The 138,403-nt window shown below is 43.4% G+C and overlaps 7 protein-coding genes across 9 annotated transcripts; 5 read left to right on the top strand and 2 right to left on the bottom strand.

Moving 5' to 3' along the window:
• Nucleotides 1-10,704: 10,704 nt before the first annotated feature.
• On the top strand, nt 10,705-12,055 carry MC3R (melanocortin 3 receptor). The gene has a single exon (XM_050314129.1). The coding sequence runs from the start codon at nt 10,853-10,855 to the stop codon at nt 11,828-11,830; it is 978 nt and encodes a 325-aa protein (XP_050170086.1). The 5' UTR covers nt 10,705-10,852; the 3' UTR covers nt 11,831-12,055.
• A 36,296-nt stretch (nt 12,056-48,351) lies between these two features.
• On the top strand, nt 48,352-54,421 carry FAM210B (family with sequence similarity 210 member B). The gene is made up of 3 exons (XM_050314135.1): nt 48,352-48,546; nt 50,550-50,722; nt 51,819-54,421. The coding sequence occupies exons 1-3, from the start codon at nt 48,373-48,375 to the stop codon at nt 52,033-52,035; spliced, it is 564 nt and encodes a 187-aa protein (XP_050170092.1). The 5' UTR covers nt 48,352-48,372; the 3' UTR covers nt 52,036-54,421.
• A 70-nt stretch (nt 54,422-54,491) lies between these two features.
• On the bottom strand, nt 54,492-61,124 carry AURKA (aurora kinase A). The gene is made up of 8 exons (XM_050314128.1): nt 60,965-61,124; nt 59,685-59,967; nt 59,044-59,119; nt 58,163-58,354; nt 57,378-57,516; nt 56,874-57,022; nt 56,153-56,327; nt 54,492-55,636 (listed from the first exon to the last, which is right to left on the bottom strand). Exons 1-8 carry the CDS (start codon nt 61,040-61,042, stop codon nt 55,451-55,453), a joined length of 1,278 nt encoding a protein of 425 aa, XP_050170085.1. The 5' UTR covers nt 61,043-61,124; the 3' UTR covers nt 54,492-55,450.
• Nucleotides 61,125-62,050: 926 nt separating this feature from the next.
• On the top strand, nt 62,051-71,125 carry CSTF1 (cleavage stimulation factor subunit 1). Its single transcript, XM_050314125.1, has 7 exons — nt 62,051-62,553; nt 63,370-63,531; nt 63,962-64,157; nt 65,501-65,778; nt 67,061-67,258; nt 67,825-68,215; nt 69,603-71,125. Exons 1-7 carry the CDS (start codon nt 62,422-62,424, stop codon nt 69,860-69,862), a joined length of 1,617 nt encoding a protein of 538 aa, XP_050170082.1. The 5' UTR covers nt 62,051-62,421; the 3' UTR covers nt 69,863-71,125.
• A 1,807-nt stretch (nt 71,126-72,932) lies between these two features.
• CASS4 (Cas scaffold protein family member 4) lies at nt 72,933-92,782 on the top strand. Of its 2 annotated transcripts, XM_050314123.1 has the most exons (7): nt 72,933-73,000; nt 83,314-83,736; nt 86,560-86,664; nt 87,667-87,816; nt 88,381-89,718; nt 90,542-90,601; nt 91,246-92,782. In XM_050314123.1, the coding sequence occupies exons 1-7, from the start codon at nt 72,965-72,967 to the stop codon at nt 91,657-91,659; spliced, it is 2,526 nt and encodes an 841-aa protein (XP_050170080.1). In that variant the 5' UTR covers nt 72,933-72,964; the 3' UTR covers nt 91,660-92,782. The 2 variants fall into 2 exon arrangements, with proteins under 2 accessions (XP_050170080.1, XP_050170081.1); XM_050314124.1 differs by lacking the exon at nt 90,542-90,601.
• Nucleotides 92,783-93,208: 426 nt separating this feature from the next.
• Nucleotides 93,209-119,606, top strand: RTF2 (replication termination factor 2). Its single transcript, XM_050314130.1, has 9 exons — nt 93,209-93,351; nt 94,717-94,811; nt 94,977-95,070; nt 95,278-95,417; nt 96,621-96,699; nt 112,717-112,830; nt 115,916-115,970; nt 116,079-116,171; nt 117,826-119,606. The coding sequence occupies exons 1-9, from the start codon at nt 93,283-93,285 to the stop codon at nt 118,008-118,010; spliced, it is 924 nt and encodes a 307-aa protein (XP_050170087.1). The 5' UTR covers nt 93,209-93,282; the 3' UTR covers nt 118,011-119,606.
• Nucleotides 102,741-109,706, bottom strand: LOC126639381 (beta-1,3-galactosyl-O-glycosyl-glycoprotein beta-1,6-N-acetylglucosaminyltransferase 7-like). 2 transcript variants are annotated; one of them, XM_050314126.1, is made up of 6 exons: nt 109,235-109,706; nt 106,758-106,883; nt 106,161-106,267; nt 104,421-105,452; nt 103,891-103,986; nt 102,741-103,102 (listed from the first exon to the last, which is right to left on the bottom strand). In XM_050314126.1, exons 4-6 carry the CDS (start codon nt 105,394-105,396, stop codon nt 102,876-102,878), a joined length of 1,299 nt encoding a protein of 432 aa, XP_050170083.1. In that variant the 5' UTR covers nt 105,397-105,452; nt 106,161-106,267; nt 106,758-106,883; nt 109,235-109,706; the 3' UTR covers nt 102,741-102,875. The 2 variants fall into 2 exon arrangements, with proteins under 2 accessions (XP_050170083.1, XP_050170084.1); XM_050314127.1 differs by lacking the exon at nt 106,161-106,267.
• Nucleotides 119,607-138,403: the final 18,797 nt, after the last annotated feature.

Below are 138,403 nucleotides of genomic sequence, written 5' to 3'. Positions count from 1 at the left end.
ATACCAAGGGTGCTGATCAGCAGAAAAGAATGAGCTCATTCCTCCTGCCATGGAAATTTCATGGTTTAGGAGCTCTCAATAATTTTATTTCAGTCACTATTTTAAAGCAACCAGCAAAATATTGATGCACAACAGTTTATGCTCCACTGAACTGGGAGATCCCCTGTGCATTAAGTGCAAGGGGAAAAAAAGGGTGGGGGTAGTGAACAGAAGATGAGTAATTTAAAATTAAAATTTCTGACAAGCAAGTGAGTCTGTGAAACTAAATTCAGGTCGAGGGAGACATCTAGTGATGCTCAGCACACAATCCTCTCACAAATTCTGCCTGTTTTTGCAGTATTCTCACCCATTAATCTTTCCCAAGGTACACAGCTCCACCCAACTCAGCTTGTTCTATGTCTCTGCAATTTTTTCCTTAAACTAGAAGCAGAAATAATACATTTCAATACAAAAAATGGACAGCTTATGTTTAGTTATTCCTGTTGAAATCAGGCTGCTGTCCAAAACCTGGTCCAGCCTTTCCTGTCGGGTTAAGAGGGAGAATTTCACCTCAGTTCTCAATTTCACCTTATTTTTATTATTTATTTTATAGCTGTGATTTCGAAATGAAGCCCAATGGAGAGAGGAGGGAACTGGGAGTCATGAGGTGGCTTGGACAGGACAGTGGCAGCGTGTCCAACCCTGCAGGACACCCAGGGAAAGGAGGCACTGGAGCTGTGCAGTGGAAGCCCACGTGAGCCATGCTGGCTGGACATGTGGCAAACTTAAACTTTCCATATATTTCACCAGAAATAACACAAAAGGAATATTTTTTCATAAAGTGTGGGTTTCAACATTTTTCAAGCCATATGAGTTACTTTTTGAACACATTCAACGTGCCTACTTCGGTGAACAGTGGAAGAATCCAGAAAAGTTAAAAATAAAGTAGGAACCAGGAGGTTCTTCATTAAAATGAAGAAGTTGGTACATGATGCCTACCTGATGGAGGTGTCATTTTTTGACTTCTTTTATAAAAGCAAATATTCGTTTCTCATTCTTCACTTCTTTTGTACAATACAGCTGCAAAGCACAGTGGCAGCTTGATACATAAATAAAGGAAATCAGTAATTAGCAGTGAGCTATTAGTTGTTCTTCTGTCAACTGGTGATGCACAAACTACTTAGCTGCTGAATTTTGAACCACAAAACGTTTCCAGCAGTTTTCTGCCTTTGATAGTGGTTCATTGTCACCATCAAGGAGAGAAAAGGAACAACCCACATGTTTCTAAAAATAACAGTTCTTCATCAACCTGAACAATTTCCTTTGAACTTCCCACTGTGTGCAACAAACAGTAATAAAGGAAATCATAGAATCATAGAATGGCCTGGGTTGGGAGAAATCTTAAAGACCACTTGTGGTCAGGGACACCTTCCACCAGATCAGGTTGCTCCAAGCCCCACCCAACCCGGCAGCACAGAGGTAAAATCACTTGCCTGAGAGGGGTAAGCCAACCCTGACAAGGAAAACTTTGTAAAATTAAGATGAAGTAACAATCCCAAGCAGTGAAAAGTTCCTCTCAGGTTTAGTTAAAGCTCAGTGGGCTTTAGGCAGCACAGATCCCTCTGCTTCCCCTACAGTCTGTGCCTTTGAGCCAAGAAAGCTTTGCTGAAGCTGGTAACACTACACCAATTCTTATTTTAACTCATTTTTTCAACTGCTTGAAACATATTTCATGCAAAAGTCTCGTCTTCTGAATATCTCTGGTGGTCTCCCCCCATTAATATTGATGTTGCACCCAGTGACACACACGAAAGTTAAGAAAGTGAAACCCACACTATTCCAGGGTAAAAAGTGTCAACTCTGTATCTACTCCTCTGTGACACAAGATGGCACCAGACACTACCTGAATTTCAGGCTATCAAAAAGTGCACCATCCAAGAAGTATAAAATTGAAGAGCCATATATGAGGGTTTAAATGAGATGAGAGAGAATATGACAAACGCTTCAGTGACTGTGTCCAGGGTGCCCACCAGCTCCTGGAAACGGCTGGAGCTCAGCAGGGGCAAGCAGTGAGTGCTCGAAGGTTTGAAATAGCAAGAAATTGGCTGTGAAATCAAAGAGAGCCAAAGCAACCCTGAAGGCTCTGAGGGTAAGTTGGATCACTCTTGTGAAAGCTGTGAAGCACAGCTGCAGCATCCTTTAATGAGGCCATGGGGGGTCAGAGGAATCAGGTTCCTCTGCACTCCAGGATGGCCTTTTCATGCTGGAGAGAGCTCTGCAACCAAAGGATGCCTCTTCTCCCATAGCCTCCTTTTGAAACGTTGAACCTTTCATCAGTCAAAACAGGTATTTTGGTTTTGACAAAAACTAATATTAAAAAAGATGACAGATTAGGGTTGCCTCTTCACCTTCCCCCCATTTCATTCTGGTCATGGAATCCCAGGCTGGGACAGCTCCAGTACAGTCTCCTCCTCTGTTTTCAGTCTTGATCAGCAAGTGCCAGGGTAAGAATAATGCAAAAGGCTTCCCCACACCAGCTCTGTGTCTCAGGTAAGGGATGTTGCTGGCTGAAGCTACACTTGCAGGTGTCCAGCTGTGCCCAGGCTTTAGTCAGAAATGTTGCAAACAGTGAGTAAGCAGTCACCAAAATCCTCACCCTTCATGCACTCAGTGGTGTAATTCAAAACTCAATCAAGGCAGTGAGTCACCAAAACTTGAACAAACGTGTTTGCAAGGCCATCGTTTCTGAAGTGGGGGCTATGACACATCACAACACCGAGAACACAGCCCAGCTCCCTAGACGCTGGCTTTAAAAATGATTAGCCATCAGCAGGGTATTTGCTAAGCAATGGAGAGAGCAGAGGGACACCTGCAGGACTTGGCTGTGTTCAGTTATCACTTCCCACTCCATGGGGAAAATCAAGGAAGAGATTGCAAGAAAAATACCTGCCCAGCTATAAAGGAGACAACGTGATGCTCAGACTCCCAGACAATGAGCTTCCTGCTCTGCTTTCCATGGAGTGAGAGGGAAAGGAGAACTAGATTTGGGAGGGAGAAAGTATCTTGTAATTGAAATACAGGAATAAGGCACTGAATCTCAGATTTCCACTCTGAAATGGTAAAAGCAGTATTTTATGCCCTGACATTTAATTAGCCAGTGAAGGAACAATAACCCACTAGGCAGGGGGTAAATTTACAGCAGTGACAGATCTCCAGACACCCTGTTAGCAGAGAGTCTCCCCAGACCTTCCACACCAGCTGGCATGGCTTGGAGGAGGAACAGCAGCATTGGCTCACATAAAGAAAACCCTTCGTAATATTATCCCTATATATTGTATTTAGACACACTTATTATGTATATGTATATATATAAATTAATTAGTAACAACCAGTCCAGAAAACAAAGGCAATAATAAAGCACAGGTTCAGAAAAACAGGGTTCAGGGGAAGCCAGGAGGGGTTTGAAGGTTCCCTCTGCAAAAGTTAGTGAAGCAGTGACACAAAATGCTTCTATGAATGAGAGAGGTCCTGAGGTCAGGTTTGGTTGGTTTAAGGTTCTGGCACCTGGCCTAGAAGAGCAAGGCAACAACACATTTTGGGAAGTTTCTAAGCAGTCACAGAAGTGGCCTTGGTGAATTCCGCTGCAATTTTCTTATTTCTGCTGTCAGAAGTTGTTCAAGATGAGTGACAGGTGTAACCTTTCCGTCACAACACCTTTTCTTGTCAAGACAGTATTCAGTACAAACAAAACCCGAAATATCCACTTGTTCTCTTGTGTTAAATAGGAAAATATGCTATTCAGAAACACCTAATTAGAGATTACTACTAAATACAAAGATATGTAAATAGCCTTGTGTAGTTGAACTGAAAAAAGGAAAAAAATAAGAAGGAAGAAGAAATGGTGTGAATAACTAGTCATCCCTTCTGTTTTCAGTAGTAAATGGATACAATGTTATATGAATCATATTTGCTTTCCAAACCTATATTGTTATCCAGATCAAGAAGATTCTGTTTCTGACAGAAAATATTCCCTATTAACACTCTGTAGTTTGACATTACTCAAAACAACGGGCTCATATTTCAAATTTCAGAGTCGAGGAAACCTCTGAAACCTCTCTAACCCTGAAGAGCGTTTTGGAAAAAGCAGCTGGGAGAGCTCTTCTGTAGCCAGAAAGAGAAAATCACCCATTCCACATCTTTTTCCACCTATTTCAGGAAAATCCCATACGCTGAAACATGGCTGAAAACCATTAAGGTTGGAATCATTAGCACTGGAAAATTACTCCAAGGTTATTGAGACCAAATTTTGAAGGGTCCCCACCTTGTCACCCAGCCCAGAGCTCTGAGTGCCACGTCCAGTCATTCCTTGGACACCTCCAGGGATGGGAACTCCACCACCTCCCTGGGCAGCCCCTTCCAACGCCTGAACACCCTTTCCATGAGGAAATTCCTCCTGATGTCCAACCTGAACGTCCCCTGGCGCAGCTTGAGGCCGTTTCCTCCCATCCTGTCCCTTGTTCCCTGGCAGCAGAGCCCAATCCCCCCCAGCTCCCCCCTCTTGTCAGGGAGCTGGGGAAAGAGAGAAGATCCCCCCAAGCCTCCTTTTCTCCAGGCTGAGCCCCTCCAGCTCCCTCAGCCTGTCCTCATATGATTTACTCTCTGGACCCATTGCCCTTCTCTGACCTGGGAGTGTGACTGGCACTGCAAACAACCCATCTCTGCCATGTGAGTGGCAGCATCAGGGAGAAAAAAACCTTCAACAATTTTCTGTTTGTGGGATTTTTTTTTTCTGTCCCTCTCATACGACTATTTTGTCTGGGAGAAAGCAACACTGGGCTGAAAGTACAGCAACAAATTGAGACACTCTAAGCATCAGCAGAACAATTTGTCCCAATATCCATCCACCCACAGCATCTGACAGCTCAGGAAAATCATCATCTTGAAAGCCTGCCAGTCTCCAGAGCCTTACGGTTCTCTGTAGTGCCAGGAGTGAGGTCAGTCAGCAGCATCAGGCTTTAAAAGGCCAAATGCACTCTCTGCTCATCCCCAGCACCACAGGACAATGAGATTTATAAAGACAAGGGCTTCCAAGGAGATGAGGAAGATATTCCATGGAGTTTTGGCATTGATGAAGCTGAATAGCAGAAGGCAGCTGGTTCAATCACGTCTGCTTGTCTTTCACTCTGTAAATGAGAGAACAAAACTGATACTGAGTATTATTAGTCTAAAGCACTTAAAATCCCTTGGCTGTGACAAAGCACCTGCAGGTGCTGGTAAGTGTTTTGCAATCAGGTCTGCTTTGTCTTCTTTTACCCAGGGATCAGAAGCAAAATTGTAGATAATGCCCAAAAGTTGGGTCTGTTTAAAATAACCTGTTAACTGGCTGAAATTATAGAAATACTCATCTGAAAGGTCCCTCATTTCAATCATCATCACAGGTCCCTTGTCCTCATTCATCACCAAGTTTGCCAGGCTGCCTCCTCACTGGTGCTTTTTCCTCCAGCCAGGGTTGAAGGAAAATTCGGTGGGTAACATCTTAAATGATGCAAACTCCTAGTGCTTGGCTTCAGCTGATTGTATCAGGTGAGGATCTACTCTTCCAATTTGAAAATCTCTTCCAGCAACCTGGAACACACAAATGTAACTTCCACTGGCCTCAGCTGATGTCAGATCTTGTCTCAGATCATAAAATAACGTTGTTAGCTATGTGAGATGTATGGACCACAATTTCTTGGAAGAACAACACTGAAACCTTTCCAATATTGCATCTGATAGCTGATATTGCAAGTGATTCTGCAGTCTGTGACTCTGTTACTATAAGACAATGAAGGAAAGCACAGCATTTTAGTAGACAACACTTAATCACCTCAGTGTTTACATCAGTTTCATCACAAGCCACGTTCTTGTGAGGTTCCTACTTCCAGTTTTTTTGAGTTTTAGAATCTCCACAACATCCCAAACTGCATTTCTGCTATTAAGTATAACTAGTGATACCTCCATGTTTTCGGTGAAAAATAGTAAACAGGTTTTTTTCTAGAACTAAGTCAATACTCAAGCAGTTCATAATTTAAAAGTCACTTGGTGAAGAAGAGCTGAAATATCATTTATTGCATTGGTCAAGGGTTCTATTATCAAAAACTTAAACTCTACTAAGGCAGCTCTTCAGCACCAAATAACTTTGTAGGTCAGCAGAGAGCTAAGCAACGATCCTGGAGTGCCCAGATGATGAATTCAAGCACATGTTTACAGATATTCCAAATCAAAGCCTGGAATGTAATGGGCACTCGTGAAATGTGCACAGAATTCAAAACCAGAACACTTTGCTTTGCTGAGATTAAATATTCAATCTGTTAAGTCCTTTTTTATACAGAATAAAACAGCAGAGGTCTTCAAGAGTTTTTCACTCACTATTTTGGCTACTTAGAACTACAGGAGAGTATTAACTACCTGCTACGTGGGAGCAACCACATGGGAGCAACCATCTTCTAATTTCCTTCAAAATTTCCAATTTTATCTGTCACAAACTCTTGTGGAAAGAGAGTGAAAATAAAGGAAAGTGATATGCATTTACCAGCCATTATCAGCTTAATCTCATGTCAAGCGTTAAACAAGATTTTTCATTCAACAACCTCACAAGGGAATTTCCTGAGGAAAATCCATTATCCACATGTAGCAGCAAATGTTACCTTCACTTTACATTTCCCTGAAGATTAAATAGTTTCACTAACGAAGAAACAACTAAGTAATAGCAGCACTAAAAAAAAAAAAAAAGAAGCTTTACAATATTGATTGTTTTGTAAAACATGATAGAAGGTTTTACTCAGGAAAATTGGTCATTTCTGCTGATAGCTGAAAAAGCTAAATCTTTGCCTTCATCAAAGCCAATATTACATAAATGTGCTGACATCCTCTTATCTACAGCTTTTTTTTTCCTTAGGGAGTTATTTTAGGGAAGAACATGAACAAAATCATCCTCAACAAGAGACATCCCAATAATTTCCACATTTAACCCATTTCATCTATATGGGCTTAGGGTGGCTTGTCCTGACATTTTTTTAAGGGCTCTCATGATTCTTCCAAAGATCCATCTGTTCAATATGATGAACACAATTTTCAGTACCAGATTCTTGGACTAGATAATAATTTTAAGTTTGGAAGCCTCAGATAGCAAATAACAGCCCTGGCCTTGGCAGATAAGCAAATATGATGGCAAGGGTGTATTAGAGGATGCTGGTAAAGAAATGGTTTGCTAGTTCAGAGAGCACTGAAAGTACAGGGCAAACCCCTGACAAATCCAGGCTTGTGCTGATGATACATGAAAAGATAAACTGTCTCATCTTTTCAGGTAAAAAAAGGGAATGGAAATTAGATTTTTACTTCCCTGGCAAGAGCTCCAATCAGTAGCCCAGAGTACATAACAGCAAAGATCCATTTTGCTCTGAACTCACTCTAAAAGGAAAAGGCCACTACATATTGCCAAATGCCCATGGCAGGGGGTGCAATGAGATGAGCTTTGAGGTCCCTTCCAACCCAAACCACTATATGGTTCTAAGGAAATGCTGGTGCTGGTTGTGTTGAAATGCCTCCACAATTAGTGAGATATTTTCACAATGAAATTCGTTGTTCATTTTCACAATCTGACCTTCAAGATGCTAAAAAATTTCGTTTTCATGGGGTTTTAAATTGCTTGTTTATAAAAGCACAGAAGGGTGTTATTCTCAGTTGGACCCTCCAAGTTAAAGAATTGGTAGCAACTACAGGGACAGTGACCAAGGACTTCTATCATTCAGCACACCATGGGATTAAAAGGCTCTGTCGGTATTTTCAATAGTGAGTTTATATTTTGAATGCAGGGAATAAACAAGAGCACAGTTGAAATAGGACAATGCTCTTGGCGTCAAATAAATGTACTCTCAGAATACTTGGAGAGAAGGCTGAGGGCAGGAACATTAGTCATGGACTGCTGAGCCCAAGACAAGAGGTGAGAAGGGTATTTTAGTCACTGATTTAAAATAGAAGATGGCACTTCATGTACATTAACAGAGTTGCAAGGAAACATTCTGAAATACCATAAGTTCACTGACTCACCATGATCCAGCAAAGCCCAGAGACCCAAAATTTTGACTGGTCCCACCCAACCTGCAGGAGTTCCATCCTGGATCTGCACTGACAACAGCCCTGAGCACATCCCAGGCTGCAGATTTTCCGCTTGAGGCCTTGGGAAAAGAGGTTGACGGGGCTACGGACAAGGCGAAACTGGGGGAGTACACACAGACATCTCACACCCCTAACGCTCCAATCTTCTAGGGAGGACCTAAACCAAGTTACCATTTCATTTAATATGCCCTGGATTGCCCTGTCACAGCTATGCTCCCCTACCCAAGACAAGTGGACTCCACTATCCAGGAGATCGAGGACATGAATGTGTATCATCATTTTAGTGCATTTTAGTGATTTGCCACCCCTCAGATGCAGTGTAGCAATACCCAGGACACAGATCCACTGCCACACTGTGGTGGGTGTGAGAGCAAACCACCTGTTTGGCACTGCAATAATCACAGTCACTGCCTGTATCTCTGGCACTGAGGCAGGAGCTGACAGCTGAGGGGCAGCAAATGGTTATATAGATTGTAAAATATATTGTGGCATTTCAGATCATGTAAGTTTTGCAATGCTGAAATCCCTTTATACCTTTTGCAAATAAGGGCTTACGTGTTGCTGTCTTTTGTGCAAAAGCAACTTTTTCCCATTTTTGCAAAAATCTCACCCAGAGTCAGTTTGAGCTTGCTATCAGATACATGAGGCTCTAGCCCACTATTTTTAGCATTTAATGGCAAAGCTGATAGTGCCATTAATCCACTTTGGTATATAACATTCAATTTCCACTTCAAATTGCATCCCAGAGCAAATGGAAGCTTGATTCCTGCTGTCAGATATATTCAGAAATTTATGATGCAACGCATTTAATGACTTCCTACTCTCAGGTGAAGCTGGGAAAATCTGTAGTAGTCTTTTGAAACAGTGTGGCATCAAGGGATGGAGCCTTCTGGAGTGGACATTTACAGGACTAACACAGTATGTTGCTGAGACTGTCCAGATAGGGAGCACAGGACTGGAATGTAAATGGCAAAGCACTCCTGTAAATTGGTGTGTGTGTGGGTGCCTCAAACCTAAGTGCCCCTCCATCAGCAGGTAGTCCAGAGCCAAGCCCAGAAGGATGTTATCTCTGCAGGGAAAGTTCTCCTGCACGGATGGGAGCCTTTGGATCCTGTTCTTGCCCTGGGAGGACAAAGCCTCCACCTGCCACTTCAAAAGGGAGCACACGAGGACAGAGCTGGCAGGGAGGGACACCTGCCCAGCCTTGCAAAGATGGGCTCCTGCTCAGCTGCAAAACAACATTTTCCAGGGCAGTGATAGTTATTATGTCTAAAAATCACTATCTTGAGCGTACTCCATCAGCTCAAAAAAAGCTGGAAACCAGGCACTGAGGCTCAAAACAGAGATAGCTGCTCAAGGCTTAAATCCAGACACTTGGACAGATGGAATATCTTTTCCCTGCCATGGGATTAGTGGCATGGGGGAACCAGCTTGCTGCTATACTTTTTTAAGATATCTGCTTTAAAATACACCATTGTGAATTTAGGGAGAGACCAACTAAGATCTTTAAAACATTAACTGTACAACTTGATGAGCAAGTTCCCTGCTATTTATTCAACTTAAAATTACTGCACTGAATGGTATCCTTGTAAAACTATCATATGGAGGTTGAACTTGAGATTTGTTGCCTCTCGCTATTGAATTATGGGTGCATTATAATAATTCTGTGGACTCAAAAGGAAACTGGAAAAGTTTGTGAAGTATTCAAATATCAGCAGGTGCCATCAAAAAACCAAACTAAGAAAATTCACCAGAGAGATATAGAATGAATAAAGTGCAAGGAAAATCTACTTTATACTTAATGATAAATGAAAATCTCCCTGGTCCTTCATAGGTTTAAATCAGTACAACCCCAGTTAAGACCGGTCACAGTGGGATCCTGTGAGCAAAAGCAGTGACTGCAGAGAAAGATCTTTTTGAAAGAGTAAAGAAAGGAAAGGCACGTGGAAATTTGTTTCATTTCTCCAGCAGAGAGGTGTCTTCCAGTGCAGGTGCCCAAAGGTGTGTGGATGGTCCACCCCTTCCCTGGACAGGAGCTGCATGCCCAGAGCAGGCATAAAGTTTTGCTGGATGAAAATCCCACCTTTCAGAGGAATTGTCAAGCCAATCGCTCCTGTTCGGTATCTGCAGAGGGCGCCAGACAGTTTCAGATGTGCTGGGGATGCTGCACCAGGTGCTTGTGGCTGTCAGTCACAAAGGTGCTCGCTCTGGAATGGCCAATGCTCTGCACGGAGGATGAAGTAGGAGTTGGTTTTTCTTTCATGCACGTATAAATCCCTTAGTTCTCTTTTCCTTTCTTGCCACTGAAATAGCAACAGATACTTCGCTGAGCTGCAACATGCTGGCAACAAACCTGCCCCAGCAGACGGGAAAACTCCCCACCTTTAATCACCGGGAGAGCTAAAACCAGCAATGTGCTGCTGCTGACTTTTCCCTGCGGAGAAAACTGTTTGATACCTGCAAGGCTTGAAGCTCACTTACTTACACAGGAAAAAGCAGTGTGTGACTGACATAAAGCTCACTGTAAATGCATATTTTTTTTTTTATGTTTCCACTTGCAAAAGTGACCAAAGAAAAGTCCTGTTTGATTCCACCCCCTATGCACAGCAGCAGTTGGAAGGACTTGTTTTCCTTTTTCTTTCTCCCCTTTTTTCCCTTTTTAACCTGTGCTCTGTCAGGTCCATAATCAGTTGTGAATTCAACTCCTTTGCTGACAATGAATACCACACACTCTGCATTTTCATTTCAACCTGTGCTGCTTAATGTCACCGAAGACTTCAACGACTCAACTCTGAACAACAGAAGTGGCGATGGATTTTGTGAGCAGGTCTTCATAAAAGCCGAGGTCTTCTTGACTTTAGGGATCATCAGCCTCCTGGAAAACATCCTTGTCATTCTTGCAGTGCTGAAGAATGGAAACCTACATTCTCCCATGTATTTCTTCCTCTGTAGCTTGGCTGTGGCAGATATGTTGGTGAGCATGTCAAACGCCCTGGAGACTGTCATGATTGCAATCCTGAGCAACGGCTACTTGATCATTGATGACCACTTCATCCAGCACATGGACAATGTTTTTGACTCAATGATTTGTATTTCTTTGGTAGCCTCAATTTGCAACCTGTTGGTTATAGCCATTGACAGGTACATAACTATTTTCTATGCTCTCCGTTACCACAGCATCATGACTGTGAAGAAAGCTTTAACCTTGATTGTGGTCATTTGGATTGCTTGTATCATCTGTGGCATCATATTCATTGCCTACTCAGAGAGCAAAACTGTCATTGTGTGTCTCATCACCATGTTCTTTACCATGCTCTTCCTCATGGCCTCCCTCTATGTCCACATGTTCCTCTTCGCCCGCCTGCACGTGAAGCGAATCGCAGCCCTGCCCGTGGAAGGGGTGCCCTACCAGAGGACCTGCATGAAGGGAGCTGTCACCATCACCATATTGCTGGGTGTCTTCATTGTCTGCTGGGCACCTTTCTTCCTCCACCTCATCCTCATCATTTCTTGCCCGATGAATCCATACTGCATCTGCTACACCTCACACTTCAACACTTACCTGGTGTTGATAATGTGCAACTCGGTGATTGACCCACTCATTTATGCTTTCCGGAGTCTGGAGATGAGAAAGACTTTCAAAGAAATAGTGTGTTGCTGTTATGGCATGAGTGTGGGACAGTGCATGCTGTAAACATCTGGCTTTGGGTGGAAAATGCACACAATAGGTGTATGCATTTATATGTATGTATTGTCAAGATACACAGCAGCTCACTTTTAATGCAGTGCCTGAAGGAAGGGTGCAGGAAAGAAAAATGCCTTCTACATGATGCCTTGTTTCATACTTTTCAGAACGAGAAACAGTTTCAACTGAATTATAGGAAGTTTTTTAAGTGGTTATAACAGAAGGAAATCCAGAGTGGCTTAAAAATAGCTTAAGAAATTTACTGGGAAAAACAAATCCTGAAAGGGAATACTACCTTCTAGAGACTGAAATAATATTCTCTCTACCATTCATTTGTGCCTGTTGCTTTATCTTTGTGCCACCACCAAGTCAGTGGTTTCTAAAAGATTCCATTAGTTACCTCTGTGGAAAGGTATTCAAAAGCCCAACAGGCAACAACATTGTTCCACACCTACTCCCATGCCTCCACCTTTCAATGAAAGAACAGACTGATATTTATGCTGTTTGCTATAAAGCAACCCAAGTAAATTTTGAAAGGGTGAAAGTAAATGTTTCTCTTGCACTGAAATCAGTCAAGTGAAAAGGAATCACAGTATCAGTGATGGTGTGATTTAAACAGCTACCTGATAAGATTGACTCATATGAAGGCTTTTACATTCTTTATTGTGATATAGGAGTATTATATCCTTGAATATTTCATTAGCTTTTTAAGCCATGACGTAAAAAGTCACAGAAATCTCCACAGAACCCTCACTAATGAGACCCACAGATCTGACCATCAGGAATAGCTAAAATGCACAATAATTTGAATCTAGCTTTGTGTAAAAGCTGTGTGGAGTCATTAGAAATATCCCCCTGGCTAAGTTCAGTACATGAAGAAATAAGATGTTTATAGCAGATAGGACTTCTATACATTGAGAAATTAATGTCCTGGGTCACTCTCTTCTTACTTAAGCTTTCCCCTGAACTCAGGGGGTGGATACTGGGGGGTGGACACTCCTGCACTAGGAATAAGGAAGCAACATGCTGTTTGCAATCATTTCCAAACTCTGTGTGCAAGTCGGTGGCATGTAAAGCACTCACCTTCAGCTGCAGTAATTCAGTCTGTGCCTCTGCTTTTTGTAGGAATAAACCATGTCTGTGGCCTTCAAACAGCACATTGTAACTGAGAAAAGGCTGATGCACTTTGTGTGCAACAGGTACAGGCACTAGTGCCAGGCTAAGAAAACTCTGAGTCATCCTAAAGTCTATTTAGCACCTTTCTGGTACCTTGCTTTTAGGAGAGGCAGTATTTCAAACCCCTCAGGGTTGTCTATTGCTTTCAAACATCTAAAAGATCTCATATGACTTAAGATTACCTATTTTATTCCCCCTACCTATTTCATTTGAGGAGTTGCTCAGTTGTTACAAAAGTTATTTCTGGGGCTCTCTCTGTCAGGTCAGAAACATTTAATCCAGCCCAGAGCTTCCCCACCTATTCTGCCTGCAGTTCTGCACTCACACACTGGTCCTGGTACCACCCAGGCTGATGGTGTTTTCCTGCCACTGGCTCCAGGTCCAGCTCTGGCTGCTGTGGGGACTCACATTTCACATTTTGCAAATACTGGCCCTGTGTTTGATTGTCATCATCCTACAACCTACATAGGGAGCAACCCAACATCCCAATCCTATGGCCAAGGGGCCAAGAGCCATCTTTCCCTGTGCTCTTGCCACACTCTTCCCATCAGCACTAACCAACCTCACGTTCCATATTTCCCTTCCCTTTGATTACACCCTAAATTCCCTGAGTTCTTATTTCCTCCTACAGTCACATCCTCCAGACATCCCCCCTCCTAAACCTCCCACTGTTGCAACAATTACCTAATCTCATCACCCTAAATTTTAAAAAGGCTGAACTAAACAAACAAACAAAAACCAAACAAAACCCCAAAAACAAACAAAAAAACCCAAACAAACAAAAACCACCAATGTCACTGTGGAGCAGAACAGGCACAAATGAAAATTCTCTCCAGTTTCAGGTAACAATTAGAGAAAATCCCAACAATTGGTAAAGAATGCTTTCAGCCTTATCTATGTCTCACACAGTTCAGTAGTACCAGGATCTGTTTTGTTAGCTCAGCCTGTACACTTTGCAGCACCTGATGTGGCACATTAAGATGAAATCAGCACAGAAATCCACACAACTGGCCTTTCATGGTGTGGAAAGACTGTACTTGTTGTAAAAAATCTCTACCTGTTGTCATTGTTCTGTACCTTTATACTCTGAAGCATGGTTTGCCATGATATTCTGCTCAGGTTATTGTGTATTTAGCTTTTATTGCACCTGATGTCCTACTTATTCCTCTTTTAAAAGCGATTTAAACAAGACCGATTCATACTGTGCTTTGCCTTTAAGCAAAACATCCATGTGCTGAATAAAACAATCTGAAGAGATCACTTAGAACCATGTTTGCTTCTATCAGAGCACCACATCATGTCAAACCAGCCTGTGGGCTGGCTCACAAAACTAGAAATAGAGTTTAACACCGGGCAAAAAACTCTTAATTTATAGAATCATGGAATAGTTTGGGTTGGAAGGGACCTTAAAGCTCACTTAGTTCCACCCCCCTGCCACAGACAGGGACACCTTCCACTACCCAGGTTCCTCAAAGCCCCATCCAGTCTGGCAGTTCCATGGGACTGAACCCCAACAGGAGTTATTGAATGAACACTCCCAGCTGCAGCTCCAGGTGTAACATGGAAGTGGAGGGAAGAACAGGACTGCACCCTAAAGAAATACCCCTGCAATCAGAGGGACAGACCTTAACACTTGGATAAGAAAGGAATCCTGAAAATGGAAATCCCCTCAGTCCTGAGGGACAGCGGTCAGGACCCATCCAAGGGATACAGAAGCACTGGCAGAGCCCAAACCAGGATCATTTCCCAGCAGTGACTCTATAGATGTGTCCATACAGCAGAACAAACACATCACAACACATGCAGGCACAGGGGACATGCAGTCCTCTGACATGGACTGGTAACCAGAGCAACATTTCTATCTGAGAATCTGCCCCTGATTAGAACTGCAGTGAAATGTGACCACTACCAGAGTTGTTACTATTAAACCATCACATAAGCTGTTCATAACAAGAAATGTTTCTTTCTTGATAACAGTGTTGGGCTGAACAAGATATATGCAGTTCCCCCCTAGATGATCTAAGAAATGGCAGGATGAGATAATACCTTTTTCATCTAAATGTGTCATTAATATGGATTTATTGATTCAGTTTTTCTGCAAGAAAATCAGGCAGTTCACAGGCACTGTAGGATTAGCATTTGCTCAAAGACTGGTTAGAAAACCCTCGTATATTTAAGACAAATATTTGAATTCACAGGAGCATGAGTTATCCTGCTAAGTAAACACAGCATATTCTGTTTCTTTCATATTAAATTCAGCACTACACAGGCAATTTTCCCATCAATAAGCATCTAAATATTTTATAATTGGCAACATTTGTCTTAATGGGCAAATAACAAAGTCCAGGCACAGAGTGCTGCTTTCAAACAAGATCATTATTAGGGCCATTAGTACAAATAGCTTTATTACCTCTTCACTGAAATAAGATGCTTCTATTTGTTGATGCTTTGTTTGGGACCAGGGTTTGCTGGCTGTACTTAAACTATTAAGGAGATTTTGAAGGAATCCACTAAGTAATACAGCTTCACAACATACACTGAAAGCCACTTTGCTGGGCAACCCAGCCCAATCTGAGCTCCAAACCTCTGACACAGTACAAGAGAAAGCAGGTGACATGGGCACTGAGACACCCAGCATGGGCACAGCAAATGCAACTGTTCCACAACCACTTGTTAGATCGTGTCCCCACTATCCAAGAGCACAGGCACTCAGACTTGCTGATGTAAGAGGATTCATGTCTTCAAACTGACAGAGAGTAGAGTTAAATTGTATATTAGGAAGAAATTCTTCCCTGTGAGGATGGGGAGGCCCTGGCACAGGTTGCCCAGAGAAGCTGTGGCTGCCCCAGCCCTGGAAGTGTCCAAGGTCAGGTTGGACGGGGCTTGGAGCACCCTGGTTTAGCCGAAGGTCCCTGCCCTGGTGAAATGAGATGAGCTCTAAGATTCCTTTCAACCCAAACCATTCTATTCTATTTTATCCCTTCTAGATAAGGCACAGAAATCTGGACAGCATTCAGTGGGTTAGAAGGTGCAGAGCAGAGACACTCACACAGCCTCCACATCTCACTACAAGTGGTGCTACCGAGCCACAAAAGGGCTCTCTGGTGTTCCCTCTTCAGAACAGCACTGGGTACACGCACAGATGTATTTTTTTAATTAAGCTATAACACAGTGTCCTTGATCAATCCACTTTCAAGTGGAAGGCAGAGGAAAGAAACACCTTTCAAAGAACACCGCAAAGACTCATCAAAATTCAATTCCTGTCCATGTACATCTCTGTGAAGAACATTCAAATGGTGCTGTTCTGCTCAGTTTTGAATGTTAAAGTTCAAAATTTAAAATGCAGCCTTTTTTTAAGTGGTTCAGTTAAAAATGTACATTAAGTGGGTAGAGGCACTGAGAGGGGAGTTAAAGCAGATTCTTAAGGCCAGAGCCACAGGTGAACCCACTTCCCAAGGGGAAGCCACAGTGCTGGCAGTGGTGCAGCATCACAGCTGCACGTTTCATTGTGTTCTTTCCTGGGCAGGCAGGTAATGGGGTCACTGCTCAAGTCAGATGTTACACTGATGAACGGAAATAAGCTCTATCAGATTCACTCCAAAGTGAAAAACATTGTTTTTGATGCTTCAAATCTGCTTGGAAAATAAACATCATTTTGTTTTTCATCCCAGTCATTATATATTCCAAAAGCATTTTAAACTGCAGCACAGGGCTCTGCTCATTCCTCACTCTCACAATATACACCTGTTAGAGTCAACCTAAAATCACTGGGTGAGGTCCCAACAGAGCACTAGGGCTGATTTCAATAAAAACACAGTTCCATCCCACTCACTAATTTAGTGCTATACCAAGCAGCCCTAAATCTGCCTGATGTGGAGGGGACTGGATATCACAGGCAAGTTAGAAATGCCTCTGAAACGTAAACCATAAAAACTGGGACATGTAAATTTGGTGTTTGGACAATGTATTGGTTGGTGGAGCAGGAGTCTGGGGGTAGGTACTTTATCAGGAAGACCAGGACTTTAAAGAGTTAAGATGAATTTATGTAATATTCACATCATTCTGAAAACACTAATGAAAAGTAGATCTGCTTGCTATTTTTACTCACTTAGAGAACTGTGCACAAGAAAAGGACATACCTACTTGTTCTGGGATGGTGATGGAAATATATTTATTATCTGGTAAAATAAATAATCTGAAACCTTCATAGTCCCACAGTTAAGTACCTGCCCTAAGCTGTTATGAGTTTCCAGGGTTCCTTTGTCTTGTTTTATATTTGTCATTTATTTATTTATGAAAACACACAGTTTTGATTTGAGGCTATTTATCTCTTGTGATTGTAAACAAAGGCACTGCTGAAGTGAGATTTACTTAGGAAATCCATAAATCCATAATTCTATTGCTCAAACTGTCTCCATGAGTAACAAACACAGTCAGAATTCACCTTCGAGCCCAACTGATGCAGTTTGGGTTTGTTCTGTATCTATTACTGATTCAAGGACAAAAATGAACATTCTAGAGGAAAAATAAAATATAGAGAGCAGTCCTGATTCACTGCAAAGGGGAGAACAGGCAGCACAACACTTTCAAGACATGACTGATACAATCACTTCTATTTCAAGGATGCATTTTTGGGGTATGCTGCAACTGAATTACAAAGCCAGAGTTGAAACACGATGGACTTGAGACTACTCTGTATTAACATATAAATATGATAATCAGGTATTTATCAATGTAACAGTGAATATGCTTTAAATTAACAGGATGAAAACTTGTTTGTTTTTTTTTTAATAAACACCCACACACTGAATCAGAAACTCTTCCAGCTATTTAAACTCACTAATTTAGCTTGAATTGACATTTAAGCACAGACAGACCAACAGACACCCTGAGAAATGAATGTTTCTTTAGACCTGTATATTCACAGAGGTGCAAGAAACTGGAGGTGAGGCAGAAGAACTACAGACCTGCTACACATGTTCCTCTTCCAGTTTGCTCAGTCAGTGCAATCCCACATTATCCGAGTGGCTGAGTAGCAATTGCAGCCCCTCTCCAAAGAAGCTGTGCCACAGAAATAGCCTCCCCCAGAGGGGCCATTACACCGAGCTGATAATCTGAGCAGTGAAAAGGTGCAGCTGGGAGAATCACTCTAACCAGTTATTTCCTGTGATGAGAAAAGGCAGCCAGAGCCTATTAGCACTCATTTCATTAGGGGTTCCTATTGCATCTTAACAGAGTTTGGCAGCAGTGTTTGCAAGGCTCAAGTGCAAGCTGAGAAAAGCCTCCAAGTGTGATTCAGAATAAGTGCATTAAGGAGTGTTTCCTCTGCCACTCTCATGCAGCTGAGGGTCATCTCAGCACTTCTTCAGCTCTAAGTGTATTTAACTCATTTCCTGGTTTTATAACACCTTGTTGCACAGTAAGGAATGTTCCCAGAGGGAAGGAAGTTCCTTTCAGCAGTCACTGGAGAAGATGAGGCTCTTCTACTCGCTGTCCAGCTAAGTCAACTTAGGCCACTGCTGCACTGCATCCAGGCCAGGAACCACTTTATTCCTCAGCTGCAGAGGGAGCTGACAGGGACTGCTAAAACTTAGCATGTTAAATGTTTTGTGCCTGATGGTTTTTTCAAGGTAAAGCAGTCACACAAAATTTCATATTGAGGAAAAAGTAGAGAAGGAGCATAACTTTTTCAAAATAACTTGTTTGGGGAATAAGGAGTCTTTTTATCTTTACCTCAGTGAAAGACTGAATTTCTGACCAACCTCGTAGACCTTGACCTTTGCAAACTTGAAAGGAAATAGTGAAAAATTTACAAAGTTGAATTTTTATGAAATCATTGAAAGGATCAGGCAGAGGCATCTTGATCCCTTACAGTTATGCCATCACCTCTGAGATATTAGAGAAAATCTGCTTCCAAGATTGTCCAAACACCGGGAGACCTGGAGACAGGACAAGGGGCAATGGCTTCACACTGACAGAGGGCAGGGTTAGATGGGATATTGGGAAGAAATTGTTCCCTGTGAGGGTGGGAAGGCCCTGGCACAGGTTGCCCAGAGAAGCTGTGGCTGCCCCAGCCCTAGAAGTGCCCAAGGCCAGGTTGGACGAGGCTTGGAGCAACCTGGGATAGTGGAAGGTGTCTCTGCCCATGGCAGGGGGTGGGATGAGATGAGCTTTAAGGTCCCTTCCAACCCAAACTATCCTATGGTTCTAGAGCACTGCCCACAGGCAGGAGTCCCAACATGCCATGAGCTAATTCCATGAATTAACGCAATTCAGAGTTTCATCTCCACCAGGACCAACACCTCAAAGAAACCACAAGGCAAAAAAGAGAGGCAAGAGGAAGCTGGATGGGAAACAAAGTCTGAACACTGTGCAAAACAGCTACTGGATGCATGTGGTGATGTTTGGGACACAGGAGAGGGAAAGACCTGAGGATGAGTATCTTTGGTGCTTTTTAGCAGACAAGAACCATTAACTATGGAACCAAGAGCCCACAGCTAATAAGAACAGACTTCATTATTGTTCCTGTCTGGTTTCACAAAGCCTACATCTTACTCCTTCAGCCTTTAAGAACAAAGAACTTCTTCACAAACCACTTGTCTCTCAAAGTGAGGCTGAGCTTATTCTTCATTCTGGTAAAACACCAGACCTTGTACTTGTAGCTTTTTATTGCCTTGCTTTTCGTAGCAGTCAATTATAAGATACTTGTGAACAGACTTGCCTTTAGTAATCTTAAAATTGTACAGCATGTACTTGGAAATGTGCTCTAAACCAAGGACTTGTAATTTCAAGTTCTGAAATGGTACATGAACAGTAAATAAAGATAATCTTTCATTTCCAAATTTCTCTGCATGCAAGCAATTGAGGTAGACTTGGGAATTCAAAACTTCTGTTAAAACGAATCAGGAGGCAGGACCAAACATGAGGCAGGCAGTAAACTTATCTTTAAGAAAGCAACTAATGGCTTGCATATACAAATTGATGTACAAAAGTTAAACCAAACACTGCACTACTGTCATAATAAAGTGTTCTGCATTATCTTTTGTGTTTACATAACAGACCATCTATTTCTTCTGAAGGACACAAGTGTCTGTCTCAGCACCAAAATCATGACAGCAGGGGCTACTTAAAAACACTACACAAGGGAGAATGTCAACTCCTTTATTATGGAGTGAGCTGAACATTCAGTGCCAGGGGAAGGGAACAGCAAAGAAGGACAGTGTCTGTCAGTGAGCACCAAAGCAGAATCACAGAATATTCTGAGCTTGAAGGGACACACAAGGATCATCAAGTCCAGCTCTTAAGTGAATGGCCCACAGAGAGTTCAAACCCCCAACTTGGTGTTATCAGCACCATGCTCTCACCAACTGAGCACATCTCAGGTTCAGTCTTAAAATAGATTTTTTTTTTTAACAGAGTCAACAAAATTCTCTAAAATCAACGTTTCTCTCTCAAGTTTGTTTAATCTTACAGGGACACCATGCTGCTCCCTGTGACATCTGTCACAGCAGGCAGTCACAAACAAAATCTGACTAGAAGATACTGCTTTGGTCATTTCATTGCTATTTTGTGTCCCTTTGCCAGCCATGCCACGGTGCTTCCAACCCTATGCAGTGTCTCAGCTCTCACCCTTCTCCTCTGCACTGGTGGCTGCTGTTACTCAAATGATACTCAGCAGACAAAAAATTCCCCCCGTTCCCTAAGTACTGCTTGACACTATTTCCCTGTTTAATGCCAGGTATAACAACTGGGAACTTCACAGGATGAAGCCTAAACAAACAAACAAAAACCAATAATCCATGTATACAGCTGGACAAACCTGGATTTCTGTAAATAACCCTACAACTGTGTAGCTACAGTTCATATGCTGGTGGGTCTTTATTATTCATGAAAAAAAACAAGTGTGTGCACAGGGGTAACTCTGAACAGCTTCCTATAGGCAAATTTGGATAGTATAAAAGTGAACATTTAAAACCAACTTGGGTAAATGCAATCAGTCATGAAGACCCCACAGTAGATCATTCACGAAATCAAAAGTTTGGTTAAAATGAGAAGTAGAAAAATGCACAGAGAAGTTAGGAAGTGTATGTACTTGTAGATGAAGAGACAGTTGCATATTTCAATAATAACAAGCTTTTACTAATGAGCAATTGTTCTCTTCTGCTACCTGCAGTTAGATCCAAAAATGTGGGTGTTTTGCTTTTAACCGAGCGAGAGAAGTTGAAACTGAAATCCTTTACAACTGAGAACATGTACAAGTGGACTTGTGGGTGTAAAAACACTGTAAACATTGTTTCCATCACTGATTCATAGAATTTAGCCCCATTAGGGACCATCTGACACGCAATTTGATATGTCTATCATATTGTTGTTGCCCAAAATGCACATTTTTTTTGTTATTGTTAAAGAAGTCTATTAAAAGTGTAAACCAGATATGCTACCAATTCTGTTGTGAAGTTAATAACTACAAAACCCTAAAATTGAAATCAAAAGGTAGAAAAATGGGAACTATATTGGAAACAAAAGCAAATTATCATCGGACAGTGACTTTTATCAAGAGAAAAAGAGAGTACTTCTATTTTTTTTTTCCCAGAATTTCTACAAGAGGGTAGTAAGTTGTTACAAAACCTATTTAAATTAAACCAGGCATACATGGATACAGGGGATCAATGAGGCACACATAAGTCACTAAAAAATGTTCTTAAAAATTAATCCAGCAAGTAGAAAAACAGTATGTTCTCAGAGTTCAAATTCATTGTTTTCTTCTCTCATACAATACTAATTTAACCTGGTTTAGGTTTGATTTCTACCACCTCTGGGTGTTTATTTTGCAGGTCACTAAGAACAGACACTTCACTATGATTTCTCATTGTTGAGTGGGTTTTTTTTCTCTTCTATCAAGATAAGAAAAAGCTGCACCAGCTGCACTTAGCAGGCTCAGTTATTTCCAAAGGCAAACACAGAAATGAGACAAGAGAACACTTCCCTCCACCCTGCTCTGCCAGCAAGAAGAGTTTGTATTATTTTATCCAGGAACAACAGCTTGCAGCTGGTTTGATGGGAATTAGTCCCAACCTCTGCTCATTCCCAAAAGGACAGAAGGAGAAAACTTCCCAAAATATGCGAAAATTTTGCCCTGTGGCTTTGGCCTCTCTATTTTGCTATTCTTTATTTGTATTAGCTAAAAACAAACTGTACTTGTAAGGGTTAAATGACAAATCAGCCAACAATATCTTTTAAAGCTTAAAGCCTACAAAAAACAGACGTTTAAAGCAACCAAGGCCAAATAACAATGTTCTTCTAGTATGTATCTAAATTCTGTGCGGTAACACAAGTACAGTGAAAATCAATGTTCCCCTCTCAAAATGGAACTAATTATTCCTCAGATATGGTGGATTTTAAATATCATTTTTTGACCTAAGTGCAGCTCCTTACCAGAATCTAAGAGCTGTTAAATTACTGACAGTCTGAATGTATGAGAAATATTCCAACCCAGCTCAATTACTGTCTGAAAAGCAGTATGTGAAGAGGTATTGAATATCCTACTGGGCATCTCTGGTTGCTTTGCTTAATAAAAACTGGAATTTAAGGCTTTGTTCTCCCCTTGTTGCTGGTTTATAGACCAGAATGGTACTGAAGTGGTACCACAGGCAGAAGCATCTTTTGTGTCCTTCCCCGTCTCCTCCCAAAGAAACAGGATTTCTTATTTAGCCAACAAAACTTGCTCCTTCTGAGCTTTCATCTTAGAAGGGAAGATATCAGAAAAGATGCAGGGGACCATGTCTTTATTAAAGTCAAATGCTGAAGGCAGCCAAGTTGGCAGGGAGGAGATTTAGCTCAGGGAACAGTATTTTCCAGACTGTAACAGCCAAGAGACAGCTCAGGGAACAGAATTTTCTGGGGTAGCCGGAGGAGCTATGTGACAGTTTTATGTTTTGTTTTCTTAAATGCTGTCCCTTTGGTGGTTCTCCTTAATGAAAAATTATTCAGATATACTGAAGTAATACTTTCCTTCTAATGCAATAATCACTTCCAATTTGTTGTATAACTGCTACTCAGAAAAGGCAAATAACTTCCTTGGCATATGCACAAATATTGCTATTTGGAAAATTAAATCACTGGTATACTACCCACTTTCTTGCTTTATTGGAAGCTGGTAAGAGCAGAACATGTAACAGGTTACTTTTCCTGAAGAGAAAAGTACATTAAGACAGCTCTGTAAATGGTGAATGAGAGCTCTGCATGATCAAAACCACCACATCAAAGGACATGGAGCAATCAGATATTCAGAATAAAGGAAAAGATGGAATTAACTAAGAATACAGTCTCCACATTGAAAAAGCAATGAATACAAGATCATTAAGCCATCTGCATAATCAGTGAGCATGTGTTAAAAGCAAAAAGTAATTTCTGCAAGGGAGGAAGGTCTAGAAACAAGCCATATCTTATTGAGAAGTTGCTATTATGAAATATGAAATTGTTCCAAAAAATTTTTAACGTGATCATATTAATGCTGGAATAAATAAACTTCAAAACTCTTTTGGTTTCCACTGAATTCAACAGCACAGTGTGTCAGCCCCTGTGTAATCAGACCCATTTTGGTGGTACATTTATGGGGTCTAAGTAGCTAAAATGTGTATTTTCACATCCTACAGCTAGTAGCTCACAGGACAAAATAGCAGCTCGTTAAGAACTTTACTGTCATCGTGAAGTATATATGTTTATATATTTTTATATGTATATTACAATGACATGTAGTGACAGGACAAGGGGGAACAGTTTCAAACTGAGAGAGAGTAAGTTTAGATGGGATATTGGGAAGAAATTCTTGTGCAGATCTATCCAAAGTTTGATTGCAAATCTAACTCCTCAGGTCAGATTTCTGAACATTTCTGAACAAGACCCTGTTTTGGAATAACAAAGAAGTGAAAGCTTTCGGAGCAGCTTGGCACCGTTCCAAAGCAGAGCCCAGACCTGCAGTTCAAGTTAAACAAGGGGGATTGTGCCAGCCAGAGGATGAGCTGGCTTTGGGAACACACTCCATCTGCAGAAGGTTTGCACATCTTGTCCTCAGATTACCAAACCAGGCCATTCACAGATGGCCACCACGGGCATGTCTGGGCTGAGAGCAGCTTGTTCTGCCACACCAGAGGCAGGAGCAGGAGGCACTTGGCAAAAGCTCTGTTTTGCAGGAGTGCCTGGATTCAAACAGATCTAATCAGCAGTTCAGGCAGAGCTGCCTTCTCCACCTGGTCACAAGTGTTTACAGACAAAAACAGTATGCCAGTGTTTCCCTGACATTCATGCTAATAAACTGTGGAAGGAAACCAGCATTAGGAAGCAAAACAACATATAATTGCCATAGACAAGTACTGCAAAACAGCCAATTTATCTGTGATTCAAATGAAAAATTACTATTACTGTGCCTTCATTTGCTATCTTATGTATCAGAACCTGTTATTAATCATATTCCCAGTTCAGACTCCAGGAATAATACAGTTTAATACCCAGCAGGAAGTGGATACTTTGACATAATAACCAAAGTGTATATATTTTGGTTGAATAATTGCTTTCTTTCAAGGGAGCAAGATTATGGAGCCATCAAGAATCTTGTTTTGACAAAAATCTCAGTTTTAAACAGGCACCACTATGGGAAGAGTCACTCAAGTGGAAAAAGTTAAGCATTAGATGGAACAGCACACATTAAATGACAATTAGAAAAATTTCTTATTAACAAAACAAACCCAAGATAAATTACAAATCAATTACCTCTTACTGTCAAGCGCATGAAAATTAAGGCTTTCTTGAAACCACACTGTGAGATACTGGCAGGGGCTTTTCTAGTCTGTATAAGCAAATGCTTCCAGCCCTGACTTGTTACACTGGCCAGCTTCAGTCTCCAGTAACCTTCAACAGCAGCAACAAAAATGCTTGCAAATGCCACTTAAACTCCATAAGGTGAATTATTAATCAAGGGGAATATCATAATGATCAAACTACCCCCCTCCCACCCCGGGAAAAATGGTCGGTGCTCTTGTCCCTCACTGTTGGGACGTCTCCATCCCACTGCCAAAGGATCTGGTTCAACAAGGTAGTTCTGAAAACTCAATCTGTGGCTGCTCCTTGGCCTGAATTTGGGATTAACCTGTGCTGCTCCAGAGTGAGGTAATTCAGTGCCTGCCTTCTCACTCTGCCTGCTTGGGGCAGCACGGCAAGATCCACGAGGGAAAGGAAACTCCAGTGGTGACCAGGACTTGCATCATTTAACTCCTTGCAACTCTGAAACGCCAAGAAAGCAAAAGACAGGAGCAAGAGTTCAGGGAGAGACACATAAATCTAAGGTGCCATGACTCAAACTTGATGACGCTACAATATCAGGAGACCTGACGTTTAGGCTTTGCTGAGACAGATTTTTCAGAAGAGATCAACTTCATCTAAAAGAACATCACCGCTCCCAAAATCTGCCACTGTCCTTCCCAGAGGGCTCAGGCTGCTCCTGGAAGCCTCACTGGAGCACTGAGCAGCAGGAGTAGGATCAAACAGAAGACACAACAGCCCAAGTGGCTCCTTTCCCTATAATCTGTACCGAGTTTGGCTGACAAAATGTAAATATTTACACTTGCTTTCTCCAAATTAAATTAAACTGCCAGCAGCTGGTTGCCAAGTAAGTTGAAGGAGAATGAATGAGAGAACAGACATTTTCAGTGCATCAGCATTTCTTATACTCATCCATGATTTCTTTTCATGCTGCTTTTATTCTCTTGGTTCATGCCAATTGTACCTTTCCTGTACTTTGTCCAAGGAAGCAGATTTGGGCATTGGTTTTCTCCTGGATGCTCTCGTTTATAACATGCTGCCATAATTCCACATTCGTGCCTCTAATTCTACTGTTCTTGTTAGAAAATGTGTCACTTTTGACAATAGATGATCATCCTCTCTCTGGGGTGCTCCTGCAAAGCAAAAAAACAGCTGGGAGGCTCTCAGTGGTGTTTCTGAACAACAGCAAGAGGTCAGCCAAGCTCACTCCAATTTATTCTGACTGTACCAACCTGATAACATTCTCACCTCAGAGATGCTGTCACTTAAAAGTTTGCCATAATGCACTGGAAAGGGAATGGGTTTTTTTCCTCCAGATAATACAAGGAAGAAAGGCTGGAGTGATACTGCTATTTCTGTAGAGCTTCATACACTTTTTCCTAAATTACAAGGCACTTTTAAAAATGAACAATGCCTCGGGACTTTGTGGTCACTGCTACAACCACTAATGTGTAAGAGCAGTGTAAAATGGGGAGACCAGCAGGACTGTCAGTGAATGCACAGGATCTGACCTCCAGGACCTTGGTGAGTTAAAGGCTTGTGCCACACATGGCAAATATTTCACGCTGAACTTCTTCTGAGAGACCCATTTTCCTCAATACTTTGTTCCAACCTACCAGTTATATCTTATTTGGAAAGCACAACTGTTTCCAAATCCATCATTGAGGCTGCAGCTCATGTCAAAACTCATGTCATTCCATGATGTAGCTCATGTCAAAGACCAGCAACTTCATATCAGGACTGGAAATAATTACAATATACATAAGGGACTGCTGCAGATCATAAGTGAGCATGTAAAGCACATACACACTTTTGTAGTGGAATTCTTAAGGCTTCCCTTTCTTCTCAGTCTATTTCCTTCTCACCCAGGGGATGAATTCATGTTTTATGAAGACATTTCTATGCTACAGGGGTAAGGATGTAACTACAGAGTAGAATAGTCAAAAAAAAAATAAAAATCAAAGAACCACGAAGACTTGTTTCTTCTCCTTTTCAGGACCTACTGAAGAAAAATGATGGAGTGGGTTTTTTTCATTTTAACACCTCTATTATCAGTGGTAAAGCTCTTCCTCACAGCAGTTTCAGGAATAGGAGGTTATTGAAGGACAGTGTAATATAGCACAGTGTTTTCAAGGAAAACTTGTTTTCAGGTACCTGCCAAGCAGCACAAATACATTTATTCTGGTTATGCTGAACAGCCAGTCAAGCACAGACCTCCAGCAGGGACTATTCTGCTCACTGACTGGTGCTGGGATGCTTTTATCATCTTTGGACACAAATCACTGGCAAACATTTCTGGTTTGCTGCAGCCACAGAAAAACTTGGCAGTGCACACCTGATGCTGAATTACACAGTCCATCACCAGCATGTAGGAAATAGAAACAAGCAAAGACAAATAATTCGTGTAGATTGCTTTTCATTATGGTGAAAACGTGGTGGAAGCCAAGCACTACTTCAATAATCATGGAAAAATTAAAGATTGGCAAATATCTGTAGCCATACAGTTCTGTGGCATAGCACAGGTAATTGACCTTCTTAACAAGAAAACCAGTGCCAAGGGCAGGTAAAATGTGCTGCAGACAGCCCAGCCTGCCCAGCTCTGGATGACCTTGTTCCTACCATGCCAGAGCTCAGTTTTGGTAGAGCTTTGCAATTTTGCACACTCCACCATGGCAGAATGTGAGTCATTCCTTACCAGAGAAAGAACAGGTGGTTACGTGTTTCCTATTGCTCTGCAAACCTTCCAGCTTCACCTGCATCAGCAGAGCCCTCAAAAAAAAAAAAAATAGCTTTGTGGCCTTGCCATTTATGAGTTCCCTTCTTTGAGTACTTCGAGAGGGAACGAGGAGTATTTGTCCTTGTTTCCAGTGACAAGACCTCTCACCATCACTTTGTCTTATCAAGACATGGTACTTAAAACATTAACCACCAAAACCAAGGAATTCTGTTATTTTGCTCAGGGTTTGTACTATCTAATCTACAATCATTAATTGTAAATATACAGCTGTCAGAAGTCTTCCACGGTCGCATTCTAAGAAAACCACTTTGTTTGTTTTGTAGTATCTAAAGATAAAATAATTTTTCATTTAAAAGTCAAGTGCGTGGCCTTCCCCATGTCTCTTAGATGAACCATCCTTTTGAAGGCTCTAGGAAACCTTCTAGTCCCTTCCAATACATCTCACCCCAGGAGAGCTGGAGAGGGACTTTTTACAAGAGCATGGAGTGACAGGACAAGGGGGCATGGCTTGAAGCTGACAGAGGGCAGGTTTAGATTAGTCACTAGACAGAAATTCTTTACTTACTCAGAGGCTGATGAATCACTGGCACAGGTTGCCCAGTGAAGCTGTGGCTGCTCCATCCTTGGAAGTGTCCAAGGTCACGTTGGACAGGGCTTGGGGCAACCTGGACTAGTGGAAGGTGTCCTTGCCAATGGCAGGAGGTTGGAACAAGATGTTCTTTAAGCTCCTATCCAAACCAAACCATGCTGTGATTCTCTGAATGGAAATTTTCCAGACAATAACATTTTTTGTTTCCTGCGCTGATGACGTGGATGTTATGGCAGACAGCAATCTAACCACTTGCAGTAACCATTTAATGCTTTCATTTTTTTCATTATATGTAATTTGGGACTTCTGGACAAGGAAGTGAGGAGTACATGGACAAACCAAAATAGCTAAAAGCTTTGCAATTAGTCCAGTATGTAGTTCAGTACAATTAACATTAGAATGAGTTTGGATTTATAGATTTTTAAGCCAGCTCCTGAATCAGCTACAGTACTTAACTTTTAAAATAATTTCAGCATCATAATAATCTCAAAATTCCTGCTGCAATGAGGAATCTCTGAAGTAGGTTTCTTTCCAGTACCATCAGTGCAATTAGAATTGCTCTGATAATGCCACAACAATTGTGGAGAAAAGAACGTGGACCTTTGATTTTTTTGTCTATTTGAAACTAAGATCAATTTAGAAGACCCTTTCTCCCTCTAAAAGCCTCAGGGAATCAGTAAGTTTGACAAGAGAAGTAAAGCAACAAAATGGAGACTTGTTAACTTTCTGACCCACTATCCTGTGCCACACACAGAGATAAAAGTCCTAAAAAGGAGGTTCATACGTGGCCAGTGGAACACATGGGCACATCTCTAGGCACTCCTACCTGAGCTTTCCTTGAAGATGGCTCTGCAGCAGCTGGAGAGCCCAGGATGCTGGAAACTGCTGGCAAGATAGAAAAGCTCCTTGTACCACATGTAGGAAAATTAGCTCCTTGAACAGGACTGTAGATTCTTCTACAGGAGCCCTGAAGTTCCTAAACTCACAGAAATGATCAGACCATCCTTTTTCTCTTACTGAGGCTGATCAGTCCTTCTTAGAGCAACAAAGCCTCTGAAAGCAATGCTACATACTGTTTAAATATTTTGCATTATTAATGAGGAGAAAATCACAGTTTCACTAACTGCCTTGGCCCAATTAGAAAGAAGAAACTATGCATAAAGACACAACACTCGTACTGCCTTTTTTATGAGCTGCTCATGCAAGAGTGTGCTGTGTCCTGATTCTGAACATAACATGGAATCCTTGACTTCATACAAACTGCCTTTTTTCCAGCTTGTTACTGGATCCATTATTCTTTTTGCAATACAATTGATCATTTAGCTGCAGTGGATGCTCTGCTTTGATGTGCTGTCCTCTGGCTGCCACAGCCTTCACTTTTCCCCACAGAGCTTCCTTAATTAAGTTACTCTGTCTTGAATCCAAACTGCTAAGGGAGACAGAGCTGGTGCACAGCTTGCATTAGAGAGAGAGAGAGCCAGAAACAAAGACTGGCTTGCCTGGAGAATGGGTGCCAGCCCCCTACAACAGGAATGGGTCTTCCTATGTGAGAAGACAGCCTACAACACAGACTCCCCTGGGAGCAGGGCTAGGCTCAAGATATCTAGCCAAACCCAAAAAACTCTTTGGTAATCTGAAGCATTTTTTTAATATAAAGCAAGTTAGTATTTAATCCATTTACTGTTTTAATTAACATGTTATTGTGGCTGGTAGTTTACCCTTTAGGTAGTGGTTCACTGAGAATGGGGAAGTCAATTGCTAAACACACATGTGCAAAGGTCAGACACGGAGTGTGGAAGGAAAGCCAGTGTAGCTGTGTCACTCTTCTGTAGCATGTTGCTAGCCAGAAAGAAAAGAGCTCTGACAAAGCTCAGAAGCAACCAGAAATGTTTGAAGAATTTTGTTGGTGTTAGAAAATCACAAAAGCATTGAGGTTGGAAAAGACATCCAAGATTGAGTCCAACCTATGCCTGATCCCCACCTTGTCCCCCAGCCCAGAGCACTGAGTGCCATGTCCAGTCATTCCTTGGACACCTCCAGGGATGGGGACTCCACCACCTCCCTGGGAAAAGCAGAGTAGCACCAACCCAGTACAACATAAAATGTAAAGCCAGTCCTTTAAATCTGCAGTACTGTCACAGGGAGATCCCCCAGCATTGTCTCTGTACCTGCCTCCAGCTCACAGCACACAAAGCTCTACATGGCCCAAAACCATCACAGACAAGAGCTGTCCTTCACCCTTAACCATGTCTGCAAAGCTTTAGCTGAACACAGACAATCACAGTACTTACATTCTACCTAGAATTTGTGCAACACAGGGAGGGGATTGGGTACAGTTCAAACAAGTGACCAAGTGAGCTCTAATGCTCAGCCACAATTCCCAACTTGTTCTTTTGATTGCTGTGTTTCCTTTTTTTTTTTTTTTTCTTAGTAAACCAAGTGTTAATGAGTCTTGTAAATGGATCTGGAAATAAAGCCCTGTGTCACTTCTTTAGATAAGACAAACACTATGTGTAAGAGTTGGACCAACTCCACAAGTGATCCTTGTGGGTCCCTTCCAACTCAGAAAATTCTGTGATTCTCTGTTGGATTGGAGAGTCTTCTGGCACTCAGCTTTATTCTGTGCTCCCTACCGACTCCATGGAGCCCTATTCACATGATGGAGAGAGAATAGGAATGAGCAGGAGTGTCTTGTCAGCCTCACCACTTCTGGTGCCAAGAGCCCACCACTGAGAGGTCTCATTAATCCTGAAAGGACTTGTACAGTCTCTCCCATTATTTAGGAAATGGCCTCGTGAATCTGTCAGGTGTCTCCTTCAGGAGAAACAGTGATTACCAATTAGCAGGGCATCAGTCTCGGGAAAGGACACATGGAATGGAAAACAAAGATCCTTGGAAAATAATTTTTCCAGACTTGGTAAAGACCTGCTGGGAAAAGGCAGCTAAGCAGGGTTACTGTTAGCACAGGCAAGTTCAGGTCTGTTAGTCCAATCCATTTATTGGGCTTCTTGGATGCAAAGCTGAATTGATTTGCATTGATTTGCAATAACACAAACTTCCCCAGTAATGCCCAAACTCCTCAGAAATTTCAGTACTATGACTTAAAATATCCTTATGGATTGAGAATCTCCCATTCTCTTCCTCCTCCCAGTTTCCAGTAACTTTGTCCTGGGAAGGATAGCCCTGTACTGCTTGAATTTTAGTGGGAGGTTTGTCAGAGTGTAGGGCAGCTGGGTACATTTAAAGGTTTCTGAACAAAATAAATCAGAAGGAGATAAATGAGAATGAACTCATCAGCTTAATCAAAATAATAATTTAGTCACATTACAGCTCAGACAGAAATAACACCCAGAATGGAAAGGGGTATATAATTAGACCTGCTTTCAAGCAGTATCAATGTTTCTAACAATCTGGTTAACATAACTGCCTAGTCATTGACGTATGTAAATTTAATGTTTCCATTCTCATTCATGAATTTTGAGAGAAAATGACAAAATATGTTAAAATTAATGCTATACAAGGTAAACCACAGAACACTGACTGCACTTTTAGCAGCCTAAATCACAGCAGACACACAGATTCATCAGTCAATTCCCACATTTCAGCAGCAGAGCTGTAGGACTCTTGTCTGACCTGGGGAATGAATGGATTTTGATCCCCTTTGCACTGAGTGGAGTCTGAACTACCTGTTAGTTAAGATTCCTGCTAAATGGTTAAAGATTCCTGCTAAATCCTCAATAGGGTCAGGATTTCACATCAGGGTTTCCTGGGAAGATAGAATGAGGTCTACAGAATATGATGTTTACAAAGGCTGTTCTAAAAAAAAGCAATAAAAGCAATCCTGTATATTTTTTTAAGAGCAGGGGAAAACAGGAGAAATAAGTTCATCAGCCCAGAGATGAATGTACCATGCACGTAAATAAACTTCGCTATCTGATCGTCACATAAGATTAGTCACAATGAAAAAAGAAACCAACCAAAAAATAATTAAGCCAATGCACATATCAGATTCTGAATCAAGCAAATTTTGCTGGACTAAGCCTAGAATTTAAATGATCTCGTCTGTGGATGACTAAAGGTTACTGCTCTCACAATTCAAATGGGAAAATGTATTCATCAAAAACATATCTATTAGCTTCACAATAGTAAGCACTCTGTGAATCCAAAGAAGTTTCTTAGGAATAGGTAATACTCAAGGCTTACCCAGAAACCAGATAGCTGCCAATTTTCAGAAACAATTACTCAATTTGCCAGCAAACATATTTTCCTTCAGAGCTTTGGAAGGAGAGGTCTGGTTGCACTCACACATTAATGTTTATGTTTGCAGCTCTATATACTTTGGTATTTTTAATTTTCTGGTAACTTACCTTGATATAATTTTAGAGATTCTATTAAATATTTTGTATAGCAGCCCATTGTAAGTCAATCTCCAACATAATGTACTATTATTTCACATATATCTTTTTCCCCAGCTCAAAAGCATTTCAATAAAGCTCTAAAAGCCCTGGCAATGACAACACACTGTGTTGTGCATCACCATGGCAATGCTTCAGAAAATAGCTTTGATTTGGGGTTGGAAAGATCAAACATTATATTAGATTGAAAGTACAGAGTTCATCTTGATACAACCTAAAACCATCATGTTCTAACGATCATATTCTCAGGTGCTGAGATTTGCACAAGAGGACTGAGGCAAGGGGAATGTTGGTGGATGCTGAACAGAAAAGTGTTCAGTAAACAGAATACTTCCAGAAAGTCTAGGAGAAAGGTTAAGGCCCAGTTTCCCAGAGCCAGGCTTTCAAAGTATGAGCCAAACTACATCAAAAGGCATGACTGTACTTCAAGAGAAGGAATTTGTTTGTTGCTTCATGTATCACTCAGTCTTTCACCTAATCCTTAAATTCTGCACCTGGACTACTCTAGAAAGCTGTGAAACGGTGCTTTTGCCTTGGATATGAAAGTCATCTTCCTCCCTGAGAAAACATGTTGCATTGGAAACATTCGGTGATCAGTTCATTTTTATTTAAAGAAAAAAAAAAAAAAAAGGAGGCAGGTTTGGACTCTAAATAAAACAAATAAAACAAATAAAATAAAAGGTTTCTGGATCAGGAACCTTCTTGCTTTGCAGTTTGCTGACATCTACGTCCCGTCCCTCTCCGTCGCACTGGTGAACTTCTCCACCTGCTGGAACAAAGCGTGACGGCATCGGCTGGCTCAGAACAGCAAAACTGGGCTTTGTCTGTCCAGCATAGACGATCTGATGGAGAACAATTGCACCATTAGCATCAGGAGTTGTTTAGCTGGCTGCCTTCAAAAAGACTGGTGTGCCTTGCAGACAGAAAGGCACAACATCAAGAAAGCAGGTGTTTTAGTAGAGGGGCTTAGCAGACAAGTTTTGTACGTTGTTTTGTTGCAGATTGGTTTTGGTTTTTAAATCACAGATACTTTCTAAAAGTACCAAAAAAAGCCATGTTCGTGGGGTGAGGGTGAGTGAAAGAAACCCAGAGATTATTTCTTTCTTCTTTCCTCCTCATCTCCTAGGGTAACTTCACCTTTTGATTCAAAGAAAAAATCATCATTTGGGGTTTGGTGAAATTCCTTCCTGCCTTGTGTCTCCATGACCATGGACAGCCTCTCTTCATGGAAAGGGTCCCTCTTGAAAATGTCTTCTGATTCTTTCCTGTCACATTCAGGGCACTGAACCTCCATGTGTCCCAGCATTAAGAGGCTGTTGTTCTGTACTGTCAGAAAGCAATCAAGGGGTCAGTGGCATCTTTAGTCACACAAGTGATTTTTTAAGGGCTCTTCCAGAACTGGCAACCTGCAGAGGTCAGTTTTCTCATCACAGGGTACAAAACTACAGGCAGCACAGAAAATGGAAGAAGGGTACAAGAAAGAGATGTGGTGGAGGCTGGGAGTTATCACTGGACATTTATATCTCACTTGTTTGTTCTGTTATGGCTTCTTAAATTTAAAAATGGCAATTACTTGACATGAGAAGAATCCTCTGTGTTAGTTGGGTACCTTGGGTAGTCACCTTGAGAGAGCTTGTGCAAGATTTCATCAATGCAAGATGAAAATCAAACACAGAAAACAAAGAAATAAATGACCTACCAGTGATACAGGGGAGAATTCATCAGCAATATTTAACTTCAGATTGAGGATGATTCAGATCCAGAAGATATAACAGAGAGATGTCCAGTTCCTGGAAAAACAAAGAAACATTATATTAAAATAGTTACTGGTTCTTCCAAAAGCTTATCTCATATATTTTCCTCTATAAATACAAAAATAACTAAGATGATAAGTATTCCCCTCAGCAGTAGGTAAAGCTACTTTCCAGGCTACATTCTCATCCAGGTACATCAAATTAGACATGAAACTGCTCATCCAATAATGTCAGTTCTGTAAGACTGAGAGTCTATTTTTATTTATTTATTTATTTATTTATTTATTTATTAATACCCTGCCAGACTATGACTTCTTTATGGAAAAGCCAGGACTTAATAAGAGCTTTGTTGTGAATAGAGTTGCAGTTTGTTTTTTTGAAACAACTCAGTTTGTTTCCTCCCGCACAGAATATCAGTAAATAAACCCCTTCTTTGCCTTACTCAGAATCACAGAATCATGGACAAACAAACAAACAAACAAACAAATAAATAAAAATGTAAAGCCAGTCCTTTAAATCTGCAGTTGGGTTGGAAAGGACCTTGAAGATCATCTTGCTCCAATACCCCTGTGTCGGCAGGGACACCTTCCACTAGACTTAGTCCATTATAATCGAGTGGCTGTTTTGTCTGATTTCTGACAGGATAGGAAAGCTGACAAATCCATTAAATAAACTATTTCTATCTAGGGAAAGGAAGGAAAGGAAGGAAGCAAGGAAGGAAGGAAAAGAAAAGAAAAGAAAGAAAAGGAAAGGACCTTACTAGTGAGAAATCCTTGAAAAATAAATGTCAGGGTCCAAAGCCACATAAAGTCTAGTTATTGCCAATTGAAGGTATTGCTCAGGTCCATGTATTTTGTTAACAGCCCTCAGCACTCAGGCTACCTCAGCTCCCTCTGCTTCTTGGCTTATTTAACGTTAAAACCCAGGAGATTTTCCAAAACTGAAGTTCTAACATCAAACATCAGAAGATGATCCAGGCCCTTTTAATCAGGATACAACTGATGAAACAGAATTTGAAATCCAGAATTTGAACCAGATTTGAAATGCATAGATGTCAAGCCATGTTGAGTGAGCATCTGCTCACTTTAATCATTAAACAAGTCCAAGAACTATTCATTCAATAATTATTATTTTTGAAATAAAAGAAGGGGAAAAAAATGTTAAAACTAACAGCCAGATACTCCAGCCTCAGCCTGCTACTTTGCACATAGAAGCTGGAAAGCCCATCTAAATGCATGGACAATCAGATTTCCTTCTGCTTTGCTTCCAACGAGGAGTCTGAAGCAGCCAGAGATTTTTTCAATTTTGAAAGTGTTCAGTTAATTTGAAATACTTGTTACAGTTAACTTAAAATACTCATTTCTATGGGCAGTTCTCTCTGTTCTAGAACACTGGGGTCTTTTTTCTTCAACTCCCTGGATTTAAATAACTTCAGCTAAAGGCAGATTGTCTGATAATGGATGAATCACCTCTAGGTCATTAGTAATTGTATCTTCTGAAATTTGCACTGAACTCCAAGTGAATTTTAAAGGAAATTGATGATTTTCTCTTTCACCTTCTGGGTCTGGTGGTAACAAGGATGTGACTGTGCTAAACTGGGACCTGAACAGATAAAACCCAGTGTGAAAGTGGCAGCTGCTTCCACAGAGACTGGAGCCAAAGCCTGGAGATACAGCCTGGAGATACAGCCAGGCTCAGCCATGACCAGATAATTAGTCTTTCATTAAAGCTCAGGATCTGCATATTGGATTATTTCTGGGAAGCAGCTGTCCAGCAAGGAACTGTCCCACATCTCCCTGTGAAATCAGCAGGGTGAAAGAACTCAGCAGTACAAACAGCCCAGAGTGCACATTACAAAGCCCATTATAAGCAATGGGTTTTTTAAATAAGAATAAAATTTCATATGAATGAGGAAGCAAATACATTCAAAATACTTTATAACAGAGGACAAGTATTGTTTAGGGTTTTTTACAGAGCCCTAAATACGACTTTAACATGCTCACCAATAGAATTCCTTTTTGTCTTGTGTGCTTTAAGAAACGTTCAAAAAGTCACCAAATTATTCTGAGGTACAAATTAACTTGAGCCTGAGAGCACACAGCAGTCTTACACGATGCTTTAAGAAAGAAAGTGAAGAAGAAATCTGAATGCTTTTGAAATTGGAAGAAGCCAAATCTGTTAATCAGACTTTTCCCCATAGTCATACACCAAAAAAAAATCCCAAACATAAAACCCCCTCAGTATTCATAAGAGCTTATTAATCTAGTTTTGTTTTCTAGTTGCCAAGGATCTTAACTTTTGAGCATGGAAACGTGCAACCTTCGGGTCCTTTCATACTAAGACAGAAATGGGAATGGTAACGTCACAAATTCTGTAATATGTATGAAATGTTCAATTATATGTTTAGGAAAGAATTGTATATTTTTTTGGTAGCATTCCATGGCCTTCAACAAATTTCCAGAAAATTGAATCTCTTCCCTGCTGGACATTCTTGTAATACAGAAATCTCCAGCTGCAGAATCAAAATATAAAGTTGACCCCTGTTATTCTGCAGATGGAAATAATAAGCCTTAGAATTTTCAATATTTATAACAAATATGGATTTTTAGTATGGCTGTAAAGTTTCCCACACTTTAGAATAGTAGTTGACAGTTCCCAAACCGTGTTGTCATGCTTCATATTGAATTTTCTAAATTCTTTTGGTTTGTTAAATGTTCTTCTCAAGGCAAAAGGCTCTAGCAAACATTATGTGGTTAGGACAAATGCACCTGGATCAGAAAAATAAGATATCATTGTAGCCAAAGCAACCTTCAATATTGTTTCTTCCATTTTAGGCATCATGGGCAAGATGAGGATCTTTAATTATCATTAAGATTATTTTCTTTCCTAAAAACAAAGGTTCCTCTACTCATTTGGAAGCATTTCTAACTTCTAAAATCAAAGCATCTAGTATAGGTTCTAATTTGTGAGCACATATGGCTGCTGCCTTAGGAATTCAATTTAGATGTTGATAACAAGAAGTTAAAAATAATGTAGGTCCCGGAGGAAATTATTCTAAATCTTATCTTCAGTCCGTTCCATCTAGAAGGCTTCAGGAAATTATTTTTAAGCATTTTTTAAAGCTCCAGTGGCTTATGCAAGAACTCCCATTGTTAACCTAGATGGAAAACACTTTTCTATCTGGCATTTTACATCATTTAAAAAAAAAAAAAAATCTACTGCTAAGCTTGAATATACAGCTTAAAATTTCATTTGGATTGGTATTGTCCACTGAAGTGCATCCTGTGAACTTATTATCTCCTCATTCCTCTAAATAAAGATCCAAGGTTTTTTAAGCATCTCTTGCAGCACATGATGATTTGCTGCAAGGCCAGGCCCTAATTGCTGTGTTTGGCAACCTAAGCCGAGGGAAATGTTACCATGTGCTTCAAGGGTCACATTTTACATCCACTCCACCGTAAAAGGGAAACTTTCTGGAAGGAGTGAGCTTCCCCTGGCCCCATCCCAGCCTGCTGATGCTGCTCAGCACAGAACAGCTCAAAGGAGAGGGCAGAAGATGCTGCCTGTGTGGCACAGGGGAGCTGGGCACATCCTGATGCCTGGGGAGAACACTCTATTCCAAGGAAAACAGCTCTAAAAGGATGGGAAAGAGAGTTGGAGCAGCTGACCCACCATGGCCCCTCCCAGCCTTGCCCATTCTGGGGTGTCACAAGCTCAAGACTATTTCTTTCCAATTTCACATGTGTAAACTTGCTTGTAGGTGGCTCAGGAAATGTATTATGTAAGTTATTGATCTGGGGTCTATCAGCTGCTAAAAATTAGTGTTTGCCAATGGTGTGGAAGAAAATCTATTCAGGTGGCACAGCTGGATCACAGTGTCACTAACAGTCAAAGACAGCCGAGCTGCCTCACAATTAACATTCCCGGTTTCTATTAATTTCATCATTTCCAGCCCTGATGATGATACTGCACTGGAGCAACAGTGGCCCAATTCAAAATGACACTGACAGGACATGTTTCAGGTTTGTTGAATTAATAATGTACATTTTCTGGTAGCCACTGTCCCCTGGCAGCCTGTAACAAGATTCTGCTTCTCCAATCGATCCTGCCCCCATTCCCACCCTTTTCTTTCCCTTCCCTGCACCCTGCAGTTACCCATGGAAAAGGCAGAGTTACTCAGAAGGGTTTTATGGGGTTTTTTACAGGTTTGTTTTCCCCCTTTTTTTTTCCACTGTCTGTTTACATGCTGGTTTATTATTCCTGGGTGTCTGTGAGTGCTGAATGCCCTGGTTTATTACTCCAGTGCTCAACTTCAAAAAAGACCAAAGAGTTCATCTTTTCCTCCCAAATTTCTGACTTTATGCTGATAACAAAAAAGAAAGAAATAATCTCAAGTAAGCCTGAGCTCTTTCTGTTCCCTGGGAACTAAACAGTGATATTAAATACTGCCTTACAAAATGCTGCAGTGTTTATCAGTACTGTTCCTCTGCACATAAAATGAAGATAAAGCAGAATTATAAATGTTCATAGAACTTCTGTCTGCAGTGTTTGCCTGTCACAAGCATTTAGAAATACTTCACCCCTAACAAAACCAGAACTAAACCCCTCCGAGCCCCATTGCATCAGCGTGTGAACTGCTTCACACCAGCTTTTAGGATCAATTACTTTGGCACAAAAATCTGTAAAAGATGTCTACATTTTTCTTCCACTCTTTAAATACCTTTTAATGCTATTCCCATGGAAACCACTTACAAGCACATGCCTAATGTTTGTGGGTTCAAGCATCATCCAGGAGCTCCAAATCCCAAAGACTGCATCAAAAAGCTGAATTCATAAGGCCCATTCTCAGCAATTGAAACATTCTGATGTTTATTTACTTTATGAGCCAGCACAAAGCAGAATTGCTTCACCTAGTGAAGTTTAAAGCAGACAAAGTATATTTTAGATCTTTTTCTCCAGTATAATTACTTTGCCTGCAGTACTGTCAGAGGCAGCTGAAGGCTCTTCTAATAGCAGGCAAAATTAGGTTTTGTAACCCCGAAGATGAGAAATACCTTATTTTCAGGCCAGCAAAATTCAGTCTCACTTTGGCAGCAGAACAGCTTCTCCAAAACCAAAGTCCCTTGGTTATCTGTGCATGTCACATCCATTAAAAACCTAACACTTCACAAACAACTCAGAACAAAGCAGGTAGCACCAGAGAAAGCTGATGGTTTTCAATGATTAGCAAAATCTTCCGTTTTTCAAGGGCTCAATATGTCTGACACCCAATTAGAAGCAAAAATAGTCTCCCAATTTATTCTTTTTCTTAATTATCTGGAAAGTATTTCTAGAAGGCAAGTGACCAATTAGTATGAGGGGGTGATGCACCACAGAAACCACTTGGGATTTCCACAGGACTGCTAATTAAAGCACAGATAAATGTGATTTATGTCAGTTTTATACCATTGCAACACTATTCATGTCACTGAACTGCATCTGGCTAAACCAAGGCTGTTACCAGGCTGAGGTTCTTTAGGAGCATTTGGAATCAGGTTATTTTTTAAAAACCTTACCCAGGCTTCTGGAAAAAGAGGATCTGTTCACAGGCAACTTTGCTCTTAACTTTGCCCTTTCATTTTTTCTATTTCTTCTTCTCTTTGAATGCTTAGTAACCTTTGTTCAGCATTCAAGATTCTCATTGCTTTCAATTTTTCAGCTCTTCTTTCTGGGTCCTTATTTAAATTCACATTGCTTTATCTCCTTGCTCTTATCTCCCATTTTACAAACTCTGGATTTACAGTAGAGTAATTAAGAATTTGCTTCAGAAAGCTCAAATGAGAAGTAGCCTATAATAAACCCATAAGCTTGCTAAATCCTTGAATAATAAGTGAATTCTCATGTACTATCCCATAGGATAACAAATAATGAAGATTTTCTTACTCCTTATTTATAAGAAATAATGAATAATGGCTTTTCTCCCTCTTTCCCTAGTGCTGAGGATACCTCTGAGCCTCCTTCCTCCAGATTTGCTACTATAGCAGAGTTATACAGTGGTTTTTGAAAGCATATTTTGGCAACTGGATGCGCACCTGAAGAACAAGTAAAGAACTTTCTGCAGCAGTAAAAAAATATTCAGCAGTTTAGTTGATATCTGTCCATATTTTTTCCTGTGAGGGTAGGGAGGCCCTGGCACAGGTTGCCCAGAGAAGCTGTGGCTGCCCCATCCCTGCAAGTGTCCAAGGCCAGGTTGGATGGGGCTTGCAGCAACCTGGGATAGTGGGAGGTGTCCCTGCCCATGGCAAGGGGTGGAACTGGATGGGCTTTAAAGGTCCCGTCCAACCCAAACCATTCCACCATTGTATGATACGATTCTATGACATTCCAAGCAGATGTGCTCATACTTGGCAGTGGCTCCAGGCTGAGCCCAAGCAGGTTGAGCTTGTATTAATAAAATGTGCTTTAGGCCTTCTCAAGAACCAGCATCCCACTCTCTTTTCTGTACACACACAGGCTCAGGTGCAGCAAGCCTTGTTCCTGATGAGAACTAGGGGGTGATGAATGAGGACTGCCTGGGAACCCACTTATGTTCCTGTAGCAGAACTCAACAGCTACCACCTCCCTGTTCCAGGGGAACTGCACAACTACTACTGAAGTAGTACCACTTTACAACAGCACATTTTCAAATATGGTTTAAACTGAACCATGAGTCATAAATGCACTACACAAGCCAGCTCCCAAAACTAGCCCAGCTGTGCAAAGCCAGCAGTGCCATCCATTGACTGAACTCTGTAAGGCATGTGGTTGGCAGGGGAGAAATATCCATCTGCAGACAGGCAACACCCCTCCATCCTGCCTTCCTGCTATTGCAGATAATTTGCTAAAGTCTCCCTACATCAGAGTCAGGCCCCAAACAAGCTCCTACAATGCCTGCTCTCAAGCAGCAGCTGCCACATATGTGAAAGACTCCACACATACAGAGCAAATATCTGTGTTCACACTTGCTGACCCGTGATGGCTGGGTGCTTGTGCCAGCTAACCAGTGTTACAAGCAGAACATGGCAAGTCACAGGGTTATCACATGCCCAGAGCCAAAGAACAGGCTCTTTTCTCCTCTTGAGATCATCTAATAAGCACCACCATAAAGCAACATCAGAACCAGGTACTAATGGCACCAGTAATACAGCTGGGAACAGGGCAGCACATGCCAGAGCCCAAGAAGAGGTTCCTTATTTTGTAAGATCTCAAAGCTGACAACTCTAGACAGAATGTCCCTAGTTAAAGTGGTCCTACTTCACCAAATCACACTTGAGAATGTGACATAAATTTTTTATAAATGATGGATGCTTTAAAAGAGGATTCACCATTGTTAGGTTGTTAGAAAGGTCAGCAGAACAAAAGGTCGCTTCTAACTATGGGTGTAATGTACAGTGCCCTCTAGCTATGGGCTCATGTTATAGGCTACTCACATCTATTAAATGCCTGTATCAATGCAAGTAATACATATTATTTCAGGCTTAGTCATTCACAGTAGTTACAATATTCAGTGTATCTCAAATTCTGGCTGAAAGAAAAGAGCAGAAGAAGATACCAAAGGAAGGCACCTCTCCTCCTGCACCTGCTGCTCTACCAGTCTCTTGGACACTTCCAGGGATGGGGCAACCACAGCTTCTCTGGGCAACTTGTGCCAGGGCCTCACCACCCTCACAGGGAACAATTTCTTCCTAATATCTAATCTAAGCCTACTCTTGGTGAGTGGGAAGCCATTCTTCAGATCCAAGAACAGAGATAAGGTATAAGCAGGGGGACCTCCCCTTCTGCCAAAGGCTCTTGCTGATCTGCTGCTGAGTGTAACACAGGCAGGAGCTGAGGACCCCCTTAGTCCCTTTATCCAGGCTTTAAGGAAGTTCACAGAAGGTTTTTTCCCTTATGGCCAATCACATCAGAACCTCCTTGGCAAACTAAAGGTGTATATTCCAGAGTGTGTGCATCAGTCCCTTCCAAGGCCATGTCCCAGTGGAGCAGCAGAACCACCAGCAAGGTATGGGAACAATTTCCAGTCACCTCAGACAAACAGTGGCTGATGACTATGTTCAGTAATTCACATCAGCCTTTTCTGCGTGAGCTGCAGATTGAATATTGCGTTGCCCTGAGCTGTTTGACCAGAATCTCATTATGGCATTATGCAGTGAGTGGTGGAAAAGAGGAAATCTGCCCTTGGCTGTTACTTGTTTCAACTAAATGGACTGACAATTTGCTTTACAGTAATACTGGGAAGGAGCAAAGGGCAGGAAAATCTGCCCTTGAGAATGTGAGTTATGGGCCGCTACAAGAGGGTGTTATTATCTATTTACAGCTTTTAAGCCTCAAGGAAGAGAGGACAATTGACTTTTATAGTGTGAAAACAATTTGAAATTGCTCAACATTCAGAAAAACAAATACAAATCACATGGAATCATAGAATGGTTTGGGTTGGAGGGGACCTTGAAGATCATCTCATTCCATTCCCTGTCATGGGCAGGGACACCTTCCACTAGACCAAGTTGCTTCAAGCCCCAGCTAACCTGGCTTTGAACAACCTTTTCCCTAATTGTCTTGAGCAGCCCTTCCCTGATTTTTATTAAGTTGTCATGCAGTACAGAAGAGAAGGGAATCAAAAATTAAATCTAAAGAAGAAGGTTTAAAATCTACAGAAGAGTCTCTGCATCTTTGAAAGTCCATGGGAACCAGATGAGGTGTAAAACACCTCGAGGAAGCAAAGCAGTTTAAATGCTCATCTTCCAAGTTTGGCCCCATAATTTTTCACTTCACAGAATAGCCTCTTACCTATTTTAATGGCAGCAGATGTTAAACAGAACTCACTAAACAGCATCGTTTTACATCCCTCTCTGTGTTCAGTAATCAGCACAAGGACACTGCACTTTCCCCGGGCTGCTCGACTTCATGTGGTTTAGAAGTTTGAAAGCTCTTTCCCAGAGGTGCAGGTCTAAAGCAGACACCTCTGCTCAGAGTGGGCTGCACTGAATGATAAATACAGTGGATTGCACTGAATGATAAATAAATAGCCATCAGAAATCTTATCCAAATGCCAAACCCCAGGTACCTGAGTGAACTGTTTGCACTTCACCGCAACATAAATATCAATCTAAGAGTAGAGGATGGTAAATTCTTCCCAGACGTGACTTATGGAAACTTTGCTGGATACCAAAAAAGGTGACTGGAGTTAAATGTTAAAGTCTGTCTTCCAGACTGGGAATGGGTCTGTGATAAACATGTCTCAAGGAGCATAGCAATTATTACTCCTCATATGTAACCCAGTCACTGCAAGGTGAGAACAGCTGGTGGCTTCTGTGAAGGAAGCTGTGTGTCCTCAGTGCACACAGGGACAGGGCAAAAAGGCCAAGAGCTGTTTGGACATGGAGCCAAGTTACCCTCCACATCAGGGTGAAACACATTAGCAGGTGCCAATGAAGCTGCTTCTGCTGTCACTCCCTGGAGTTTAGCTGGTCTGCGAATAAACAGCCTTCCTGCCTTGCTGGGGCTATCAATCCCACACCCAGCAGGAGATGTTGGATGTGATTTTCACTCACACACATCCAAATGGCTACACATCACACCAGCCAAATGAAAAATCACCTCATCAGAAGATTACTGGGGAGGATCTTGTGGAGAGGAGAATGAATGGTGCTGACCTGTGCCAGCTGCAGGACAAAGATCCTGAAACAACTATGAGAACTCCATAAGAAAGAGAGGGACCTTCAGTGCTCATCAGCAACAGTCTGTTCACTCACATGTGTGCACATGCAATCAGCAGCAGGTGCCATAAATACAAGCAATATGGATATTTTTCACCTTTATTTTCTTCTCGTTTTACTTTACACCCCTTTTTTTTGCTCAAGAAGACTTAGAGGTCAAAGAGCAACAGCTGCTTAGTAGGCGAAATTCATCTTTGGGCAGAGGATCCCACAAGTCATCACATAAATGGCCTGATTTTCTTTAAAAAGGATTTGGGTTGAAGCCACAGTTCCCCTTGTTTGGACAACCATGGAAGTTCCCACACCTCTCCAGGTCAGGGAGAGGAAAGAGGCCCATTCTTGGAGGATTTGGAGGTAAATAAAGTAAATAATTCCTCCTTTGCAGTCCTGTTTGGAGATTTTTCTCACCCTAAATTCCTCTAACGAACAAAAATACCCAGGTTGGTTTCCTTTGGATTTAGCTATCCTGGCACTGCAGGCTTATCCCATTTGAATAGAAGATACCAAGTTTTAATGACTTTCCACTGGTTTTGCTTGAGAAGAAAGATGTCCCTGAAAGCTGACTGTATGCACTTGAGCATTCGTGACACAGGAATTTCCTAATAAATATGTTTATCCACTGCATATGGATATTCCTTTCCTAGATATCATTTTAATTCTTATTCATCTCATCAACTAGCCACATTATCTCACCTTCATGATTTAAACACTCTTGGAACATCCTGTGAAAAAGCCAGTGCACTAAAGAACTAGGTCACTTAAAACTAGTTCATATGCCATGCCTTTAATTTATTATAATATGAAAACATTTACCTTATCTCCTTTTCTGAATGAGGTTCATGATCAGCTCCCAGCTTCTTTCATTATATTTATATACATGACATTACTACATTTGTAATAAAGTTAAATGAGACAGCTTGCAGCACGCAGAAGCAATTGCCTCCCTCTCTCACACAGGAACCAATTCCTACGTGTCTATTAGGAGACATTATATTTTGGAATGAGCATATTCAGGATCCCTGAATTATTTGTAGATTAAATGATTTGAAAAACGTGTAATGAATTTGCTCTCATGCAATTTATAAAACTTAGCAGACTTCCAAGATTTCTTCATCATCAGAACATCCTTGTAGCTTGACTAAGATATTCTCACATACAGGCTGCTGCTGAATTACTAATCACATTTATCCCTACAAATGGATTTAACTCCTGACCTATAGTGCTCATTGCAGAGTCCCACAAGCATCAGGGGCAGTATTTAGCTTGGTCTCTTAGCAAACCACAGATTGAACAACTCTGCAACATTGATTTCTAGTTACAGAAATTGCACATTTCAGTTCTGTCACTGCTCCTACAGTACTGTCAAACCAAGAGAGATTTTGACTTCAAAAAGTCAAATTATAGAAGGGAAATTGTTATCTAAGAGGTTTATAATAGATATCTTTGCTATGTTACTACATCATACACGTTCTGATAAAAGCATGACAAACATTTCTGCCAAGTTATAGAGAATGGCCATTATGGAAAAGTCTTTGCCTCACAGGAATCCAAATGCATCTTCTGGTGACATTATACCTTACTGCCTCTTTGGTGCCTCTCAGCTCATTTCCCAGCTTTCCATTTACTGATGATAAACAATAATTGCAATAGGACAAATAACACAGAACCAGAGCAGTACTATCTGGCTACTGGAAAATTAAAAAGGGAAAATAATAGTAAACTACAGTAGTTGTACCTTCTCTTCTTTGTCTTAGTTACAGTGAGCAAGACAGAGTTAATGTCTTTTTCCCCTGCACTTATAAACCATCTTTCCATTAAGGTGTCTCAAGGGTGTTTGCTCCTTTTTCACTGAGCATGTATCACTGGATGTTTACTATGTTGTTCCTTCCTGCTTCTGAGCAAAACCACCCTCTGAGATTTTGGACACAGCGGCGAGACAGACTGTACACATAAAACTGCCAGCCTTAATGCTTTTATGCCTCATTAGCTGACCTCCTGCTCTTTCTGCACTTGCCCAGCATTGCTAGATGTCCAGCAGCAGTGTAACACATCTGTCATGGGACAGCAGCTCTGTGGTCTCTGTCCCACAATGGGTTACATGCACCACAATAGATTAGATCCACCAGACAAACTCAGGGAAGTGTCTGTGTCCATGTGCAGAGCCCAGAGGTGGCCTGTGCCAGTGGAACTTCACTGACATTTCCTTCACTGAGACAAGAATTAACTCCTGAGATTTTTTATTATTCAGAAAGAAAAAGGACAAAATTGTAGTGTGGTCTCGCTTAGAGCACTGCCGTGGTAATATCATCTGTCTGCTCAGGTGGTTCTGCTGTGTAAACAGTCACAGAAAACACATTAGCAAATTGCTTTGGAACATGCAATAAACATAATAAATAGATGAAATTGTGTTCGAAGAAAGTATTTTTCTACAAAGCATTCAGAGAGAGGCCGGATTTATGAAGCAAGAACTCAAAGAAAAACACCCTAGAACTGGCAGTCCTGTTGATTATACCCAGAACAGACTATTTCAATACAAGCAAAGCCCTCCCTCTCTCTTCCTCCGAGATCCTTCTTGAAACCCATCTGTTCTGTGGTGCACTGCACTTAACAAGAGCCTCCCACCACGCTGTTCCGGCATTGTACCACTCAGTGTTGTCCTGTGCAGCTCCAGTTTGTACAAGTTCTTCCGGAGGGAAGCCCTCCTGTTTATGAGACACAGTTGTCCCATTGTACTCAACCCTCTGTGCTTCCATCGCTGCGGAAACGACAGCGTGGCTGAGGAAGGAAGGCTTTGCAGCTGGGGCTCAGCACTGAGATGCAGTCTGAGGACATTAATGCAGTTATAGGATATTCACCCTTCCCCCCGCAGGGAGTGGCTGTGATGGCACAGAGCCATTTCAGAAAACTGCAGCCACGGCAGCTGTGACAAAGTCGTGATCACAGTTATGAGGGCACCCTCTGCAAGTTCACTGGTGACAACGATCTGTGGAGCTGTCACACCCTGGAGGAACAGGATGTGGACCTGGACAGACAGAGAAGGTGGGACTGTGTAAAGTTCGACAAAGCCAAGTTCAAGGCCCTGTGCCTGGGTTGGGGCAATTCCAGGCACACCTGCAGGTTGGGTGAAAACGGATTGAGAGCAGCCCTGAGGAGAAGGGTTTGGGGCACTGGTGGGTGAGAAGTTCAACATGCCCCAGCCATGTGCACTCATAGTCCAGCACCCCACAGTGTCCTGGGCTGATCCCACAGAGGGGGCAGCAGGTAAGGGGAGGATTCTGCCCCTCTGCCCTGTTCAGGTGAGACCCCACCTACAGTGGGACCTCCAGCTCTGGGATCTCCAACATAAGAAGGACATGGAACTGCTGGAGCAAGTCCAAAGGAGGCCATGAAGTCAATAAGGGTGAAGTCTATGAAGCCAGATTGAGAAAGCTGGAGCTGTTCAGCCTGGAGTAGAGAAGGTTGTGTGGAAACCTCAGAGGACCTTCCAGTTTCTGAACGGGCTACACGGAAGCCAGAGAGGGACTCTTTATCAGGAACAGGAGTGACAGGACAAGGGGGAATGGCTTCAGGCTGAGAGAAGGGAAACTGACACCCCAACAATCCCACCATGTGCCTGAAAGTATCGTCCAAATGCTCCTTGAGCTCTGTCAGACTCATTCCCTCGGGTCCTGGCACTGGTCACCAAAGACCTGTTCAGCCTGGAGAAGAGAAGCTTCGGGGTGACCTAATTGTGGCCTTCCAGTGCCTGAAAGGAGCCGACAAGAAACATGGGTAGAGGTGAGCAGGGTCTGAGGACACTTGGTCTGTTCAGCCCGGAGGAGACTGAGGGGAGACTTCATTGTAGTTTCAACTTCCTCGGGAGGGGCAGAGGAGAGGCAGGCACTGATCTCCCTTCTGTGGGGAGCAGGGACAGGACCCGAGGGAACGGCTGGAGCTGTGTCAGGGTAGGGTTAGGTTGGATATCGGGAAAAGGTTCTTCCCCCAGAGGGTGGCTGGGCACTGATGAGGTTCCCCAGGGCAGCGGTCACAGCACCAAGGCTGCTCAAGGAGCGTTTGGACAACGCTTTCAGGGACAGGGACAGGACTCGACGATCCTTGTGGGTCCCTGCCAACCCAGGATATTCCGTGACTCTGCGACTATTTACAAGGTCCTTGAGTGACACGGACACGGCTTCAAACTAAAAGAGAGGTGGTGGGAGGTGCCCCCTCCTCACGCAGCCCCGCGAACGGGGCCGCTGCGGCTTTAAGGAGGCGGGTTTGCGCTGTGTGTGTGTGTGTTGGGCTCGTCATGCGCGCAGGGCCGGGGCCGCCCCGGTGCCATGAACAGCCATGTACCGCCTGGCCCGGCTGTGTCCCCGCCTGGGTCCCCACAGCCCGCCGGGCCCCGCCGGGCCCCGGGCCCTCCGCCCCGCCTGGGCCGCGCTCCGGCCGGTGCCGACCCCGATCCCCATCCCGATCCCCATCCCGATCCCCCGGGGATGCGCCGCGGGCAGCTCCGCCAAGGTACGTGAGGGGGGCGAGGGGGCACCTCTCGGTGGGGAGCGGGCTAAAGCACGACATGTCCTGACCTCCAAGTATTTTTCACGTTTCTTGGGGTGCCTTTAGGGGTTCAGCCCGCTCCCCCCCCAACACGGGGTCGTGGGATCATTAAATCGTGGTTATCCCGGGTTTCTGTAGGAGACGGGAAGCTGTTTTACGCCTGCTGGTGCCAAGATTGTTAACTTGAGCTTTCCAAAACGCCTCGTTTATAGTTTTTAATTTCTACACTTTAATTCGCAGAGTGGTTTCTGTAGCCTCATTACAAAGCATAACAGGATGTTTCAGACATGTTTTCGTGGCTTAAATCACCGAAATTATGTGAATAAAATTGCGATTCTAGCAGAAATGCTGTAGCAGCAGCTTTCTTTGCTAAGCTGTGCATTATTCAGGGCATGACCACCTTGGGTGGTCCAAATAACATCTGCTGAAGTGATTCTATTTTAACGTCTTGTTTCGATACCATTCCAAAATTGCCTGGTGTGTGAGCCTGGGAACACGAGTGAATTGGAATGGACTTGGATGATGAGAACAAGCATTTTTTCAGTACATATGATCCATCTGTAAGACCTAGAGTTCCCCTGAGGCTCATGTACCTCTGTAGTTTGTCAGATCCTGTTTTCACAGCAGCTTTCTGAGGAAAATCCACGTTTGGCTCCTTAAATAGATAATGACCATCTTTGTTGGTATGAAAAATTCACTGTAGGCTATTAAATATTAAAATACCACTCGAACCATGTTTGATTCTTAAAAAAATGATGCGGTAGAATAAATGAGTGTTCTTGACTAAGCATGTGGCAGTGATTGAATTGTTGGGACAGCTTTTGGCAGAAGGTATTATGAAACTATTTTGTTATTCAGATACTTGCATTCAGTAACTCAGTATTTAAATTTTAAAGGCTGGGAGTCAGAAGAGAATTTTTCCCTCCTCCCCAGTAAATAATTCCTTCCTGTAATAACACTGCAGAGTAAGAGGATGAGTTCTGAAACACAGTGAAGCAGTAGCCATGGAGTAAAACCATGGAATCTAATTCCTTCCAGGGGCTGAAAGTAATTAGAGTGTCTAACTATGAATCCATTCTTTTGCTTAGTGAGCTTGCTTCAAAAATACTTTTGAGTGGGGTTTTTTTCCCTCATTTGCCAGATCCTGAGGCTTTTGTGGCAGTGCTTTCTTCCTGTCATTACTTCTTCTCTGGCAAGCACAAAGGCTGTCTTATTGCTATCATCAGTGTCTGATTTCAGTTTGCTTTGGGGTCTATTTAGTGTGTAGTTCTGCACTTTAAGTGTGCCCAGATAAAAAGCTGTCAATAACTTCTACTCTGACAAACATTTGCAGTGCAGTTGGGCTCTTCACACTAGCCCTGGCACGTCCTTGTAGTTGTTGTCTACACCACGGCAACAGAATTGCTCGCTGTCAACACTTGCAGTTCCCCGTTCTTCCTTTTATCAGCTGATCTACAGAAGGTGATTTATAGGAACTTAAACGTTGGATCTCTTCCACCAATGAGTCATTACTAAGCCAGCAAGCAGCCTGGTATCAGGTAGGCTTCCAGTGCCACCAGCTGCTTAGCCCTGGAATAAAAAGCTGCGTTCCAAGGATTCACTGTGGAAAGCTGAGCAGTAGGTGTAAGCAAGGGGCTCTGCCACCTCAGTCCCACCTCTCAAGCAGCTGTGTGGATATGCCTTGGCACACATTTGGATCAAATACTCTGTTTTTAATTATGAAAATTGAATTATGCAAGAACTTGCACCAGGCTCAGTGTATCCCTTTGATAGGAGGGAAAAGGGAGCTTGCCCAGGCTCTGCCACAGACATTTGCTCTGCTGATGTGAGAGCAGAAGTGTGATTACTGCTTTCCCAAATCTCTCTGTTTGCAAGACACTTTTCCCATTATTTCACATTGGTTCAACTGACTGGAATATGATCTTTTGCTTAATGCTAATAAGTACTTGTAATTGTTTTCTCTTTAGGATGCACGTGAACCCCCCAAATACACAGCCACTGATCCCAGTGGTGAGAACAAGAAACTCAACAAATCCCAGCAGCTGAAACAAGTTTTTAAAGAATATGGTGCTGTAGGGGTTTCATTCCATGTTGGAATTTCATTAGTATCTCTAGGAATCTTCTACCTGGCTGTGTCAAGGTGAGGTTTGTGCAGTTGTCTGTCACCTCAAAGTAGTGGTTTGGCCAAGAAAAATATATTAAGCACTGTGCTTATTTCTGGCAGGAGACATGTACCTTATGCCTGTAGCATCCATACACAGTAACCTGGATTTTGAGTATAGATGGGCCTATAAGCAGGTCTGATCTCCCATCAGCCATGAGAGAAGTTGTACATGATCTTTTTGCACAGGTTCACCATCAGTGAAAACAGCAGAGACTGCACCAGAGTAGCTGAGCAGAGGAGAGAATGTCTTTGTCTGGCAGAGATATCTTTTGTTCTCACACGGTGCCAGTGGTCTGTAGAGATAGAGCCATGCAAAAGTGCTGGGGCTTGGAGATAAACTTATTTTTCTGGGTGTTGAACAGTTTCTGCACTTGAACTGCAAGAAACAACAGCCACTAAAACAGGATTAAAGTAAAAATAATATTCAATGTATATGGAAATTGTGTGTGTGGCTTTGGTGGGAATGCATCAGGTACAAATGTCTGCTGAGCATGAGGTGTTTCAGCTGAGGAGAAAAACATTCCCTGCTGCTTAATCCTGACTCCAGTGGGAATACAGGAATTTCTTCCATTTACTGCTTTGTGTTATTCCATGTTTAGGTGATAAACTTCCTCCAGACACAGAATAGACTTTATTGTAAAATTTGGAAAGACACATTTTCCACACAAATTCATGCTAACTTTTTGAAAATCCCTGTGTAGAGAAATAGCTTGAGGGTTGGAACTAGGTGATGTCTAAAAGCTCTTCCAACCCAAACCACTCTGTGATTCTATGAGTATTTTCCATGCACATGCTGCAACTCTATATTTGAAAAACTAAGGAGATATTTGACTTCACAAGGAACTCGACAATTTAAGAAAGAATTGAAATCAGGAAATACTGTATGTGTTGTTGGTTCTGAAGTAATTTAAGCTGTTACTGCTGAAATAACTCATTCTGCTCAATATTTAACAGCATCTAATTTGCACATAAATTCCAGAGCTGGAAGTGTGCCATGTTAAACTGCGCTTTATATTTAAAAAAATACAAACCTTAAAATTAACTAAAGGAGCCTTGTTCTCTGTCCCCGCAGTGGTGTGGATATGACTGCAATTCTCCTCAAGCTTGGTTTCAGTGAATCCTCCCTGCAGTCCAGGATGGCTGCAGGCACCAGCACCTTTGTCCTGGCCTATGCTGTGCACAAGTTGTTTGCTCCGGTCAGGATCAGCATCACGGTGGTTTCTGTGCCCTTTGTTGTCCGGTACTGCCGCAAAATCGGGTTCTTCAAACCTCCTGCCTCCAACCCATGATGATTTGTCACTGCATTTTGGTTTTTAAATGCTCCCTGTCCACAAAGTTTCTTTAAAAGACTTCCTTAGATTCTGTGTTCATGCTGACCTCACCTTGCATTTCTGACTTGTTCTTTCAGGTAAATGTCACTGTGAAAAATGCTGTCCTTACCTTCTTTCCCTTTTGCCACCTCTCCTTTGGAAAAACCTGTTAAAGTGGTGTCTGGTTTCCACTGCAAGGGGTAGTATAAATGCTTTACAACAAGCAGTCTCTTAACACACAGGCTTTATAACCTTGCTTTTTGGGCCTTAATTTTTTTTCCCTGTGAAAGCTGAGTCGCAGCATTAGTTCGTTATTGTGTAGCTGAGAAACAGTAAGATCCTCTTTCCAGTAGAATAATATCCTACTACACAGGTGGTTCTTTTGGTAAGGGTTTATATTGGAATCTAAAGTGGCAAGTGGGCGTTTCTTTTGTTAGAAAAGGGTTTTATTATGGCGTGACTTGCAGTACAACACATACGCTGAACTAACTTTAGTGGGAGTACACCTATGATTAATTATTGCAGTGATGCACTGGTCTGAAACTAGAGCTACATTGTGTAGTGCTTCCATAATCCAAGATTTTATTTTTTGAAAATGTGTTTTATTTATAGGCTGGGAGCTGATCTTACTGAACTCCTTTATTTTAATTTTTGTTATGCCTATAGACTCAGAAGGAATTTTGAGTCTACTGAAATCAGTGTAACCAGAATTACCTCCTGTGTGAACATACCCCAAAGAGAATCACATCAGGGACAGGCTGTGGTGGTTTAATGTCTTAAGATCTGGCTTTGTACTGGAAACACATTCTTATCTTAAAATTAACCCAAGCAGTTTCTACTCCTGTGGAAGAGTTTTAAACCTGCACCCGAAGTCCAGACATTCCAATTCATAGCTTCTGAGGAACAATTCCTGTTTTTGAAAGAGACTGGTGAATGTAGCAAGTAGAGCTGTTTTTCCTTTCCTTAATAGGACACTTCCATTAGAATGTAGGTACACATGTGCATTTTCACATTCCACCCTCCAGCTAACCTAGAGACTGAATCCCAAAACTGAGGGTACTGGGGGATTTGAGGCTTAGAATTGTGCTGCTCTGAGAGCAGCCTGAGCCAGATCTGTGAGGTTTTAGACCTGTTCCTCCTTCCAGGTCAGCTCTTCTCAGCTTGTCTTTGTCCTTACACTGGCCCCAAGGAGGCTTTTCCAGAGCTGCCCATCGAGGAATTTGATTAAAGTAAGAGGAAGTGACCGTGGTGATCAATTTTTTTTTCTGAAATTTAGCGATTAATGGGAAGGAATTATGAGATGAGGATGAGAGTTGGCTGAGGGAGGGAAAGAGCAAATAACTTCTTGTTATGAGCAGCCTTTTGCCATAAAATTAAATTGCACCTTAACTCTTTCCTCACAAAGAAAGTTGAATCCAGAGGCAGGTTGGATACACTGAAGCTTCCCAGACTCCATCTGTACCAGGATAATAACAGAATTCCAGAATAAGTACAAGGCAGCCTTGTTTTCTTCATTTAGAATCAGTTCTGATAAGTCTGTTTCATCCTAAACTTGATGGAGAAGGAATAGTCAAAGCTTGTTCTTTGTCAAAGTCACAGCTAAAGCTGGAATCATTTAAGGCAAATGCACCTAAAAGTCATTAGAAGGCACCAGCACTAAACTGGAGTTTTCTTGCTGTAAAAAGATCTTCATATAAATTATGACCAAAATTCAGATTACTTAAGATAAAGATGGTTGTATAAACTACTGGTAATTTGTTTAGATGACGTAGGTTTTTTGCAAATTATGTGTTTTAAATTGAGAATATATTTTGAAGTGCACCTTGCATCAAACCCACGTGTAGCTGGATTTCAAGTATATTAAATATTCCACAAGCTCCAGCTAGAACTTTATGTTGCAATTAGAGTGTAAGACAACAGCCAAGTAACAATAAGAGAATTCCAGAATAAGTATGAGGCAGCCTTTCTTGTTTAGAATCAGTTCTGATAAGTCTGTTTTGCCCTAAACTTGATAGAACAACCTTTGACTATTCTCTTTCTCAAAATAATGTATAAAGCTGGAATAATTTAAAGCAAATGTACCTAGAAGTCCAGCACTAGAGTTTTCTTGCTGTAAAAAGAAACAGCTTCATATAAATTATGACCAGAATGCAGATTACTTAAGATAAAGAGGGTTGTATAAACTACTGGCAATTTGTTTAGATGAAGTGGTTTTTTGGCAAAGTATATTTTAAATTAATTTGAGAATATATTTTGAATTCTAGAATCCTTGCTTGTAAAAGGATCATTTTTTAAAGTTGTTTGTAAAATAGTGAAGATGACATTGAAGTCTTATAATGAAAATACAATAAATTGCTTTGTCTTAGTTTGCTTGAAGTGTTTTACTGGAAAATAGTTGGTCTGCAAATTTTGGTGACAAAGGTCCTGACCCTTGGTACATTTTAGAGAATGTCTTACAACACCAGATGTTAATATGTCATATCCTATTTGATAACAATACTTTCCAGACCTTTCTCTTAGAAGTACTTGCAGATCATGATGTGTTTGAATAAATTCATTTAAGAAAGGACAAAGCAAGCTAAAGTCTTAATAAATCAACAAGGTAAGGAGCAACACCTTTGGTACTTACCTTGTAATCGTGATTTGGGACTGTGGGGTAGTGATTCATGCATTTAAGATAGTACTTAAGTGCATTATTCCATTAATGCAGTTTCCATTACATAAGTGTACCTGCTTGATGGTACCAGCACTCTGAGAAGAACTTTATACCAACTTCCTTTTTGACAAGAGGTGGGAATTAAACTTACTTAGTGACCAGAGAGGAGGAGTTCAGCTGTGCTGCTGTTAGAGACAACCAGTGCCACAAGGAACCCCACCGTGGTGGCTGCAGTGTAACAAATCTTTATTTCAAAGTTGAGTGCTCACATTTAAAACGAACTAGACACCAAAAATAACTGACTCATCATTTTATAAACACTTAAGAAATGCATTCACCTCTCTCAGTCTCAGGTTACACCACAGTTTAGACACCCTTAGCAGCCCAGGAAGTGAGGAGCAGGTTCCTCCAGGATATTGCACTGTTCAGTAAGCCAAAGCAACAACTTCCTCTAGTTGGAACAACAAACCATTACCAGGACTGACCACAAGAGCCTTGAACAGCTTAACACTTACATCAAACCTGGCCCGCAAGTACCTGGATTTCAAGTATATTAAATATTCCACAAGCTCCAGCTGGAAGTCAAAGAACTTTATGTTGCAATTAGAGTGTAAGACAACAGCCAACCCAAGGATTCCAATTGCCATTAGATTCCAAGACCTGCTTTTCCTATTTGTAAGCATTACAGTAGTCACAGTACAAGACTCCTCTTGTTGATCCCATGAGGTCCTCCTAAAACTACGTTTTGGATGGGGCAGCAACATCACTCTTTCTGCTGCTGGGCACCTTCGTAGAGTTTGTCGTGATCCAGGGATGGAGAAGAACATCCTTCAGGGGCAGTCGATGGAATGGGTTGTGCTTCAGAAGCTTGGAAATTAAATCCCTCGCACCTTCTGTTACAAATGGAGGAAACTTGAACTCCACCTAAGGAGAAGAGGACACTAAAGATGAGGAAAAAGGTCTTTGGTAATAACCAAACTACAGAACCAAATATGAGATCAAATAATTTCATTGTAATCCTGAACAAGGCTCTCGCTGCTTGTAGAAGTATTTGTATATTGTTGTGTATATTTTCAGCCTGCTTCAAACAAAACTAGTTTGCTGGAACCTTTCTGGGGTATGCAGCAGGAAGAGTTAAGGTTATGTATTTTTAATAACACCTTGAGTGTTAAATACTCATTTTATCAGTTAGAAAAGCTGTGGGGAAGATGAGTTGCTTTATGAAACGTAGAAATTCAGATGCAGGGAAGAACCCAGGATGCAAGACAAGGTATCTTTGAAGTCTCTTTATAGTCACTGCACTGAAGGACTGAAGACAGTTTTGGGGATACAGGTTTACACAGATCATTATGTCCTGCTACAGTTCTAGTGAAAATACATCCATCATTCAAAATTTCTAGAGCTGAAAGGCAACTTGTCCAAATAAGCACTGGCACTTACCCTGGAAATAGCTCTGTAGGTTTCCTGATATGTTGTTGCTTCAAATGGTGGTTTCCCTACAAGGAATTCATAGCACAGAACTCCCAGGCTCCAAATATCCACCTTCTCGTCATGTGTTCTTCCCTCAATCATTTCAGGAGGCAGGTAGTCAAGTGTCCCACAGAGAGTTGTTCTCCTGAAGAAAAGTCCAAGTTAATCATTAATTATGGCAATTACAGGATCTATTTCCAGAGCCAGATAAAAACTAATGCTGACCATAATCAGTACCTCAGTATAGTCCACCTGAATGGACTCAGCACCACCAGAGTATCTGGCAAAGAACTGCCAGCAGTACATTTTCTACTTCTGTCTCAGTCCCTGCAATCAGTTCTCTCTATTTTCTTCACCCCACTTGATAGAACAAATAGAGTCCTCCTTTTTTAGGTCTAATTTCACACTCAGTAAGGAAATAACAATATTGCCAGTGTTGTTCTGTCATCTCAGGGGCCACTGTAGCCCTACACCAACCCTTATCTCTTTCAGGGTCAGCAAAGTTTGAACTGTTGATAAAACAGGATAACAACACTCCTCTGCTACCCCAGTTCACTATTAAGACCTTTGTTGTGGTAGCATTTTTACCCAGTATTTTTAAAGTTCATCTCCATTCCACAACTGTGTGACAAAAACTGCTATTTTCGCTACAGAAAGATTTCACTGCACAAGACAGATGCTGAGTTCTCACCTAGAAGATGGAGCATGCACTGACCATCCAAAGTCAGCAATTTTTAGCTCTCCATTTGAGCCAAGCAGCAAGTTTTCTGGCTTGATGTCTCGGTGAATGACACTCTTGGAATGGCAGTACGAGAGGGCATCTGCTAGTTCTGTGATGTACTGTGTTGAGAGAGAACAATCTTTAATATAGACATTGTCATTAGGGTTTATCTGGCTGCAGTACAGCTTTTCCTAGGCGTAATTAGTAGTTTTAAGTCAAAGCAATTATTCCTTAAACCCTTGAAGTCTGGCAACACAGGCTGTGCCTGAAGTGACCAAGCACTTGCAAAAGCAAGCAGTTCTGAACATACATTATTACACAGCACTAATGTAACTGTGTTCCTAACTTATCCCATTACAAGCCCATATGCAAACTAGCATCCAAGGAATCTCAGTGTCATAGCAGAACACTGTGTGAAGAGCTGCAGATACTCCATCTACAAAAAGTGATGTATAGGAAGCTGGAACAACCTACAGTAGCAGTTCTTTGCTCGTCAAACTTGGTGAGCTTCTGAAGTTCTTTGTAGACTTCTCCACGAGGTGCATACTCTAGAATCAGGTAGACTCTGCTGGCATCATGGAAGTAGCCATATAATCTGAGAATGTTGGGGTGCCTGCAAAGAGATTTAAGTGTTATTCTGAACAAGGCATTTGTCCAAAACCTGTAATTTCCCTCTCCTCTCCCCCCACCACCCCCTTCAAGACCAGCATGGGAACTTGATCTCATAAGTGTTCCTTCAGCTCACAGCAAATGAAGAGCTTCATAGCAGAGATGACATTCACCAAAGCAGCAGTTCAGAGTCCCTGTGGGAAGCAGCTAGCCAAGAGTCTGGCTTTCATGTCTTCTGAACATACTTTTCTACAGCAGCTGGAAGACTAATTACCACTGAAGGTTCCCAAACCTATATGAATTGGCATTTAAGTGTTTTCTGTGAAAACTCAATTTCATCTTATTTCCCAGGAAGCAGAACACCAGAAACAAGCTCAGGCTCAAGAAATTGCAGCCACATAAATCCAAGTAGCATTTTTATAATAGGAAGATTTGTCACCAGAGGTCACTTCATTGCAAGGCAGACAACGGTAAATTGTAGTGCAGAAAGGCAAGAATCTTGACTAGGAATACCAGGGTGTCATATGTTTGAAAAGAAACTTCTCTTTTCTTCAAAGAAAGAAGAAATCATAAAGAAACCTTATCATAATCCAGGTTACTTTGTTTATTAGAATGCAAACAAAGCAGAGTAATTAGTCACTAAACTTTACCTAAGATGGGACTGTATTTCAACTTCTCTTCTTAGTTGATGTTCTACACCGGCTTCTTCAAGTTGTGTTTTGAAGAGCACTTTCAGTGCAAGAATAAATTTACTCTGTTTTTCACGTGCCAGGTAAACATTCCCAAATTTTCCTTTCCCCAGAGGACGACCAATTTCAAAATCTTCAAGGGACCATTGCCTTCTGCAAGAGGAAAGTTAAAAGCTAGACACTCTTTTGGGCTTTACCTCCTAAATTTACAGTCTTTAATGCTCCTGTTCAATAGGTGCTTAGTGATTTTAGTCTTGAAGAGAACACCAGGAGAATAAACTATGCAATGACACTTTCCAAAAGGAAGTTCTGAAAGCTGTTTTCTTCCTAAAATTTATGCAGACTAACTTCAATAATAAATGCAGACTAAGACTAACACCAACCACACTACTACAAAAATCAAGACTGTCTATACCAAGCTGGGCTCCTTTGGCTACACTGAACACAAACACATCACTAGTGCATCTCAGAACTATTTAAGGCAGCCACAAACAAATCCAACTTCATCCTGAATTACACTCCAGCCTCTTGCCCAGATGAAGGAGGGGCATCATCAAGAGGACATCTCATGATTGGAGCAGCAGCTATCAGTGTTCTCTCATGGGAAGAGCTATTATGCATTTAGCACAAACTTCGGTTTAGTTTACAGCAAGCCCTTGTTCCTGAGAATTATCAGTTCAAAGGAAGATTTCCTGGTGCTTCACATGTCACTGCAAAGCATAGGGGTCACCAGTCTCCACAACCAAGGGGCTCAGGTACCCTTCAGTTTAACTTGTAGCACAAAGATCTACCAGCCTAATCCAACAGACCTCAGTTATCTAGAATTTAGGCATAAAACTTACTTTTTCGTCTCTTCAGTTTTCTGTTTGGTCTCTTCAGTTTTCTGTTTAGAGGTGCTTTCTGCTTCAGGATTTTTTGCTATGAATAAAGAAGTAAATCAGTTTATGAACCAGACTCAAAAACATTCATACAGGAACAAATCTAACCTTTGTGCACTATCTGAACAAGTTCTTAGAACACATTCTATGACACTTTAAGCAACCTGGCATAGCTGACTGCTGGGAAAGAAACAGTGCTAGCAAAATGGAATTTTAACAGCTTTCTTAAAAAATGAACCCCATGAAGTTCCCCCTTCCCCCAAAGAATATTCTTGTGTATAAAAGATAAACATCAATCCTGGAAAACCTGTGATATCTGAGTGCCAATTACATTAATTCACAACTGGCTGGTGAGCACCTGGAAGTTTTTAACACACATTTTGGCTGTAAATGGTCATTTTAGAGGTAAATTTACAAAGATAGCCCAGTAATATCTAAGGTGAAGCACGTGCTGCTCTTCTGTTTTGGGGTACAACGAAAAACTTCTCTACAGGGCTGTTCCCAGATTAGCAACAGCTTTAGGTTTCCTGCACTCCACTCTGGTCCACAGGAATATCCCAAGTGTCACAGCTGTGTGACCACAGGCACATCATCCTCAGAATTACCAGGTGCTGGAGCCTGTTGGGGTTTCTCGCTGTTCTTGGTTGGAAACCGAGGCCTCACAGGGGCCTGGACGGGCTGTTTGGGCCGGAGCTGCTGCGCTGTCGGGTTAGGGCACAGTTTTTGGTTTGACAGCACAGGCTTCTGGGATTGCACAGGAACTCTCTGGGGAAGGTTTGCAGGACACAGGACACGTTGTGTTTGAGCTCCATTGGTCAGTAACCGGCTCTGGGCAGAATGCTGAGACACAGGGACACGTCTGGGGCCATCCCCAACGGGATTAGCAAGCTGCAAAAAGGAAAGATTTACCTTAATTGTAGAAAAATTTATAGCAGAACTTTTCCACATCTGAAAAATATCAGCCAAAGGTATTAAGACAGCAGATGCTCACTACAAACACATACCTGGCTTTGAGTCATTGCTGCCCTTAATATTTTTTATTCTAATTTATCTTTCACTGCAAGAGGAGTTCAGCAGAACAAAGCACATTTAGAAGGGCTCACCTGCTTTTATACTTTCAGTCTTTTGCTTCCAGTGAGAAAAATTGGTTCAGGCTTATATTTAAGAAAGTATTAGGCATTTTAGAGTACTTTGTTTACAGTTAAGTTCAAATGCTAATGATTAGCATTCCTACATTTTTGAACCTCTCATTGTACTTATGCAACAGTTTGTACTTTTTTCTCCCCTAGATACTATTTTTGGTTCAGTTCACTAAAAGTAATGCATTGACAGATTCATTAAAAGGAAGCTTTGTTTCTGCTAATCCAAAACCTTACCAGGATTATTTATGAGAAAGTGTTTGTGCTTCTAAAGAGAAAATATATGTAATCAGGGTGATCTTGAGCACCGCTACAGGTGTATGTTAATAGCAACATTGACACTGCTTTTAGAAACTGTATCTGGAATAAGTTGATTATACACACTTTCTCTTTAAAAGATGTTAAAGTACTTAAAACATGAGGAGAATTTCCCAAATCAAGTAAGTCACACTAATACTAGCAACAATTAAAAAAAAGTAAGCTCTGGGCACTGTTCTTTCCTAGAGAAAGCTACAGAAGGATAAAATTGCCACGGAGTTTGAAACCTGTAGTTCCGGGGAGAAATACACCCCACCAACACCCCCAGCTAAAAGTTAAAGTAAAAACTGCCAACCCCAGACCCAACCAGACAAGCGCACAGAATCTTCATGGCAATCTCACAAGAATTCAGGCAGCAAGACCAGCGATCCGCTGCAAGAAACGGCTCAGGAGAACGAATAGAAAAACCTCGTAATTCGGACATTCACCTTGGCAGCGCGGCCGGGGTAGGCGGCGTAGTTCTCCTTCTTGCTTCTGTCCATAGCACCCGAGCGAGAGAGAGACATCCGGCTGGGCCTGGGGGGGACAAGGCTCAGCTCAGACAACACGAGAGGGCTGGGGGCTCTTCACAACAACCCCCTTCCACCGCCACACAACGCCGTCCGGGGCAGCACCCTCGGCGGGCAGGGGCACCCCTAGAACCACAGGGACCCCCCCATAGAGCTTTAGGGACCCCCGTGCGGGCAGGGACACCCCCATAGAGCCACAGGGACCCCTCGGCGGGCAGGGACACCCCCATAGAGCCATAGGAACCCCTCGGCGGGCAGGGACACCCCCCAGAATCACAGGGTCCCCCTACAGAAACACAGGGATCCCTGTGTCGGCAGGGACCACTCCGGCAGCACCACAGGGACTCCCCGCGGACAGAGACCTCCCCAGAACCGCAGAGACCTCCTCAGAACCGCAGAGACCCTTCGGCGGGCAGGGACCACCCCCCATTCTCCCCGCAAACAGATCTCCCCACGCCACCCTTCCCCGCCTCCCCCCCTCACCGCGGTCCCGCCGCCTCAGAGGCCGCCGCGCGTCTGTTTGAATTCAAACCGCCGCGCCTTAAATACCCCTTTAAACCCCGGCCGCCCGCCATTGGCCGCCCCGCCGCCGCCCGCTCGCCCTGATTGGCTCCTCCCGCGGGGAGGCCCCGCCCTGCCATTGGCTGCCCCCGCCGTGCCCGCCGCCCCGTGCTCCGCGGGGCGCACGCGCGGTGGCCCTGCCCTGCTCGCGTCGCGTCGGTGGCCGCCGCCGCTCGCGCGTTACGCACTTTGCGTAGCGCCCGCGGCGCGCGCCGCCCGCGCACTTCCCGCCCGGCGCTTCCGCCGCCGCTGCGCAAAGTGCGTAACGCGCCCCGCGCCCGCCCCGAGCCCGCACCTGTGGCCGCCGCCGCGCCCGCCCCGCGCCCCCGCGCCGCCAGGTCAGTCCCGCCGCGCCCCCTGCACCGCCCCGCACCCCCCGCGCCGGGCCCAGCGCCGCCGGGGCCCATTGTGTGGCTGATCCCGCGGACGGGCCGAGCAGGGCCTCGGAGCCTCTCCCGGAGCCTCTCCCGGAGCGTTCCAGGAGCGTCCCGGCAGCGCCACGTGCCGCGGGCGTTCCAGCGCGAAGGCAGCGGCCCGAGGGACGCGCGGACCCCGCGTGTGGCACCCCCGGACCCCGCCAGGGCCGGGACAGCGAGCGCGGCCCGCGAGCCGTGAGGCGGTGCCGGTGCTGCCCCGGGGCCCCCCGCGAGGCTCCGCGGCCGCCCAGAGGAGGGGAAAACTCCATCCGGAGAAGAACCGCGACCGAAGGCAACTTTGCGCTGCGCCCGCGGTGCTGAAAACAAGAGCGAAGGGAGAGAGCGCCTGTTTGTTGTGTGTGGGTGTTTGCAAAGCGGGTCAGGATAGGGAAGAAGAAGATGTCGGGCCGCCGAGTGGCCGCAGCGTGTGACAGACGACAGCTGCCCCGGGGCATGGGGGCCATGGCAGCGCCCATGGCCGCGCCGCTGCTCGACCCGCGCCCGCTCCGCCTGCCCTTCCTCGAGGCTGACGTGAGTAGGACCGGGGAGGGCTCGGGCTGTGCTGGCCACGGGCGGGGCCGGCCCGGCAACTCATCGCCCGGCCCCGGCACGGCCCCGGGGGGGACCCAGCTCTGGCGGGAGAGCCGTTTCGGAGCTTCGCGGCTGCGACACAAAAGAACCCCCCGGGCCTCCCCCCCTCATCCTGGGTCCTGTGCGGGGACGGCCCCGCGCTGAGCCCGCCCCGCAGCCCGCACGGAGCGAGGCCCTGCTGGCCCGGGAATGGGGACCACCGGGATCCCTGGAACGGGGAATGGGGAGGAGGGACCCTCGGGACACCCGGGAGGGGGAGTGGGAATGGGGAGAGGGACCCTCGGGATCCCCAGAAAGGGGAATAGGAGGAGGGTTCTCCGGGAATCCCGGAAAGGGGAATGGGAATGGGGAGAGGAATCTCTGGATCTCCGGAAGGGGAAATGGGAAGAAGGACCCCCGGAAGGGGGAACGGGGAGAGGGACCCTCGGGAACCCTGGTTGGGGAATGGGGAGAGGGACTTCTGGATCTCCGAAAGGGGGAACGGGGAGAGGGACCCCGGGGGATCCCTGCTGGGGGGAATGGGGAGAGGGGCCTCCGGGATTCCTCGAACGAGGAATGGCATCCCCGTAAGGGGAAATGGGGGGAAGGACCCTCGGGAGCCCCAGCAGAGGGACTGGGAGGAGAGCCCCCCGGGATCCCCGTAAAGGGCAGAGGGACCCCCGGGATCCCCCCGGGCCTCCGCCTCCCCGTCACGTGACCCGCGGGGTGCCCGGTCACGTGACGCCGCCCCGTTCTCTCCCTCCCCCCCTCCCCAAGAGCCGCCTCCCATCGATGTGCGGGCGCTCGATGCAGCCGCCTTCGCGGAGGAGCGTCCTGCGGGCCCGGCCGCCCCCGCCGCTGCCGCCGCCGCCGCTCGATGCGCTCCGCGCTCCCGCCGCCATCTTAGGGGCAGAGCGCGGGCGGCAGAAGGAAGGGTCGGTACGTACCGGGCCGCGGGCTCGGGGCCGCGGGGGAGCCGCCCGGCACCGCCCGGGGCCGCGGGGGCGGGCGGGGTGCGGGGGCCGCGGGGGAAGGGCGGCGGGGCCGGCGCGGTGCTGCCCTACGTGCCCCGTGCATCCATCCACGGGAGCGCGGGCCCGCCGGGAGCACCGGCACGGTGCCTCGGGAGCGCTGCGGGCTCCGGGGCTGCTTCGTGCAGCGCCGGGCCCGGTTATGGGCCACATCCTCATTTCCGCGGCAGACAAGTACAACAGGTTTTCCCTCCCCTTTTCCTCTCCTTTCTCTCCCCTTTCTGTCTCTGATTCTCACCTTAAACACGGCAATGTTTGGTGCCTGCACTGAAATTTCTTGGAAGGTTGTGGTGGTTTCATGCAACTCTCTTGTGTGTGATTTTTCTTCTCCATTTCAGGCCCCTCCAAGGCAGTCCTTGCTCACAATGTATAGGACAAAAGTCAGTTTGAAAGACCGTCAGCAACTTTACAAACTGATCATTAGTCAGCTGCTCTATGATGGATACATCAACATTGCCAATGGCTTGATAAATGAGATCAAACCTCAGTCTGTCTGTGCTCCATCTGAACAACTGCTGCACCTAATTAAGTTAGGTAAGCCACAACCAAAAGCTGACATAAAAGTCTAGTTTCTAAATCCCCAGTGAATGAAAAGGTTGGTGTCACTGGAAACACATCTTTGAAGCAAAGATTGTGTCTGGTAATAGCACCACACTTCATATTTAGGTACAGCCTTTACCTCTGTGGTGTTTTTTGGAGGGCATTCCTGTTTCATCCTTTAGTGAGCATTAAAAGCAACACAGATTTCTGAGTGTTGTCCAGATCTGTTTGCCTGAACACCTGTACCTGTAAGAACACTTGCCCTGGTTCCTGGGTGAGTGGCAGCTTTCTAAAAAGACCCCAGTGAAGGGCATCGCTGAGTCCACAGATGTGAGAGAAAACTCTACCCTCACAGTTCTACCAACTTTAGAAATAGTTTCTATGTGGATTTTCCTGACAGTACTGGAAAGGGAGCAAGTCATTCCATTGGCAATCTTTGCTGGCTTTTGTATATCAGTCTCCAGGAAATCTTCCCAGTCTGAGGTCTCAGCAGAGGTGTCACATGTCCTCTCCCTGTGCTTTCTCTCTGGAAGGGCCTCAGTGTGTAGGGAAAACACCTGAGCTGCTCTTGGAAGGAGCTGACAAGTCCTGGAAGAGCTCTGGTCATGACATCATGTCTTGTCTGTAACTCAGCTGGTTCTGCTGCCTGAACTGGTTGAGTTCCAAGGGTATAAATACGGGAGACCTCGTGTCTGTTTGAAATATGAATGAGAGATTGGAAATTTGCAGATGAAAGCAGCAAAAATCTGTTCTACTGCATTTGATCATTTGATGATCACCAGTGGGCACAGGGCTGAAAACTCCTGTGTCTTCCCTGTTGCCACTGTCAGTGCTGAACTGTGTTCTGCAGGTGCATCCCAGAAATAAAAATCTATAAATTGTGTGTGCAGAACAGTAAAATTTTTCCCTTGCAATACAGGCATAGTTGTTTGTGGAGTAGGCTTTGTTCTTCAGTGCAATAAAATATGAAAAGAACCAGTAAATGCTTCATTTTTTTACTTTAAAACTCTTGTAATAGTGTTGCGATTTGTTTTACCCCCAGTGAAAAGCTGAGCAGAGGCCTGTCTGTGGACAGTAGCTGATTCTCAGTACATTTATCAGCACTGAACACTACAATATTCACTGCTTGTATTTCCACAGTTAATTTGAGCTGTGCCTGCTCTGGTGCAGCCCAAGCACCTCATTCATTGCTCACCACAGGTGCTGCTGTGTGACCAAACCTGCTTTGCCCCTCGGGGTTCCCTCTCCCAAAACCTGCCCTGGAGCCATGGCAGGGTCTGTGCTCTGTCTGAGGACAAGGTTCCCCTGGTTAAGTGCCCCCCCTTGTCTCATTCCAGGCATGGAGAACGATGACAGCGCTGTCCAATACGCAATTGGCCGGTCGGACACGGTGGCTCCGGGCACGGGAATTGACCTGGAATTCGATGCAGATGTGCAGACCATGTCTCCTGAGGCCTCTGAGTATGAGACCTGCTACGTCACATCTCACAAAGGGCCCTGTCGTGTGGCCACCTACAGCAGGGATGGACAGTTAATAGCCACGGGCTCTGCTGATGCCTCCATCAAAATCCTGGATACAGAGAGGATGTTGGCCAAGAGTGCCATGCCCATTGAGGTAACACGGCAGTTGTAACCTTTTGGGAGTTGTGTCCATGCCATGTCCGTTAGAGGTGACACAGGAATTGTAACCCTTTGGGAGTTGTGTCCTTGCCGTGTCTGTATCTTGTGGCTGCCTCAGTGGGTCGAACTAAATACCTGTCTCGATGTATTTCCTACTCCAACAGTGGCTCTTAGACCTTGGAAGAAAAGGAAGAACTAGGGCAAGGACACCTGTGTCACTCCTGGCAGGAGAGAGAGAACTGAGTCAGGAATTGCTTCTCCTGGTTGCTAGTATTTGCTGTATTGTCTGAACACAGTTTACCTTGAACCCACTTGCAATTTGGCCTCTGCAGCCCCCCATGGCGACGTGTTTCAGAACTGTTTCATATAATACATACTGATTTGCTTTATCTTTTTCCAGGCAGTTATCAGGTACCATTTAAAAGTGGTCTTTTTTGCACAGAGTGCACACTAAATTCTCAGCAAAAAGCTGCAGTTCTGGTGCAGCTTCCCTCAATTCTTACAGCAGTGCAGTGTTTTGCTTTGGGCTGTTTATGAAGGTGATGTTTTCTTGCACCAGTTCTCTGCTACTGAAACTAGTATGTCCTTGAGCAAGTTGTTGAGCTTTGTAAAGATACAAGGATTTTATTTGTTGACAATATATAAAAGGCCTTCAAACTGATGCCTAAAATGGAAGAAAAAAATTCTCCAAACAATATTAGTATAAATGAGATAAGAGAGCAGCTCTTTAATGAAGGCCTTCAGGTGCACACAATACATAGGCACACATACAGAATTCTTACACTTTTATATCTTTAACTAATTACCATGTCTAGTGGGTACATCCAGTCCTAAAACCCCTTTTGCCCTGGTGCCACCCTCAGAACTGCCCCACTGGAGCCCCTCCAAGGGTCTTGGGCTTTATATCTTGTTTTGTCTACCATATATCTTGTAATTCCTGCCCGGGTGCATGTCCCAATGAAATGTCCTTACTAAAGTCTGTTTCCTTGAGAGGAACATTAAACAAGCCTAAAGAATTTAGAAAATTCAATATGAAGCACGAGAACAGGTTTGGTAACTGTCAACCACTATTGTAAAGTATGAGAAACTTTACAGCTATACTAAAAATCTGTATTTGATAAAAATCTTAAAAATTCTAAGGCATCAAAACAATGAAGAGAAAGGATTGTGTGCCTGGTTATGTTGGAAAGTAGCTGCTGTTTGGCAAGCCTAGAACCTATTTTTCTTGTCAAAACCATTCTGGTTTCTAACAATAACTTGCTGAATGTTCCCTGTAGGTCATGATGAATGAGACAGCACAGCAAAACATGGAAAACCACCCTGTTATCCGGACTCTGTATGATCACGTGGATGAAGTGACATGTTTAGCCTTCCATCCAACAGAACAGATCCTGGCATCTGGTTCAAGGGACTACACACTTAAATTGTTTGATTATTCAAAACCTTCTGCCAAAAGAGCCTTCAAATATATACAGGTTAGATACCGTACCAGTTCAGAGCAGCCAAAGCTGGAATGTTTAAGTGCTGAGGCATCAGTGAGCTGAGTTGATCAGGGATTAGAGATGTAGGAGGATGCAGGTATAACATTTGCAGACATTATGGTGAAGAGTTGGTGCATAATGGACACAGTATTTAAATCTAGTACCTATCAGCTTATTGTTCATCTAGACTAAGTCTAATATGGCTAAGTTTGAAGTCAATTACCGGTTTTGGAGAGGAGCTAGAGATTAGGTGATGGTGGGCTGGGGGTGTGTGACTGGCTGACAGAGCCTCCTGTCACTTTTGAGTGATATCCCAAAATTGAGGAGACGCTGCAGGCTGTTCCGGGACAGGAACTATGATACAGTTACAGGTAACCTGTCATTTTAATCCTATTTGGCGTTAAATCCTATTCAGGAAGCCTTTTCTAGTTTGCAAACCCAGAACACGTTGTGCTAACTGATCATTTAAGCAGGTTTTTAGCACTTCAGTGCCACCAGAACTGACCCTTCCATTTCAGGTTTTATCCTGCCTTACCCCAGCTGTGTGTTTTTGCAAACAGGAAGCGGAGATGTTGCGCTCCATTTCTTTCCACCCCTCTGGAGATTTCATCCTGGTTGGGACGCAGCACCCGACGTTACGGCTGTACGACATCAACACCTTCCAGTGCTTCGTGTCCTGCAACCCCCAGGACCAGCACACGGACGCCATCTGCTCCGTCAACTACAACGCCAGCGCCAACATGTACGTGACGGGCAGCAAGGACGGCTGCATCAAACTCTGGGATGGGGTCTCCAACCGCTGCATCACCACCTTTGAGAAGGCACACGATGGAGCTGAAGTCTGCTCTGCTATTTTTTCCAAAAATTCCAAGTATATCTTGTCGAGTGGAAAAGACTCTGTAGCTAAGCTCTGGGAGATATCCACCGGTCGGACACTGGTCAAATACACAGGTATGTGGCAGGTGACCTTCCAAACTCCTTCTTTTTCGGGTATTAACCCATGGCAGGGGTGGAAATACTGTCAGATGAACAGTTAAAGGCAATGAGAGACTGTTGCTTTGAGGATAAATTGTCCTAGATTTTTGAAAATAGATAAACTAATTCCCTGAGAGAAGCTGTGATCCTTCTGTGACAGTGTAAATGTATTTAGTCTGAGTAGATTTTGGAGACTTTTCTGACTTGGCTACTCCTTTTCTTTGGAAGGATGTTATCATTAAATTGGGGAAAAGTAAAAAGAAACACAACCTACTTGTCAGGGCAGTTATTTTAACCGTTAACTCGGGTGCAGAAAAAGGCTCTGTAGCCATGGCAATAGTCTGAAATGTGGCTGCAGTTCGTCTGTTTCTTTTTTTTGCTTATTTTTTTTCCAAGGATGCAGTTGTGTGCGATCCTTGGGGCATGGTGACAGTGCCATGCTTTGATCTCAGCAGGACTTGGGGAATGATGAAGGATGTAGACCTTCGCATGTGGCAGCAGCTGTGTGCTGAGAGAGGCTTTGGTGACAAGCACTAAGTGCTTCAGCAGTAGGAGCCATAGCATAAAAGAGAAGAGGATGCTGAAAGTTGTGTGGCTCAGCTTTTGGGCTGTGTAGGTCCCTTTTTGCACTCCAGCTCTCTGCTGCTCCCAGCCAGCAGGGAGCAGCACCTTCCCAGGAAACATGTGCAGGATCATAGGTAGGACCAGGTCTGTGCAGTGCACAGTAAATGTATGGGAAACACACTTTTTATTGAAGTTATGGCCAGGGAAGCTCATACAACAGGCCATATGATATATACAGCAAAAAGTCCTCAGTGATCATGAGAATCTGTGTGTTCTTCTGTCTGTGCTCTTTCCCCTTGGTTACAGCAGAAAGCCTCATGCGAAAATATGAGGCAAAAGTGCTCTTTAAAGGTAAATGGTTGTGCTCATACTGAGGGGTTGGGCTTGGCACAGCTGGAGTAAGTATTCCTTCCATCCTCTAAGGAATTTTGCAATATATTACATATATATGCATGGACATCAGAAGAATGTCTTCGTGGAAAGGGTGGTCGGGCTGCCAGAGGTGGTGGGGTCCCCATCCCTGGAGGTGTCCACGGAACGAGTGGACGTGGCACTCAGTGCTCTGGGCTGGGGGACAAGGTGGGGATCGGGCACACATTGGACTTGATGATATTTTCCCACCTTTATGATTCTACAAAAGAATATTCATTATTGGTCTCTTGTTACACGTGGAAGTGGTAGGAAAGCAGAGAAAATACGGCTCCTTCGTAGACTGCAGGAATTGATACTTACAAAAAGTTTATTCTTAGGTCATCAGAAACTTCCTAAAATTTAATAATATTTTGCTACATATATTCAGGTGCCGGTTTGAGTGGCCGACAAGTACACAGGACACAAGCTGTCTTCAACCACACAGAAGATTATGTGCTGCTCCCAGATGAAAGGACCATAAGTCTGTGCTGCTGGGATTCCAGAACTGCTGAGCGGAGGAACCTCCTTTCCCTGGGGCACAACAGCATCGTCCGCTGCATCGTCCACTCCCCCACCAATCCCGGCTTCATGACCTGCAGTGACGACTACAGGGCCAGGTTTTGGTACAGGAGGTCAACAACAGACTAAGGACAGCTTTACAAAGAGGGAGGATCCAACTCACACACCACCTTGTGTTGATTGTAGTGCCAGCAGCTGCCTGCGTGGAAACCATGCTGGGTCTGGTCTTTAATTCTGCCAAACGTGGCAGGGAAACAACAAAATACTGAGACTCTTTGCCCTACACTAATTTTTTTATTAGTGTGTGTGGTTTAATTTTTGTAAGTCATCTCTAACTGTACTCAAGGGAGGGGGCTGGAGAATAAAATGATCCTGGCAGGAAGGGCTAAATTTTTTCTCCTGCCTTTCTGTATCACACAAAAGATAATGTGACTGTGTCTTGCTCAAACTGGGCAGAATGAGCCAGTTCAGCTCCGTGTTTTGTCTGTGCAATCCCACTGAAGTCTGTTAATGGATTACACAAGGAGCAGCAGAACTTGGCAGATACTTTAATGAAGCCTTAAGCTGCCTTCAGCCCCAATTCATCCTTTGTAAAGCTCTGGTTTGTATCTTTTAGTCTGGGGGGTTGGTGGATCTTTTTTTTTATTATTTTTTTGAATTGGCCAAGTCGACCTTCAGTTCTGAGCTGTCTTATGCCATAAGAATTCAAACAGGACTTTAAATTGTTTAGATGAATTCAAGAAATGGTCTTCTAGTTCTGGTATTAAAACTCAGACGTTATCTCGTCTTCTCTTGGATTTATCTTAACAAATAGGACCTCATAATAAATTCATCATATTTTCAAGGAATATCCACTTTGCAACTAAAATGTGACAGTATTGCTGCAGTTGAAAATGGGAATTATTTTGCCTTAGAGACCTTTAGTATCCTCTCAAAGCAAGAAACTTGTGCATATGAATTTTTGAATATGTACCTCAGAAATGTCACTGGTTCATTTTGCTGAGAATTTTTCATGCTCTGTTAACACAGCATTGAATGACATTCTTTTTGAATTACTTAAAAACCCAGTGCAGATCATTAAGAGACTGTGCTTAAAACTTCCTGTAAGTTTGAAAATTCACTACTTATTTTCACAAAGAACAGCCTGAGCAGAGTTGTAAACGCGTTTTTTCAGGCCTCCTTTTGCAGGGCTCTTGGGCATCACATCTGGGAGGCTCTTTAGGTCCAAGCTCAGCATTTGCCTTCATGAGGATTTTTCAAATGTAAGATTGTTCTTGCTGCTGGATTAACTTCCCATTACACTGATGAGTTGTTAAGGGCTGATGAGGGTACAGGTTTTGTCTGTATTTAAATAAAAATTGCCTTTTAAAAAGTTCTTTGATACATAAAGAAGGGATTGTGTTTGTTTTCTGTATAACAAGGGAAAAATGGATCAAATATAGAAAGCTGGGTCTTTAGGGACTTGTTCAAGCTTGATGAATTCATTGTGTTACACCTGAACCAGGTACAGCCACAGATTAACAGAGTGGGATGGTGGCTTTAAAAGAGAATGGAATTTAATGTTCTCTTTAAAAGCTCCTGCTGTGCAAAACATTTCCTGGGCTTAACAATCCTCTTCACTCCTCCTCTACCTCCCTTTGAATTTCTGAAACTTCAGAAGCATGGGTGGCAGCAGATAGTGGTTCTGGTGGCTTTTTTGGTGGAGAAACAAGGAGAAGCAGAGCTTGGGGGAGGGAAAAGGGAAGTCCTGACACAGTCACTGATGGGTGGTGTGTGCTGAGTGACAACGGCTCTGCCACCGACAGCACAGTGGCATTTTCATCTGGAGTGTCACCTTTTGTAATTCTGTTAAAGCAGCTGTCCATAACTGATGCATTTGTTTGAAATTTGTTTGTTGAAAGGTTTGCAACCTTTCAAAACACTCCTGTGGTGGGTTGTGTAGTAAAGCACTGCTGGGGGTGTTCATACTGTTAACATGAACTCTCACCTCAAGCTTCCTTAATTATGCAGTCTTGAACTTGAAGTGTAAAAATTCCTCTGTTAACACAAAACCATCCTGCCATGGGCACCCTGCTGGCTTTTCATATCCTGGTCCTGTTCCTGAGGCCAGAGGTTTGGTGGGTTTTGGTCTGAGCAATAAAGGCTGGAAGAAACTTAACTCAGGTTGGACAGGGCTTGGAGCAACCTCGTCTAGTGGGGTGGAATTAGATGGGTTTTAAGGTCCCTTCCAACATAAATCACTCTGTGATTCTTTGAAAAGGTCTTTCCAGTGTGGAAGTCTGGAAGTATCTTGAGTGACCATTCTGGCACGTGGCTCTAGAGATGGTCTTTCCTAAGAGACCACTTCTGGAGTCAGGCATCAGACTTGCTCTTAAAGAGGGAATACTGGTCTGCGATAAACATTTCTCACCTCCTGGACACAGAGGCTGTTTCTACCAGAGCTGCCCTGTGAGAGTGAATCCCAGGAAAAACCAAAGAAGTAAAAGTAGTAAAGGTAATCGTGGTTCAGGTTGGGAAATTCTCGGTGTGGCTGTGGGGGACCCTTCAGATGTGCTGCAGTGCTACTGCTCTGCTCCCTCAGCAGGACACTGGGGCAGGAGCTGTGGATTTCCCAGGCCTGTTGGAGCTGTGGTGCAAACAGGAGGATCAGCATCCACCCAGGTGGGGCTGGGAACACACTCAGCTTCCCCAAAGCCCCTTCATGGCCAAAAACTGCCAGTGTGACGAAAGCGGAAACTACTTCGAAAGCCATGAAAACTGTTTGCCTCAAAATCCTGGATTTGCACCACTGTGGCAGCCGTGTTCTTATCAAGCCCTGTGCAGCTCCCTGTGGTACCACTGCCTGATATTCATTGTGTTGCTAAAAGAGGAAACACAGGAACATGTAGCAAAAGAGGGGTGAGACTTCCCACTGCGGTTAATTGCGACAAGTTAGTGACAAATAGACCAAGGAAAATTCCACTTGCAGACAGACTTTTTTTCTCACTTCTGGTCACCAGTTGGGTTTTTCTGGTTTGTGTTTTGTCCTGTTTTTATCTCCTCTGTTGTCACAGAAATTATCTTTCATAAGAATCTTTTCACCGAGCTCCTGAGTGCTGTTGGGGGCAGAGCTGTCAGATGGGCTTCCCTGAGGCGCAGTTCCAGAACATGGCGCCTGTGCAAGGCTGAATTCTCTTCATCCTGCTGCAAGTCTCTCTATTGCTCAAGTGGTGCTGCTGGGGAACGACAACAATGGATAAAAACATAGGGGTCAACAGAACTGCAAAGGTATGTCTGGTTTTTTGAGTACTGCATGTGAACGAGTGAGAAACGGGGGCCCAAGGGAAGGGTTTGATGTTTGAATTCAGTGATGATGTTGGAAGTAGCACTGGTGAGGCCGCACCTCCAGTTCTGGGTCCCAGAAATGGCCACAAGCTGCAACAGGGGAGGTTCAGGTTGGACATCAGGAGGAATTAGTCACGGAAAGGGTGGTCGGGGTTGGCAGGGGCAGCCCAGGGAGGGGGTAGAGGTGTCCAAGGAATGACAGGACGTGGCACTAAGTGCTCGGGGGAGTGACAAGGTGGGGATCAGGCACAGGTTGGACTCAGTGGTCTGGGAGGGCTTTTCCAACCTTAATGATTCTGTGACCCTGTGAAGTGTTTGGATTTCTCATCTTAAGGGGACAGAAGGCTCTTACAATGCTCACGTACCTGATGTCACCCTGTGCTTTTCACTGTGACAGAATTATTGACTGGCAGAAAGGTTTTCTTGGGGAGGATTCTGAATAAAGCAGGATTCCTAAATAACACATACATCTAATAACCACATTTGTGAAATTACAAATATACAACTTGAAGGTTCCACCTGTCTTACTGCTATCCTGTAGTGACATTACAGACATGGTTACATTGTCAGAGGCTTTCAGTGACAGTCCAGGTGACCTGTTTCGTGACAGATTTCTCTACATTACGAGCAAAACAGAAAACATTTTGAAGCACTATTCTTTTTTATTTTGAAAGACTAGAACTAGTTTATACAGGGTTTTTTATGTTTGTGTATTCATACTACATCTGGTTTAATTTTATATATATACATAGCTAAAATGCCCTGCTGCAGCTGTAAGGGTTAGAGAATGCTGAAGTCTTGATTCCAAGTCAGTGCCTTCATTGTCCTGCTGTCTGCAAGTCTAATAGGCAGTGTTATGAAATTATGATTTTCATGCTGGATTGTGATCTCAGTGTTTGCTGTAAATAAGCTGCCTCCTGGAAATTTCATAGAAAATTTAATGTGTGGGGGGAAAACTTAGTATGAGCTCAATTTTCCATTGAGGCGTGTAAAGATTAGGGGGCTATTTTTCACGTTGAGTCACAGTAAGTGAGGCAGGACATTTTTCATCTCTGTACATAGAAATTTTCTATTCCTAGGTTTAATATTTACCATTTTCTTAAAATGGATTGTCAGTGGTAAATAAATGTAATGGTAACAAACTGATTCCCTGTTCTGCTGTGAGCTCTTTAGACAGGGCCATAGCACACCCAGTCAACTTCAGCTGAGTAATAACTGAAAAAGTCAAACTTATTTCTGTTATATCATTTATGAACTGTTTATAAGGTTCCTACTACCCTGGCAGTACTGTTTATTATAATATTTGAATATTATGCTTCATACAAAAACATTAAGGGGTTTTTTTCTATTATCTGAACTCCTTGAAGCACCAACCCTGAGCAGTGTTCTTGTGATGGCAACATTTTGCGATTATTCCTGTGCCCCAGCTACTCCACCTTCTAAAAATGAATTCAGCCTGTGAGTGCAGCCAGAAAATGTAGTTATTTTTTGTTGTTATGCACCCCATGTGGCACAGGCTGCACAGGAAGCGTTGCACCCCTTGGTGCAGCTTCAAACACTGCGAGCACGACGGGCTGCTCACGAAATAGTGCTCCTGCTGCTTGACAACACTGGCTGTGCTGCTGCCAGAGGACAAACAGAGCGTTTGAAACACACATTTAGTGGATATCAGGTTTGTCTCTCTTAAAATATGCACTTCACATCTTCCTATCTCATCCATAAATGTGAGGAATGTCATGGATTCTCTGTCTCTCTGCTCTTCTCTGGTGAGGCCCCACCTGCAGAGCTGCCTCCAGCTCTGGGGTCCCCAACATAAGGACATGGAGCTGTTGGAGCGAGTCCAGAGGAGGCACCAGGATGATCAGAGGGATGGAGCAGCTCTGCTGGGAGGAAAGGCTGGGAGAGTTGGGATTGATCAGCCTGGAGAGGAGAAGCTTTGGGGTGACCTGACTGTGGCCTTCCAGTGCCTGGAGGAGCTACAGGAAAGATGGAGAGAGACTATTTACAGGGGCCTGGAGGGACAGGACAAGGGGGAATGGCTTCAAATTGACAAGGAGTAAGGTTAGATTGGATATTAAGAAGAAAGTGTTTCCTGTGAGGGTGGGGAGGCCCTGGCACAGGTTGCCCAGAGAAGCTGTGGCTGCCCCATCCCTGGAAGTGTCCAAGGCCAGTTTGGATAGGGCTTGGAGCAACCTGGGCTAGTGGAAGGTGTCCCTGCCCATGGCAGGGATTGGAATGAGATGATCTTTAAGGTTCCTTCCTACCCAACCCATTTGTGACTCTGATTTGTTCTGTGGGTCCCTCTGCCCCTGGGCATGTGTTCACCTGCAGCCTCAGGGCTCTGCTGTCACCCCCAAGTGTCCATCTCAAACACCCAGGAGCAAATAATATGTTTCAAAATAGAATTTGCCAGAGTTGATATACTGAGCAAAGAGTTACTTCAATAGCCAAGAGGAAATATTAGAGAAAATGGTGAAATCTCTGCTTTCCTGGGCTTCAGACTGTAATATTTGGGCTATTGCCAGGGATGGAAGTATGCTCAATGCCCAGCTTTCCTGGGGAATTCTTAAAGGTGAAACTTTAGTTGTCGTGCACAAAACAGTCTTGACCCAGGGAATTTTCACCTCATGTAATTTAATGCCCGTTAACACAAACTTCTGATTTGGGTGATTGAGAAAGAATAAACCACGAACAATTAAGGAAGCACTTGAGTAAACACCTTTCCTCCCCCTTCCTGGTCTCAACTTGCCTTATTTTTTTGGGGCAGAGGGAGTACCCTCAGTCCACCCCAGGTCCTTCACAGAGGTTTCTGGGATTCGTTCAAGAGAACATTTGGTTGCATTTGAAAGTAGTTTTGTGGCCACAGATTGCGGCTTTGTTGTTTGTACTCTCCATCATTACAAAGGCTGGAACACCTTTAAAATTCCAGGGTAGCAGCTGAATGGCTCTTTATCATATGCGTGGAGTTTGTGAAGGAGCAAAACTTCTGGTTTTAATATCAAAAAAAAAAAAAAAGAAAGAAAGAAAGAAAAGAAAAACCCCAATGACATTCAAATGGGCTACTTTGTACCAGGAATTCTTTCTCCTTTGGGCAGCTGTGTCAGCTGGTGCCCTGCTCCCAGCCCAGAGGTGTAGATTTTGTTGAGAAAGCATTTTCAATTCAGCATTTTCTATTCAAGATGCAAAAGTCTTTTCTGGTGAAGTGATTGTGGCTTTGGGAGCAAGGGTCTAATTTCATCTTGAAGCTGCCATGGAAAGAGGAAGGAAAAGGCTTTTGCCAGAGAAAAAGCAGCATGTACAAATGCAAACCCAGAAAAAGTTTGCAAACACCAAGATATTCCCAAGCCCAAAGTGGTAAAACCTGCGCATTTGCATAAGCACGACCTGGGCTGAACTGCTGCTGAGCAAACAGCAACCACGAATAATTTTAAATAACACTATAGTTTAATAATACGAAATGATTTTTTTAAATAATCAGAGGAATAAAACCCTTCAGCTGCAGGACATGTTTAGCCTTCCTCCTGGGGTTTTCTGCCTATGCAGAGTGAGGTTGCCTTGCAGGGTTTTCCATAAGCACAAAAGGGACCTGCTAAGTTTTCTAGAGATCCGAACAGGAAAATTTCGAAGTGTATCAAGTCTCAAACCACTTTTAAGTTAAAAACAAAACAAAACAAAACCCACACCACCACCACAATCCAGGAGTAAAAATACTGCTGCAAAAATGCTTCCAAATCCAATCCTTTTTTCTGGTGCAGCCTTGCTGCCCTAGGTTTTCTCTTCAGAGCAGGGAAGGCACTTCCCGGGGGTGTCTGCAGGAAGGATGTCTGTGTGTCCTGCACCATCCCCAGCTGCAGCCCAGTGGCTCCCTGCAGATAATTCTGCTACATAATGAGCTCCCTCCATTCCCCAGAGCCCCTTTCCTGGGGCTCCCAGTGAGCAGGAGGTGCCAGAGGCTGAGCCTTCCCTCTCCAGGCTTCCAGCCAGACCCTCCAGTGCTGCCTGAGCCACTGACCGGGCTGGGGGAGATCATCCTCCTCCTCAGGTGATGGACTAGCAGGGAAATAAGAGGCAACAAAATGAAGGTTAATGTAAGTACTGGACTCTTTTCTTTCTGTTGCAGTTAATTTAATGACTTTACTGATTTCATTTGTAGTGTAAAATCTGCATCTGGCAGGGTCCCTTTGTGCATGTGCTCATCCGATTTGCACATCACTAACGGAGCATGTGGGCTTAATTTTTAAAATATAATCCAAGCTAAGCTGAAAAAAAAATGCTTTATCAAGGACAATATGGCTAAGGAGGATAAAGGTTTGTACCGTGCATAATATGCCTTATTAAAAAGCTATTCTGAATGACCCTGACTGGCCATTTCCCTATTTTCTTGGAAACAAGGAGGTTGAATGATTAACGCTTGAGCTGGACTACATCTCAAAAAAAGATGATGTTTATTGCACTGATTCCTAGAAAAGAAGTAATGGAAATGTTTCAACAACCTGAGTCATGCTGTGATGAGAAAAATGTCATGTAATTTCAATATGAGTTATGTGAGCCTGGGAAAGCCTGTGCTCTCTAGGATAATGACTGGCCACGTCCTGCAGTGCTGCTTGCAAGGAGAACTGAAGCTCAAGAGAGGAAAGGAGCGGTGGCAGTGCTCATTTTTAGGAAATACTGTTCTCCCTGGGAGGAGGGGGGACGGATCAAACCCATTTTGCAGTCGTATGTCAGTGTTCTTGCCCAGACCCCCCACAGCAGAGGGACCCCCAGCCTTGGCTTTGTGCTTTGGCTGTCACACCACTGAATCACTCTCCGTGTCACAGCTGATCTCTGGCAGCTGTGGCTCGGGAAGGGTCTGCGCTGTCACCATGTGTCCCCTGCTAATGACAGGGAAAGGGGAACGTCCAGCTGCCACCCGGGAGCGGCGACGGACACCAGTGATTAGGGCAGGTGGAGAACCAGCCGCTCCTTTTCCCAGAGAAATATTGCCACGTCAGTAATATTTATTCAGAAATAGCTTGGTTATTAATCTGTTCGATTTACTTAATTAATTTATTCAGCAATATTACCATTGCAGCGTTGCCCAAAGTGTTAAAAAAAGAATCGATTTTGGGGGTAGATAACTGCAGCGAGGGAGATGCAGGAAGCCACAGCATTTGGGAGTTGTGGTGCTGCTGCTGATTCATTATGAATCAGAAAACACCCACCCCGACCTCTCCTCTTGCTGTCGCTTCTGCCACATCCAGGAAATGGGCAGAAACTCCACCACAGGTCAGATGGGATGCAAGGACAGCATCCTGTCACACCTGTGCACCCAGGACAGGAACACACAGCAGTCCCTGCCAGTGAAAAACGTGCAATTTACTCCTGAAAACCTGCCCCAGGAATTTTTTGCGTGTTCCTTGAGCAGGGAGAAGAAGGAAGGCAATGACCTTGCTTTAAGGAGTGGCTGTGCAGCATCTATTTCTGAGGAACAGGAGAGAACTTGTACTCATCAGAACTCTCTGTGTCTGTAAATCCATGTTTGGAAATAAATGTTGTAGTAAAACGTAATTAAGATACTTTAAAAAGTAAATTAATTGGGTGCATATGGGCAAAAACCTTTGGATAGTAGTAGGACCCAAATCCCAGAACTACACACAGAGTCAGCGTTTGAAACAACAGGAAATGGCAGCTTATTTTCCCTTGAGGTTGGCCATGAGACCACAGATGCAAAAATGCTGTGAATGGTGTGAAATCCTGATTGCACTTTCCAGCTCTATTGATTTTATCACAGCTAGAATTTGATTAATTAGATTTGTGGAGAAAAGAGAGTTTGGCGGAAATTAATGGAACCAGCTTGTATTTGCCACTTGTGCAGCACTGACTTGGGTGAAGCTGCAGGATTTCTAAGTGGTCCTGCTCGAATTTTTAAAGTGGCTCTTTATCAAGAACTGATTTGACCGTTTGAGAATTTAAAACCTGCTGGTTAGCACCTGGTTCCACCCTCCCAAAATCAATTAACAGTTGGATAGGCAACTAAAGCAAGTCCTGACAAGGGTTCCTCATTGAAACTCATACAAAACTTCTGTATAACATGAACTTTTATTTTCCAAAATACATAAACAAACCCAAAAAATACAGTAGAAGGACCTTCTGCAAGTCACAGGAAACGCTGCACATCAGAGGGATGTGCAGCCCCATGGCCACAGGGAGGCACCTCCATGTAGAGAAAGACCTGATCGTTTAAGGTAAATTCTCCTTTTTCCTGGGGTTGTTGACGATGGGAACTGTCTACAATTAACTGGGCAAAGCTGAAATGACTCGCAGTCGTCTACTGTTTAGAAGGGAATTCTCTGGGAAGCCTGTTCCCAGCTAATGGACGATGGAGAATGTTTATTCCTCCGGCTTTGTTGGGAGATGAAGAGATTAACTGGAAGCCGCTCTGTAAACATGTCAGAGGTGTCACTGATGCATGAGCAGAACTGTTTAGCAAACACAACCCGACGCCTTTAGCTGTGTCTCTTCCTCCTCAAATATTTTAAGTCCCGTTTTCCTGCAGTAAAAGTGCTTACACATATATTTATTGCAAAATGCAGCTGAGAAATAATTACCTTGATCCACGCAAAACCTCTCATGATTAAAGTTATCTCTTTATTTACATTATTTCAATAGGTTTTTCTAGAAGCAAATTTAAGACAATAAATGAAAAACACTGTTTTATTTGAAACGCTGTGAAGTAGTGCCTTACCTGTGTATCATGTGAAATAATCTGGGGTAAGAAGTTGACACTTCCAAACACAAACTGAGTGGGAAGGGGGAATAGAGAAATTATTGTGTCAGGCTTGCAGGCAAGATGCTCAGATTATCACTGCATATATTTTATAAGGATATTTTTTTCTGTTGTACAGTCCTATAGGCTGAGGATTGGGCTTGGGATAGGAGAGGGATCAGGAGATCTTGGTAACAGTGGGGTGTTTTTTCCTGTTGTGTATATAGAGTCAGTCTGTGAGTACTCCCATTTTGAGGGTATAGAATTTTATATTATAAAACTGTACACTGATCATCTTCACTGCTTCTTAATTAAAATTTCCCCTCTCTTCATTAATAAACATGAATTAACAGCTTTCACTTCTATGAGTCTCAAGGGCTGTTAGGTTTTATAGGGGGTGCATGGTTGGATAAGGGTATGCAAACAGTAAAGTGTAAAAAGTCCAGTTTGCAGGAGGAATTTAGTCTCTCAGCATCAGATCCACAGTCAAACAAAGGAGAAACACTTCCAGCTACACAGGAACTTTTCAACTGAAGCTGTTTCCAGGGCACTGTAAAACCCTTCAGTGTGTGACACATTTGCATTGCCCTCGGGCAGTCATGGGCTCTGGAGGGGGCACAAAGCCTCGGGAAGGGGCTGCAGGGGACACAGCCTCTGTTTGCTAGGTCTGTGCTCTGCCATCATCTCATTAAAATCTCCTCAGTGAGAGAAAAGTCACAGCCAAGGTGCTCTCTCGTGGGGTGAGAGCAGCTTTTTAGGATGTTCTTTGTCTTAGGAGAGTTTTTTCGGTGCTGCTGAAGGGGATGAAACAACAAATGCCAAAGGAGGAAAAGCACTTTGATCTCATCTGTGTTGGTTTAGTGCTTATTACACATTGGTTATTGTAAGGACAGATTAACAAGGTCACATAAAATACCAAAGAGCTCCAACCAGCTGGCCCTGGCTGGCACGTTTTGGGTGACACATTGGACAGACAATTTCCTCTGGCTAACAGGGAAAAAATGCAGATCCCACTACCCTCAAAGCACAGCCTCCTCTGAGCTGAGCATCCCCAAAGGTCTCTGGGACCCTGGGAATGCAGTTCTTGTTTATAGTCACTGGCAGGTCAGAGATGCTTCTGCTTATGATAGGAAGGGGCTGCCACAGTGATCCCTCACACATGTCCCAGAGAGCTGAGAGTGTAGATAGGGCTGGATTTCTGGCAAACATTAGATGATTCAGAGCCTGGAGTACAGACAACCTCACTCCACATCACAGGAGACAGGCTTGGTGGACCTCAGCCATCTGTGCAGTCAGATGAAGCACCCACCTCCTGGAAATGTTGTCTATAGAATTTCTCCCGCTGTTGTTGTGATCACAAAATCAATTGGCTGTGATGAACTGTCTTAAAAAATGAGGTATTTTTGGAAGGCAAACTGGAACAGGGATGGCATCCTGTGGCTTCTTGGCAACTATTTCTTACCACGAGCAGACTAGATGTGAGTTGATATTTCTGGGCTGGATGCATATTCACTCTAAAAGAAATGAGATTTGAAAATATATGTGTTGTTTCATACATTGTTTGATTAAAGAATTAGGCTCAGCAACATTTTCAGTGTGCTGCTGCCACGGGAAAGAGAGCTGGAGAAACGTCAACATTTAGATGCCTTTTAAAACTACACAGTGAACCAAATGTCCCTCTTGTTTGTGTTGGTGCAATTAGGAAGGACAGTCTTCTTTTTGCCAGGCTCCACTTCCGAGTTCAGGCTTCCTGCCCCTGCCACCCGTTTCCTGTGTGTGCCTGGATAAGGCTCTTCACGTTGGAAAAGAGGGAGAGAATTCCTCTGCCCATCCTCCTCAGGGATGAAGAACAGGGTCTGCTCTTCAGTGTGTCTGTACAGCATCCACCAACAAGGATCTTGAAGTGTTGATGAATAATAGGAAAAGCTGGCTGTTTTCCTTTTTTTTTTTTTTCCCCACAATGCAACAACGTGTGAAGCCCAGGCCAGCCCCAAGGCTGTGCTTGTGGTGGGATTCCTGGGGGCCTGACTGCAACACTTGGCATTGTCCAAACAGAAAGGGGATTCCCATGTTCAAGGCTAAAACCAGGCTGGGACACGAGGTAAAAGGGGCTGTTGTCCACCCCTGGCAGCTGCTGAGGGACGAGCCCACGGCTCACAAACAGGCCATTGTTCATGTCCACCCTGACCATGGATTGTGTGCAGCCAACAACAGGCCCTTCTCACCAGCTGAGCTGACAAATTTGGGTTCTTCTGCTGCAGCTTCAAGCCAGCTGTTGCTTTACAGCAAATGCTCTGGACAAAAATACAAGGCATCACGTCTCCTATTTGGGTGCTATCTCTTTGGGCATTACTTGCACTTTGTGATAAACTCACAGTGAGACACTGCCAGTGTCCCTCTGCCTGGGAAGCAGAGTCCCATTTTAAAGCTGAAAGCAAACTATCTTGTACTGAAAAAACCTACATCCACAGCTTTCTCTACCCTTTGCACAAATACCTCAGGTGACCAAAGCCACCTGCTGTTAGTACTTTTCATTTTTTTAATTGACATCTTCCAGCTGACAGAGAGGAGGGTTAGATTAGATGTCAGGAAGGAATTCGTCCCTGTGAGGGTGGTGAGGTCCTGGCACAGGTTGCCCAGAGAAGCTGTGGCTGCCCCATCCCTGGAAGTGTTCAAGACCAAGCTGGACAGGGCTTGGAGCAGCCTGGATAGTGGAAGGTATCCCTGCCCATGGCAGGGGTTGAAATGAAGAATTCGCAGAATGACAATGGGAAAAACAGCTCTTCTTCATATAGGAATGTTCATAACTAATCACAGAATCATTAGGGTTGGAAGGGACCTCTGGAGACCATTCAGTCCAATCACCTGCCCAGGCAGGGTCACCTGGAGCAGATAACACAGGAACACATCCAGGTGGGTTTGGAATGTCTCCAGAGAGGGAGACTCTCTACTCTCCCTGCGCAGCTGTTCCAGTGCTCTGCCAAACCCTCCATGGAAAGAAGTTCTTCCTCATGTTGAGATGTGTTTTAGCTCATAAGTGTCATATATATATGTCTAATATAATATGTCTAAATAACGAACATTAGCAGTGCTCTTTAAGAGCCTCATGGGGAAAAGGTGCTGAAGAAATATATTGTAGTGGTATTACAGAATCACTGAATATTCTGAGTTGGAAAGGACACACAAGGATCATCAAGTCCAACTCTTAAGTGAATGACCCATGCAGGGGGTTGAACAGAGGACTGAAAGGGGATTGAACCTTGGTGTTTAATTATTATTATCTATTTCTTTGTGCACTGAACATAGCAGGCACAGGCTACAGTTTGCACTAAAGTCTGCACAGGCAGAAGTTTAACCCTCTGAGACCAGTGCTCTGAGAAAGGTGGTTTGATGTGAAAGCAGCTGTGCTTGAACTAAATTGAAATCGAGGTGGGGATAAACACCAAGCCATATCCCAGTGAACACTGCTGTGGGTGTAACAGTGCAATGCTGGTGTTCTCTGTGTCCCCAGAACACCCTGGCCAAGGCGCTGTACGACAACAAGGCCGAGTGCTCGGACGAGCTGGCCTTCCGCAAGGGAGACATCCTGACCGTGCTGGACCAGCACGTCCTTGGCAGTGAGGGCTGGTGGAAGTGCTCCCTGCATGGCAGGCAGGGCCTGGCCCCTGCCAACCGGCTCCAGCTGCTCTCTCCCACCATCCTGCTGCCTCCTTCCACCCGGAGCGACCCCACAGAGCTGCCAGCGGGCCAACAAAACATCTACCAGGTTCCCTCCGGCCCCAAACCCACCGTGGTGTCGTCCACCTACGAGAAGATGGAGGGGTGGGTCAAATCCCCAACCAGGCTCTCTGCCACGCCTGCCCAAGCCATATATCAGGTGCCAGCCTTGGCTGCACAGCTGCTCAGCGAGAGGACCAAAAGCTCCATACACCAGGTAAGACAAACATCTCTGAAAGTAACAGATGTTATTATTGAAACAGTCGTTGGGAGTGGGAAAATAACAAAGGCTGAGCTTTTCAGTGGAATTTGCAGCAAAAGAATGATGGTGTTTAGGAAACTCCCATCAATTCTACTACAGTTTATAGCATTATGTGTGAAACGCTGCTCTGGGCAACATATGAGAGTCTCTATATTCTGTAGTCCCTCATTTTTTTGACAGTTTAAAGCAGCTGTAAAACGGGGCAGGAAGCAAAGAATATACCATTTGTTTGGGAGAATCTATAAATTATTTACAAACCTTGCCCAGAGTTAAAATAACAAGACACAGAACTTTCTCCTCTGATTGTTCACAGCATGTGGCCATCCAGAGTTCCCTGGGCACATGTGGGGTCTTTACATCCATCTGCACATGGAACATGTACATGTTGTATCAGCTGTCCTAAGATCAAAAATTTGTGCTTTCTTCTAGAAAAAATGAATGGGTAATGTTTTATAATGAAAGGTAAATAGAGCAAGGGAGGACAGAGTTCAAGTGCAAGTTTTTGTTCAGTTCCATGAGCTCTTCAGCCCTGGGTGGCAATTTATTCTGTGTAGGAAAATCACATTAGAAATACTAATTGAAAAAGGAAAAGGAAGGAAATTGAGCCCTGAGATATACAGTCTTCCATGCTGATTTAATGATCATTTGATTTATGGGGCCACCTTTCCTCCCACTGTGCTGGGAGGCGAGTCATGGAAACCGAGGTGCTGCTTCCTGCTGTGTGGCAGATGGGTGCTGGAAAACAGACACACTCGATGCAACCCTGGTGATTGAAATCTAATTTTCAGCACTGCAGCTGCAGTGCAGACCTTGTGTGCAGTTCCCACAACTGCAAGCTCAAGCTAAGAGTTACAAAGGACCCTTTTGCGCTTACTGTGATCCGATTTCTCCACGTTCCTGATCCTAAAGGAGCCATTTGCAAACTGAATGCAAGATTGGGACAAATTTTCCACATTGTGCCAGCAAATCAGGTGGAAAATGTTCATCTATTTGTTATCTGAATGAATGGTCCAATAGGAGAGCTCCTTGGCTCTTCTTGTCTCATTTCCTGAGTTTACACACCTAAGCCTTGTCTACTCTAACCAAAAATGAAAAGGAAACATCCCAGCCTGCATTTATGACCTAGAAGTTCAGAGTTGAGCTGTGTCTTGCACAGTGTCACAGCTGTTCCCACACCAACTGCACTGTGGTGGTCACAAGCCATGCCCAGATGCAGGGGAGGCTCGGGAGAGCAGCCTGAGCAAGGCCAGGACGAACTGCAACACTCGGACTGCCCCACAGAGATCCTCTGGGACAACTGGCAAAGCTCCTGGCATGCTCAGCTGTCCTCTGAGCAGCTGGGTAAAGCCACTGTGATTGAAAGCAATAAACCAAAACAAAATCCCTCAGAGCCTGTGCCCAGAGCACCTTCGTGTTTTACTGTCACTGAAAGGACTTTAAAAGGTAGTAGGATGTGATATCCAGTGAGTTTCATTTTTGCTGCATAGTGAGATTCGTCCACCTGAAAACAGAGCTGGGCTAAGGATGGCTTTCTTGATACCTCTAATCTTTTACCCTTTCTGTTCAGGGAAGTCTCTTTTATGCCTCTGTTTGGAAGTAAAGATGCTCATATTCAGGCCCTGGCACAGGCTGCCCAGAGAAGCTGTGGTTGCCCCATCCCTGGAAGTGTCCAAGGCCAGGCTGGATGGGGCTTGGAGCAGCCTGGTCTAGTGGAAGGTGTCCCTGCCCATGCAGGGGGTGTAACTGGACAGCCTTTAAGGTCCCTTCCAACCCAAACCATTCAGTGATTCTGTGATTCTGTATCATAGAGCACTAAGGGGATTTATCTTCACTCCTCTCCTTCCTTCAGATGAGAGCTAAGAGCTTTCACAAAGCTGAAACAGGCAGTTGTAAGGCTGAAGTCTAGTTCCTCTACCATATTTCCCCTAAATTACCTTACTACAACACTCACATGGAGATCACTACCTCCAATTTCAAATAATTATTGTAACATCTCATCTCCAGTGGTGTTTCTGTGGGTCAGTGGCTTGAAAAGGTCCATCTAGCTGAGGACAGCCAAGCTAAAGACAGGCTGAAGGAACAAAATTGATTGATTAAAAAAACCCAAATCCTATTCAACAGTCATATTTTGGGACCTTAACTAATTGTCCCAAAGATGTGGTCATGCCTTCTCAAATTATGTTTTAAGCAAACAGGAGAATTTGACTACAGACCAATAATGTAATTCTCATATCAGACTTCCCTGTTCGTGGAGATGAACAGGACATCAAGGTTTACTCCTTCCAAATGAGTCAGTCTTTCATAACTACAGAATAATGCTCAGCCTGCACCTTTTTACTGCTCTTACACTAAATATGGCTTGACCCCATGGCTCTGTGAGCCTGGAGAAGCAGAAATTTCCCCACTTCCTTTTTTTCAGTGGTTCTGCTTTTGGTTAGTCTAAAGATTGGTGAAGTGATAGGTGAAGCTGGATTTTCTCCAAATCTTTTCACTCCCATGGTTACTCAGGCAGATAGATTGTCTTTGATTTGTATGTGCCAGTTGTTATCTCACCTGAAATACAGCAGAAATGCTGGCAAAGGAGAACTGTTGGGGAAGAATGCCATGCCTGCTTCTAAGCTCAGTTCCTGCCTCAGCTTCAGTGAAGAGCTGAAGGTTTTTAATCACTTAAGAGTGATTACTCCAACAGTGGCCTATCCAGCTAAAAGAGTTTCCAAAGATGTCCTGAGCTTCCTGCTCACCGCAGCTTTCTCATTATTGTTTTTCTCCCCCTCCAAGCATCTGTTTACTCTCCCGAGAGCCTGCCGGGCGTCAACGCCAAATATCAGGGGTGAGGTGTACGACGTTCCCTCCACGCAGCGCCGGGAGTCCCTGCTCACACGGGTGAGTCCTGCCATGGACACTGTAGAACTGCAGAGTAGATTTTGAGGCAAACTCCAGTGTCTCCCTGATCGCTTTTTGTAAAATTAGGAAGAAAGTAATCTATTTTTAGCTTAAAACCTGAAGCAGCTCTCTTCAGTTTCTTAGAAATTCTGAGAAATCGGTCCTAAATTTGGTATGTTTCTAATGAGCACTTTCAGTTTTACCATTAGTAAGGCATTTCCTCCTGGATTCCAAGTCAGAGAGACTGACACTACTGATGTCCTACAGAATTCTCAGCACCAGAGTGTGTCACCCTCTCTGCCTTGGAATCCAGAAGGAAATGTGCTCTGTGTCTGTGTCATTTGATCAGGATGATTTCAGGGTGTTTTCAGAAGAGTCACAAGTGCATGTTCAAAAAGAAACTAAATGTCGCCCACCCCACCCACCCACCGTGGGGAAGAACACGCCACGGATGTGTGACATGACCAGGGTGAGGGCAACATGTGGGTCACATCCACCACCCAAGTGTGCTGTTGCCTCATCCTGCTCTTGGTACCTCTGTGCTGCCCTGAGGAGAGTGAATGTCCACATTCCCTTGACCTCTCAGGTCACCAGGATGGGACAGACACCAGGCCCAGCCCCATCCTGTCACCTCCCACGCAAGGTGTGGGTAGGACTGGAGCAGGTCCATGGAGCCTCCCCACGCACTTTATCCTGGCAGCAGCTGGCAGGGCAGGATTGAGCCCATTCCATCATTATCAAGTTATCCACAGATTTCCTGGAGTTAGCTCCTTTTGTAAGTGGGTGATTCCTGCTCAGACCCAAAGCCAGATGTGCCAGTGGTGGCTGCCTCGCACTCCCACCCAGCACTGCAGGAAGGCTCCAGCATCTCCCCTGCAGGCTGAGGGTGACCCATGCTGTCCAAACCAGGAGCTACTCCCACAAGCCTTTGATTCCACCAGAGTCTTCAGTGGGCTCTAAAAAGGATCAAAGTCACCCAGGGTTTTTTTCTCCTTTTCCCAGAGCGGTGCCACTCCACCCACCACACGGAAGGGCTCCATGCCAGTCAGACCCACTGAGAACTTCCAGGCAGAGCAGGAGCAGCTTTACAACATCCCATCCAGCCCAGAAAAGGCAGGAGCTGGGATCCAGAAAGACTCACCAGCAGGCAACGTAAGTAAGATTTGTTGGACATGATCTGTCAGTGCTGTGACACCTGGCTTGGGCAGAGGGGCAGGTTTCCCATCTCTCCCCCAGTGTTTGCCAAGCACCATCCTTGAAGAAAGGGCTACTCTGAAATTTCACAACTAAGAAAATGCCTCAATGGAAACTTTTCATTAGTTGAGTGCTGAGTATTTCAGGTTTCCCGAATGGCTGTAGGATCCAAGAGGATTTTGACAGGCTCCTTAGTGCACATGCCTAGGGCATTTTTTGACAGAGTATGCACATGAATGGGAAATAACCCAAGTGTCTACAGATGTTCCTGGCTGGGTACACTGCTGTATGATCTAATCACCTGTGCTCAAAATATTTTACCTTTTATATGTGCAGCTTGTGTGTTTTGGAAAATAAAAAACACGGGCCAGCCCTTTCGTGGTGCAGTTCCACTGACACCAGTGGAGTTGCACACGTTTGTGTGCTCTAAGAATTCAGTTTTGTTTCTCACTTCTTGTTTAGAAAGGTGATCTATAAACCCTCTGTGCTCCTGGTTTATAAACCCTCTGTGCTCTGTTGCAGTTGTATGATGTCCCTCCCAAAAGAGAAACTGATGCCTCAGAAAACAAATCTCTGAAAAAGTGCTTGGGCCATTACAATACTTTGCCAAACCCTCGGAAGTCAGAATGGATTTATGATGTTCCAGTATCACCTGAAAAATCAGGATTAAAACAGCACCCTTCTGGCCACTCCTTGGAGAACCAGGTGCTGTACGATATCCCCCCAGCCAGGTACAAGGTGCCAGCGACAAATGCTGAAGCCAAAGTGGTAAATCCACAGTTATACAATATCCCACCGGCACAACGGAAATTAACACTTCCAGATATCCCTCTTTATGACGTTCCATCCTCACGGGACGCGCTCCTTTTGGCACAGAGCAGTAGCTGTGATGTACCCCCGACTCTCCTGGCTCCAAAGGCTGAGAGTCAGCTCTCTGAAGGGAATGTTTATGATATTCCAAAAGGTTTTCCCACCCCTGGGCAATCCAAGAAAGAGATGGAAAACAACAGTGACAGCTCTGGAGAACAAGCACATGGTGCTTCTCCAAAGCTCTCCAGAGGTGCCAAATTAGGACGAGACATCTCATCTGTTTCCAGTGTGGACAGCAGGAGCAGCACACTCTCCACATCCTCCAGCTCATCTGCTGAGTTGTTTTCTACGTCCTCACCATCGGAAGAGCCTGGCAGAGAAATCAAAGTGGACCTTGAAGTAGCCATAGAGACGCTGACCAGGCTGCAGCACAGCGTGTCCAGCTCAGTTGCAAGTTTAATGATCTTTGTGAGCAGTAAGTGGCGATTGCAGGAGCACCTGGAGAAGAGCATTGAGGAAATCCACAGAGCCGTGGATCACATCAAGGTGTCGCTGGGAGAATTCCTGGCCTTTGCCCAAGCCATAAAGGGAAATGCCTCTCGCCTCACTGACAGCAACATTCAGACCAGGATTAAAAAGCAGTTAGAGATCCTTGTGAACTCCTTCCAAATTTTAACAGAGACAAGGGAAGCTCTAAACAACTGCAAGTGGTCACTCGAGGCCTTGGTCCTCAGGAGCCCCCAGAACAACCCAGATGACCTGGACCGCTTCGTCATGGTGGCCCGCACGGTTCCCGACGACATCAAGAGGTTTGTGTCCATCATCATCGCCAACGGGAAGCTGCTCTTCAGAAAGAATGAGAGAGAACAAGAAATAAAGCAGCCGAAAGGGAGCCCAGAGTACAAAATGGCAAAACAAATCCCAGTGCCAAGAAGAATAGAAATAGAGTCGCTCCAGAGAAACGTTCCTGACAAACCCAGCCAGAGCCGGGTGCCTTTGGAGAAACAGGAGGAAAATGCCACTGAGGACTGTGATTATGTGCAGTTACAGGTCAGTAAAACTGGGGTTTACTATCCATATTCCTCACTGTTTGCAGATATTAAGCTACTGGCACTATTTTTGCCTTTGCATCAGTACCAGATTCAGCTTGCATCCTGTTTTCCAGACTTTATGGGAATTCAGGATTTTGTTACAGTGCTGGGTGGCACATGTGGAAGGAGAATCATTTTAATCAACAAAGAGAACTGGAGTTTGAGATTTTATCCAGCCAGCACCAACAAAACATCTTTATCATCTGTTTAAAATCATTTGGGAGACAGGTTTTAGCTGGAGATTTGCAAATCCTTTCTTCTCTTTTGCCTTTTAGTTCTCTTCTTGCCAGTTCTTTGTGTTTGGCTCTGACATGACTGGACAAGAAATGTTACTTTCTAACTCGAGGTTTATTGAAAGCCATATTTTCATAGAAAATTTTGCTGTAACAAATCAAACTCTTACTGTGAATTATCAAATTTATTTGTTTAGAATCATTCTGGGTGTTTGTTAGAACCATTCTCCTTAGAACTACTGAAATATCTACTAAGAATATCTCTCTTGGTTTCACAGAGAAATGCTGGCATGTCCTTAGGATTCAGGAAAGAAAAATTATTTTGTGGATGTTGCTTTCAGTCTCATATCTTGCAGGATGAGACACTACATTTTTAATAAGAAAACACTTATAGTTGCTTCCAATAAATGTACCATTGTTGTCCATGACATGTCCATGAAAGCTGCAGAAGAAGTAGTTGTTTCCCTGTGAAATAAGAGAAAACCACATTTATATTTAAATATTTTACGTAAGTCATTTCAACTTTGCTTTCATTTTAATTTATAACAGGCACAGAAAATCATTTCAGGTAAAGAAGTAGCAAAGAAGAGCACAGATTCAAAACCAAAGGTATTTCTGATTTTGAAAACTATTATTTATGAGGACTTCTAGTCCCTGATTTCTGTGCTTGCCAAAATTCAAAGTAATTTGCATTCAGACACACATCTCTATCCATAATCTATTTGCTTCTCATGGTTCATTTCCCAGAACTCATTCTTAGAATTACTGCTGAAAATTGTGAAAAACATTTATTTTCCTCAAACCTAATGAACCTCTCCAGTTCAAAGTCATACTATTTATTTTCTTGCCTTTGTGCATCATTTGGGATAAGGCTGTGAGGATTAGTATTTCAAAATATCTTGTCATGCACTGGTACAAAATTGACTCTTGTTTTGTCCATTTTAATCATTCATAACCCAAATTAAGCCCATTAAAGATCAATGTCTTGTACTATCTGAAAGCTTCAAGTCCAGACTGTGTAGAGGATTGGTGTTTGGCTGCAGCACTTTGTGTGCTATCCATTATTCAAATCGTATTTAGGAGAAAAAAGGCAATTGGGAGAATTTCCAATACTTTATGGGAAGAGAAATTATTGTAAAAGCTCCTGGGCTGGGGCAGTTTGGAGAGTACGAACTAAGAATCTGGGTTGGAGCAACGAAAGAAACAATCAGTGTGTGACACCGAGATGAATATTTTTTTAAACCTTTCTCCAGGCTTTGCCAACTGCCAAAAAGGCTGGAATTCAAAGCAAGCAGGACTGTGCCAAGAAAATCCCTCTGCCCGAGCACTGCAGGCTGTGTTTCGCTGCCCTGCACAAAGCCATCGGGGTGTTCACCAACAGCCTGAACAACAACCAGCCCCCCGAAGTGTTCATCTCCCACAGCAAGCTGATCATCATGGTGGGGCAGAAGCTGGTGGATTCTCTGTGCCACGAGACTCAGGAGAGGGATGCCCGGAGCGACGTCCTCCACAGCAGCAGCCGGTTCTGCAGCCTCTTGAAGAACCTGGCTCTGGCCACCAAAAACGCTGCCATAAAATATCCCAACGCGGACGCCACGAGGGAACTTCGGGATCGGACCGAGGAGCTGTCCAAGTACACGCAGCAGTTCAGGGCAATGATGGAATGAGAGATGGAATGTCACCGTTTTCACACATTCTCCACTGTTGTTGCCCCTTTGGCAGCCAAAGGGGAGCGAAACTGGCTCAGTGACACCAATTTTCAGTCACTTCAGAACTCCTGCCCAGAGTTCTCGGGGTGCTGGTGCAATTTGAGCAGGTTAAAATCCAGACAACAGCAGATGCAGGAGAAGATTTGTAGAATTAAATCTATTCTTTCTTCTCCACTGTTCAGATCCTGCCTGGAAATGTCAGAGTGTCTGGGCAGGAACATTTGCTGTGTATTAGAGCAAAATGGTTTTATTATCTGACTTATTTCTTATTTTTTATTCTCTCTATAGGTCAGATAAATGTCTTTTCCTTTTTTATTTTTTCTATTCAGGCATGTACAGTCTCTCTTCAAATTTAGCTGCACAACGTTCTGTAGCCTATAATCAATTGTTTCCTGAGGATTTTACTCAAAATTTGTAATTACAGTATTTTTTTTCCAGGCAGCTGCAAAGCTAATTTTTGGGTTTAACATACAAATGCAACAAAGGTATTATGGTACAAAATCTGGTACTATACATAGCCTAGATATTAACGGGGAATGCTCCAGGCTGGCACCTGAGCACGGAGGAAAACTGACTTGGAGGAGTGATGAATGTGCAGGGAGCACCTCAGTCATCCTCTGTCGCAGCCTGAAGCCGTTCAGAGCATTTCTCCAACTGAGACAGAATTTATTTCAGTCACTAGATGTGCAGGGGGTTCCAAAGCTCTTCCAGCAGACTGCAAAGGTGACATTGTTCCTTACTGAAATACCAGCAAGACACCCAGGGGTTCGGCTGCCTTGGTCTGTGCAGCTTTTTAACCTTATCCCCAAATTTTCTGGGTGTGAGATCCAAGGACAAAGATGCCGTGACCGCGCAGGGAGAGCGCGGCTACAGCTGTGTGACTGGGAGCTTCCCTGATTAATTTATTTTAACTTTTGTATCTGTAATTTCAACGTCTGGCCTTTCTTGGCGATGTGTTACGGGTGTCTTTTATTCGTGGGACAATGAATTTTGAGGGCAGCCGGAGCTGTCTGTGGGGAACCAGCTCCCGCTTCAGCATCCTCCAGCTTCCCTCGGCACCCGCCGCGTTTTACACCCTTATTTAACGCCGACACGTGTAAATATTCCTGTTTGCAGAGTTAGACGCAGTGTTTCCCTCCCCAGCGTGTTGGATTAAACTCGTCCCTCACACCACCCGTGTCCGTGCCCTGTCATCGCCCCGGGGCTGAGGGCGGGACGGCGCCTCCTCATCTGCCAGCCAGCCCGGCCCGGCTCGGGAGCGCCTCGTTCGGCCCTAAATCCCCCAAAACGGGGCATAAAAACAAGGGATAAACCCGCGGTGCCGGGATGGGGAAGGGCCGGGAATGGGAAGCGCCGGGAGCGGCGCCCGCAGCTCCTCCCGCGGCCGCGCGGGGGCGCTGTGACCCTCCTCCCCGCGCGCTCAGTTGGTACGTCCCCCACCCCCCCCGGCCCCGCCGCGATGGACTCGCCCACCCGAGAAACACCCATGACCACGCCCCCAGCCGGCTGGTTGCTAAGCAACAGTCAACGTCATCTATACGAGCCGGAAGTGCGCAAGGGGGAGGAGAACCCGGAAGTGCGATGGGGTGCGATGGCGGCACCATCCCCAAGCGGCACGAGCTGGTCAAGGGGCCCCGGAAAGTCGAGAAGGTCCGAGGGGGCTCTGAGGGGGGGGCGGGAGGAGGGGAGCGCCATGGGCCGGCCGGCGGCTACCTGTGTGTGGCTGTGGCTGTGGCTGTGGCTGTGGCTGCAGGGGAGGCGCTTTGTGTTCCGGGGGGTTCCACAAGGCCAAGTGCCGGGCCCTGCGCTGGGGTCACAGCGACCCCCGGCAGCTCTCCGGGACAGCGGGGGAGCGGCGGAAGAGCTGGAGGAGGCCCTGGGGGTGCTGCTGAGAACCGAACGGGAGCCCAGGGGGGCAGGAAGGCCAGCAGTGCCTGGGCTGTATCAACAGCGTGGCCGCAGGGCAGGGATTGACCCTCCGTGCTGGGCACTGGGGGGGTCGCAGCTCCAGGGCTGTGTCCAGGTCTGGGCCCCTCACAATAAGAAGGACATTGAGGGGCTGGAGCGTGTCCTGGGAAGGGAACGGAGCTGGGAAGGGGCTGGAGCAGCAGGGACGGCTGAGGGAGCTGGGGGGCTCAGCCTGGAGAAAAGGAGACTCAGGGGGGACCTTCTGGCTCTGCAACTCCCTGACAGGAGTGGGGAGCCGGGGGGGTCGGGCTCTGCTCCCAGGGAACAGGGACAGGACCAGAAGAAACAGCCTCGGGTTTTCCCAGGGAAGGGTCAGGTTGGACATCAGGAGGAATTTCTTCCTGGAAGGGGTGTTCAGGCATTGGAAGGGGCTGCCCAGGGAGGTTTGGAGTCCCCATCCCTGGAGGTGTCTGGGGAAGGACTGTACATGGGGGCTGTGGGACAAGGTGGGGATGGGGTGCAGGTTGGATTCCACGGGCTGGGAGGGCTTTTCCAACCTCAGTGATTCTGGGATTTGCTGCTGAATACAAGGGGGTCAGGGGTCTCCTTAAGGGATGGGGCAGCCACAGCTTGTCTGGGCACCTGTGCCAGGGCCTCCCCACCCTCACAGGGAAGGGTTTCTTCCTCACCTCATTCCATCCAGGGAGTGGAAGTGGTGGCTGACCCAAGTAGGGCTGCGATGTCGCACCAGAGAGAAGAGGGTGGTGGAGAACACGTGGAGAGTGAAAGAGCATGAGGAGGGGACTGGTGGAGGTGACAAAAGTGTAAAAACTGAGTTAGATTTAGGCAGAGAGGCCTCAGGTTCTGTGATGCAGAAATGGGGTCAGTAGGCAGAGGAAGAGCCCCCAAACTGATCAGGAACGTTGCTAAACAGCCTTGCTAAAGTTATTTTATGAATTAATTTACAGTGCAGAAGGTAGGTTTGGTAAGAAACCTGAGGATCTCACGAATGCTTTTGAGTATTACCTGATTCATTCTGTGCTTAAATAATTTGCAAATATAAAAGCTGTTTTAAAATAACGAGTGTTTTTTTTTTGTTCCCTTCAGGTTGACAAAGTTGCTGAGTTGGTGGCCAGGTGGTTCTACTGTGCCCTGAGCCAGGAGAAGCTGCGTCGGCCCATCGTGGCCTGTGAGCTGGGCAGGTAGGGGTGGTCCCACAGGGGGAAAGAAAAATGATAATTAATTAATAATTAAATATTATCGTTAGTGTAAATAGTACAAATATTATAAAAAATAATTTTTAGGTAAATTTAGAAATACAAAAGCCACGGCAATCAAACGTGGTCGCTGGAATTTCGATGTTACAGGTTGTACAACAAAGATGCCATCATTGAGTTTCTGCTGGACAAGTCACCTGATAAGACCCCCATGGAATCTGCATCCCACATCAAGAGCATCAAGGTAAACAGGTTGTGTCTGATCTTAAAAGAGAAATGTTAAAATCAGGAGGGAAAGTTCAGTCATGCTGTAAAACCTCCGTTTGCTTGTGTTCTCACCCTGTAATAAAGTGTTAAAAGTACCAAAACACAAGAGAAAAAATATTAAGGAGTGTTATCATGGCTCCAAATCATTGGTAAAAAGCTCGAGGCCTGCATTTTTATTTTCCAGAATGTGACAGAACTGAACCTTGTGGATAATCCAGCCTGGAGTGGGGATAAGGAGAGTATAAAAGGTGACAAATATGATGACCTGCAGTCTGCACGATTTATCTGCCCTGTGGTGGGGCTGGAGATGAATGGGAGACACAGGTCAGTGCTTCAGGGTCTGCATTTTGGGTTTGGAAGTGAGCACTGTGCCGACCTGAGCACAGAGCAGATATTTGAGTGGATAATGCTGCAAATCATGCACTTACCCCGGCATTTGTGGGGAATGTTTGTCTCTCTTTCAGGAGGGAGTTTAAGAGACCACTGAGTGTCCTTTCATTGCATGTTCAAGAGGAAAGATAAAAGCTGACCCTTTCCTAAATGACTTTAGATGTGTAACAAAGGAGTAGAGGGCAATGTTTGGGGGCCAAACCACAGGACATTGGATGAGACCTCCCTTTGTGTCACATCAAGCACTTAGAATCCCAGCATGGTGTGGGCTGGAAGAGACCTTAAAGATCATCTCAATTCCACCCCCTGCCATGGGCAGGGACACCTTCCACTAGCCCAGGTTGCTCCAAGCCCCATCCAACCTGGCCTTGGACACTTCCAGGGATTGGGCAGCCACAGCTTCTCTGGGCAACCTGTGCCAGGGCCTCCTCACCCTCACAGGGAAGAGTTTCTTCCCAGTATCCCATCTAACCCTGCCCTCTGTCAGTTTGAAGCCATTCCCACTTGTTCTGTCACTCCAGGCCCTTGTGAACTGTCTCTCTGCATCCTTGTAGCTCCTTCAGGCATTGGAAGGCCACAATTAGGTCACCCCAGAGCCAGGGTGAACAATCCCAATTCTCTCAGCCTTCCCTCACAGCAGAGCTGCTCCATTCTCCCTCTGCCTGTGTTTGGACCAGAGTGGAGATGGACTGTGTGTCCATCATAATCCTGCAATAATCTGGGATTTACTGGGCCAGGGCAGAGCATGTCCTCACATCCTGGTTTGGGCAGATCAGCAATTTCTTTGTGTGTTCATCTTAACCCTGGTGGGTGAGATGATGATGGTTCACAGCTTGGTCGTTGCCAAGTATTTCTTCCTCCAGACAGTGATTAGCCAGGAGATTGTGAGGATGGAATAACAAAATAAGTGTTGTGGTTTAATGTACACAATATTTTCCATTCTGGTCTTACGTTGTGCAAACAAATAATAAATTAATTGCCCACTTAAAGGTGCTGATAGTTATAGTAGATGCAAGAACTAGTAAATAAAGTTAGTTGTGTCCTGCTAATGCATTGCAGTATTATCTCTGTGTTCAGTCAGCTTTCTTGGGCTCAGGGTTTCTTAAAATCATTGTGTGTCTCCTCTTTTCTCTGAAGGTTTTGCTTCTTGAGAAACTGTGGCTGTGTGTTCTCTGAACGTGCCCTCAAAGAAATTAAATCAGAAGTTTGTCACAAGGTGAGTTTCTTCAGCTTTAGAAGCAAGGGGGTCACGTGTGACCTCCACAGGTAGATCTATAGGTACAGGTCCATACATACAATGGCATTCACATCCACTACTGTAAAGTGGGGTTTTTAATCTGAATATCCTAATTGAAATGGGACTTGTAAAAGGTCTGTTCTATGATGGCCTGAAGTACTTCTATATGGCCTTTTTAATAAAGTGTTTCTAAGTAGATGTAAAAATGAGATTTGATTTTGCAATAACTACCTTAGAATTTTCTTTTTTTCAAATATTTTTCGCTTTTTAAAAGGGTGTTTGTTTTTTGCTTTGGGATTTTGGGGCTTTTGTTTGGTTGTATTTTCTTCCTGAATGCCCATGGCTTGTGTTTTATCAGTGCCTGCTCTGCGTGCCTAAACTAGCTGTATTTTCAGGTTGTGTTTTGATCCCTGTATTTTTAAAGAGCATCTGGTGCTGTTTTGTTTGGTTTTCTTGGACTGGGGGAAACTCTGTAAAATTCTCAGCAGTTACCTGAATTATTGTAGAAATGGCTAATGCTGACTGCACTTTTGATCTCATTAGATTGGTTTCTTTGTAGCTAAAAGTTGTAAATGCTCTTCTTCTCCCATCACTACCTTTATTATCATCAAGATTTGTGGTGATAGTTGCCACATTTAGAAAGCTATTTTTCAGTGAGCACCCTGATATTGGGTAAAACATAAAGTGTATTTGTATTAAACAAGACCTGCTGCAGGTGATGTGGATTTTTGCTGCTCTCAGTGCTCATTTTGTTTTCTAGAGGATTGCTTTAGGCCTAATGACTTTGTTTCCTCTTGGCAGATCCTAATTTATTTTTAATGAGGTCTTTTGTCTGCATCTAAATTTTGGTTGATAGATGGATGTAACCAGATCATTAGATGCAGGATTGAGATGTTTTGTCCATGGTTTGGTCAGGCTGATAATCTTATAAAAACTAAATGAATCCCACATGTTTTCTGGATGTTTTTAATAATGAGTATTTGGCGTAGGCTCATATTTGCATGCAGCTGGTTTCACAGACATGTGAATTCCTCACAATATTCAGAAGGATGCTTCTAGAAATAATGACGGGATTTAATATCTAGTCTGTCATCTTTATCACTATTGGGTTTTGATGCACAAAGACAGTGGTAACCAGCTGAGATAACATATTTTTAACCCTTTAATTAAGGTCAAAGAGAGATTTGGTTGATCTTTGGGTGTAAACTGATGATGTTCTCATCCAGAATCAAGAAGCGGACTAGACCTCTTCTGAACAGGATCACAGGGAACTGCTTGCTGTGCTTTCTGGTAGGCAGCAGTTTGTTTATATCCAAAGCACTAATTAGCAGCATTCCCCCAGCACATTCTATCTTTAGGCAGCAATGGGACATGCAGTGAAATGAACTAAGGAAGAAATAAAAATGAAGTATTGTATGTGCTCAGATTAGAAACTTTTTATTAATGAATTCTCTTCTGATACATAGTCTGTAATGCAAAACAAATTTAATGTACAGAATGTTTAAATGTTGTGGATTATCGTATATATGCTTATGGTGTATTTTAGGAATTACAGTATGTTTTTTGAACCAAAATCGAGCCTGTGAGATCCAGATGAGCCACAGAATTTTCTTTTTTCCTGGCCACCTTCTGTCTTAATTCTGTGCCCAGATGAGATCAGTGCAAAAAGGATACCCCTTTATTTCACTCTCTCTCAGCCAGCAGGATCTGTGTTTTCACTTCATCCCAGAGGTTTGTAGTGGGTGTGGACTGGAGGAGTGTCAGTTTTGGAACTGCTGTTCCCATCCCCACTCAGGTGGAATTCAGGAAAGCTCCTTCCAAACAAGCTCTTCCTGGGTGTTCACTTTGCCCGTGAGCCCTCGGAGCGGCCTTGCCAGTCTGCTCCACTGTAAACAGCAAGTTTCCCAAAGGACTCTGGCAAGCAAATGCTGTCATGATGCAGTGAAAACATTCCCCAGGGAATACAGAGATCCAGCAGATACCTCACTGCTCAGTTTGCTCCTGCTTTTGCTGTGGCAGCTCATACAAGAAACAGAGGGATCCATTTGGCCAGTGATACGCAAATAAGTGTTTAGGAAAAAGCAGAATGCATTTTGTCTAATTCAAGGAAATGGAAAATACCAAGAGGAAGGATTCAGCATTCCTTGGTTTATCTCGACAGCGCTTGTGTAGTACTGGATTTGGAAGGTTTTATGGAGTCTGGGTACAGGGAGGATGAAGCACTCTTTCTATCAGTTATTCAAAAAAACCATTTTGTCTCAATAGAAACTTGATGTGAAGAGCTAACAATGTAAAATACATGTATTTATCTGCTTTTACTGGAATTGTTAAAAAGGCTGTATTGGTACTAGGGAAAGACACAGGAATAGGAGAGGGACCTGTCGTGGGTGGAGGACTCTTAGTAAAGCAACTGTAATTAATATGTGAGGCCTTTTTCTAAGTCTCTGTTCTTTCTTGCTTCTCATCCTAAGTACCACTACAGTGAAGGATTTAAGTTAAAAAATAACATTAAAATGGGAAAGCTCTAAGGCAAACAAACAGCCACTGTAACAGTGTGGAAAGAGAGAGAGAGAGGTTGTCTCTTGTTGCCTGAAGGGTGAATGCTTTGAACTGTCTTGCCAGAATATAAAGCTTCCTGGACAAAGGTTTTTTGAAAGAGCAATGAGAGTTTTTTAATGGTGGCTTATGTTGGAGACTCAGATTGGTACATGAAATGCTTGAGACAAATTTTGAAGCTTCTGTTTAGATTGAAAAGAGTTGGAAAGGAGCTTTGTCTAAAACAGAGCAACTTATGAATGCAAATAAAACTTGTAATACCTTTTTACACAGAAGTATCTTTTGTTCGAGCCATATTTTTGAGCTTTTGTACAGTCAGAAGGGAAAATTTAAACTATCAATACTAAGTCACATGCAAAAATGTGACTTAATCACATTTCAGTCATCAGGAAGAGAAAAACAACTTTGCTTCCGGATAAAAGTTTGGTGGTGTGTGTTCCGTAGCAGTAGCTCTGGAGATCAGGGGATTTCTGCTGCCTCCTGCTTCCTGTTCTTCAGGAATTACATGTGACATGGAATCTGTCAGTTTAAAACTTGCACTTTTGAGTAAGGTGTTTAATTCTCCAACAGAATACTAAAAATAAAAGAATAAAGAAGTCTCTACTCTTCTTTTTATTCAATGAGATGTTGAAGATTGCAAGTTTGTGATGATTTATATTGGTCTGTAGATTTTGGTGGTGCCCAAATGTTTTGGAGCTCCTGTTATAACTGGCTTCCAGGTTTTTGCATGGGCAGGTTTTGGTGCTGCTAAATTGAAAGTCTGCTACTTGACAAAAATTATACTTTATGCATTATCAATTTGGATGTTGATTCTCTTGTCTCAGAAGTTCCTATTGGTGTAACAGTATCCTAGAGGTGGTTTGGAGATGGGAGAGTGGTTGTTGAATCAGTGGTGGAAGTCCTTCTGGGAGTCACTTTGAAAGTTAAGGACCAGATTACATTTTGAAATGTACTTTCTTGTATCACCTTAAAGTTTATTTTGGAATTGTTTTCAGAGTCCACTAAATACACACTTGAAACAGTACCCTAACTATGAAACTCTGTGCCATATAAAACACTTAATTAAATGTTAAATGTTTAACTTAGATATAGAGCTTCTTGAAACAGAATTTATGCCTGTTATCTTTCAGATAGAGAGTTTACGTGTGCAGTGGGGTACAGAGCACGGTGACTCCTGGAACAGGGTCACTTTGGCATTATCTGCTCTTAGATCAAGTCACCAGAATTAGCAAATGTTGGTTGCTGAAGCCTAAAAGCTGTGATTGATCTCATAACGTGGTAACACAGAATTCACGAAGGCTTTTTGAGTGTGTGTCAAGAATAGAATGTGGTCATGATAATCAGGTTAATGACCTGAATACTATTTCTTACAGACTGAGAATGGTTTAATGATGATTTGCCTAGAATTTTATTTAAAATACAAAATCCTTTAAGGAAGGAGGGTCATGCTGCAATGATTTTCCTAAATCACAGGGGTAAAGTCACACCTAAATTACGCTTTAAGAGGGCTTTTTGTGCACGGTGTTTTCCCCCCAGTTTGGCTGGTTCTATTTCTGCAAAAGGAGCCTCTGTTACATAGTGCCTTGATATTGCATTTCTCCTCCTAATTCAATTCAGAAGTGATACACAACAATTGTTCTGTGTGATGGTGCCAAAGGTAAAAGCAAGATACTGGATTTGCTGCAATGATGGGAATGAGGAACATTCCATTCACGTTTTAAAAGACAACACGGAGTGGATAAATGCTGGCAGTGCCCTTCAGTGGACTGGAGAGAAATTAATTATGAATATTGCTCTGATTTATACGTGCCAGAGACCCATTAGCTTCAGTAATGGTTTTGAGAGTGACTCTCAACAAGCTCAGCTTTTATTTTCCTTTTTTTTCTTCACTATTTCCCTCCATAAAAAGCATCTCCAGCAGTATTTAGCCACAAGATAAGTCCTGGATTATACATGAAACTGAGTACACGCCTTTGGGTTGAGTTTGTAAATAAATAGGGACCAGATGGTCTTTCTTCAGGTTAAAGTTCATTTGAAAGAAATTATGTTTCCGAGAAACTTGTGTGGGAAAATGAGCAGAACAATTCCAGGAACCTGGGAATAAGTTTGTAATAAGAAACTTGCATGTTCTGTTGTTGACTCATTTCATTCATTTGAATATTTTGGCAAAATGCTTAATGTGTAATAAGTTTTCTTGTAAAAACTGAGGGGTGTTTTGGGTGCATATTGAAGCTTTCATCCAGATTGCTTCTGGACATTTAAATGTAATTTGTAGTTTTTTATCAAGTGAGCTCATAAATAACAAGATATATTTTATTATATAGTTTGCATCAGAGTTCATACAAATTAACTGAGAATTTGGATTTACTGGAATGAAACTTTAATCTGCATTCTTGCCAAAATATTTGTTAAGGAGGATGTGCAGTTTGAAGTGACTTCTTACAATTCAGGTTTCTCATAGTCTCTTCCAGTCCCCCAGACCTTTGGAGGTCAGAGTGTAGACAGAGCCTTGTGAGATATTTAATCCCAGGGAAGAGTTGTTATATTGTATGAAAGGCCACGCATATCCTCTGTTTCTTTATATTCCCGTTTGTTGCACAAGTGAAAGGATTAATTTAAGAGTTCTGAGGAGGAAAGAGCAACTCTTGCCTGGAAAAGGGCTGGATCCCTGTTCAACTACTGTTCCCTGGTTTTGCCTGTTGTGTGTTGAAAGTCTCTTTCTTGCTGCAGGACCAGTGAGTGCTGAGTTTGGTCTGCAGAGGTTTTGGGAAATGAGCTGCTTGTCCTGGTTGCTGCCAGGTGTTACCTGCACTTGCTGCAGGCTTTTCCAAGGTTCAGGGGTGTCAGGTACCCCAGGACTGAAGGACAGCCTTTCATTCCGTTTTCTTGTGTTCCCTGGCCTCAAATTTTCCATGTCTCCTTGCCCTAAACTCCTGCAGAGACTCAGAAACAGGGATTTAAGAGATAAACATGCATTGCAGGATCCCTGTGACTCTTCCTGGTACACCCCCCGCTGCTCATTAGGAGCAAAGCCTGGGAAGGGCAGCAGTGATGTTGCCACGCTACACAATGAAATTAGAGAGGCAGCTGGCCACGGGGAAAACAAACAAACCCAAAACCCACAGTAACATGGACTGTGTCTGAAACTGGCAGTTGCTTGTTTACGTACAAGCTCTGAAAATTCATTATGAACTTCCATTATTCAAAACAATCCATTTTGTAATGCACTCAGTAGCCATGACTTTAATTGTGTTCTCCATATTTTATCTTTGTCAAGTAATTACTTCTGCTTTATTATTTTCATACCAGTTAGTCATTCTTTGGCTGTGGACACAAGGAATATTGATTTTTCCAGCTAAATAAGTCACTTAATAGATTATGAACTTCCCCTTGTCCTCAGTAAGTTACAGATTTAGACATGTCATTTCCTTTGAGAATTAACCCATCAGCAGCTGTTACTGTAATAAATAAAACCTGTTTATTGGTAGTACAGGACTGTGCTTTACCCTCATGCTGTAACGCACACAGTGAAGTCTATGGCTAAAAATGTTCCTGGTTTCTGTCAGTATTGTGAACACTTGTTTAGATGTTAGTTAAGCTCAGATGTCCAGCTTCATGTTGAAGTAGCTGTGCTCCTGGAAGCGCCAGTGGTCCTGGATGGGCACCTCAGCCTGGCGCAGCATCCGGAGCCTCAGGCGTCTCTCCAGGCAGTCCATGACCAGGGGGTACTTTGCAGGCTCAAATTTGTTGGCAAACAAATGAGGTGACTCAATAATCCACTGCAAATCCCCTAGTCCGTAGATACAAATGTCTCTGATGTAATGACCTGCAAAGACAAATTGAAGGTGTCTGAAAGCAGCAGAAAGAGGAACTGAAGCATTTTAAAAAGTAGTTTCACTCTGTACTGTCAGCAACAAAGAATACCTTTTGATTCCTTAGAGAGCATCATGGAAATTTAGCTGGAGGATAACAGAGAGTATTATAAAGGCAAGGGTTTGGGTTTGCTTTACCCAAATGGATGCTTGCTACCTCCAGCTGCTTCACTGACATGTTGCTCTGCTTAATATTGTGTCTTGTAGTTGGGCATCTGTTCTGATCTGTCTGGATTACCTGTTCAATCATTCAGTGCTTCACTGAGCTCATCTTACACAGTTACATATTTTCATTATTTCTGCATGCTTTCCATGCGGTCAGCGCTATTCTTTTTTATATGGTTCAGACTGAAGAGATTTAACGCAGTGTTGATGGAAGTACCTGACGAACATTCCTGTCAGGTAAAGCCCCTCCACTAAAAACCGGTCAGGTGAGTTAGTGCTTTGGTAATTGGGGGCTGAGAGAAGGGTTGTCAGTGATGTCTGTGATGTTCTCAAATATATAAAATATCAATAATATTTTATTGTATAAAATACATATTAATATATTAAAAATGTATCAAAAGGTATTGATACTGGTTATAGTGCAGTCATTTACTAGGGTGCCTTGTTTTTGATACTTCCAAAACAAAAGATACGTGACCACTGAGTCACATCTAATAGCTAGCTTAAATAACATGTAATCTCCGGTTAATGCTCATCAGTTAATCAACTGTGAATTCATGATCAACATTCACGGTACCTTTGCAGCCTTTGTGTGAGGATCCTTCTTGATCTTTCCATTTAATGGCTCTTAGGTTTCCTTTCCAGCCTGCATTGGGTGTAGCTCCTGGAGCATCTTTAAAAACATAAGGCTCTGATAAGATTCTTTTCTACTTAATAAAGGGAAAATTTTCATTGCTGTAAACTTTTTTGCTACAGTCACGTTAAGTAATTTATTTGTACATATTTACATAGTAAGAAGAGACATCATTCTCAGCTTTACTGCTTTTTTTATTCTTTAAGACCATGAGCTTTCATGGAGCATAAAAATCCTTTTTAAACAACATTCTTCTAGCCCTGTAGCTCATGGTCTGCACTGTAAATAGTCCTTTTCTGGAATCAAGTTTTGTTTGATGTGACTTTTTCAAAGGGCAGCATCAAGGCTGAAGAAATGCCCGTATTTATGCAATTAAGTGATGTTAAGCTCTGAGCTGGAGCTCAGCACCTCTCCCTACCAGACACTGCTCTGGGCCCAGGGGTTATTCACAGCAGAAATCACAGAATTCTTACCAGGTAAACGGTTCAGGGTGACCCAGTAATGCTCATCCGGGCTGTACGTGTCTCTCGACCACTCAAGCAGATCTTTTGCACGTGCATCAGTCAATGTAAACTCTACAAATTCTTTAGTGAGTACATAATAGGCACTGCCAAAATATATTGTCAAATTATGTGGAGGTTTAGCTTTCATAGTCTTTCCTGGATACAAGTATGGCACTCCAGAATGAACGTATTCTCTGTAACTAAGCTGTGTTCTGTGTTTCATATGAAGTGGCTGGACTATGCCAGGAGTAATATTTTTACCATTCCACTTACTTTTCATGTATTGTATAATTTCTTTATTTGTTTTAAGGGGAAAATCTTGACCACATAGGTTAATAACATAATTCCACTGAACTTTGGAATTAACTAGGTCTCTCATGCAGTTAATATCAGCTTGTAATCTTGAAAATCCGGCATAAACAACATGTTCTCTTTTTGAGGAAATGAAAATATTTTCAAAGCAATTAACGATGTTCTGTACAGCAGTTTTATAATCTCTTGGTGACTTTTCGTCAATATGTATGCAGTAAATATTCTGAGGCATATAAATAGCTCTTAGCAGCTTTACAAACATTTCCAGCTCCTTGTGAATTGTAATAATGTAAGCCAATGAGAAATTTCCTTCTTCATGTGAGAGTGGGCTTGTGATAAAATGCAGAGTCTTCAGAACTGTGGAGCAGCTGCACGAAGTCTGAATGCAGCTCAGTGGTTTGGGTTGGTAGGAGTTCTGACAGAAGTTTCCAATTTTAAAGGCAGCAGGTTTCCCCACAAAAAGAGCTGAACAAAGTTCATCTGGGTAAAAACCACATTCTGCTCTTCTGACATTTAATTTTTGGTCATTTTGCTCTTCAAACAGAGGAACCTTTAGGTAGATGAAGGTGTAGATGAACATACAGACAGCAGTGCACACTAAAAATCTTGATTTCTTTGCATGAAGTGGATTCATCTTCTGTTTTCCAGACACTGTCTTCTCATCATAGTTTAATTAAACATTCAGATTATCTGAAAGGAAAATTAAGACAGAAGGAGAGAACCTTTTTATTTTTTTTTAAATAAATGACATGTTAGTGATGTATTTATAAATGTTGAGATTCCTGCTAGGAGAAACTCTGTGCCTGTGCTGCAGTGTACTGGGAATGGGACTTGCAGAGCCACGAGGCAGCCTTTCCAGGACAATTATCCTAAATTGATACGAAAGAGCCCAAAATGGCTTTGTATTTTCATTGCTTGACCAAGGGGGAGCTTAGCCCATCAGGTAGGAGTTTGTGTGGCAGAAGGTGAGTTCAGTGCCCCAGGAAAGACATGTGAGCACTGTGTGCTGAGGAACAGCTGCTGCTGAGATTTCCTCAAGGCCTGGGAAAACTTGAGATCCGCCAGAGGATCAGAATTCAGTAAATTAAATCAACAGAAAATTTATTAAATAAACAGAAGGAAGAGACTAAAACGTAATCCACAAAATACACTGGGTTTTATCCTTATAAAGTCAGCAAATGTTTCTGTCTATTTGAGAGAGGGTTTGTTTTTTTTTTCCCCTCAGACATCTTTGTATTTGAGTGCTCTGGAAAACAGAACATACGAACAACACTCTTTTCTTATTTTTAGCATATGTGCATACCCTGAGATAAGGACACCACTGCCAGTATTAGCATTCAGAGATAACTGGAACTTACTGCAGTACTGGCACAGGAGCTTTTCCATTGTGTTTTTTACCTTACATCTACCCTGTTGAAGAGTCAGAAGAATCAGGGCGCAGCAGTCCTGAATCCCACAGCAATTACGTGAAGTCTTTATCCTTGAAGCATTTGGTACTGAAATTCCTGGAGAAAATACCAGGGAGAAGGGTCCACCAACTGCCATTAAGCTTAACAGTTTGATTTTAAAAGCTTTTATTTTTATTTTAAAGGTAATTAATTTTCTCGTCTTATATTTGATTATTTTTTTAAAACAAAATTTGCATTTCACCTTGAAATATTTTAGGCTTTGCAGCTGTCAACATGGTTTTCTACAGGAGCAGAAAACAAACATATTTTTATAAAGGTAGTTTCATTACAGGAATGCTCTTATGGTTAGAAGGCGCTGGGTTTTCATTAGAAAGAAGTGGGCAATAATTTTTTTAACAAAAACTCATGTATATATCTCTCTTAAGAATCTGAAAATAAACAGGGCATTGTAGTTAAAGTAGCAATAGGACATACCATTTAAAAAGCATTAAGAACACAGAAATTGACCCAAGAGAGTGGGTATTACCACATTTTTAAGATCTTATTAGGCTGTTGGGAAAGAATGTATTTATCTTTTGGTCCTTACTGGTATGCACTGGATTTCATGCTGGAAGAATGCCTCTTTTCCACTGAGCATTCCACAGAGTGGAGTTGTGTGTTAGGTGGAGGGTTCATCCATTTTCCCTGGATGTTCTGGCAGCAGCTCTTCCGTCTGCGTTGGATGCAAGAAAAACATGACGAAATCAGGTCCCAGAAGAATCATTTTGCCTGAGGAGCCTCCAGCTCCTCAGGGATGCATTTACTGGGTAAACAAGCTTGACAGAAGTATTTCAATCCATTTCAACAAAAAACTTGAGCAAATCAAATCAACCTGTCAATACTGTGCAGAAAGCAGGAGAAAAGGAATGCCACTGGCAGGTGAAAACCAGGATTTTTGCAGTACAAGTGAATCACACCCGTGCTGGATCCTGTGTCAGAGATTTGCATGGAGGGCCATTATGTACCCAGGGGCTGAAACTGGGAGTGTCTGTTAGGGAAGCACTGGTTTTTGTGGACCTGGACTCAGACAAACTGGTCTATTCTGAGGAAATAATTGCAGGGGGAGCTTTGAGATTCCTCAGAATTACTGAATGTCATGAGATCTCTGGTATGTCACAGGGAAGGTTCATTCTGGAGATAACAATTACACTGAAGGCACGGGGCAGCTGTAGAAATACTTGGGATTTTATATCTGCCTAAATATAGAACATTGTACAGAATGACTGTATTTGGCAGGTTTTTTCCTTAAATACCTCTTTGGACAGGTTGCAAAGGATATTTCCCTTGGGAACCTGCTTGTTTCATACACTTAAATTTTTATTACCCTTCAAGTAATAGCTCCCAGGGATGTTTCAGGCTGTTAAGTGTTTACTATGGATTTTTTCCTATTGAACTACGTGGCATCTAGAAACTGTTATTTTATATGGCAGCAGCAAAGTACACAAACACCCCATTATCAGGTAAGAAGCAGCAATTCCTCTCCAGTGTTAACATGTTTATGGGGAATGACTGAATGATGGAGCCTGGCCTACAAGAACAGAATTGGACATCTTTCAGCGAGCTGAAAGCGATGCCTCTCTGGTAGTGTTTTACCAGATTTAGAGCTGGGATTGCAGCTGTTAGTCCCACTGCAGACAGAATTTGTCCTTTAGCAGAATCCTCTAGGCAAGGACCATGTTCCCAGGTTTCCTCCTGCCCTTGAGGAGCAAGGGATCCTGTTGGGAATGTCTGCTGTCCAGGCATAACCCAGTTTGTGACGATCTTGCCTTTTAGTCTTATTATGCAAGAGTGCCATTACAGGTAATTTTTTGTTAGCAGAATGTCTCTCTGAACAGCCTTTTTTATGTTACACTTAGGTTTTCTAAATATGGAGGACAAAAGTTGTATCAATTTTTAGAAAACAGAGTAGTGTGTGACATTCTTAAAAAAAGAAAAGAAAAATAAACATTTTTGTAGGGGTTTTCAAGCACCTCTGTGGCTGCTTTTATGGATATTACTTAACAGAAAAAATTTTGTAAGCCTAAGCTCCTGCATCACAATTGACAAGGTAAACTCTAGAGAAAATTGGAATTATGATTATGCTTGGAAAAAGCCTGTGAAATGTCATCTCAGCTCATCCAGACCCCATTAGCACATCCTTGACTGTGCATTTCATAGGAAAAACTCGTTTTGCATTTGGCTGTTTCTTCTTGCCACTGAATTTTGGACTGTATCACTGCACCTCGAAATAGTCTGTTTTCTCTGTACTCTTTGTATTTGCTTCATATGACTTCGTAATTTAGTGAAACAAATGACCAGGGAATGCTTCATCTTCTAACAAAATGGTAAAAAGGCACTAACTCTATTTCCATATCTTTTTATATCTGTGTTTGTTTGCTTGGAAGTTGTTTATGTAGGCATTAGTGTAGATAGTTTATAAACAGGGGATACTTTAAGAACTTAATGTTAAAATCAGCAGGTTTAACTGCTTTTTCCTTTGCTTTGTGTTTTGTTTAAGCCTGGGTCGGGATGCGAGTCTGCTTTGGGTTCTGAAATGCATCGACTAAAAACATTTCTTCATCAAACCCAGTTAATACTGCCTTAGAAATTTTAAAATATTATTTTAAAAATACTGCATTACAGTTTACCAATGCATATTCAGATTTACAGAGTTTTACTGTTGATCTTTGCTATTTTTCCTGTTTCGTTTTCTTTGTACATTTGACCTCGTAATAATGCAAAAACAAATACTATGAAAGCTATTTAAACCCTTAAGTTATAGGGCTGTAAAAAAATTAAGTTGCTTCCATAAGCATAATTATTGTGATTTTTTATAATACAAACAATTAGTAGTAATGACCTCCATCGTCCTGTGCATCTGTGACAAGGTAAAGAAGAAAAGAAAAGAATCTATGAACCACATTGCAGATTTGAGTGAAGTGGTCTTGAAGTGAAAATACCTGTCACTTTACATAGATTAAAACATGTTTCTAGTAAAGGAAAAGCAAAAGACTGAATCCTACAGTCTAACTGATGCAGTCTTACCTTGTCCAAAATTAGCCAGGAGACGGCAGCATAATAAAAATAAATCCCGGGTCTCCTTGTCCTTCAGCAGGAGTCGGTGTCCCTCATCCTGCGGCTTGTGGAGATCCCTCGGCGAGGGGGTTAAACATTAACGGGGATTGTTTTCATTTCGACTTCCCTCTGACTCCCCGCAATGTTTAGCATATTTATCCTGCAGCAAAGCTCCCTGCCCTCAGAGGCGTCCTTTGCTTCGCAGAAATGAGAGAAAACTTCCCATTCTTGTTGAAATCAGCCGTGCGGGTCTGGGGAGGACATTGCTGACGATTCTGAAGAATCGCTTTGCCCCAGAGCCTTTAACCCCGCACCTCACTGAGCATGGGGATGGAGAACTGGGAACCAGCCTCCTCCTCCTCCGCCTCCCCCAAGTCCTTAACTCTTTGCCTGCTGAAACTTTCCAGTTTGTACCAAATAACTACAGCTGGGAACTGCCTCTGGGCATTTAAACTGGAAGCGTAAATGAAAGGTCTCCTCCGTCACAAACTGAATGCTTGTTGTTACTGCCTTTATAAAGGTTCTTACGGTTTTAATAAGTGACGAGTTAGCGGCTTGGATTTACTGGAATTAGGAGGCTTTGGGGTTCTAGAAATGAGTGAGAAGGATGGTGTGTTTTGGACATGTTTTGATAAAAATAGCGCGCTGCTCAGAAATAAATAGGAAACCTCAAAGTAAATTAAGGCACAGTATGACAGGTACAAAATAATCATTGACTTAAGCTTTGTAAATAGTGGCTTTGGCTTGGACTGCTTTTGTAGTCAATGCTGCAACTCCTGAGTGAAAGTTCCTGTTCTGTGAATTGGTTTGTGGGAGACTTTCCACTCGTCCCAAGTTGCCCTTTCCTCTCTGACCTGTTGTTTGTCTGGGTGGGACAGCAGTATCAGAAGTCATGTTCAACAAATCTTACACTACTGATCTTTTAATGGAAAACTATGTCTCTTAGAACATGTTTTAGTTAACTGTGACAAAAGACAATAATCTTTAATACATCAGTTTGTGTGGCTGGGAAATGAACAGTGATATGGTCTGTGGATGTTCAGTCTCTGTGTTTGTTCAGTCCTCAATAGCTGCCCTGTTTAATGAGTAATTTTGCTATTTCTTTTTCTAGTTAAACAGATTATATTTATACCAAAGCTAATCTACCTGTTACAGCTCATAATACCTTTATTGTTCTTAATATTTCAAATTTTTGGGGATGGATTTGGTTTGGTTTTTTGAGGAGTTGATTTGTGTGTGTATATGTATGTATGTATGTACACATGGACTGTATAGGGTGCATAAATTTATGAGTATCAGAATTTGAAGACTGATCATACCTGCACCCCTTTAAATAATTCCTTGATGCAACGGTGTTAAGCCATTTATATATAAAAAGTTTTGAACATGCTTCTATAATTGAACCCCACAAGGGCTTTTAGACCAAAATTGTGCTGCTTGTGCAGTATCTCCTTCCTCCTTAACATCCTACTCTTCAGTTACAGATTAAATCTTGGATTTGCATCTGCAAACTGCTCCTCTAATGCTGTGTCCATTGCAGAACAGTTTACGTGTTCAGTCTTATTTAGGAATGTCTTCTATTCAAGGTGCTAAGAACTACAGCAAGCACCTTTGTATATATTTAAAGTCCCAAGATATACAAGGTACAGCAGGGGAGAACCTGTGATACCATAAAACAATATCTCTACCCCACAAGACCTTAATTAATCCAAAGGAACAGCCCTTCTGGATTTGCAAAACTGAAATTTCTTTCTGCTTTTTGTCTCATTATCAAAATGTCAGGATAAAAAAACTTTCCTTTTTTAGCATGAAGGGATAGTGAGCTTTTTACAAAATCAGAATTAAAGCTTTACATCCAACAGAACTGACATTTGATGCCCTGTATGATGCAACAGCAAATAGTCCCTACAGGATTTAGTGAAATCCGGGAAGGTGAAGATGATTCTGTGCCTACAACTTGCTGTACTTAAAGTATATTTGGAAGGGGATGGTCTCTGTGATTTAATCCAACTGTTGTCATGGCAAAAAATACCTGTTTCAGGGAATGGAAATAAAACACTGTCTATATTTCCCTGTTTCTTGTAAATACTTTTCACTTTTGAACAATTCCACCTGTGTTTTCCAGATGGGAACCTGGATTCGCTTGCTCTTTCAAAATGCAACGTTTATTGAAATTAGAGTCCTAATGGCAGAATATGCTTTTTAAATGCTCTATGAGGAACACCCCACAAAAAATGAATGTGTGGGACTTCTTTAGAATCAAATCAGCTGCCAGTTGCTCCTGCCTGAGTATGAAGACTGTCTTGATTTTGTAGACATCTCCCTCACAAGTGTCTGAGATCATTCCAGGCTGGTGTTTCTAACACTGGCTCATTGAGTAGGAATGGAAAAATTTGGGCTACTCACCCATTTCTTGTGTATGACTTACTATTCTGCCTGATTTACTTACTGTGCCTCTCTCTAACCCTTTTTTCTCCTTCATAATCTCTGACCACTTGTGTACAGGTTCAGTCTGTAAACTGTGCTCAGCACTTGAGCACACTGTGGACAAAGTACTGCCCATATGTCCTTTCATTTGTTTAATTCCTACTGCAAATACATGAGTAACCTTTCTAAACCTTTGTTCAGAAAACAGAAGAGTAATGACAGAGGCAGGATTATAAACTAATCTTGCAGATTAACAGAAAGCTTCTGGATTTAACAAAATAACAAAAAAAACACCACCCCAAAACAACCAACCAAACAAAAAAGCCACCAAAACAAAGTAAAAGGAAATTGAGATCTTAGAAAAGAAAACATCACAGTCAAATGTGCTGGTGCACCAAGTGATTGAAAATGTGCACAGTGAAACATCTGTGTCTTCAACCATGAAACAAATATGGAATTACATGAAGCACATTACATCCATTATCCAGATTAATTTCTGAAAGTACTTTGAAACTTGGGAGTGTTTGATAATTCAGATGAAGGACAGTGAGACACTAAGGCAAGGTGAATGAGTTATTCTGGTTTTATGACCTCTTTTTATCCCTATAGTAATATACTAATAAATTGTTGTTGTTGTTGTTACTGTTGGTATTATTATTTATTTATTTATTCAAAAGAAATCAAAACCTCCAAGTTCCTGGTGCTGTCAGTTCTACATGTACAGGAATAACACTAACTACTTTGTTTAAGTACATTTATGGCAGTAAAACAACCCATGAATAGAAAATACCCTATAGGACCCTTTTTAATGAAAAAAAAAAAAAAGAAGAATTAGTTAAGAGTGCTGTTTATAAGAGATAGAGAAATAAATACACAATTTCCATTGCCATTTGAAATGAAAAGATGTATTAGACTGTATTAAAAGAGAAAGAGCACAGTATTAATTTTGACAAGGTTCACCAGCATAAAAATCTGGAAAGCAACACTAATTTTGCTCTGGTTTTGTTTTATTTTTTTCCACAAAGTGTGGTGTTCCCTTCCAAGAGGAAGATGTGATTGTCCTTAATGGTAACAAGGAAGATGTGGAAGTGTTGAAGAAAAGGATGGAGGACAGAAGACTTAAAAGTAAATTAGAAAAGGTAATATTTTCATACATTATTTAATACGAAATTGAAATAATTCTCATCTGCAGTGCAATCTGCTCTTAAATTTGCTAATCTTTATGCAGATGGAAGACTTTACACAGTGAGCTGTGTTGTATTTAAGCACTACTTTAAAAAGTAATAGGGTTGTGTGTGTGTTTTGCCAGTGACATACTGAAGTTGTATGCACTGAAAGTTTCTTCTGACCAGCAGGCAGTGCCCAGTGCTCTGGAAATCACTGAATTCAGTGCTGTGGGTAACATGGACAATGTGCCAGCCATACTTCAGGGTTTTCTTGACATTAATTAATTCTAATAATGATCTGCATCATCCCTGTATTTCATATGGTAGTTCCTGGTGACAGGAGCAGTTTTTTAATCTCCAAGTCTTCTATTGGCCACACAAACACAATATTGGGATCTGTACATTCCTGGTGTGATGCTGTAGGACCACAGTATGGAAATTTTGTTATGTTTCGTGGTTCTCACAGTCCTCAGCAATTAATGCAATGCTCATTCCCCCCATACTGTTGAGATCTTTGCATTTTTTATCTGACCAGGCCAAATACAGTGGAAATAAAGTCATTGCAGCTCTATGTACACTCTGCTGTGTAACTACTCCTCTGTGGAGTATTAGTAGTTCTGTGGTACTGAGCAGTCCAATGACACTTCTGCAATGGGAATTTTTTCAGCCTTGCTGTTTTTTCCTGACCTACCATTGCTGTTGTGGAGGATGACAAAGCAAACAAAACCTTCAGTGCTGACTCAGGCCAGGTGCAGACAGACTTAGCTGAATCTCAAGAACATGAATCATTGTCTGACACTTGCAGCAGCTGAGACTTTAGATGGAGGTTGATCATCTCACCCCTGTTACTGCCCTAGATTGTGTCTGCTGTAGATTGCGTGGCATGCAAATATTTTCCTAGTTTGTTTTAAAACAAATACTTGTTTACTTGCCAGTGAGCATATGATTCTTTCTCATCATAAGACCTTTATTCATCTGTGCCAGGACAGGATCCTTGGGCCTGGGCAATACATCAAAAGGCTGGTTATCCATAGAAATCCCGCTGTTCTGTTTCCACTCTTTCATAGCCCCTACATGTCATGTCCTATAGCTTCTGGCATAAAAGCAAAAATCTCATGATGTATCTTCAGATGATTTTTCTTTTTTTTTTCCCCTCAGTACTTAGTACTTAAATGTTTTTTTTTTAAAGTACAGATAATTTGATGATAGACTATTGCAGATCTCAGCAGATGAGGGCTCAGCCCCAAAAGCAGTGATTGCTTGCACTTGATTTTCTTTAAGAAGGTGGTCCTAGCAAAGCGTGTATAGCTTTGGGTCAGATAATTTGGAATAGTCTGAAAGCTGGTGCTGTCCCCAACTTCTGCACAGCAAAGAGATACCTGAGTGTGTTGAGCAGTCCTGGCTTTTACAGTGACAGCACAGACACTGTAGTGGCAGCCAAAAGAACACCATGCCTTGGTCCTGGGGCTCTCTGGGCCTTGGGTGAATATGCAAATGTTCTGTGGAGACTTACATTACAGGCAGGGACAAGATTTGCCAATCTCTCAGCATTTCATCCTCAAGTTCTGATGTTGCTGTCCCAGATGGTCTCTGCAGCAAAAACCAGTCTCTGTCATTGGCACCATTCACTCTGATCTGAGACCTGGGAGCTCCAGTCCCAGTAGCAGAGGACAATTTCCAGTTTGTTGGCACAGATTTCTTCCTCAGTTACTGCAGAGCAGGCTAAGTGGACCCACTGTATGAGGAATAGGAAACACAAACTCCTTTTCTTTATCCCCATGAGACAAAACTTCAGGAAGATGCACCAGCACTAGTATAAAAAATTATTCGAGCTCAACTATGCCACATGTGCCCATGATGAAGGGTATCTATACTTTATATTATACATAAAGAATATATGCATTCATACATTTACAACCATCTCGTGGTTCAGATGCCAGATACTGGGAAGTAAATTTTCTTTGTAAATCCACCCATAACAAAAAGGTGGAAGCACCTGCACAGAGGTTTTTCAGATACCCTGAAGGACAGCGTTGGCCAGGGCTTGGAGCAACCTGGTGTGGTGGAAGGTGTCCCTGCCCATGGCAGGGGGTGGAACAAGATGAGCTTTAAGGTCCTTTCCATCCCAAACCATTCCATGATTCTGTGACACCAGGAGAGCCAAGTTTGCTTTCAGAGCCATAACCCTCTGCCACCACCTCCTGGCTCAGCTTTGCAGCAGCATTTGCAGTGGCATTTTTTCCCTCAAGCATTAATCCTTTGCTTCACAGCGTGGGTTCTTCTAGTTTTTATAACAGAATTAAATAGATTTATTTCCTTTGAGTTTGTGCAGCTGTCTTGAAACATGTACACCATTCTGAATGTATCCAGCCACCTTTTGTGATAACAATGCTAAGGACTGTTTTAATACATCTTTTTTTTCAGCTTAGCATTTATGTAATCAAAGCCAGTAGTGGGATTCTTATTGCTGTAGTTTGGGGTTTTCTGTAGTTTTTAATCTGGAAACACATAAATTAATTTGGAAAATTTGCTGCATAGATGCTTTTAAAAAATTTAGATCAACTATTTGCATCTTTTCTTCCCAAGCAATCGAGCAACAAAGGACCCTTTTGCAGGTTAGCCAGGAGGGATTTTTTCTCAGCTAAATAAAATTAAGTGGATATGAGATGCAGGATTCTTCTGGAATTTTTATAGAAAATATATTGATTACAGTTAACTGTGTCCTGTTTAATGTTGTGCAATTTACTGTCCTGCTGTGTGGGTTCAGAGTATCAGATAATCTTAATGATAATAACACACACCCCTGCAAAGTATGAAAACCAAAATACCAAATCCAGGCAAAACCAGTTTGGGCCTACAGAGTTTTCTTTAATGTAACTCCAGGGTTCCCAAGATTATTCGTTTTTCCATGTAGAAATAATACAAAAAATGTGGAAGGAAGAGTTCCACTGTGTAAGACATAAAAATGTACTAAATGAAATTGTGTGTCTATCAAATACAAGTTGGGAATTGTAGATCCTTTCAGGATGTTACCAGGACTCTGCTTGTGTTGTTTCAGAAATCAAAGAAATGCAAGTCAGCAGGATCAGCTTCTCAGCAAGAGGCCAGTGAAGGTAAAATCACAGCTCCAAATTCTGTGTCACCTTCTGAGTCAGGAAGCAAATTCATAAGTTAATTTTTTTTTGTTCTTTCCTCTTTTTTTTTTTTTTTTTTATTTTAAGATGCTCCAGGTCCCTCAAAAGCTATGAATGGAAAGGATTTTATCAGTTCCAACTCTGGAGAAAAGAGACAGATTGTCTTCACCAAAAGCTCAGGTTAGTGTTAATTCTTTAATCTCAATGCAAAAAATGTGAACAGATTTGCTTATTTATGTAATTCTAATATTGCTTTAAGTTGGTGGGTACCATCCTGAAGGAATGAAATTAGAGATCTGCTTATTGTCTGGGAGGTAGTAGAGGAAAATTAATAGTTTCTTGAGGTACAAGTGGTCAAGAAATACATTCTGGCAGTTTATTTTGGTGAAGTATATGAAAAATTTCTGGTTACTTGACTTGTAGTCATCCTTTTTAGCTGCTAATTTGCTGTGTGTCCCTGGGAGTAGTGGAATATAATTCAGGATGCACTTATGTACCTACAGCAGCCTTGCAGCCAGGAGTAAACTTGGCAGCCCTTTAGTCCAAAGGATGGTGCCCTCTCTTTATTTAATAATTTGAAGAATATGAACGTGTTTAAATGATAAACTGTGGGAGAAATTCCATCTGCAGTGCCTGACCTGCCCTCTAGTGTCTGCTTTTATTCAGGATAGGCTTTTAAAAATACTTAATTCCACATAATTTTAATTGCTCTTGGATGTTTAGCAGCCTTGGAATTCTAACAATGTTTAATAATTTTTATTTTCTGAGGGTGTAAAAGAAAAAAAAAATATATGCTTTCTGAAATGTCAGGTCATTGGTTTCTGTTTCTGGCAGCAGTTACATTGACCAGCAAGAAGTAAAGGGAGAGAGGGAAAATAAAGGACAATCCATGAGGAATGCCAGTGGCACAGGAATGAATTTGTGAACACGGCACCCTGAGGGTTCTGGACTTGCAGCACAGTCATTCTTTCAAATCCAATGCTTGGTAATGCTTTCCAGACAACCACTGGTGGCATTACAAGCAACATTCTCTGAATCTGAAAGGGTCTCATCTGCGAGGATTTAGGATTGCACATACAATTCCTGTGAGCAGAAGGCAGCTCAGTGCTTTTTCAGACAGGCTCCCCACAGCTATTTACAAGTTGTTGTTCCTAAATTAAACTATGGATGTTGAGTTTCTGCAGACTTCTCTGTTCATTTCTTTGCACCAGAGACTTGGCTTGTGCTTTTTCAAATACCACCCTGCAACTTGGGAGAAGATTCAATAGTTGTTAAGAAAGAGAGGGTTTGTTTTTTTTGCAGCAGTAATATAATCCACTGATAGAAATGGTATCAGAAATAGAGGGATGGGCATTTTCCTACTACAAATATAAAATGGTGCAGGCCATTGTTACTGTTCATAAATGACTTTGCAAAGAATAAAGGGAGGAGAGAGATTCTCTCCTGGGGAAGGTATGTGACAAGTTTAGCTTTTGGCATTTGATAGCTGATTTCTAAACAATACTGCAGGGTGGTGGGATGCTTTCATGTTTCTGAAGGCTAGAGCTCAGAGCCATTTTTCACTTAGAGAAATAAATGTTGTCAGTACTGAATTGCAGTGCAAGGGATTTACACAAGTGAGAAAGAATTCCTCTTTCAAGACTTCTAAGTGAATTTGAGTGTGAATCCCAAAAGCCGTTGAGTACAATTTGAGATATTTATGATGGAACTCAAAAATGTAGGTATTTCATCTCTGTACATTATTTTTAAAATACTGGTTTTCGTCTCTATTGAGGTACTTTTATCAATTTTAAGCTGTTATTCATGCTTCACTCTGTTCCTTTTCCTCTCTCAGAAAATGGAAATTCACCTGTCCCAGCAAAAGTCAATAAGGCTCCTTCTGCTACTACGAAGAGACCCATTGCAGACAGCGAGGAGAAGTCGGAGGCGTACAAATCTATTTTTACAACACACAGCTCAGCAAAACGTTCAAAGGAGGAGTGTTCCAATTGGGTTACTCACACAGCTTACTATTTCTGAAACAATGAGCAGCCTGATTGGAACATCCACTGCTGCTTTCCTCCCCAGGGCTTTTTCTGTGCAACTCCGATACTTTTGTCGTAATCCGATATTATCTGGAATTACTCGGTTTGGAAGCTGTTTATAAACTTGCTAATAACTAATGAACCTGTGTTAGTTGCAACTTCTGTTAAAGAAGAAATAGATCTCCAGGATCCATGTTGTAGCAGCAGACCTCGTTCTAAAATTGATTTTTTTGCACAGAAATTTTTCTTTTCTCCTTCCAGTTGGGTGTTGTTGTCCTTAGTCACACTGGCTGTGTCCTCAGGAGGGGGAAGGGGAGAAGTTCCTGCCTGCTCTTCTCCTCTGCTGATGTAATTATAGTTTCCAAAGTATTAGTACAGAATTCAAACTTTCTGCAACTTTCTGAGAGCGAAAAGAGCAATAATGCTTTTTTTTTCTGTGAAGCTAACTGGGCCCTTGGTAGAACTAGTGTATGATCCTAAAAGACTCTGTAGGTATTTTCAAATCATTTACCTTTTGACAGAATATATGAGAGCACAATCATGAAAGTGTTTGTGCAGCATTTTTCTTATGCATATTGTTGTAGCCTGTTTTCAGTAGCAGAGTGTATTCACTTGTAAATCTTATCATTAAATATGAGCCTGTAAAAGGCTGTTGTTTTCCCAGCAAGATTTTGGGGATTTCTTCTGTGGGTGTGTGGCTTGAAATTGGAAGTATCAGGTGGGAGTTTGTTTCCTTTTGTCAGAGGATCAGGATACAGTGGAACAAAAGTATGAGATTCTTTACTTTTCTGCTGAGACACAGAGGTTCTGTGGCCATCTCTAAAAAGCAATTTGCCATTCTGAATTTGCACATTGCTTTATTTTCTGACCTAAAATTCTGAACAGCAAACAGCTGTTTGACTGTTGTTACAGAAAGATGCTCAGCATAGTGTGTCACCCAGTTCTGCTTTCATATTTATGCTTTTTATCCCTTTGGCATTGATTTAAATAAAACCTGTTCTTGTCACATGACCATAGCATTCACGTTCAGTTGAACAGATATGTAAGTGCATTTTTTGTCAGTTAGAGCAATTTTTTATGGGCTTTCCTTTAGCCATTTTAGTCTTAGCTTTCTCCCCAAATGCAGGAATCCGTTTAAAATGTTCATGTTCCGTTGCAATAATTTAGTGGCTGAATATTTGAATCCAATAAATGAAATTAATAATAAAATAAATAAATAAATCAATACATGAAATGACCAGAGGGAGGGATGGAAGTTTTTCACCTTCCTTTCTCCCTCTTTTAAAATTGAAATATGCTTTTATAATCTTGACACCAAGTAACCAGATAGAAATGCAGAAATTAGGAGGCTTTTAAAACCCCTGCATCATGTTACCTTGTTCTCTTTGTGTGTGAAAATTATTAATTATCCTCATAATTAATTTTTAAAAGTGTCCCCATTTATAATTGGGCAACAGTTAATTGAAGATTCAAGTGCTGTGTTGATATTTGCATAGGTGGTCTCTGTGATTCAAGCAAGTTGAATGAAACTGCTGGGATTTTATTATTATTTTGATAGGTATAATTAAAAATTGGCTTGTTGTAGAATTTATATGGTGGTAAGAATTTTTGTTTTCCAAAGCTGTGAATGCACATATACATCACATCAAACACTTTGAGGTTTACTGGAGCTCCCAGGAAGCCACATTTTGTATGCATGTCTAGGAATCAGCTTTGTTCTCCCTGTTCTGTATTCTTTTCATTACTAGCCTTTATTATTTGTTGCTTACAGATAATGAAATTACTGCACTAACAGGTGTACCACAGTAGGTCCTTTGTTTGCAGTATAATTGTTTGACAGTCCATGTTAAAGTCCTATTAGTGTTTTAAAGGAGTGTGCTTTTCTTCTAGTTATAATTCCTAAGGAGAATTAAATTAATGCTTTTCATTTAGCCATTACTTTACTAAAGAAGTAGCAAAATATTTAAAATTATTTCTTACTAATACATCAGGCAGAGTCCAGCTCCTGGTATAACAGACTTTCCTGCCCGTTGGGCCATGATAGTGACTTCTTTTTTGAGTCTGGTTTGCTCAGCTATTAAAATAAGTTCATGATTGGCATGATTTGGTTAATGTACAGATTCTTCCTATCCCCTTGAGTTTATTACTTTGTGCTGTGTCACTCTGGGAGGGTTGTGTCCAATATTCCACCATCCTGATGTGGTGGATGGAGTTCTTAAAACGTTCATGGTTTGTAGAAGTGTTGGCAGTGACTGCTGAGGGCTTTTCTTTCCCTTTTCAGAAAACCAGCAGTGAAGGAATGTGATATATTGCTGGCATGTGATGCAATTCCTGGCCACAATTGACTGTTGTTAGTGTAAAACAGAGGAGCCCAAACTGACACTTGTGCTGTTGGCCGGGATTGGCAGCGGGGACTGGAACGTTGACTTGGCAAGTTTTAATGGATTCAAGTGAATAGTTTGCTGGAGGATGTTTGCTTTGTTGTGGTTTGGTTTTTGTTGGGGAGGGCAATTTAATTTTCTTTTAATGTAGGTGAATTTGAATGTTGGTGAAAGTTGAAAACTGAGAAGTCTTAGAATCTGAAACCTGTATTTTTTGAGATGCCATATAAGTGTCCTGCAGCACTGCATCTATGTGTCTGTTCCAGGGAATTCACAGAACAGTTACTTTTATTTCCATGATGTTCAAGCCTTGGCCTCTCTTCTGAAGAGCTTAAAAAAGGACCCAGTTAGTGTCAGTTGTATAATAGGGGGATGTTTTTGTGATGTGGAACCTGCCCACTGGGAACTGGACTGGGAAATTCAGTGACCTCCTTCACTCTGCCCAAGGATCAAAGTCTGGTCGTGAAACCTGGCCCAGGTGTGCATGAGTGGAAAGGGGCTGGAAAGCTGTGTATCCTGAACCACAATCCTGGGATGTGGCTGGCCTGGCTGCACACTTGCAGAGGTTCAGTCCTTTCAAGGATGCTGCCTCTGAAGCCAAAAATCTGAGGGTGTTCCCACATCCAGACCTGGCTATTGATGTTCAGAACTGCAGCTCCATTCCCTGCTCACACCAAATCAGGTGGGATATTTCATGCTGTTTCATGGGATATCAAAAAACTGCCTTGTCCCCTTGTCCCAAATAATCCATAACAGCATCCACAGCCTCAGCCCCTGTGGAGCAGCTGTGGTGTCCTGCTGCAGGTGACACCTCCCTGTGCTCACCTGTGCCGCGTGTGGATCCATGAAGGGAACTTGGAATTTTGTCTCCATGGAGAACACTGAACCTTGCACACCTTGATCCTTTGCACACCTCCTACCCTGGAGCTGACAGAGGTGGGTTTTGGGGTAGATTACTGCCTCTCCAGCCATCTTTTTCCACAAAACCTCTGAAAACAGCTTGTCTTCAAAGAGTTTTATATCGGTGTGAATCTTAATTGAAATTTAACCATGTTTTATAACGTTGCTGGCTCAAGGGAGGGTTTAGCAGCCCTGAGTCTCTAGAAAATAAGACCAGAACCCTTCAGAGAAAAATCAGTGCCCCCAGCAGCCATCGGGGCAGGCAGAGCTGAGGAGGAACATGTAGTATCTGTTCTGGAAAGACTGGAATTAGTGACATTCTGCTGATAAAACTCTGTATTAGTGATTAGTAAGCCTCAAGGCTCAGACTTCATTCTGTAATATGTTAACATTTATTTCCCATACTTTATTTTTTAGGAGTAAATGTAGAACTAACTTCTCCATAAGGGGACTGAAGTCTTGGACTTGTGCAGTGGGAAAATGCACGTGGTTTGCTAAGACAGTCTGCTTTGGTCTCCAGCTTCCACACCATGAGATCATCACATGCCAGTCAAATTGACAAAAAAAAAAAAAAAAAAAAGCTGAAAGTTCCCTTTAAAACATGATGCTTGTTAGATGAAAATATTTCTTATTAATGTCCTATTCTTAGCTAAACTGAAGGAACACAGTTGTCTGTGAGTGCCCTGCCTAGCTCTGCAGCCCAGACACCAGTTGCAGTTTTTTTGCAGTGTATTTTGCTCCAGATTCAGAGCTGTGGTGACCCTGCCAAATAGTTTCTTAGTTGCATTTAAAAATAAAAGGGCTGTTTAGACATTACAATCCACAGAGGGTCTGAAGTCAGTGTGTCCTAAGCTGAATACAAATCACAGACAAAAAGTGTTTTGTTGGGAGGATCACAAATGGAACTGATTACTGCTAGACAGTGTGGATTTCCTTCTGGAGGATGGAGCTGATAGAATTCCTTCCTGACAGCTAGAAATTATAATTGAGTTGGGGGGAGGTTTCTGTGTTTCAAACTTTACCAACCTTCAAAATGAGTAAGAGGGATGGAATCCTAATCCATCTGCAGTTCTGCCTATAAACCAGGATTTAAAACTAAATATCCATCCAAGCGCCCAGTTCCTGTGGAGGTACTGCTGACAATGTCGTAGCTGTGGTTTTGTCAAGCATTTAACTTCATGTGGATTAAAGTATCTCTTACAGGTCAGTGACAGAATTCAATTTACAGATTGACCACAGATCTCATTTGGGGAAGAACCGGTTTCATTATGGCATTGAGTAAAATGGAATGCTCTTTCTTAAATGTTTCCCTACCAAGTCTTTGCTAAACTCAACCTTTAGGACAGCTCTAAGAGGTTTTCTTAAGAATTAAGGGTGCATTGGTGAAGATGAACCCCTTTCCTTTGCAGAAGTGTTCGTCTCTGACTGCACTAGTACTTTTTCCATGCAGTTTTCCCCTTCTGCCCTCCTGTTTCTGCCTCATTTCTACTGCCTACAGAAATCAGACCATGCTTTGCTCGATAATGGAGGAGGGCAGGGAATAGGGAATGATCAAGGTGATGATGCTCTGGTTTTTCAGCTCTCTTTGCTCTTATGGAGCTGTCTCTCATGCTGCCTTCCTCATGCAGCCAGGGCCAGGCCACCTCACCCAGCTAAATTTCCTCCATCTTCCAGGCTACTGAGTTTGAGGGCAGTTTGAGTCAGGATAGGCCTGGAGTCTTGATCAGGAAGGATTTCTTCACAGAAAGGGTGGTCAGGCACTGCCCAGGGAAGTTTGGAGTCCCCATCCCTGGAGGTGTCCAAGGAACAACTGGACGTGGCACTCAGAGCTCTGGGCTGGGTGACAAGGTGGGGATCAGTCACAAGTTGGACTCCATCATCTGGGATGTATTTTCCAGCCTTAATGATTCTGTGAAAGGCTGACATGGCTCTGGAAATCACTATGTTGTTAGCCTAAAATAGAAACAATTTGACAGTGTTTTCCTAACAGGTGTGAATGTCACATTTTTATGCCGTGAGTTACCTCTCTCTTTTAATTAAAAGTAAATTTTTTAATTAAAAGTAATTCTGAGGAATTACTTAGTCCCAGTGATAAGTGGGGGGTTTGCCCTGCCTTGGAAGGGCTGTGCTGGACAGGATGGGTGTAGCTTTCTGCAACTTGCCTACAAAGCTGAAGAAATGCAAAGCAGCTTATTGCTCAATTATGCTGACTTTAGCAACTAGGTAGGACAAATTAAAAAAAGAAAAAGGGAATATCTAGTCTCAGCCTGGGTATTTAATGGGTCCCAAAATGTGCTGAACTCTTTAGTCTAAATGGGCTCTTTAGTGTGGTGTCAAGTAAGTTAAAAAGCGAGGGAGCTTTACAAAGCTGCCTTCATTGTTTAAACTTGTTTCACTCATGTTAAGGCTAATGTACATTTATTCAGACTGACAAAGTGCTGAATTTACACAACAGGGATAGTAATAATTAGGTCAGATACTTTTTAAATGGCAGTAGGGGGGTGGGAATACTTGACTCTTTGATGCTTATGAATGGAAATGATTATTAGAACTGGCCAGGCCAACCACAATACCTGCATGTGCTCTTCTCACCCCATCGATTCCCTTTCACAGCCAATGCCCTGTCCCTGCTCCCACCGTCTGCTCCAGCTGCCAGTCAGGCTTTGCAGTACATGTTACTTATGAGAACATGGTATTCTTGATGTGATTAACTTGTATTTTTAGTGAGCCCTGAACTGTCCTTTGAAGTTGGTCTCCTCATCCCTGCTGGGGTCTGACTGGGACCAGTAAATTACATTAACAAAATTGAAAACTCAGTCATTATAACTGCATTGTCTGTTCAAGCTGATGAAGTTGAGCTCTAATCTTTCACTTAAGGCTACTCAGTTCTTATGTATTTATTATGTTTACCTTAATTGTTCACATCCCTGCGGTCCCGGGTGAGAAGAGGTGTCTGTACCTTGCACCTTTCTCAGATATTTGGTGCTGGTGACTCGTAGGGCAGAATCCCGGATTAGTTAGTCCATGAAGCTCATCCAGCACAGCAGGATTTGTTTCTCCAAGACCGTTTTTTCTTGTCTTTCCTAATATTTGAACAAGCACTCTTGTTTAATTCAGTGAAACAGAATCTGCTTGCATTTGAATTGTGGTCAGCAGCGGGCATGCTGGGCTGGTTGGATCCCTTAAGCTGGAGCCATTTACTTCCCCATTGAGATTTAAGCTACTCCAAGCTCATTTGGTTTGCATGTTCCAATTCTTTCAGGAATCTCTAAACAGTCCCCAGCGCTCCCGACCCACTGGCTGCAGCGGGGAGGCTCCATGGGCACAGCCAGCCCGGCGCTCCCGTGTGCGAAAATCGCAAAAAGGGCTGGAATTTGACTGAATGGGGGAAGATTTAGTGTCACAGACACACCCTCAACTACCTGAGAACAAGCACCTGTAAATGAATGAGGATTCACCTGGGGATTCATCCTGGGGAATGCGGCATCCGCAGCAGGGAGCGGGCAGAGGGGCATCCGGACCATCCCGGGGGCTGTGAAATGCACGGATCCCGAAGGGAATGGCTGAGCTGGAGTCGCCGCAGGGCAGGGCGCATGCCTGGGTTTAGTCTTTTGAGACTTCTTATTTTATTTTATTTTTATTTTAGGAATTTTGAGCCAAGCCCCCGCGTCCTGAGGCCGGGCTGCACTTCCAGGCGGTGTCCGGGAGGTGGCGGCAGCAGCACGGGCACGGAGCAGGGCCGGGACGGGGAGGGGGGACAAGGAGGGCACAGAGAAGGATTGGGAGGAATTGGGAGGGATAGCAGGGGACAGCAGGAGGAAAGAGGGGACACAGCGGTTGGACAGGGCGAGCGGGGTCCGTCAAGATCCCCCGCCAACCCAAAGTCTGCCCTTCTAAACGTCCTCGTTCGCTTTGCTGCCCAAAGTTTCCCGAAACTCCCCAGCCCTGCTGTGAGTCATCCCCATTCTTCAGGCGTGATCACCGTCTCGAGTATTAACAGCTCTGCTAAAGCTTTCCCTCCTGTCACCTACAGGAATGTGCCCTGGTTCCCTGCGAGTCCGTGTGACCAGGAGGTGATGGTGCTGCAGCACCGTGCGGGGTCCGTGGCAGAGGTTTGCTGGGGTGTCTGCCCTGAAAAGTCTGGGATCTCAGGATACATCTGTTGTCCCTGTTGTCCTTTCCTTATTTCTGAGTTGTTTGCATACATACGTTGTTTGAATGCACTTAATACCGGGAATGCATGGTAATTATGAGAGGGGAAATACTAATGGTGATAAAGAGCTGGACTGCAGAGAGAGCCTCTGCCCGACTTCTCATAGGATGATTCTTAAGTGAAAACAGCAGGATTTATTTGAGTGCTTCATACACTGATTTTTCAAAGCCAGTTGGTCAGAAAATAGAGGTTTTGTTACGCAGAAAATTCCAGTCCTTTGGAGCTTGTTTCCATTCCAGATCAGAAAGAAAAGCACAAACTACTCCCCCAAGTAATGTTCTGTAAGAGGTTGATTTGGGATAGTTGAGTTGGATCCATTGCCTGAGTTGCTCCAGCGATGTTCAAATATTTTCTTAATAAAAACAAGCTACTTAGAGAATTAACATTTAATATATCTTAAATTTGAAATGAAATCAAATATTTGACTCCAACACCCCATAAAAGCACTGCAAATAGCTGCATGTTTGGGACTTAAATTCTATTTTCTGGCATCTGTATTACACTGAAACATTTTCTCCTTGCAATGTTCAGTGCTCCACGTTTGATTTGGAAAGATCCCTGAGTCAAGTTACCTGTAGCTGGAATTTTAAAAAACGAAAGAGGGAAAGAAAAACTTGTCTTCTATTTTAGGGTCCTGCAGTACTGGAAATGCAAACGCTGCAGAGTGAATATTTAACTAGTGCATGAGAATCTCAAAAAGTGTAAAGCAAATGCCATGCAGCCTCTTTGCCTTGTTCAACTAGAGCAGCATTAAGACATTAAAAATAGATTTACAGATTTCATAATGCGATTGCAACATTCACACAGGTTGGGATTTTTAATTTAACTTTGAACTGGATAATGCAGATTGCAGGCAGACCAGAATGGACTATATTCTAATGGGAGAATTTGCCTTACGCAGGATTAACATATCAAAGGCAGAGGAGGATTTTTGGAGGAGATGGCACAATGATCTGACTGCTTGTTGAGTTGGCATCCTACTAAAGCTCTTGGCATCAGAGCAGGCTTTCAGACCATTTCAGGCAGTGGGGAATGAGGGAGGCACTTGCTCTGCTTCTGTCCTGTTGCTCCGTGTTGCCCACGTGTGGTTCAACAGGCTGGTAAATTTTGCTTCAATCTTCCCTTGGCGTTCGAGGTCTGAGCAAACAGCCCTTTGCTGAGAGGTGACACCATCCTGGGGGAAATCCTGTCCTGCTGCAAGCAGGTTGTGTTTTTGCTGGGACTGCCCACAACTCTCCCAGTCAGTTGTGATTTGCTTCCATTGCCATCCTTGTGGGTTGTTTATTGTTCACTCAGATTGAAGATGTTGCATCTGGAAGCTATGCTTGATGTGAACCCGAGTATTTCAGTGTTCTCAGTCCTCTTCTGAGGATTTATTAGTACAGCACAAGTGTGTAGCTTTGGGAGATGATGAGCTCTCACAGATCCCATCCCTGCTTTGCTCACTGGAGCTGAGTGCCAGCACCTGCCAATGGCTCTGCTCTGGCAGAGGTGCTGCATAGGCCAAACTTTTGAAAGTTTGCAGAATTTGCTGTTACCTAGAGAAGTTTTGCTGTGTTTTTGAGAGATTTCAGCACTCAGCACTGAGTTACTTTAAAAAAATTAATGTAAAAAAACCAAGAAAAGACAGTGTTTTAGCTCTGCAGGCTGGATGAGTTAATAGATGTCATCCTCTCCTGCTTCTTTCCTCACAGCTGCCATCACACCCTGACTGAGCTGTAGCTGATCATGTTGGATTGACTGCCAGTCTAAATAATATTGCTAGAAAAGAAATTCAAGGCAGGGAGGTGTTCAAATTATTTGTATCCCTTAGAAGGGTGGATAGTTGTGGCATTTTGGAAGTGCAGTGGAAAAGGTGAAGAGCAGAAGGGACATAGGCAGGTCCTGAGTAGCAAATGCTGGGGTGATGGGCTGCTGTCAGTTCTCCTCTGCTCTGGATGCTTCTCTTGGGAATACCCTTTTCAGCAAAGCTGTGCTGGAGATGACAACTGCTGGCCTGCCAAACAACCAGAGTAATGAAATCCTTGGCTGTTTCAACTCCAGGAGGATCAAACACACTCTTACCGCCTGTACTTAGAAAGGCAGGATACACCTCTGAGCCCCCTGCACATGCAGCAGTGTCATTTTGAAGGTGTTGTGTCTGTCAGACCTTATTTTGTATCCCAACACAGGACATCAGAGGGGATCATACCATCTGCTACCTCCTAAGGAAGTATATTCCTTAGCCCAGTCCCTACCCAGGTTGTAGCAAAATGTCTTACATGAAAATCCACCTATTTGACAGAAGGTTCTCCTCGACAGCTGGAACTCCCAGGATCACATTAGCGAGCTTTTTCCTGGCAGAGTGGAAGCAGAGTGTTTGCAAGTACCAGCAGCCCTAAATCCTTCTGCCCTCAGACCTTGCAGCCCTCACTGCTGTGGGGAGCTTTGCGTGCTTCGCTGAGATGGTGGCGTGTCAACATCACAGGGATTATTCTTGTTTTCCAGCAGTGTCAGAAAATGGTCCATATGAAAACAACTGAGTGATGGGGTGAACAAAAGGAATTATGAAAACTATATAATTTTGTCTGAGAACTCTGATGCCTTCTGGGAAGTATCATATAATACCCAGCATGAAACATCCCATCAAACACGGACAGCACAGACATGGAGCAATGTTGAGCAAGAAGTTTGACCAGAGCAACGATTATTGATTTCAAAACATCCTAGTGCTGTGTGGCCACAACAATCCGAGGAAAATTGGAGTAGTCAGAGAGAATCAAAGCAGTGCAGACATGCTGCTCACACGACTGTTGAAGATCACTTCATGCAGATATGCAACAGCTGCAACAAGTTTCGTGCAGAGACACGTCTTTATATTGAATTAAAGTGTAGGCATGGGCTCTCGTAGGGGAAGGAATGCTGTCTGAAAGGAGCAGTGAGCCCTCTGCAGCTGCAACGAGAATTCCTGTTGAATCAGACCAAAAGTGAAGGAAAGGTGAGCAGTTTTGGTGCAGCCACTTGGGCTGAGGATTGTTTGTGACCTGGGCTATTTCCTTACATCCTCAGAAATGAAAAATTAGGTTATTTGTGAGCTTGTGTTGCTGCTGCCTCTGTGATAGTTCTCCTGAGGATAAGGATGCTGTGTTTTCCCAGGGCACAAATTAAGCCCTTGCTTTTTACACTTGGCCTTTTTTTAATCTACACTGCTGCTCTCCAGCCAGCTGCAGCAGCTCAGGGGCTCATGGGCCATTTCCAAACAACGCGTGCATGATAACAAAGAAAAACAAACTTTTATTCACTATGTGGTTGTCTCTAACATCCATTGGAAACTGTCTGGGGATCACCAAAACTGAAAATGCTGAGAGCTGGCCCCTATTCGTAATTAGTCAGATACACCAAACCCAGCAGAAACCTGTGTGTGTATCTGTCTAAAGGGACAGACATTTCCCCAGTGTGGTCATTTTCATGCCAAAATGACGGATTTGGATGGCACAGAAAAGCTGTCAAGAAGGAGACTGTCACACGGTACATCTGAAATGTCTCTCTGAAAGTCTTGGTGTTTTTACCTGATCTCTTTGCCTTGTTTCTTCTAAACCGAAGTCACCTGGCTGAGGAATCTGTTCTGTCTTCTGATGCCATTGGCAGGGGCTGAGGCCCATCCATCAGTGTGTTGGGTAAAATCCATGATAGTATTTACAACTGAAAGTTGCTGATTTTATCTGTCCTTCTTTTCAAGTTATCCTGTATTTAATGACAGCCCTTTTTCTCTGAAATGAAATTTCAGATTTATCTGAAACAAAGCAGCCAGTACTTGTGAAATGGGTTCGTTCCTCCCTACTAGATCTGGGTTCAAGATTTAGAGATTATTGAAACTGTTTTCACTAATTCAGCTTGGAGCATTCCTGTAGGATCTTTAACCTCTGAGCATGTTTCCTTTCATCAGCAGGTATTGCAGTAGTCTGCAAAGACTTTTTCTCCTTTTGGGCAGAAGTTAAGTACGAATTTATAGCACGATTGCATTAAGATTTCAGAACTGTGCTGCAAAACCTAATCGATGTTGCTGTGATCTTCCTTGCCTTGAGATTACAGGCAAATAACACTCCATTTGATATAGTTAAACTTCCTATACCTTGGATGACATACTGAGCTCCAGAGTATTTTTATTAAGCTTCTCTGAAACCATTTTCAAAGGATGCAAACCTAGGCTTAGCTACCTACGACTCTTACCCATGGTCTTTAAAGAACATGCTGTAACCTTTTTGCTAAACAATCTGCTCAGCTGTTACCAAGTTTTACCCAATATTCAAATGAAATTTACTCCTTTTCAACCTTTGCCAAGCTGAGGTTATTAAGAAAGAGATACAAATTAAAAGGATTAAAAATGCAGCTCTAATTAAACACATATGAGCAAAGTCGGCTCTGCCCTGGTTATCTGTGCACACAGAACTATCACACACAACCTAAAACTGTCATAGTCTCCATTAAGTGCTTGCTAAAGGCACCACCAATATAATAATAAGCCTTTTCTAGAGCTTTTTCTATGTAGGTCCTAAAATGTTTTAAAAAATTAAATGAGCCCTCGCTCTCCCCGCTTGCAAAGGAGAAGAAGCTGCAGTAGAGGGGAAGGAGAGGAGCATTCTACCAACTTGAACTACATGACCTCCTCCATGGGGAAGAGCTCCTGGTTGTCTCCAAAAGCTGTGGCAGTGGCACAGGATGGGGATGGCTTGCCTTTCCCAGCAGGACTGGTGTTTCTCTTCAGAAGAATGTGCAATGAAAACATATCAAGCCGTTTTGGCTTTCTATGACAAAAGTGAGTTGGTATCTCTTAAATAAGTATCTAAACAAGCCCTGGAAGACACATAATCACAAAACAGCATGTGCGATCACAGCTCGGCATTTTAAGGGATTAGAGGGGGATTAGGACGTTTGTAAATTCCTCACCAACCTTTTGTAGAGACAGGATGGAATATTTTTTAAAGAATTCACAGGCAGCAACTGTCTGTTAAAAGCCTTTATTTCCCTGATTTGTGCTGGGTGTGGATCACTTTGTGATTTTTTTTTTTAAAGGTAGAATAACACAGCTCATCAATCTAGGCTGCATATAAATCCTGCTTTGTATGATTCCTAATAAGTTTCAAGAGCATTATGCTCCTCATGAAGAGTGGGAAATCCTCCTTGCACTGGAGCATAACAGGTCCTTTCATTCTCCCACTGGTGCTGCTGGTTTAACACACCCACCCAAGGGAATGGTATCACCTGGGGAAAAAAAAAAGTGAGTGAATTTTGATCCCTAAGAAGCTGTTCCAGAAAAGCCACTCGTTACTAGTCCTTCTGGGGCAAACATATCATGATTGGCTTGAACATTCACAGGAAATAATCAGGGTTCAGCAGACAGGATAACAGGACTTACCTGCTTTTTCTGGGAATGGGAGACAAAGCTGGACAGGAAAGGAGAGGAACACCCTGACTCACACCTGCATCCAGGTGAGATGAGCTGACAGATCATTTGGATATGGTGAGTATTAAGCAGAGATGTTCAGAGCATCCCTCAGGCTGAAAGGAATAGGAAATACCATGTAAAAAAATCTCTTTAATGGGTTAATTTTTCAGTATTATTTTTGGCTACTGTCATCTTCTCACCAAAGCTGCTGAGGATGGAGTTTCTGTGCTGTACAGCTCTACCTGTAGCTTCTAGCAAGGTGAAGCAATCTTTGTCTGTCTGCAGATATTCCAAGGATAAGGCAACATAAACTTTGGGCTGAGCTTTTACTAATTTTTTTTCCCAAGAAGTCAGAATGTTCAAAGCTCTGCACCTGACATTTCCTCTATATTATGATTTTACCACTGTTTCTTTAGCCAAAAGCTAATCTTGACCATAAAAGCTATTTTGGGTTAGGAATGTGAATTTAAAGCATCCTATCTAGTCCTTAGTAGCCTGTGGGTGACCACTTACTCCTGCTAGTCTGAAGACATCTCAGAGCCATCACCCTTGGAGGTCCTCAGGAACTGGTGAATGTTTCTGGACAAATAGGTGAGCAAACCTGCAGCAGCTCTGCCTTTAACAATGACACACCTTCTTAACAATATTTCTTATTTCTGTCAATTTTACTGTCTGCAAGGTACAAATATAAAGACTTTTGCCTAGAAAAGAAATACATGCAGGATTTATATACAGTTTATGTACCCCTGGAAGTGTTCAGGGCCAGGTTGGACAGGGCACTGAGCAACCTGGTCTAGTGGAAGGTGTCCCTTCTCATAGCAAAGGGTGGAACAAGGTGAATTTCAAGGTCCCTTCCAACCCAAACCATCCTATAATTCCATGATTTAGAGGAGGGAGGGAGAGTCAGCTGCAGTGTCAGGCTTCTGCCCCTTTGCTGTTGTATGAGCTGGTGACTTAGGTATAAATCCCAAGTGCCTGGGCCACCACCCAGGCAACACCACAAGGAAAAGAGCAGGGTTTCACCCCATGTCTGTTTGACTGGTTCTTTTCTCCCTTCTGGCTCCTCTTTGCCTCTATTCAGAGCAGTGTTCATTTGCCAGATTCGGTGTGGAGAAGTAGGGCATGAGGATGTTAATTTTTGTTGTTACCTGTCCTTCAGACGTGGCCCATGAGCCCTGGCCCAGGGCCAGGCTGCAGAGGTTCGTGTGCTGCTGGTCCTCTCCAACCAGAGGTGCTTCTCTGTGGAAACACAATCACGGTGTTTCACATGGCCACCCCTCAGGAAATGCAGTAATTCACAGCAGTTTAATTAATCCTGAGAAGCCACTGTACTGAAATGCAGCCACCTGTAAGGGAGAGCAGAGCCAGCACGGGGTTAAATGGGAGAAAGGTCCCAATTTTAAAGCAGAGGAGTAGGTGTAAACCTTCCCTTTAGAAGTGGGGAGGGATCAGTATGCACAGGCCCACCAGGAGCCCAGCTCATTGCTAATTGCAGCTTCACCTTTTAGCTATATACAAAAAAAGATAGTCCTTGAATATTTAATGTCCTATTTCATCATGACCACAGAGGTTAATTGGGAAATAGGAATAACTGGAAGAGAGAGGCAGAGACCAGAGCACCACTGGGCAGCCCTTAGCCAGGGCTGAGGCACAGATATCTGCCATCCCTGCTGGGCAGAACAATGGAGGAGCACCCATCACCTTAAAAAGGTGAGGGTTTTGCTCTTCTTAGTCTGCTTCTCTCCTCCTCTTCCACGCTTTAATAATTCCTGGGTGACTGACAGTGACCTCAGGGTCAGGAATCTCTAGTTAACAGCCAGGAAATGCCCTTCCCATCGGTCATTACTGCCTAATTAACAACTTGCAATATTTCACAATCAGTGTCAATGACACAAGACGCCATTTGCAGAGGTGGGGGCTGCAGAGCACTTGGCATTTTTCCTGGGAAGGCCAGGCAGGGGGATGCAGAAGCTGAGGACGTGCCCAGGCTGCTGGGCTCCAGGCTCAGGAGAACTGCCTCCAGTCCCAGTTCGGCCAAGAGGAAGGTTTTTCGCAAGTACAGTTCCTAGGAATGGTCTTTCCCTCTGCCTGACAAGGAAGGTGATGGGAGAAGGAAGTGCATTTTAATGTCCTGGCTGGCTTACATGGAAAAGCAACACAGAAACTGCTGTGGAGCAAGGAGACTCAAAGGCTGGAGATCCCTGCTGGCATCTGCTCTCCATGGGAGTCCTGCGGGGGCCACTTGAACCCACTAATCCAGCAGAAAATTCACACAACAGAAGCAATGCATGGAGGGATCCAGTAAGTGCCAGGAGCTGGATCCTGCTGCTGGGAGCTCAAAAAAAAGAAGGAAGAGAAAAACTGTCCTCACCTCCCGCCCCTGCTTTTTTGGCACGGGTGAGCTGTGTTGGTGCAGACACCCACAAAAGAGCAGCCTGAGGCCACGTGCTGTGCAAGTGAATCCGGACACTGCTGCAGCATCCAGCAGCTGGTGACCATCAGGAGCACAAGGACAGGTCTGTCCTGCTGAGATGGAGCACACGGTGTGACATGTCCACCAGCACCACGCTCTGTCCTGCTCCAGGCCGCACTTCACCACCACCCCAGCCAATTCACCGCTGAAAAAAGTATCTTAAAATTGAACCAGTTTGCTTCAACCTGGGCATGCAATTGCTCATCTGGCACCCAGATGCCTTCAGACTGGATCCGGCACCTTCTGGCAGCCCAGCCTTACAGAGAGGATTAATGTGGAGCAGCAAACTTCATAGCGCTGTAATTTCATGTGAACTTCCGTCTGCAGGCTCCAGGTGTTGTGGTGATTTATCGACAGCAGTGCAAGTGTACCTCACATGCCTGTAGAATGAATGCAGCGTGTACAGATGCTCCTGGTGAAGCCACAGTGGAGGGACCAGAACAGAGGAGTCTGGATTGAGAGCTCCTTTCTTTTCAGGGTCCTTTCAGGGAATGATCACGAGGTGTGTCAATGGTCTCCTGTGTTAAACCAGCAAATTAAAGGGGTCAAGCCAAACATCTGAAAAAGTGTAGAAAAATATATATTATTAAAAAAAAATATAGAAAATGCAATAGAAAACGTATTTACTATTACAAATGATGCTGAAAATGAATAAGATGAAACACAGCTGAACCCTTTTAAAATGCATTTTGCTATTTACACTTGTTCACTGGGAATGTTTGGGATGCAGTCAGTGCTGAAGTTCCTTTGGAAAACCAGTCTTTCTATTCGTGGTGACCATCCACCTGCAATTAGAGAAAAAAATAATAGAAATAATAGTAGCCTAACACTGTAGCATAGCTGGAGGTAGGAAGAGCAGAGCAAATTAACTGAAGGTCCTCTGTTGAGACTGTGTTTTTAAAGGGTTGAAGATGATGACCAGTGAGGAACATAACTCCTGACAGCCCCACTCCTGCTCTATTCAGCAGTGATACCTAAATAAGTCCCTGGGTATTACTGGGTCATGTTTGCTTTTTCTCAGACTAGCTTCCCAGCTAATGCTTTCAGAAACAGGTTTGAAATTAAGATTTCCATATTTATGTGCCTATTAACATAGATACATTAAAAACCTTAATGAGCTTATGTAACAAATTGCTGTATGACATTGTTAACGACTCAAGAGAGGATCTGTACTTAGAGAGATAAGAATGGCATTTGCAATGGCACCAACTCGGGTAAAATTACAAGGAGCATCAATTGCATGGTCCGGGGAGACTGTCCTGAGTCTGGAGCCAGCCAGGTGTGTGCGTGGGGAGCCTCGTGCCATAACCCACTTGCAGAGCTCCAGCAGGGCGACACAGCCCTCAGCCTCCACCCAGGGATTTTCCATAGGGAACGAGGTGAGGCCGTGGTTGCAGCCCAGGTCTCGGCAGAGCCAGCATCGCCTCTTTGCCATCACAGCCTTCCTGCGCTGAGCAAGACCCTTTGGGCATGTCTGCAGATTCCAGAGCTTTCCCTGTGCCTGCTCTGAGCTGGCTCCATGTGTCAGCAGGGCTGGGAGGCCGCCAGCCATGGCTCTGCCTGCTCCGGGAGGGAATCGGTGTCTCAGGCGCTGCAAGGGCTCCTGCAGCTCCCAGATCACATCTGGCCAGCTCGGGGCAGGGGCAGGGCGAGCTGGAGGTGTTTGTAGCTTGTAGATACGCTTTACATTTCCGTGTTTTCTGCTTCCCCACTATAAACAAGGAAATACCGCATCCCCAGACTTTTGGGACAGGAAGACAGTGTGTTGCCTACGTGTGTAGGTAGTGCAGGGCTGGTGAAGACAAGCAGAGTGTGGCAGATGTTCAGTCTGGGACTACTGGAGATGTAAATTCCCCTGTGCTTGTGTGCAGACACAATCCTCACTACTGACCAGACTCATGGGCACAGCATGCTCTCCTGACAGGCTGAGGAATGACTTTTAGGGAGGGAGAGCTCAGGATTTAAAAAAGTGAGTGCTCAGAGCCTTCCCCCTGCCCCCAAGTTAGTTCAGAGTTTTATATGGACAAAGTGGGACTCTTCCACCCAGTGTCCCAGGAAATCACCACTGGGCAACAGCTGTGGCAGCAGAAGTGTGAACTCATCCCTCCCTCCCATTCATTGGGAAGCCTCTCTCTAACTATCCACACACCTCTGTTATTAAGCAGGGCCAGGTTTGGGCTCCAGAAGGCACTGTGGGCTTGATGAGGTTTGGCTTGCTTTGCTGGAACAAGCCACAGGTGCAAGTGGCAACTGGTGCCCTGGGCATGGACAAGGTGTTCCTGGGGCACTGGGGGTTCTGGAAGACCCTGACTCAATGGCCCTCTCTTGCTGGCCACCATGGTGGCTTTGTGTGCTGACCTGGGAAAGAGCAGGTGACACCTGCCCCATCAGGGAACACCACCATGACTTGGAAACTGGGAATAATCTTGAACCGGTGGAGAGATTTGTGCCGTTTGCGGTGATGTCGCTCTGAGCAGCTCCCAGCCACGGTTACAACAGATTTACAGCCTCGCTGAAACGCGAGCGAGGAGTCCTTTGGCAAAACTCTGCCGGGATAAGCTATGCTGACAGAAGAGCACTTTAGCTGGTGTATTCTGTGTTTACACAAGGGGAGCGCTTTATCGGGCTGGCTCTGCTGGCAAATCTCCCCTCGGGCTACTGAGTCTCTGCAGCCTTGCTGTGGAGCTGTACGGGCAGAGAATTCGAGGAGAGGAGAGATGCATCCGGCGAGGGGACTCGGAGCCTGCACGGGGCACTTTGCCAGGCTGTCCCTGGGCAAGCAGTGCTCGACAGCCGGGACCCGGGCTGGGTTCAGGTCACTCTGGCAGCTCACCAGCACACACACCCTCGGCGCGGACACCTCGCCGTGCTCTGGGCTAACTCGTCATTTGCATGGGTGCAGCTTGACCTGGTTTGAGCCCGTGTCTGCCGCTGGATTTGCATCTGTTCAGCTGAGCTGGTTTTGTTTCGCTGTTGTGATTGTTTTCAATTCTAATGCAGCCCAGCACAAGGAAGTGGTGACCTCGTTCCTCTCCTCTCAATATCAGGGCTGTCTTTCAAAGGCACCATCCGTCTTGCACTGATTCAACTCTCACTTGTAAAAACTGCCTTCCCTGCCCTTCAAGTTCCCTCCTGTTCCTTGACAGACCTTTGCCCCATGGGTCCCCAAAGCAAAGCTTCCCTGTGCCCCAGAGGGAGAGAGCAGCTCCTCTTGCATCCCCTCCAAGGCTTTCCTCAGCTGCTGCCTCATTAATCCCAGCTCTGTGGACGCCCAAGTCATCTAACAGTACAAATTTGATCTGGATCAGCTGTGAACCTGGGCCTGCCTTTCTGCTGAGTCAGTCAAAACACATGGTTAGAGTCAATTTTGGAGTTTTTGTGAAATGGTTTTGGTGACAGGATGATGGACCAGGTCAGGTTGCAATGGTATGGGCAAAAGACACCCTTTGTCCTTCTGCACTCATACCTGCACACAATTAGGCAAACATGAATAAGAGGTCTCTACGTAGTGTGAATTCTTTCACCACAGAGTATCTCCTTTGTGCCTCTGCAGCAGTAGTGCTGCATGAAGTTTTGCAAATAATTTTGCATGGAAAAAACCAGATCTATTAAGAAAACACCCAGCACCTGCATATGTTTGCGATAGAAACTGAAATCAAGTCCTTGAGAACGCGACTTGGAGCAGGTTTGGAAGAATTTGAAAGTGTTTGCTGGCACCTGATATTTTATAATGCTGACAGCCCTGTACTGGTACCTTATTAACATGATTGTCATGGACAGAGTGCGTGAGGTGCAGAGTTCTGACTGATGTAATTTTTACCAGCAATTCATTTTGTTTTCCCCACACAGCTCTGCTTCATCTGGCCTTGCAACAGAGTTGCAGCTCACCAGTGTACCAACAATGGAGAACGCCACAAAGGAGGGAACGTGGTGCCACATTTCCACATTTCCCTCATTTTTTATACAGTTCAGATTTTGTCCAGCTGAGCTTGATGGAGAGATTGGCTATTTGGAGGGATTAGGCATTTTCAAGGAACTGGACTGTGGAAGTATAAGAGTAACTGAATTTGTTTTCTTTAGTTATTTAAATTGCCTACAGGGAAAATCCTGAGCTTCAACTGACATGACCCATTTCCCTGACATCGAGGTCAGCTTACTGATTTCATCACTCCTTTAAGATGGCTGAAGAGTGAAAGGTAACTAGGAATAAGGCAACTGGATTATCTGTAAATTCTTTCCCTCTGCACAGGTACTGTCTGCATCTCTGCTTCATATTGTGCTCAAAATACTCTTGGAAAGCATTATTGGGATTTTAAACTTGGCACGTCTGTGTATGTCTATGTATGTACATGGAGAAGCAGATATGTTAAAAAACACACTTAACACACTGGATTGATTCCCTGAAGGGGCAAAGGCTTCAGGATACCTCAGAGCTGGAGGTGGAAAAGACCCTTTGTACCTGATGCCCATCTCTGTCTATGGAGGAACCTTCCCCAAACCATCACCATTGTGCCTCAGCACTTTTTTTTCCTAAAAGATGGTGCATCATTTAAGGTATTGTGTAGGCTTCATGTACCCTGGGAACAGAGGGAAGGATGAAGAACCCTCTCATGGCAGATGTTTTTACAGTGCAAGTGGAGCTCGGTGACAGCATTCACTTCTTTTACTAAAAGGGGAGAAGGAATGGGAAGCTCATATTGAAGGATCTGTATTAACTACAGCCTGAATTGTGCTGAGCAATGTTTTTTCAGCTTGTTTCTATGTATTTGAAATGCTTTTTAGCTGGTTAAAGCTATGGGATTCTTTGGTGGTTTTTTTGGTTTTTTTTTTTTTTATACTGTTGTGTTTTTTCTTATTATTGTAGTATAAGCAATTAGCTGTAAGAATGTATGATCCCCAACCTTTATTTTTTAAAGTATGAATTATGCCTATTGTGCCAAGAACCTGCTTATCTTTTTGCTTTCAGAAAAAAGATTAAGTAAATCTATGAACCCTG

The sequence above is a fragment of the Myiozetetes cayanensis genome, unplaced genomic scaffold (assembly GCF_022539395.1).
Source record: "Myiozetetes cayanensis isolate MyiCay16 unplaced genomic scaffold, myiCay2020 scf19, whole genome shotgun sequence".
Taxonomy (NCBI): domain Eukaryota; kingdom Metazoa; phylum Chordata; class Aves; order Passeriformes; family Tyrannidae; genus Myiozetetes; species Myiozetetes cayanensis.
This window is presented reverse-complemented; position numbering and strand designations above follow the sequence as displayed.

Bases quoted from the DNA above. Each gene is read 5' to 3' on its own strand.
- MC3R (XM_050314129.1), top strand. From the start codon at position 10,853: ATGAATACCACACACTCTGCATTTTCATTTCAACCTGTGCTGCTTAAT.
- FAM210B (XM_050314135.1), top strand. From the start codon at position 48,373: ATGTACCGCCTGGCCCGGCTGTGTCCCCGCCTGGGTCCCCACAGCCCG. The intron at 48,547-50,549 runs GTACGTGAGGGG...TTTTCTCTTTAG, and splicing joins CCGCGGGCAGCTCCGCCAAG to GATGCACGTGAACCCCCCAA. The intron at 50,723-51,818 runs GTGAGGTTTGTG...CTGTCCCCGCAG, and splicing joins TTCTACCTGGCTGTGTCAAG to TGGTGTGGATATGACTGCAA.
- AURKA (XM_050314128.1), bottom strand. From the start codon at position 61,042: ATGTCTCTCTCTCGCTCGGGTGCTATGGACAGAAGCAAGAAGGAGAAC. The intron at 58,355-59,043 runs GTAAGTTTTATG...TTCCTCTTGCAG, and splicing joins AAAACTGAAGAGACGAAAAA to AAGGCAATGGTCCCTTGAAG. The intron at 57,023-57,377 runs GTAGGTTGTTCC...CTCTCAACACAG, and splicing joins ACGAGCAAAGAACTGCTACT to TACATCACAGAACTAGCAGA.
- CSTF1 (XM_050314125.1), top strand. From the start codon at position 62,422: ATGTCGGGCCGCCGAGTGGCCGCAGCGTGTGACAGACGACAGCTGCCC. The intron at 62,554-63,369 runs GTGAGTAGGACC...CCCCTCCCCAAG, and splicing joins TGCCCTTCCTCGAGGCTGAC to AGCCGCCTCCCATCGATGTG. The intron at 65,779-67,060 runs GTAACACGGCAG...TGTTCCCTGTAG, and splicing joins AGAGTGCCATGCCCATTGAG to GTCATGATGAATGAGACAGC.
- CASS4 (XM_050314123.1), top strand. From the start codon at position 72,965: ATGGATAAAAACATAGGGGTCAACAGAACTGCAAAG. The intron at 86,665-87,666 runs GTGAGTCCTGCC...TCCTTTTCCCAG, and splicing joins GGGAGTCCCTGCTCACACGG to AGCGGTGCCACTCCACCCAC. The intron at 87,817-88,380 runs GTAAGTAAGATT...GCTCTGTTGCAG, and splicing joins AAGACTCACCAGCAGGCAAC to TTGTATGATGTCCCTCCCAA.
- RTF2 (XM_050314130.1), top strand. From the start codon at position 93,283: ATGGGGTGCGATGGCGGCACCATCCCCAAGCGGCACGAGCTGGTCAAG. The intron at 95,418-96,620 runs GTCAGTGCTTCA...TTTTCTCTGAAG, and splicing joins GAGATGAATGGGAGACACAG to GTTTTGCTTCTTGAGAAACT. The intron at 96,700-112,716 runs GTGAGTTTCTTC...TTTTCCACAAAG, and splicing joins AATCAGAAGTTTGTCACAAG to TGTGGTGTTCCCTTCCAAGA.
- LOC126639381 (XM_050314126.1), bottom strand. From the start codon at position 105,396: ATGAATCCACTTCATGCAAAGAAATCAAGATTTTTAGTGTGCACTGCT. The intron at 103,987-104,420 runs GTAAGAATTCTG...ATGTTTTTAAAG, and splicing joins CACCCTGAACCGTTTACCTG to ATGCTCCAGGAGCTACACCC. The intron at 103,103-103,890 runs GTACCGTGAATG...TTGTCTTTGCAG, and splicing joins CTCACACAAAGGCTGCAAAG to GTCATTACATCAGAGACATT.